Source organism: Molothrus ater, chromosome 1 (genome assembly GCF_012460135.2).
Source record: "Molothrus ater isolate BHLD 08-10-18 breed brown headed cowbird chromosome 1, BPBGC_Mater_1.1, whole genome shotgun sequence".
Taxonomy (NCBI): domain Eukaryota; kingdom Metazoa; phylum Chordata; class Aves; order Passeriformes; family Icteridae; genus Molothrus; species Molothrus ater.
The window spans coordinates 133,790,262-133,934,440 of NC_050478.2; the positions used below are offsets into that span (position 1 = coordinate 133,790,262).

At 38.6% G+C, this 144,179-nt stretch overlaps 4 protein-coding genes across 5 annotated transcripts; 2 read left to right on the forward strand and 2 right to left on the reverse strand.

Annotated features, from left to right (window-relative positions):
• Nucleotides 1-47,092: 47,092 nt before the first annotated feature.
• On the forward strand, nucleotides 47,093-65,232 carry CALB1 (calbindin 1). The gene is made up of 11 exons (XM_036406775.2): nucleotides 47,093-47,285; nucleotides 47,570-47,646; nucleotides 52,102-52,176; nucleotides 56,774-56,857; nucleotides 56,946-57,002; nucleotides 59,937-60,014; nucleotides 62,275-62,330; nucleotides 62,429-62,468; nucleotides 62,556-62,609; nucleotides 62,742-62,813; nucleotides 63,230-65,232. Exons 1-11 carry the CDS (start codon nucleotides 47,204-47,206, stop codon nucleotides 63,341-63,343), a joined length of 789 nt encoding a protein of 262 aa, XP_036262668.1. The 5' UTR covers nucleotides 47,093-47,203; the 3' UTR covers nucleotides 63,344-65,232.
• Nucleotides 65,233-69,836: 4,604 nt separating this feature from the next.
• On the reverse strand, nucleotides 69,837-85,896 carry DECR1 (2,4-dienoyl-CoA reductase 1). Its single transcript, XM_036406381.2, has 10 exons — nucleotides 85,796-85,896; nucleotides 82,597-82,799; nucleotides 81,615-81,672; nucleotides 81,381-81,467; nucleotides 78,927-79,074; nucleotides 75,631-75,730; nucleotides 74,293-74,365; nucleotides 72,195-72,341; nucleotides 71,810-71,872; nucleotides 69,837-71,716 (listed from the first exon to the last, which is right to left on the reverse strand). The coding sequence occupies exons 1-10, from the start codon at nucleotides 85,868-85,870 to the stop codon at nucleotides 71,657-71,659; spliced, it is 1,014 nt and encodes a 337-aa protein (XP_036262274.1). The 5' UTR covers nucleotides 85,871-85,896; the 3' UTR covers nucleotides 69,837-71,656.
• A 1,366-nt stretch (nucleotides 85,897-87,262) lies between these two features.
• Nucleotides 87,263-106,938, forward strand: NBN (nibrin). 2 transcript variants are annotated; one of them, XM_036406014.2, is made up of 16 exons: nucleotides 87,263-87,392; nucleotides 89,070-89,203; nucleotides 90,823-90,968; nucleotides 92,212-92,371; nucleotides 92,771-92,874; nucleotides 94,397-94,514; nucleotides 94,782-94,972; nucleotides 96,059-96,159; nucleotides 97,645-97,777; nucleotides 98,223-98,480; nucleotides 98,737-99,205; nucleotides 101,246-101,317; nucleotides 102,521-102,676; nucleotides 103,671-103,784; nucleotides 104,789-104,838; nucleotides 106,493-106,938. In XM_036406014.2, the coding sequence occupies exons 1-16, from the start codon at nucleotides 87,362-87,364 to the stop codon at nucleotides 106,521-106,523; spliced, it is 2,268 nt and encodes a 755-aa protein (XP_036261907.1). In that variant the 5' UTR covers nucleotides 87,263-87,361; the 3' UTR covers nucleotides 106,524-106,938. The 2 variants fall into 2 exon arrangements, with proteins under 2 accessions (XP_036261907.1, XP_054371598.1); XM_054515623.1 differs by lacking the exons at nucleotides 102,521-102,676; nucleotides 103,671-103,784; nucleotides 104,789-104,838; nucleotides 106,493-106,938 and having other exon boundaries at nucleotides 101,214-101,291.
• Nucleotides 106,939-109,391: 2,453 nt separating this feature from the next.
• Nucleotides 109,392-129,819, reverse strand: OSGIN2 (oxidative stress induced growth inhibitor family member 2). Its single transcript, XM_036406019.2, has 6 exons — nucleotides 129,655-129,819; nucleotides 126,567-126,721; nucleotides 121,769-121,905; nucleotides 119,961-120,152; nucleotides 119,197-119,288; nucleotides 109,392-117,237 (listed from the first exon to the last, which is right to left on the reverse strand). Exons 1-6 carry the CDS (start codon nucleotides 129,696-129,698, stop codon nucleotides 116,190-116,192), a joined length of 1,668 nt encoding a protein of 555 aa, XP_036261912.1. The 5' UTR covers nucleotides 129,699-129,819; the 3' UTR covers nucleotides 109,392-116,189.
• Between the last annotated feature and the right edge of the window lie 14,360 nt (nucleotides 129,820-144,179).

Here is a 144,179-nt window from a genome sequence, read left to right on the forward strand (position 1 = left end):
ATTCAGAATGAATTATTATTTTGTTTAAAAATTACTTCTGTCTGCAAAATCTTTTTCAGTGAAGGACATAATCACTGTCAGGTGAGAAGAGCCATAACCTCCCTGTGAGCAAGGACTGCAGGGAAGTCTCTGGGAAGCAGGATCAGTGCCTTCCTCTACTGCAGCTACTGAAGAGTACCCTTTGACAAATTACTTATCTCAAGCTTCCTCCACTAAAAAAATAAATATAACAATATTTCCATACTTTACAGAAATGTTTTGAAGTTTAGAACAGTAAAAAGCTGAGATATTCTGGTTCCTTTACAATAGGCCATGTGAATGCATATGATAGATGCTACAAACAATATTTTTGGCCCTGTAAGTTACCATCATTGTGCTAACAATAAAACAACTGACCTCCTCAACAGCAGGAGAGACAACACTATCAGGAAATCTCTCATTTCCCTGCTGTAACAACAACATAAATCTCTCAAATCAGAGTATGCTCATATGGGTTTGAAACTGAAACACTACATAGCAGCATCTAAGGTGAAGCACAGGAGGTTCCCCCTTGAGCATCAAGAAGCACTTGTTTACAATCAGGGTGACTGAGCAGTGGCACAAGTTGCAGAGAGCCTGTGGAGTCTCCATTCTTGGAGATATTCAAAAGTTGTCTGGACATGCTCCTGCACAAACAGCTTTGGGTGGCCCTGCTTGAGCGGGAGCATTGGGCCAAAGAACTCCTGATGTCCCTGCCAATCTCATCTGTTTTGGAATTCTGTGAGATTCTGTAGCAGATGTCAGATTCAGAAAAGATAGCAGCAAATTTCCAGCATTCTTTAGGTAATGTACTTAACTGATGGAAAAAAACTGTATGTAATTTTCCTTCAGTCAAAAATCATTTGGGGAGATGTGGTGTGGTATTGGCAGGAGAATCCTAGGAGTTCTGATAGCAGAAGTGGGATTTTAAAAGGTTGTTCTACATTTACTAGGAGACATATGAACTTAACTGGGATATACATATTTAGGAGATTTTATGACTCTTCTGCAATCACTGTACTCTAAAACCAGGTGAACATTTCATACCCTTAGGAACTGTACTACTGGTCTCATTATCATTGCAAAGCTAATCACCATTCCCATCTAGCTGAAGAGAAATCTTTTCTTGGAAAAAAAAATCATATTTTCTGTAATCTAAATTATTTAGAATACTGAAAAAAGGCTTTGCTCAGATTTACTTTCCTTGAAAACTTTCTGTTATCATTGTAACTTTCAGAATGCATTGTCCTTTAAGTGAAAATAATTGAAGAGTGATATGCCCATATGAAAAGAAAGAGAGAGCTCTTTCTGCTCTTACATGTTACACTTCAATGTAAATGTGGCCTCTTTGAAAGTAAAGAATAAAATTATGCAAAACCTAAATTTAATTTTTGCTTAGAGATTGTCAGTAATATGATATTGACACTAAGGAATAAGTGAGGCTTTGGTATAGGACAATTAAAAACTTGGTACTCTTGAGCAAATCCCACAGGAAAAAAAATAAAAATGTCAACAATAAAACATCCACCTGACTAATTATTCTAGATATAAATTAATGAAAAAAAAGAAAGAAGAGCCAAAAAAGAAGCCCATGATTTACCAGCAGAAAGTTTATTCCCTCATTCTTTGAGAAGTGAAAAAGCATACAGTCCTTTCTGGGAAGGCATTCATCAGCTTGTCCTAGATTTTGGGGTAATTTTACAATATTTGACTGAGGAAATAAAATTTTAAAAAGATAGTGGCCGTGCAAAGGGGAGGGGAAATTTATTTCTTTTTTTGTTTTAGTACCTTCCAATGTATGGTATGCTCATAAGGACACTTTTTTTTGGCAAAAAACTATTTGGTGGTGCAGCATGCATATTATGTTACTACAAGGTGACAATCAAGAGCTGAGGCTGCCAGAGCCCCTGATTATTCACACTCAGTGTACATTAGTTCCCTCTCTGGCTTTCTTTCAGAAAGTTAAGTATGGGGGCAGCTCAGGCATAGGTGCACACTGTAGATGTGCTTTTCTCCACAATACCTGCCATCCCACTCCAGAGCACACAAGACATACAATGGAAGCCATGGCATGGTGCAAATCCCAGCTACTTATTTTAAAGCCCCATGAAATATCTGCATTGAACAGATTGCTTGGAGCCCTGATGTTATGAAAAAATACACAGGTGACTGTGGGCAGTTTGGGAAGCCATGGCAGGACAGCCAGAGCACCATGACCCTGCCACATCTGCTGCTGGATGATGAGCAAATGTGTCCTGTGCACTACATCCCAGGAAAGAGGAATGGGAGTCTGCCCAGATGCAGGTAGTGTTTTGAAATCTACCTCATGAAGATGTGCTGAGAAGCTTAAAAGAGACGATTTTTTTTTATTCCCAGGTGTGTAGGAAGGGATTTCTCCAGGTTGTGGGGAATGTGTTTTGTGTTCTGCAGTATAAGAAAAGCTGTGGCACTGTGTCCTGGCATGGATAACTTCACCATGAGAACCCTTTGAGGAGAGGTCTGGTGTGAGAGATCAGGTTCACCAAAATTGTCCCTTGGTTCAGTGGCTTAGGATGGTGAGTGCTACTGAAAGTCAGTGCACTTGAGCTCTTAAATTGATTATGTACTACTGCCCTGCTCTGCAGAGAACAGATTGCTCAGTACAATCTTCTGATGTTAGTTCTGCTTACAAACATACATTGCAACCTCACATAAAATTTAAAGAGTCTATTTTTATTGTTAAAAGACACTTGAAAATAATCAGTGCCAGATCAGATGCAAGGACGTTCTGGACTGTAAATGAACAGCAATATCCTACTTTGACTGTTACTTTCATCTTAGCATTTGTAGAGAACAGGTTGCTCTTACATTTGGTGACTGTCCAGGGGCCAGGCTTTCTATAAATATAACACACCTAATTCATAACCATGCAGCTAATATGTACTTGTTATCTAGGGGATTGGATTTATGCACCTAACTCTTTGTAACACTAATTGCTCTGTTGTAGGTTGCAAGGTAAGTCCTCTGTGCATAGGGGAGAAAAAAGCTTTCTCACTACCTGCAAATCAGTAGAACACAAGATTAAATTCATGCAGAGAAAAATTCTTTCTTGATCATATAGGGCTAAAGTATAACTTCAAGGCTCAGTTTGAAGAGAGGATAATGCAGAACAATGGGTCCCAGAGGAAACACTCTGAGACATTCTGCTTCTTGGAAATGCTTGGAAACATTTCAATGCCTGAGAGTCTCATTATATGAGAAGAGTATCCCTGCATATCAAGGGTAGACAATCCATGTCTTAGTGCCCAGCACCTTTGTTTGGTGACCTGGAAAACATGATTAAAGAGAGCCTGTCTCCCCTCAGGCAGTACTGACATCTTGGGGAATATCACCCTTGGGGCGTTATGGGACAGAACAGAAGTGGTGAGAATCTTTCTTTAACCTCAATTTCTTTGGTCAAAGGTTGACTTTTGCAAGACCCCTCAGAAACAGATAGAAAGTAGCCTCTCCCCTTGCATCCTCCCCCCTTCCATCTTCTCTTCTCCCCCTCTGCATCACCCTACAAGGATCAGGAAGACTTCAGCTTACCGGGATTCTCAAGTATTCACTGACTTCTTAAAGAGGAGTGAGAAAACAAGTGGCCCATCACACTGCAAAATCAGAATAATGGAGGCGACAGAAATTAGAACATAACCCACATTTCACTTGGACCCTTTTGGGATTCTTAGACCTTTGTTTCTTTCATAACACATCCACACACAGAGCTTTCCAGAGAGAGCAAAATGGACAGAAAATAAAAAAAGGCAAATTCTTTCTTCCTCTCTTTCTTTTAATTTCATACTACGCTACAGTGACTCAGAGCTAAAGCCAAAATCCTAATTTTTAGTTTTGATTTTAGCATACAAAAATTATAGATATTCTTGACCAATATAGTTTTTTTTGCAGGAAGTTAGAGAAGAAGATTTTGAGATGTTTCAACATCCTCTGCTCCATGTAAGGAGTTACTGCAAGTCAATTAAAAGCATCAGTTAAAAATAGCTTTCCCTTGATAAAGGAGATATTTCTCTCATTAGGACACATTGCTACGTTCTATAACCTTACAGGGAAACAGCATTATCAGCTAAACTGCCCCGGTTTACTTTCTTTTGTCTAATTCTGTAACACCCACGTGTCTTACAGGGGAACCAGTTATGGTAGGTGTGGTGAAGTGTTTTACCAGTATTTGTTCTGGGACTTGATGTAGATTAAAATAAAGAAAATATATCAAACTCAGGGGAAATTAGAAAATGATCTTTTTTAAAAAAAACACTTATGCAGTTTTAGGATAAAAATCAAAACAGTTTAATTTTGCAGGAGGAGGAAGAGAGACCATGCAAAGCAGCAGATTTGGAGAGAGTTACTTGTATAAACCAATATAATTACAGGGAAACTTGGACAGCTATGGCCCTTGAGAGTGCTCCTTGAGCTGTATCCCTTGAGAAGTGGCCTGAAGGCTTCTCAGAACAGGAGCCCTGCATTGAGAACATCTCCAGGATGCAGAGATGAAACAGGGATATAGGCACACAGGCTCACGAGAGCCCTTGCATCATCAGATCCACTTACCTGCTCCTGCAGACTACCAGGCGGTAATACTCTGTCCATCAGCTTATAAAATCCATCTTACAGGTAATCAAGCTGCTGGATCCTGCTACTGGGTCTGAGATTTCTGTCCAGGAGTGCTGCACAGACCAATGGCCAGGTGTGGTACCTGCTGCCCTGCAGAGGTTTTCCCCTGTGCCCTTGTACAACTGCTGAGGGCTCTCTCCCATTGGGCTGTAGAGGGAGAAGATGCCCCTGACCACAGAGTTATAGTTTGGGCTCAGTTACCAGGTTACCTGAAGCTGTAATGTATTTTTTGTAACAGTAAAATCTGCTAGTGAACTGATTTATTTTCCAGTAAAAATACAGATAGAGTGGGAGGATTTCTCTATGTTCAGATATTTCTTTCTAAAACTGAAATAAAATATTTCTTTCATATTATTTTAGTTTAGCAGGTAACATAGAAGCTCTCTTCATTGTAGCTTTGCTATTGCTTCTGCAGCAAGGAAAGAAGTTTGAAAGGTGCAAACTGCAGGAGACATGCAACTCTTGTAGGCTTTCTGATAGAGCTTTGAGTCCTGTGGGGGCTTTATGTCTTTTCCTTACAATCTCAGAGCAAGCAAGTACATTGAAATGAACACACATGAGAAGCCCAGAGCTCAGGGAAGCTGCTTTTGATGCCATGCTGCAATCACCTGTACCTGCTCCATCTGCCATGCCTCAGTGGGCAAGGCCTTTCTCCACCCAGCTCCATCACAATATTTTTAGTCATAGGGTTTCAGTGATTTCTCAGCCAAGCCCATCCTCCCTCTTAGCTGGTGCATGGCACACAGAGTGATCACTGCTGGTGGCAGAGAGAGTAGCAAATGCAGAACTGAGACTTAAGTTTGCCATTCACAGAGTATCTCAACCATTTGCCAAAAATCCCCAAGACCATTCTGGTAATATTTAACACTGAGTTTATTATTCCTGAGGCTACCCAGGCAGAGCTTGCATGTGCACAGATGCTCCAAGACAGGTATGCAGAAGGAGCTGTCACATTCTCAGCTGCAGCTCCTCCCAAGGTGTCCCCTTCTCCAGACTCTCTACAGACTATGGGATCTACTCCTGCACTACACACACTGGGGATACCTTTAGGAAAGGCTCTGGGGAAGTATGAACATTAACCAATGAGGGGATTGGACTAGGAGCAGACCATGGACCCCTAAGGTCTGGCAGAACATTGCCCTGTTCTCAGGAATTCCTGTCAAAGTATCTGCACACATTCTTGCCTATGGCTGGCAGAGAGCTTTTAGATGTCTCACATAAACAAGATGCCTCTTTGACACAGACAGGTTTTCCATCTTGGTCTGAGTGCATGGAGATTTCGCTGTAGAGCACAAGAAAAAGCAGTTCTATTTCTGCCCATCAAACAACCAAGAGCAAGTAACCACCTTTCCTCTTGTTACAGAATATTGCCATGGTTTCATGGAAGAAAACAAATATATATTTCATCTTCTGAAAAAAATAATGATTTTACATTTCCCCAGTTCCCCCTTATACAGTTTTCTTGTCAGACACAGGAGCACACTTATTTATTTCCTGTCTGTGTTTACAAAGTCTTGCAAATAGTAATATAAGATTTTTGACACCTAGAATTATGATTCCAGGGCCAGGATATTTTTCCCTGCACCAGCAACAGACAGCACCTGTAAAACTTGCTTCATTACCGTGCTCTTGGGGATTTCTCTTATGTGAGTCCTCAGTTTATAAATTGCTCTGGATAGTAAAGCATACTGATCCCAAAAGAGCCAGTTTTTGCAGCCTCACTCAGAAGGTGTGCCATATCACTTAATCATGTTTCTCATGGATTCCAGGGCTGAGTACTGCAGCAGCTTTGTATCAGAATTTAGGTTTTGGAGAATATCTGCAGCTAACTGAATTCTCCTCCCAGCAGCAGAAGATGTCTGTGTGTCAGTTCACACAGTAGTTCACCAAGAAGCTTGTAACAAATTATTTCCAGGGCAATCCTTTTGGGTCAGCATTTTGCATACAAATTTTTAGATACAATTAAAATGTTTTATTTCCCCATAGGCATGAGGATAATAAACAAAAGAATCCCTGTACTCAATATGTGTCTCCTTCAGAAATTCTTCATTTTCCTTGGAATCTGGTCTGAGATACCTTCTTTAAATTTTAGTACAGGCTTTTGCTTTTTAAATGTTTTAAAGAACCATTTAGTTCATATGTTCATTAAGCTGGATGAAATGTCTTCGAAAGGGGGAGATTATGCCTGACAGAAAATCCTTGAGTAAATAAATTCTTGCAAAGAATACAAGTTTAGACGCTGTTTCTGTAAATAAGGAAGCAAGGTCCAATTTTTTGAGGTTATTTGAATTGTGAGTGAGTTCAAGGAAATTAAGACCCCTGGTGCTAGGAGTCATTTAAATAGAGGCCTTTGAATAAATAGCTACAATGTCTGTTGCCTGTTTCCCACAATGTTCTGGTAACAGCAGATTCACTAAAATGCCTTTAAATTTTAAAGAGTAAGGCAATAAAATGAATAAAACACTACAGAACCCCAGGTGTCCAGCTAAGATTCCCTGCAGCAGAAAAACACCCAAACAGAGCTGATTTTTTAATATCTTTGATGTGAGAGAAGGCATAATGAGCTCAACAGTATTAGTTTCTAAGGAGACACATGCAGAAATTAGCTCCATTTTGCTTAATAAACTGTTAAACAAAAATGGTTTTGATGTCAGACTTGGTGAAGATGAGACTTAAATCTTTTTTTCATCTGCTCTCTGGGATGTTCTTATTTGAACAAAATAAAACTCATCTCTCTAAATTAATGAGACTCTTCATTTCAGGATCATAGTTTGTAAAGTGTGCATTAGATCTAGTCAACATCTGTTAAACTAAAACAGCTATTCAAGTATAATTAAAATTTTTCAAGTAATTTTGTATTTTGGTCCATGTTATAGTCTGGTGCTGACAAGCAGATAAAGTGACTCAGATAAATTCATGCTATCTTCATAATAAATTTCATTTTCTGGAGCTTGTTAAAATTTTGGGTTTGAGGAGTTCATTAGGAACATTTTCACAGTGAACCTTACCCTTTTTAAACAAATCTTTTGGGGTTTTGGAGTAATTTTACCATGTGGAAATGAAATCTTTGGAAACCTAGAAAAAGAAAGAAATCAAGCGACATTTAAGCAGCTTAAATAGTTCTTTCTCCGAACCTAACAAGTGAAGGAGATACTTCCACATTCAGACTTGCTTTCAAGTATGGAAAACTGGAGCCACTTCCACAGTGAAGGCAACTTCCTGCACAGCAGATTCCCACTCTTTCCTGCAGGATCTTCAGGGCAGCAAGAGCAGTGGGGGTGGTGGGTTTCCCCGTGGGACATGGGGTTGCCCATCACTCCCATTCCCAATGGCAAGGAATGGGACACTGTCAATAGACCAGCTTTCAGCCCAGTCCTTTAGCTGCAGTGAGGGGGTTTAAGAAGAAGAGCTCAGGTGTTTTAGCACCACACTGAGATGACAGTGTTGGCACATTCTGCATCCTTCCAGAAATTTCTGCAGTATTTTGAAGTACCTTGAGCTCAAGCAATTAAGGCAGCAATTGTAAAGGCTATCTTTACCTTGGTTATAGTGACTGACATATATAAAGTGACTTTAGAGAGTTGAAAAGATTAGTTTCCCTAGTCTGTTCCATTGCTATTGCCTGCTTAGTCATCAGGATATGTTATTTGTTAACATATTAAATATTCATATCTGTGGGAAAATGGGCTTAATTTAGGATATATCCACACGCCTGCGTACCTGTCCATAGATGCATGCTAACTACATGCTTACTACTGAGCTAAGCCCTGAGGAGGGGCAGAGGAACTTGTGTTCTGGTTCCAGCAGTAACTTCTGCATGGAGCTGCCCAGAGAAGCTTGCCCTGAATCCCTGGGGATGTCAATCACACCAGACAGACAGTACTAGAGCTGTGGCACTGCAAAGAGATTTCACAGACACCAAACCACATGTGGCATCACAGCTGGTAACTTGCTGTTGGGGCCTGATGCTTTCTTTACTCAGCATCCACCCCTTTCTAAAACTGGAGGGAATATTAAAAGCAGAGATCTTTAACACATCGGCCAAAGTTTCAAATATCAGATACTACTAATGCTTGTTCAATTCCTTCTGAAATTTGTCATTCCAAGTCTAATGCCACTGTCATTCTCATTAGAAATAAACAGGGCAGGAGACTTTTTCTCCTTTTATTGCCTTTATTAAAAGTGATCAGCTCAAGATCGGGAAGCCCGACGGGTCTGCAGTCTGTCATCTCTCGCAGGGTGACTCAGAGGAGGAGGATTTGTGCAGCGTTGTCCACAAGGGGCAGAGTTGGGGGTCCAGTCCTCCTCGCGGGAACAGTAGGGAGTGACCCCACTCTCGACTTTCTACTGCCATCCAGCTCCAGCTCTTGGTTTAGGATGATTTCGTGCTCAGGGAGAGGGGTAACGAAGGTTTTCAGCATCTCTGCAGGCTCAGCATTCTGTTCCTCACATCCAGGCATTACTCTAATTTCTTAATTCTGTATTGGCTCGCTGTTTTTGGGGTCTTTTCGGTAAGTTTGACACTTCTCGTGGCACGCTGGTCCTCAAGTTATTTTGCATCTTTTGATGCTCCCCCTCCATCCTTTCCCCTCACTGTCTGGGGAGAAGAGCCATTAGCTTAGCCCTAGCCTGGGCCTTTACTGATACAAAAAGAACCCTTAACTTCAACGACTTGTGATTATCATAACAAACAGGTAGCACTGTAGCAGCAACACTGGTCTGACTGGTTTTGTAACGTTTTTCTCACAAAAAAATTGGCAGATTTTTTGTTTATAACATCGTTTTTTCATAAATAAATAAATAAATAAGCAAACAAACAACCTTTAGACTCATGGAATAACAAGTGATACCATTTCTTTTAATGACTACATGTTTCCAAGTCAGTGGAAGAAAATTTGCTGTGTTCTAGTCTCTCTGGTTCATTAACTCCAGAAATCTGATAACGATTTTAATGTAAAAGAATCATGTTAGGTTTTAAATGTGGACAAAATAAAACATGCACAGGAATAAATTAACCTGTTACATCCCCCAAACGATTACTTTCCCTGACCTGGAATTTGCATAGACAAGTGCCTTACAAACAAGTACACAAACGTGTGGTTCAGCTCAAAATATTGAAAATAGTTGGGAAATTCTGTCCCTATAGATAGACTCTATGTTAGGTGTCTTCTGATCCTGCTCTTTCCCATGCTATTTCCAAATCCAGAGCAGTGCACAGTAGCTGCAGCAGGTACAACAGGGCAGAGTAGGAATTGGCAAAGAACAGAAGCACATCTGTTCCTTGGAGCATCAAATGCAAAAACAAGCAGCATTTAGGCTTTTATTAAATCAGAACAGTCACAGCTGTTAATTCCATTCCAACTTCTAGTGAACTATTACTCAAGAAATCTCATCTTCTATGGTGTGTTTTGAGCTCCAGTTTCGGTGTAAATATGTGTTAGAAGAATGATCTCTTGGTTGAAAGGTGGTAGTCCTTAAATGTGATGTAAGTTGCGAACCACCAAACTTTTTGTCTTCAGAATTAGTTGGAGAAGAGTGAATTAAGGAGAGCTATGGAAGATTACAGGAAGTTTCTCAGAAAAGGAGAACAAAACCACTCTGGGCATCATATAAGGAGCTTGACAGTTTGAATTGCAGAAGTCAAGAGGCAATGAGCACGAACTGAAACACAAGAGGTTCCTTCTGAGCATCAGAAAACACTTTTTCACTGTGAGGGTGACTGAACGCTGGTACAGGTTTCCCAGAGAGACTGTGGAGACTTCACCCTTGAAAATATTCCCAGGTTGTATGTACATAGTCCTGGGCAAGTGGCTCTAGGTGGCCTTGCTTGAGCAGGGGGATTGAACCAGATGACCTCCAGGGGTCCCTTCCAACCTGAACCATTCTGTGCTTCTGAGAGATCAGAGCAACCAGGAATGAGCTAATGTAATGATTACTAGGTAACACTACCTAATAGGTATGCATTTGCAATGCACATGAGGAACTGTTCCCACTGACCTTCACGTGTAAGCTCAGCCAGAGTATAAGCAGCAAAACCTCAAAATTGAAAAGTTACAAGTTATGTGGAGAAAGGGAAGTTTAAGAGAAATATAAAAAAGCAACTGGAAACAAATCTGTTGGATCCTCAGGAAAAAGGACTGGGAAGTCATTAGACAATTAAGGTTTTTATCCAAAATACAGTTCTTACTAAGGACTGCAGAAGCAAATTTATTTCCATTGTTCAAGCTTGGTAAAACCATCAGCTCTGAATGGAGAGCATGGCTGTCCAACACCTTCAAAACAGTTCTGTTATAACCTGTCAGAATGAGCAAGAAAAATAAACTATGAATGAAAATTTGTATTTGAGAGAAGAGTAATTCTCTGAAAGTCTGAGCAAGGCTCAATCAAATCAGGTAATCTCTCCATCCTTGGCACGGTCTAAGCATACTTCACAGGGCAATGTGTTCCTGCAGGATATATGGACAGCAGTAGAACATTTTCCACTCCTAGGGAAAGGAAAAAGGCTACTGCATTTATGTGTTTTCTTCAGGATAGTGCTGAGAACTTCAGAAAACATTTTGAGATAAGTATTCCAGAAGAAATAAATAAGGAAGTTGGAGGGGTGTTTTTTGTTTGGCGCTTTTTCCCAGGTGGAAGTATATGAAATACTTAATCAGATTGAAGGCACTGTTCGGCATTGGAAGGAGGAATTATTCTGTAAATCTGGTTTGAAAATTAGTTCATGTGTTGGAGAGGTCTGTCTGGTGAAGGCTAGGTGTGAAGCTGCACCTCCAGAGGCACCAGGGAACCAGCCAAAATCACATGCTGGGTTAGCCTAAGGAACAGGGAGGAAGACAGCAGCTGTTGAGTTTGCCAGCTGGAGTCTTAGAGAGGTAGGTAGGGTACACATCTGTATTTCTGAATGCTTATTTGTCATCATCACATGCTTTGTCTTGCAAGATTTCCAGTTGCTCCAAAATGCACCAGGGAATGAGCGATCTCTGAGATATCCAAGTCCACAGGTCTGCAGTGAGCATCTTTGTGCCTCTCCTTCCTTAAAGGCAGCAAGCAGATCTAGCTTTAGAGGCTGGATGCACCTCTTCCTCCTGGTGCAATTGGATCTTTAGCTTATATCTGAGGCACCCATCACTGCAATGTAATCCCTTGTGATATGTAAATCCTTACATGGTGAAACAGAACTCATTTTAGGAGTATCCTAGTCCACCAGGCTCATTCTCTGCATTCATAGGGGAGGGAATTCCAGGTTCTTCCTCAGATAAAACACCCTGCTCTAAAGCAGGACACTGATGTGATGACAAAGCATATGGTAACTGTGGAAAGGCAACATGATGCCATGACATGTGATGCCTCTATCTGCAAGAACAGGAACACCAGCGCTTGCAGACGTATCAGATTTTTCATCAGTTAGAAATGCAAGGTCTGAAACATGCTGCTAGCTCCTTGTCCATACAGACCAACTTTTGGAATTGAGACATGAATAGTATGGGCTAAATCAGGTTTGCTGCTGGTCTAGCAGCTAAGCAGTGCCTCTCTCTCTGTTCCTTTCAGAAATGTATCACCCACTTTTGGGGAATCTGAATTTAAAAGAAACAAGCCTGTCTCCTGTCCATCATGCAACTGCCCAACACAGCTGGGTTTGAAAGAGCAGCACTTCTGGAGATGGCACCTGTGGATGATTCAGAGGTCAGTATGTGTTAGTGACCATTCCCAATTAATAGTACACCCCTTTCATCTTGTTTAGGTGTGCAGATGCTCCTTAAGCAACAGACAATCAAATTCCTCCAGCTCCCCATACCACAGTGAATACCACAGCACCTCAGGGAAACCCCACTGGTAACAAAAGTTATATAAAACTTGTAAAACACTGACTAAGAAACCTGTCATCCTTTCTTTTACTGGTCAAGTGGTGATACCTTCCACTCATGAAAAGTGATCCATGGATAACTAACTACTCCCTCTACCTTTTCTGGGTATCGAGGTAATAATCTTTAAACTCCTTAGTGTGGCCATGGGCAGAGAGAGCTACACAGACAGGAGATGGCAATCTGTATCCTAAACATAGATTCTGCCCTTCCTTTACCTTGCCATTGGTTTAGAAATCAATGTTTGGTTTTGACTTAACATAGCAGGAAACCACAAACCACAAGGACAAGATACAGCTTCTCTGGCATCCACTCAAACTTTGTAGACAAGGAAAAGCTAGACCTAAAATCATGCCCAGGATGGTCTCTCTCCAGCCATCCTAGGAGAGGTGGAGTCTTCAGGGGATAGATAGAGCAGAGGCACTACCTCCAAATCTGGCTCTTTCTAGTTACCTAAAATGGAAGGCTGAACCCACCTGCATAGGAAACCACCTGTGCAGGGCCACATACCCATCCTAGCTGGGAAGTTTGGCTGAGGCTCTGCCTGGAGTGCTTTCTGTGTTACTGTGACTCTGGCCAAGGATAGCAATGTATTGTAGCAGTACTTCTCACCTGTCTTCAGAAATATTCAACACCCACTTATGGGATGTGCTGTCAAATATAACCCCAAGATTATTAGAAGTGACTGTTAGCACTCTGCATGTGTTTTTGAGCAATTATCCTAGCGTGACTGAAGGAACTTTATTTCTTTAGAAAAAGAGGAGCGACAACAAAAGTTTGGGGTTTTATTTTATTTAGTACATGGAACCTATAATTACAAAAATAAGGTTTAAAATTGCTGAAGAGTCTTCATAAAGACAAACAAAAGAACAAAGAACAAACAAACTTCTGTTTGAGAATGTAAATTTTCTTAAGCATTTGGGTAAATAGAAAAAGGGAAGAGGTCCTTTCAGCCAGGTTGCTGAAAGGAACTAACTCATACAAATAGAAATTTTCCCCTCCTAATGGATTATTTTTCTGCTAAAAGAAGCATACAGGGAAGGATAGGATGACAAAAACCTGCTTTATCACTTTACAAAAAAAAAAAAACAACAAACCGCTCACCATGCTCTGAAAAGTGGGATGGGTGAGTGGTGAGCAAAGGACAAATGGAACTTCTGAAAGCCTCATTTTCCCAGTCAGCATGTAGCAGACCTTCCCAGAGGCTTCTCTTCTCAGTTTACCATGGCAAAGGAAAGAATTGTTCAGCAGCTTCTGAGTGCCCTGGCAAAGACGGCGAGTGTAGTGACCAAAGGTGGAGCGAATCGTGAGATATTTATGAGACAGTTCTCTATGAATGTCTATTTTACTAGCACATGATATCCCAAATTAGATATATCCTAGAGGTAGCCAGGCACTAAATTAGAAAGAGGATCAATTTTACACAATACACCTTGTTCGAGTTGTATGCCAGTAGACAATCAGCAGCTCCCTGGAAAGGTGACTTCTTTTTTACAGAGAATTGGTATAAGATATACTTTTCTTAAAATTGCTTCAGGTTTTCAGAAAATTGTGGTGTTATCAAGCAGCATTCTGAAGAATCAAAAATGTTGTCTTGCACATAGGATATTGTTCAAAGGTGGAACTCTGACACAGGGTGTTGGGCGACCAAAATATCAGTGCATTCAGCAACACAACAGATTTCTGGAGAATTTATAGATAGATGCAGCTTTCTACTCCAGAGATCTTCAAATGGCACTTTTTTTCCCCCCACAATGGAGAAATTATGTTAGGGAAAGAGAGTAAATTAAGAGGTAATATCCAGGAAGACATACAAAAAGAAGCATCAGCTAATCATGTCTTTTACACATAGTCTTCAAGATTTTCATTACTGGGTGGTGCTGGAGACACAGCTCTCTGCACAGTGTTTTCATTCATTCTTCACTTTGTATATTTTTATTGCAACAAATATTATGATCAGATACTTGTGTGAATATAAGATACCACTTTTCTTGATTGTTTCATAAGTGCTCAGCCACCAATGCTCAGCTCATTTCCAACCAGAGGTAAGAGCAAGGAGGAGCATGTCATAGACATCAGTACTTTGGCAATGTTGATAGCCAGAATACCACATTTCCACTATTAAAGGCCTCTATCTACAAAGTAGGCAATTTTGCCCTTCATTTGAGCAGGTCTCTTGAGACTGACATGGCTGCATAAAGTTTAGAATAGGAGGAAGGGCATTTTAAGCACTTGCTATCAGAGTCACGAGATTTCCTAACAAAATTCCAGGATTAACCTTATCAAAGTTTCACAGCTACCTAGGTAGCCTTTGGTATGACTTGACTCCAGAAATGAGAAGATTCACTGAACCATTCAAGGCCTTCATTCTCACAAAAAAAAAAAAAAAAAAAAAAAAAAGCCCAAAGAAGGTGAAATTGCATACAGGCCAGTCAGCAGGTTTGGAGTTTGTGTTTGTACTTTCTTAATTAAAGCTAACGGCTCTGCCTGCAAGAAGTCAGCTGACAGAGATCCAGTTCTGCACAATTTACAGTTTGTGGACGTACAGATTAGAGCTGACTGCAGAGTATGCACAAGCATTATTTTTTGTGCAGCCATTTGCCTGACAGCTGCCTTCTCAAGAGGAACAAGATACGAGCTTGTTCCGGTTTACAATTGATGGAGGAAACAAGAAATCCTTTCTGGTGTTTGGGTGGAAGCCAGGCGTGAATGAATGAAAATGTAGATCTACATTTTTCTTACACTGACAAAGGATGTATGCCTCTCTACTCTAGTACAGGGAACAGCCTGCCATCAGCTCTTTGAAAATCAAAACAGTTTTTTGAAGGAAGCTTACCATTTATTGATTCAAGAAGTGCATGAAAATCCTATCAGTTGTACAAAACTTGAGGAATCTTCCCTCAAAAAATCTTCTGAAAATGTGAGAAAAAACTTGGGAAACACATGAACCATTTCCCTAATGAATGATTGTTCAAATTACAGTGAAATAAAAGTTAGTGACCAAATAAATAAAGCCATTCCCACCATTCCAGAACTCCCATTTTACTAATTATGAATGTTTCAACTTCTGTACTAAATTTAGGAGCTCTACATGAAATCTTGGCTCTATTGAAATTAATGGGAGTTTCTGTCATTTCGAGGAGGCTCTAAATTTAGCTAAATGAATTTTCTCCTCAGTAGTTTCAGTGCCTTCTCATGGTTTTGCTGACACTAGCCAAATCTACATGTCCTTGGACTAAACACTAACAGCCAGTGTTTTGGGGCTTTTTTCACATTAAATGCTTGTTTCAGCCAGTATTTAATTATTGTTCCCCACACTCTGTTTCCATATATCTGAGAGAGTCCCCTACAATTTGACAACTCTGAACATGTTCCTAAAAAAGTGATGGAATACATTCAGTGTGGAATATATAAAGGTGTCAGGAATAAATGAATTTAGAGCCCCAGAAGGCAGAGTGATCTCTAAATCATAAAATTGTGCATTTTTGACTGTCCCATAGCGAGATAATCTGTCTGCTGATGGTCTGAATAATCTTTCAAAGTCTCCTAATCAATTTTTGTGTATGTTAGACCCCTCTATTCTTGTGAAATGGGAAATCTTCAGAGATGGAAGAAGTTTGGTAATTGGCTTATTTTGCATTTCCTTCTGAATCAGGCTTGATGAAAATTGTAAGTTATGTCACAGGCTGATATGTGTAAAAAAATCCTTCCCTGATACTAAGAATTTCCACTTGTGAAGTTGGGGCTAAATTGGGTAACAAACAGAAAGCAAAGACCTGGGGATGTCCCCAAGTAACCTGCACAAAAATAGACAAGTAAGAGACAGCAGTAATGACCAAACTGTAATATTTTATTATGCAGAGGTAAAGAACCAGACATGGTGGGGACAACCTCAAGTGATTTGTGTTCATCTTTATAATATATTCTTTTTCTAACAGGAAAAAGCAATACAAAGTGTCAACACCAGGACAGCTAGCATTGATGAAGCACATGTCCAGAACAACTTGTGAGAAAAGAAAAATGGAAGAGGGATTTCCTAGCTTTTTTTTTAAACTGCAGAGAATCATGAAGTTTCTCTGCATCCTAATTGTGCAGAATATCTCAAATCATGTCTAAATGAGATAGTAAAAGAGTCTACATCCTTTAGAAGGTAAATCAATTAGAGACACAAATGCATCTGTAATGCTGCTGGGATTCAATCCAGTACCTTTTTAATTTGGCTTCAGATCTAGGATTTCCATTCTTTCCCCACCTGTCACTGAAACAGCTGCATGACTTTCCAACAGTATTTGTTCTCTCCAAAGCACTGTAGGTAGAAAAGGTAATATAAAGGAACTTCTTTCCTTTGCAGAGGGAAGATTTAGGATGAGGCTCTCACGAACGCAGTATTTAGTGATATTTTTGAATTTGTGTGTTAATGGCTGCCCCAGGACAACATGGAAAACCAGTTGAAATTTTGAAAATCTGTCTTCCTGGGCAGCCAGAAGAAACCAATGGACTCCAGTGTCCCAACAGGTCCCATATTCCTCTGCACTCAGGCAGGCTTCAAAGCAGCTCCAGGTGTGGGTGCGTGGCAGGCAGACCCCTGCTCTGGGTACCATGGACAGAGCCATTGGCTTCAGCAGGACTTGTACAGGCAGGAGCTTCTGAATGCACTGCCTGTGGGAATGACCTGCAGGCTGCTCCTGATATCACAGGAAAAGACAGACACAGTCTCCAGATTTGGATTCTATTTCCCTACAAGAAAGGCTTATGGATAATAAAAGAGGAACCCACTGTAAGTATTTAAACAGCTTGGTTCAGGAAATACTTGAGTTTCAAATTTCAGAAAGCTGAGATCTTGGAGGACATGATGCTCATGTCCCTTCTGTATACTTTTCCCAGTGTTCTCTGTCATCAAAGAAGGATGATGGGCCACACAGATCCGCAGTGTGTCTCAAATTCTGGTATTGTCTGCAGATTTCTTGTCCAAATACAAGGTGGAGTAACACACAGCCTGGTGGTGATCAGACCTGGGTTTTGGCAGCATTATCCTCACTGGCATTTGGAGGGGAGTCAGTAATAATATAATCTGTACATCTTTTACAGATGGGCAGCAAAGGTGAGGGTGGTGCCTAGAGTAGCTGCATATGGTAAATACAAAATGCAGAGGTGGAGTTAAGGAATCAGAATTAATCTAAGATAGATGCTTATTGATCCAAGCTCACTGCTGTCCAGGGCTGTCATCTCTGGACCTCCTGCACATTTCATTAAGAGATCCAGTTGTTAAAACACACTGGTCTAACCTGAGTGTCTCACCGTCCTCTCTTGAAAGACTTCATAAGAGTCAGAGTCTGCCAGCTTGGAGAATGAAATTAATTGTTCCTCCTCCATAACTTGAAGTTTTCTAAATGAGTAAGCTGAATAAAGCTCTATCAGTTTTCTAGCTAGCAAATTTACCCAAAAATATTTTATCTGTCTTTGTAGTTAAATTTCAGCCTTCTCCTTCCCTACTCATCCATCACACAAGGAGCAAATCTTGAGATCCTACATTATCCTAAATATCTTTATCACATATACATCATAGCAGAGCAAATGTAAGGGCTGTAGTGAAGGCTAAAGGCATTTAAGTGCATTAAGAGTAGAAGTCTCTTGACAAGAGCTGTTAAGAGCCCAAGGAGACATTGATTTTTTTATACATTGAGTCTCTTGCAAATTCAGTTTATTGACATGTCAACTGATGCAGTACACAATAGGGATTTTCCTGGTACAAGTTTTATTTAGAACTGGCAGATTCCAGAAAAGCCAATTTTGGCTTATTTCTGTTCATACAGATGTAACATTGAAAATCTGTTGAGATACTTAGTTGAGCTCTGTGTTCAGAGAGTTCAGTTCTGTGTTCAGCTTCATTTCACAGTGGAGTTTAGTGGTAGTAACACCAAACCTCATCCAGATAAGAACCTTTAAAGATATGATGTGTGGGTTTGCATTCAAACATCAGGACTTGGCCTATCATTCATTAAAAAATACTGGATATGGTTCAAAAACTCACTGTGGTGAATGTGTTGGACCAGATAATACAGAGCTGGCTGAACTTTTTAGGTGAACAATTTATTCACTCAAATACACAGGGATTTTTTGGCTTAAATTCCTAAAGAATTTTTTAACAAATCATATATACTTTAAAAAAACGAAATTTAGAAAGGACATTTAAAGCCTCTTTGCCAATGAACCCTCCCAACACACAGACTCAGTATATCATTCTGAAGCCAACTAAAGCTCGGCGACTAATTCTGAATTAAGAGATTTTTAACTTTATTCCAATATGTCAGAAAATATAAAATTGACACTGAATATCTCATTTAAATTATTCTACTGTTTTGTCATGAAAACAAATGGGCTTATTGTGTATCACTAAGGAAATTTGATTCTTTGTTGTAAACATAAAAAATCCATCTGAAATGATTGCTTTTTATAAAATTGAAATCAACTTTCTAAGCCTAGTCTAGGGAAGCTATAAAAACTCCTGGTGAGAAGCAGCTTTACCTGAGCAGATATAACCTTAGCAGCCTGAGATCCTGCACACACAGGAGCAGCCAGGAGGGCAGGCACTCACTGCCCCACAGCAGTGTCACACAGCCACAAACACCCCGAAAGAGACTTTGAAACTTCTGTATATTTTATCCTTTATTTTATATTATATTACGTTTAGTCCTGTTGTGGACTTAGGCAGGGACCGTCGTAAACATCACTGAAAAGACTGAGTTGTAAGAGCCTCTGCCCCAAAATGTGCTTAGAAATATTTATAATCTTGCAAGGCTGGGGTGTAACCAGACCCACATTCTTTCTCACTGAAGCTTTAAGTGGACCTGGGAAACAGGATTTCAGCATAGAGCTGAGGTGTGGTTATTTGTAGCATGTCAGTGTTAAATACAGAACCCCAAACCAAACTTACTGCATAAAAACAAGCATCCATGACATGAAGTACAGTTGCTAAAGACTTGTCTCAAGTGGGGATTGAAAAGCTTCAGCTGGAGCTTATGCAAAGAAAAGAGATTTTTCTGCATATCCTGTTGAATTTCTTTAACAGGATCAAAGTTCAAGACACACAGGATTTCCATAAATTGCACTTTTGGCCAAAGTGTTGTGAATGCTCAATATACTCCTTGATCAGCCCCATGCTGTGCAGGTTGAAATAAAGCAAAAGACAGACAGCAAAAACAGTGAACAGAAAAATCAGTATTGCTATTGTGCCTGTTTATTGTTTGGAGCAAGAATTTGAAATGTTAATTTTATTCCTTTTAGCTATGAATGACTCACTTTTTGCCAAAGAACAGCAGTTTTGAGCCATTTTAAACAGCTGATGTCATCTTTATCTTGATAAATCAGGAAGCATGAAAAGAGATAAAAATCAAGCTCTCCAGAGAGTGATATTAGGAAAAGAATGACACTCACACCCCCTAATCCATCATACTCCACAATCATACACAAATGTGGGCAATAACAATGTTTGTGTATAGCGTGAAAAAAAAGGATTTTAGGATGCTTTAAGGGAAATGCGTTCATTCCTGACTTCTATTAATGTCATGTATATTGAGATTGCAAAGACAAAGCAACAGATTTGGACCCTGGGAAAATGGGATTAACAGTGCATTGGATTAATAACTTCCTAGGAAAAGAGACTTTTTCTCTATGCAATTTCAGGTGGCCCAACATTCAGTGTTATATCACTTAGATGTAGTTTCCTGGCCTGGCAGAGTTATTCAGAACCCACAGCTGACCACTGTTGTGGAGACGGCCAAAAGGCTGAAGTTATTAACTTAACTTACACTGAAGGACGAGGTGACTTTCAGCAAACACCCTCTTCACAGAGGTGGATGAGGACTACTCATGGACTACTTGTCCTCTGGCAAGAGGCACACAAGAAGCCAAGCACAGCAGCAGCAGCAAGTTCAAGACCTGAGCTGCAGTGTCTCAATTGCTGGCAAGAGTCAGACTCCATTTCAGGGTGATGTATGTGACATCCAGCTTGGTGACAGTCTGGGCTGTCAGACACACCACAGTTTCTTTATTTTCACCATCCTGATCGCTGTCCTGGCTGCCAAGGAAGTCCCATGACTGCATAGGGAGCCCTGTTGCTGCATGGCCATGGTGAACTCTCCAATTCATGCTAAACATTTATATTACATAGCTGTAGAGGGCAGCCTGAATTCAGTTCCCATTTCTCTCCACTGCTTAGAGAAAGCAGGTCTGGCAGTGTGGACTATCAGGTGTGCTGCCCTTGAATACAAAACATAGCAGGAACAACTAAACCTTCAATAGATCTGAGTGAAGAACCTAATTTCCCTCGTCTGGAAAGCCCTGGGCTAGCCACAGATCAGATAAATAAGCAGATCGCTGTTGCTAAGATAGTCTGGTCTCCAGTTCTTTCTGACCTAGGTCTTTCTATTAAAGCTGTCAACAGAAGAACTAATTATAATGTCAGACATTTCTGTGCCAAGACATTCTCTATCAGGAAGGAAATAAGGAGCATTAAACACTGCTCTGTGGACAACTTCTAGAAGATAGAAAGGCGTGATTACAGCCAATCTTCATCAGACTTGATTTACTTACTTTAAAAGAAAAGCATTCAGTGTCCTAATTACAAAACTCAGACTGCAGGGCAACCAGGTCCATTTTACTCAAGCATGTTTGTAGCCTTGCAAAAGTGCAAAGGAGGGTGAAAGGTTTGAAGGACAAGGTAAAAGAAGAGATCACAAAGAAATGCAAGAGGGACATTGGATAAAATAAACAAAATAAAAAAATGTTTTTAGATTAATTTTATTTTTTCTTTAATTTAATAACCCTTATTTATTGATTAAAACTGAAAAGGACATTTAAGAAAAAATTAAAGGAAAAGAAAGAACTTTTCTTCCAAAATGAGAAAGAGAGGCAATCCTGATTATCTCCTGTTCTCCTGACTTCCAGGAAAATGTTGGATTTGCTGTAATCTATGATATCTGCTCTTGTATATAAGAAGGTTTCATGCTGTGTATATCAACATAATATCAGGGTGAACAAGGGCAGGACCCAATTTGATTTGCAAACTCTCTTCCTGCTAAACTAGGACTTAAAGCAAATGGGCTTTGTCCTCCAGGTTCAAGAGCAGAGCCTTGGTCTCCCATAAGCATCAGGTCACCTTAAATCTTATCAGTTCAACTGTGCAGCAGTTTTGTGAAATCCCATATGGACCTGAAAACATGTAATCTACGACACGTGTAATCTCAGGATTCAGGTTGGAAGGCTTGAAGTAATCTAAATGTGAATGACAGAGGAAATCCTTTGCTTTAATCATCACTCAAATTTGTTACCGTACTCTAAACAAATTTCTTCATCCTTTTTGGCATGTAAGAAGGTTAGAAAGTAAGACCCGCAGATTTAGTATCCAAAAAAGGAAGTTTGAGGAAGTTTGCATTATTTTAGTAAAGAACAGGAGCTCAAGATAATTGCCTCCTTTGCATTCCTGCTTTGGGGATAAAAATACTAGAAATCACACACAGTGCTTGGAGAGCAGAATCAAAGATTTTCATAATTAAAAAAAGTAAAAAGAAAAAGAAGAAGAACTGGACTAATTTACTGGGAAAAGTAACAATATAGTTTTGACCACTGACCAAAATGCCACCTTCTGTTGAACTATCTTGCATATGTAATGATTCTCCCCATCTCTTTTCACTTCCCATGACTCTGATGGTGGTGCTAACCTAAACTTTGGATATCATGCTAAGCCTGCAGTCTCTGCAACTACTCTTTTAATACTGCAGCTGTTTTTTACCCCTGAAAAGAGACATCAGGGCGGGGAGAGAAAAATGCAAACACATCAGGTTCCTGTACATAAACCCTGAAAACTTTTTTAGCAGTGTAGCATGAAACTTTGTGTTAGAAGGTGAGATGGAAATCAGCCTTAGCTGTGAGGATTAAAAGCAATCAGGGAGTTATCTCTTCCAACAGCTGTTGGACTCCCAAAATCTTACATCAAGAAGGGGCATAAACAACTTGGTACTCAGCTTCCCTATCTCATTGTGCTGATTTACTTTCAGGATGTAACAATTATTTTACGCTGGGTGAATGTGTGCAGATTGTGGAAGTATTTCACTCACAAGCCCCTTAATAAGACATTGCATTCCCAGCATATTGCCTTATCCTGCATCCCATCCTGATTGCACATGCTTCAGCTTGAGAACAAAGCTGGAGTCAAAAAGGGAGCTTAACTTGTATTTTTCTCATTGATACTGCGCTTAAAACAGTCATCCCTTTCACTGTGAAACTTCTGCTGAAAGAGGCTAATGAGTGGGCAAGGAACAGAGATCCAGTTACTGGCTGGATGCATAAATTCATGTTCTCTGCTCCAGACGCATTTCATTTCCTGTAGATTCATTTCCTATTTGATTATTCCAAACTGGTCTCAGTCACCTTGTGATTTATTTCTTAATAAGAATTTAGGGAGTCATATCATGTACACTTTATGTAAGAGTCTACATAAGAGTCTAAACGAGGTTCTAAACGTTCTAAGTAAGGGTCTAGCTGCGTTCCTTGATGCCTTGCACATGTTGTGCTGCCCAGGATCAAGGTCTGCCTGTGCTAACATCAGTGTGGAAAACTCCTGAGGAGGAGGGCAGCCTCCCATGCACTCCTGGGTTCTTGTGACTTGCACAGATGACACAGCTGATGAGCTAATCACAAGTCATAGTTTGCTTGCTGTTTCAGCAAAGCCAGATGTCCCTGCACTTTCAACTCCTTTCTGGCCTCCTACTCACCCCCTCTGGTATCGGCCTTTGTCTTTTTCCTGAAGGAATTCTTCCAACTTTTTCTTATGTCTCAGATCATAGTGCACATTTCTCATCTGCATGTCCCTTCTGGACAGCTGAGTTTTAACACCCATAAAGTGCTCCACAAAACTGTTCCCAGTGACAAACTCAGCACTTCAACCACTCTTCCCAAAACCAAACCACTACTACTTTTTCAGAAGCAAGAAAACAATTTACACCAGGAGATGAGCACATTTTATTTAAAGTTTAACCACTCATCTTCTAACAGAGACTGAAAGATGTATTGCCCTCCAGCCAGCTCTGTTTACACTATAGTTATGCCATTTCTTTATCATCAAACAGACTGTGACCATGGTGTTAAACAGCCTCCAAGACAAACTGTGTGTGGGTAGTAGTCCCCAGCTTGCACTGGGCCTCAGATTTCATGGAAACTCTATGGAAGAGTGGCAGCTAGCCTGAGCTGCAATGGGGACAGTTTAAACAGTCTAGTGCAGTATATAATAAGATTTTACTGTCCAGTGACATTTCCTGACCCTATTGGACAGAACAGACACTGCAGGGAGCTCTGTTAGCTGCTGGCCAGTGGAGGAACCATTCTTTAAAGGTCCACGGAGAGTATGTGTGGCTTCAGCGTGTCTCTGTCCCAGCTGTAAAACTGGGAATTCTTGCTTTCATGGTGAAATCCTTCCTGTTTTCCTATCTCTTTCCTTCAAGAGACTTTGTATGGAGAGACAAACTGGATTTAAACCACTACACTTTAAAATCATTCAACTGTATACGTTCATTAGAACAAGAGGAATAATTGTCTTGTCCCTTCATCCCTGCTGCTGAGGAATGCTTCTCCATGGTCTAACAAGGAATTAATGAATGTACGAATGAAGAAGAAAGATGGCACTTGCAAGGAAGCCAGATTTACTCAGTGAAGGTTTGTGTTTCCCTGTTAATGTTCCCATAGAATTGGGTTGGGTCAGATTTACACAATGAATATGAAGAAGTTGTGCATTTAAGATCATGTGTTCTCTGCCTTGCAAGAAGTTTGATAAAAAGCCTCATGCACTGCTCCCTCCCACCACATGCTTGTGGAGGTCTCATGCATGTAAAAATCTGTTTCTAATTAACCTGTCACATAGGACAGTTCCTCACACCATTCCACAGCCAGGCAGCAGAAAATTCTGCAGAGATGAAGATGCAAGACACTTAATCCTCTAATACACTTCTCATAATATCAAGGAAATTTAAGACTCATAGAGAAATGGTAGAGATGACCAGCATCTTTCACTTAACCCACCAGTCCCCATCAACCCTGATGCAGAAAGACCCATCTCTGAGCTAAGAGGTTTGGCTACACCTCTGAGCTCCAGCTGAGACTGTCAGATTTGGGGCCAGCTACAGTCATGGAATTTGTGATGTCACTCTCCATCTACATGGAAAGGAACATCTTACAGAAGTTAAAGCATTATCTTGTGGCAGTTTTAAGTACTGCTAACAAGAACTGGGTGTGAACTGTCCCAGTTAAGAGACAAAGGGTTAGTTATATACACATCTATATGTTTAAAGGGGAAGAAAAGCTTTGGTTGATTCTGCTTGTCTGATCTCCACCTGCTTTCCTTTTATTTTTCACGTGGTGGTGTTGAAGCAGGAATTTGCTGTCAGTCCTCATTAGAAGGCTGCACCAGCTAGTACATGGAAGGTTATGGTTTTCTGTAGGAGTACACTCTCTCCTGCTCCCTCTCTGCAACCAGACTGCTAATGAACTTACTGCTTATTCAGTTACAGGGCTCCCCATGAAAAGCTGGGAGGTGTTTATGGCTCCAAAGGCTCATAAATGAGAATGGTAAAATTATTCCTGCTGACTGCGCAGCAGGGCTCTGAGAATACAGCTAGCTCTAATAATGCTGTCCAGACACCTCATGCTTCCAAGTTAAAGAGCAAACTACCTAACTGAAGCAATACACATGTCCAAGATAAAGCAAAATATTCCTTAAAAAGGAGTTTCCAGTAACTTGTGTCCTCAGCAAGAAGTAATTTACATGCACTCATAATTCTACTGTATTGCTTTTTTGTTAAGCAGATCACTGCTGTTTTAACAGTTCTTGTTCTGTTTGATGATGACATCTCTACTATCCTAATTCTACTTTTTGGGAGGGATGTGGAGACATCCTGTGCTCTTTAAATGACTAACTTTTCTGAAATGGGATTCCTAATGAATCAACATTCAGACATGAACTTCTGAATGTCACTTCCCTGAGGGTTTTGCAGATCCACAGAGTTAACTGAAGTTTTGCTTTAAAATTTAAGAACTCAGTCTTCATGTTGAGCAGTGCTATGGACTTAGACTGTTTATGTTTTCTTAAAGGAAGGCAAATACTGTAGTAGAGCACAAATGAAAACTACTCCCACTGTACACTCATAGAGGCTGAAGACCATTAATTAAAAATCGTGTAGAACTGATTAATGTTTCACACCACTGCAGCTGCTGCAATGTGAAAAATACTACCATATTTTTCAAACCTTTCTGGAAGTTTGAACAAGATCAATTATATTATGAGGCAGAAAAATGTACTTAAATCTCTGAAGTACTTTACACTTACTTGTAACACCTCAAGGTCAGTATTAAGCAGGATTCAATAGGCTGCCCAGAAGTCTTTGAATCATAGATTCATAGAATACTTTGGGCTGGACAGGGCTGGCCAACCTGGCCTTGAATGTTTCTAGTGATTGGGCATCTACCACCTGTCTGGGCAATCTCTTTCAGTGGCTTACCACCCTCATTGTAAAAAAATTCTTCTTTTTCAAGTTTAAATAGACCCTCCTTTAGATTAAATCCATTACCCCTTGTCCTATGTGAACAGGTTCTACTAAAAAGTTTGCCCCTCAGCATGTGTCAAAGTGGGATGGAAAGCACCACTCAGTGGATTCTACTATCAAGTCCTGCTTTCTCAGCCTCTTCATGCAGCTGAATCACTATGGAGCAGCAGCTCACAGCTGAATTGAAAAAGCTCCCTGAGGACCTGAGACAGGCAAAGAGACCTTCACAGAGCTGCTCTTTGCAGAGCTAAGCTGAGGAGAGGGTGGGGTTGATATCCAAAGTGGAGTGATAAGAGATACTCATTGGTGAAGAGGAAGGATGTTCAATGGCTTATTTACAACATCATTTCCTCTTGACTTGCAGATGCTGTCAATATTTGTGCATGTGTGACATGCCTCTCTATTTCCCTACAATTATGTCCATTTTCTGCACCCTAACAAACAGATTTGCTACAATTAGAGAGAGCTAGCAGTTGGATGTTCTGCCAGCACAGGGCACTGCTCTGTGATTTGAGACTGAACCTTGCTCAGTCACTTGTGAAGAGAAGTCTCAGACACATTGAACCTGGCCTTTTTTGCTGCTATTAGTTACCTGGTAGAGAGTTTACAATTGTCCTGGTATGTTTGTCCTGACAAAGTTTGGTTCTGGACACCCCTGTGAACTCTGGTAATGGAGTATTCAAAAGAGCTCTACTTTTTTCTAAAGTAAATTATTTCTACTAAATTATTTCTACTCTGAAACTGCCCCAATCTTTTCCCTCTGCTCTTAGACCAGCAGTAGTAAAACTAAGATTTGTTACAGAGATAATAGGAATTTTAGCAAGCCATCTCACTGAATCCTTTCAGGAAAGACAAAGTGGCAGAGCACGACTGAATGGCCCAATTAACCTCAGCACAGTATCTTCAATTGGCAATATAAAAAGCAAATGCTAAAAGTTCCTCATCTAATATCATTCAATCCTCTGCCATGATTACTTATATTTTAGAAATGACCAGAGCTGAGATGCAGTTTAGATACTAATTTATGGAGCTTTTTTTTTCCCTGTCAAAATAACAGTGGCAGAAAAAAATGCAATTTGAAACTAGCTCTAAGTCTGGGAGAAATTCAACTTTTGGATATAAATAGCAGCAAAACCTGCCTAACCTAAATGCTCATTTTACTTTAAACTAGTTTAATTTAAGCAATAGAAGTTACACTTACTTTTAATGGGCAGCAGCTGTTCATTAAATTTATAATGACATTTGGGTACCCTGGTGATTGACATTCAGAAATATCATATACATAGAGACAGAAATTCATTAGTAGCACTACTGAGATGGCTTGGAAGTGAAATTAACTTGAAAAGAGATACTTGTTTCACCTCCATCTGCAGTTTGAAAACCTACACTATTATCTAAGGCATATAAATGCATCACAGAATGGTATTAGCCAAAGCCCATCCTATCAAAAATCTGCAGAATTTTCTCTGTGAAGACATACACATGCTTAGAATTTTTCTAAAATTTATTTTTAATTGTACCACTACCACTGAAATATACATTGGTTTCACTTTCATTTATATACAGAGACATACAAATCTAATACAGAGATTGATATATTACCACCAGGGCAGTGGTGAGTGCATTAGAGTTTATGCATGTGATGGTATTTGCCTGTGCTCATTCCTGATGGACCCTGGCTCTGTCCTTCTGCTGCCAGGTGGATTATTTGTAACAGCTTCAGCAGACAAACGGGTTGAGTAGACAAACCCACACATTATCAACTAACACAGAAAGTAACTACAGAACTCTAGTAACCAAACAGCTTTAGTCTTTTATGAATGCTGTCTCTTGGTCCATTAATTATACATTAAAATCCCTCTCCAATCTCTTAGTTTGGGTCTCTTCTTCGTGTCAACTCCATTTCTCCTCTCTGAAAGCAGTACTGCTAGGATCTACCTGTACCATCTTACCTGTACATATAAGGTACATGCACTACAGCCCAGAGAACTCAGCAGGGGATCAGTACTAAAAATGTTATTCCTACTTGCATTAATAAGACAGCCAAGGTCAAATAAAGCTGTGTGTATGGACTCCATGGCATTTCAAATACTCTGCAGTGAGACCTTTGCAACCTTTATTACTTCAGTGTGATTGCCAAATGCTATCCTTCGCATTTCATTAAGCAAGACTGTTGATTGTACATAGGAATGGACTAGAATATGACTGGACTAGAAGAAAACTTGTAAAATGACACAGAAAATCAAACAGCAGCTTTTTTAGTTTGGTTCAGCAAGAATTGATGATACAACCTCCATCTGCTTATTTAATTTTGTGGATCAGTAGGAGTTGATTTATACAAGGAAAGAGTCTGAGAACCCAACATCCACAAAGTACCTCTCACAGGGTTTTGTTTTGCCTTTTTCTCCAGAGCAGCTCTAGTCCAGTCCCACAGACTGACGACCTGTTTGTGGTTGCAATGCATTAGCTACGCTACGAGAGAGCATTTTCCCTTTTACTTTTATGCAAAAGGAATCCAGTTCAAGTTTCAAATATATTACAGGAACCAAAACATGAGCAGAGACATTTGTTTCAAAACACTCTTCTGATCCAAAATAGTGCATTAAAGTAAATAAAAAGCATATAAAGCAGGGGTTTTTTAATGTATAGAAGTGACAGCTCACACTGGAGCTGCTCTGAGGACTGCATCTGAATAACTCTGATAATTTAGAAGCATTATACCCTCACATAGCTCTCTCTGTGCATCGTTCAATTTTTTTTCTGATAAGTAAGTCCTCCTGTGGCAGGAAACTCATTAGCAAATTCTTTGCTGAAAGTAATGCATATGTAAGAAAAGCACATTATCAGAAGAATGTTTTGATTAATTTGCTGTTCATTAACGATACACCTCTGTGGCTTAGAGGAAGTTCTCTTTTAAAGACAACTATAACAATTATACACAGATGCATTTTTTTTAACAAACTAGTGTTCTGAGAACATTTAATCACTTCTAACAAATGTTTGGTATTTGTTTACTTCAGGTCCCTATTTAAACTCTAGCACACTGTTGCAATATGTCTGGTAATCTGAGGTCCCAGAGGGCTTCTTCCAAGAAAGCTACAATTGCAAAGCCATAAAAAGTCTTCCTGGTGTTAAAAGGTGACAAGGTTTGTGTGTCTTGTCAACCATGAATCAGAGGTAAAGAACATATATCAGCTTTAAACAGAAAACTTACAGTAATTACTTTTTCCCGCAGGTCAACTTGGGTGCTTACTATGATGTACCTTAATCTGGATCATACTTGCTTTACTTCCAATGTCATTGCAAATCCAAAACTTTGACCCTATTCCCTTAAATGATATGCACCTTTTCATGACCTTTGTTATAATGCCTAGCTTGTGTGACTACTAAACTGGAGATACCTTTCTTTTTATCATATTAAAAATTAGTGTTCATTGTGAGGAAAATTGGTGTTTATTGTGAGAAAAAATTTAAAAAACCCATAATTTAGTAGCTTTGCATTTTTTTCCCTGGGGAAAAAATAGTTTAAATGAGGGCTTTATTTCTGTACTGCATCTCTGCACTTCTCCATTTTAAGGGGTATTGTGGTGATGAAGACATCATCAATGTTTTGACAACATCTACCAGCTACAGGTGTTATATCAGTCCCAGTAAAAATAGCTGTCCTAGTAACAACACAGTGCCAAGCTGGTACTAGGTAGTTATATTTGGCCAACATAACCTGCTACTAGATAGGGTGTTCTTCACTGCAGTGCTACCATGTGTGGTAATAGAAATTCTCTTTCTGTCACTTATTTTTCTAGGGGCAAAGCAAAACAGTCCTCACACACTATGTGTATTTCTAGGTTTCTAAAGAGCTTTATGATGCTTAGGATAAGAACATGTCTATAAATATAAGTAGGCATACACTCATTTTCTCCACAGTTTGTCATCTGCCTAATTTTTTCAGTAGGTTTGCCCAGAATATTATTTTTCTAGCACTTGTTTTCAGCTAAGCCTGGTCTGCTCAAAAACCTGCTCACAAGGTTCACTCAGCTGAGCAAAGATTAGCTGGAGTGACTTACCAGTTAATAATTGATTAAAAGAAAATGGCTCTTCCTCCCAGACATCTTCTCACTTTTCCAGCCTGTAACATCAGATGAGCGGGAGTTGCAATGGTCTGCTATCACTGCTTCCATTCCTGCTTCTGCTGGAGCAAAGAGGGAGAGTACTGACCAACAAAAAGACATCAGAAACACAGCATGGTATTAACAGCTCTTGATCATTAAGGAAAAGAAAGGGCCATATTTCAGGCTAACAGCACAACATCTGCCAAAAATCTGCACAGAGCAGTTATAAACACAAATGGGTACTTTGTGAGTACACTTCAACCAAATAACTTGAGTGAGCAGGTAGTTTTCCAAATGCCTTCCTAGCTTTAATCCCAAGGCAGAATGCTGTGCACAAATCAAGCAGCTCAATGGCATTACGCTATGGAAATGTGTCCCCAGGGTCCAGTGTTCCTTCTTCTTTCTCTAGCACCCCGAAAATGACTCCTCTTAAAACCAGAACTTGTTGCAGAGATAAAAAGAGCTTGAGGAGTTTTGTCCTTACATTTTCACCAAATAAGAGGGAAGAAATTCAAAAGCATGATGAACAGAGAAAGTCAATAGGAACATCATGATGCTCTGTGGAACATTCCTTCCTGCCCTGCTGTTAAATCAAATTAAATATTTGTTTCATTTCTTTCTCTATAGACATAAAAGATCTGAATGCCTTCAGTTTTGAACTATTGTTATGAATATCAACAAAGAGCTAGAAACACGAGGGATCTTAGAGAGCTGTCCTCTAGCCCTCCAAGTATGGCCCTGAGAGGGAGCCTGCCTGGCTTACACAGGCTGGAATAGAGCAGCATTTCTAAAGAGATAGGCAAAACTGGTAACCCAGGGAAAGCCACCTAAGTCAGCAAAGCAGAAAAGCCCCAAAGTGGTGTCTTAAAACCATCCCTTTTGGCAAACATTAGCTCAGAATCTCCTCCCATACAGGCAAGCACTGAGGTCCTCAGGGAGATGGAGGTGGCCTCTCAGGAATTGGTGTCATAGCAGACAATCCTCTCCTGACTGCAGGACTTACACTGGGTGCTGCTTAAGGCTGAACTGGTGCCACAGTGCTTGTGAATCTTGCTGAAGTTTGTTTCTTTTCTAAACTGATCATGACACAGTCCTTTCATTCAAACCTTTGATGGGGATCTGCTTCCCCTGTTGGTGTCTGCAGCTGTCTGAGATGCAGAGATCTGCATTTCGCTCCTGCTTTTGTCCTAACAGGGTTGAACTCTGAGCATGAGGGCCCCGTCTACGCTTCTTTGTGGCCTGCAAAAAAGGCATCTCCTCCCTGACATAAAAGCCATTTTTGCATGGAAGAGGAGAACAAATATTTTCTCTGTCTAGTGGCTGAGGAAGTTTATATGAGAAATAAGACACCTAAGAGTTACTATGGCCCTTATATAAAGTAATTTTCAATAAAGATCACCACAGAAAATCTGAGGAGTTAATTTTTATAACTTTTCAGGAACTAAAATGGGTTGGTTGCATAAAATGTTTCACCTTTAGTATTTACTGCAAATGAACCCATTTTGCCTCAACGGGGGCCATGCTAGTGCAGCACTTCACACTGACTGCCACAGCTAACCCAGCTCCCCTGGTCCCAGCTGGAGCCACTGGAATGGGTCAGGTTTCTTTGCATGGCACTGAACTGCGTGGCATTGAACTTCCATTTCTTCTGCATAGAGGGAACTTGCTCAGAAAAGTTTTGTTTCCCATCTAAGCCATCTCACTGACTCTAATAGTCCTGCCAGCTGACATCCCCTGGCCTTGCAATGAAAAGCAGGTATGCTTCAGCAGAAGTGGGACCTAAATTTAGAGTATTTTTCTTCTGAGCAAATATTACAGGAATAGACTCTGCAGCCTGCAGTCAGTCAAGTAAGTCCATTACCTTAAATACATATAATAATTTCCAGAAGAATGTAGTGCAATTTTCCAGAGGTCTCAAGAATGATTAGGGACCATACAGTTTTGGAAACAAAACTTGTGCTTTCAAATAAGGTTTATAGCCTTCCATATTACAGAGCTGGTTTAGCATGTCATGGGAAAAAAAAGAGGGACTTTAACAAAAAAGCATTGTCAGCCCTTCCAGTTTTCCCACTACATTTCTTTAATCCATTCAGAAGAGACTGACCTTTTTTCTTTTGTATTGGTCTTCTATTCTTACCATATTGCACAACTGAAAATCTGACATCCTTAGCTTCTCAGGTATTCATTTTCACCATACTGCTCCAAGAAAGAAAATTCATGAATGGGGAATTGAAGCACCAGAGATCCAAAGAGCTCCCAGAGCCATTCAGGGAGTCAGTTCAGGGAGCACTGAGTCCAGACCTCCTAAGTCTAACAGCAGGACCTCAGCTATTCAATCATCCTGCCTTTCAATTGCACCATTTACCTGTCCAGAGATCACTTTCACATGATAAGTGTTTTTAATTAAAAAAATACTTATATTTTCAGTGTATGTTCATAACAAGAGAACCAGAATATTTTTACTGAATTATGTTCATACTCTATCAGTTATTTATGGACACAATACCTGTCTCTCCCTATTCAATAAAACAGGTATGTATTAATTTAAATTAATGCAAATAAGGACCATTGATTCCTCTGACCCCTTTAATTCATTAGCCAGGCTGATTTGTTTTTTAGATAAAGTTGAAGGGAAAAAATATACCCAAGGTGAATTTTGAAACAACTGTGTCAAACTGAAACTGAGCCTGGAGTGATCCTTATCTGCAAACTACAGGATATTTGTTCCACTGAACGTCAGAAGGATAAAATCTGTCTAAAGTCTCATGTTAGCAATGGACAGCCACTTAAGAGCCCTGCATCTGAGAACAGGCTTTACTTTATTGACCATAAAAGTAAACAGTGTGTTTTTCATGCTCCTACTTAGGCAGCAAAATACTCTGAGATGGCGAATTTCTAAGTTTTACATACTGTAAGAATACAATTCTTAATGGGCCAGTACTTTGTTGAAAGGCAGTCCTCAGACCTTGTAAAACCCATCTATTCCACCAGTAAATGTTGTGGCCATGTGTTCTGACCTTTGTCTCCAGACTTGGGAGCTGGGAGCTGGACCAAGGCAGGGTCGAAGATTCTTACGAACCAAGTGGAAATTTCCAACGTGCTCAGTCTGGTTGGGGCCGCCCAGGCCTCAAGGGTATTACTCACAGTCCCTAAATGCTGGCTGTATGATGTGACAATGGGGTATTTTAAAGCATTTCTCCTTAGAACAGTTATGTCTCCTCTTACAGTGTAAAGAACACTTAAGAATGGGGCAGCCACAGAACAGTACTCCTTCTCTTTGGACAAGGGAACATGCAGCTACACAATTCAGTGTCAAACAGCTGCAAGGGCAGGATGGGAGAGAACCCCAGCCTGAAGTACCCCACCATGTGCTGACTCACGGGCAGAAAGAAGAGGGTAAAACTGCTCTTTACAGTTTTGGAGATGCAGGAAGAGAAAGGGGAGAGGTACAAATCCTGGACTAAGATAGACTCCTCTCCAGGGTCCACAAGAATTGGAATCCACTGAAATCTGGAGCAGCCATAGTTCTAGAAGGATTCTCCTCTCCTGAGCTCAACATACCCCTCCGCAAAGAAAGAGGGATTTGAGGGAAACAGAAATAAAGAAAGGTGACATCTAGAGGTGCACTAGCAGGTGTCACAAGCCTGGGAAGAGCAGCAGTAGAGTTTAATATCTGACATTCAGGAGAAGACCTGACAACCTCTGAAGAGAGAATTGAGGCAGAGGACCCATGTGTCCCAGCTTGATGGTTGCCTTAGGGTCATCCACTCTACACATCAGTAAAAACACAACTTGCATTCCTTGGTTATTTAGCTCTGAATCACCCATGAAAATGGGAAAATATTCCTTGAAAAATTTACCTGTGCTCTTTATATACTTATTTTTAAATGTGAGTCATAGAGTCAAATGCCTTCTGGATTTTTAGGTTATGCAGAAGAAATGAAAGACAAGAGATTCCTGTGGATGAAGAGAATTTGTCACATCTATGCCATACCCAGCTGTCACCACACAAGCCTTGGTAACAGGGTTTGAGCAAGCAGAACCAGCATGGAAAGAGTTCTGTGTCCTTCATCAGATGCAGGTCACCATCAAGAAGTTAACTTATACAATAAAAATTTATTTCAAACCTCTATTAAACAAACAGGAATTTTATGTCTAACAGGTAAATAATGAACTCTGTGTCACATATCTTAGAAGACTGATTAATCCTTTCTTGCATTTCATATTACCCAAGTGAACTAGATATGAAATAGTGTCTTGGATGGTTTTAAGAGATACCTTTAGAAACAAATCTGCACACCTGGGACAAATCTGCACACCATTTTCAATACAAATGCATTTCAGACTTCACTCAAATTCCTCTGGAGAAAACAGGATTCTTTTCTTCTGGGTCAGACTCTTGCTCTGCAGGCAACATTTGTACTAATACCTTGTAAAACAAAGTATTTCTAAGCTTTGTCTACATACAAATGAAGATGTGTCAATTTTGGAGCCATATTTACCACAGGTGCAAAAATCTTGAATACAGACCCTACAGGTCTTGAAGCTGCAAATGTCAAGAAAATACAAATAACAGCAACTAACTTAGAAGTGATTCCCACTTACTGCTTTTTTCTGAATTTCCTTCCTTTATTAGATTTTTATCTCTATTCTGCAGGAGTTGGCTTTCCCTCCCAGAACCACTCTTTTTTTTAAGCACAGGTGGGAACAAGAAATTGCCCAACTCATTTACAAGCAGGTCAGTCACTAATCCAACAGCAAATGTGGAGTATCATGCAGTGAAAAAAAATTAGGGTTCAATGCATTAACACAAATATATAGCCACAGAGACTTGTGGTGCTGCTCATCACTTTAATGAAGAAGCACTTAGGTGGCTTTTATGCCCTCTGACCTGGGTGTTCACCCTCTTCTTAGTCTTCCCTATATGTCCTATCCTGGTCATTAGAGATGCTGAAGGATTTCTCTAATTACTGAGAATAATTTTCTCACCTACCCAGCTGCCTCAGACCACAGAGGTGCCATGGCAAACTGATTTTTCTCAGTACCAAGGGTCACCCCAAGCTGGGGATCATCTGGAGGCCAGTTAATCTGATGTTATGGCTGCTTTGTGTGGATGATACAAAGCTGAGCTAGGGGAGTGTTTGGACAAGAGTATCTGGGACTCCTTCCAGTGGTGTGAGATTTCTTGGGCATGGTGACCTGGTACTAGTAACGAGGTGCCTTACTGAGCCAAGATTGCAGGAGCTGGTAAAACAAGGGTATTTCCTGCTAAAGCTTAAAGGACCTCTCTCCTTATCGTCTTCTAACATCTTGAGGGGAAAAAAAAGAAAATGAGCAACTAATTTTCTTGTTTTTCTAACACCACAGAAATTGACACATTTGAAAGTTTTTGTTGTCTTTTTTTCCCCCCACAAACTAACAAAATAAAAAAGACTCCAGAATATTCTGAATTATACACAAATGCACAAATGTTTTCTTAGAAAAGAATTCAGGTCCAAAGTGAGATAGAAAAATAAAGCAACAGACAAACCAGAAAAGCTGATGGTGGAGACTGAAGCCAAGGGACATCTCCCAGACTAGCACTCTCTGACAGCTAACAGCATTTGCATGAGCAGTGATTTAAGTCATATTTTTATAAACACCACATACTTAAAGGCATTAGAAAGACTTCAGCATCATTAATGATAGCTACTAAAACAATTGCACCAAATTCCTTTTGATGGTTCCAGATATTTTTATTTGCCAATGTCAAACACTTATCAGTGATCACTCTATACAGGCTTTGCCTCTGCTCTAAAGAAAGTGACTGTATAAAAACTATATATGCTACTAAGAGAAGGAATGAGAAATTTTACCTGGTAAGGACAGCACCTTCTAACAAAAATAGAAACCTATATTTAGGTTCTGTTACTTCATGCCTGGTTAATCTGGAGAGCATGTCCGGGAGAGCAACTGGTGTTAACCAGTCTGAGAGTGCGATGCCTGCAGCAACACAAACTTGTTAATCTTAAGTTTAAAATAGATCTTCACAAGCAATTAAAGTTAACTATATCTGATCCAACTAGTTTTATCTTAGACTAGTTGCTACATTTCATCTTTTCTCTTTCGGTGCTGGGAAAATTTGATACAATGTCTTGATCATTATGTAGCTTGCACTGAATTGTAGATACAGGAAATTTGTGGACTTTCCTAACTTATAGCTTGAGCTCAGTGGAGTTAAATGAAACATCAGACACCTAAATATGAAGAACTTTCAGGCACAAATATGTGTGTTTCAATGGTCCTTGCAGTTGTAATCATAAAGTAGCGATGGTCATGATTAAAAAAAATGTTATTCCACTTCTTCTTGAGCTACAGTACACACCACAAAAAATTCTAAAACTGAGAAGGATGATAATCTTTACCACTTCAGGAAAAAGCCTTCTGGAAATGATGGTGAGCATCTGCTGTTTCTAATGCTTAATAGGATCTGTGTGTATTTGAGTTTTGGAAAGTCATCCAGTGTTCACAGGTGCCTAGATATAGACTTTGGAGACTGATACATATCTCTAAACTGTACTACCTTTATCAGGCAATTTGTCTAAACAATACACGTTATTCTCTTGCCAAACTTTCCTCCTTTTAGGAGAAAGAAAGATCCACTTGAAAAACTGAGCTGTGGAGTGTTATGTTTTTACTTGTTTTGTACCACTTCTTAACAACTTTGGTTCCAAGAACAGAAAATCACATTGGGTGTTCACTTAGCTCAGTGCAAAGATCCTGCTTGAGCTCGGGCTGCTCCATGGGGGTCACCTCTGGTGGGATTTCCTGGGCCATGTCTTCAACATGCAAATTACAGATACTTTCTGGTTGCCAACAGTTTAGCAGCACCCTATTGCTGTTTGCTTGTGCTTTACAGTCTTTCAATGATAAGGAGAGAGAGGAGATAATGAATTGCAATTACTGGTGCTCTCCCCATGAAGAAGTGACCATGAAGAAAGCTTCCGCCGACTCTGTTGCCTAAAGAATCCAGCCTGCCCACTGTGCCTCCTGTGAAACCAAAGCTTCCTCCCACTTTCTTGAATTGTATCTGCTTTGTACATTAGTTTTAAGAACAAATGACCTTGAAGCTGTATGTGCAGCAAAAGGGAAGAATATGAGTCCTGTGTAAGAAACTGGAGAAGTATTATGGCTTTTATATCAAATGCAAAGCATCAACAAACCAGACACACACATGTGCATTGTGAACTAAAAAAAGTCCTGTCCTGGCATCCAGGGAAAATGCAGCTTGCAGTATTTAAAAATACATCTTCAGGCTACTAGAAACATTAACTATAAAGATGAAAGATTGATCCTACTCTAGGAACTTGGCTTGTCAATGGAAAATGTATGGTGAAAGAGATTGTTCTAAGTCTTTAGAAACAGCACTGGAAAGGCTCACTGAAATTGGCAAACTTTTCTCAAAGATAAAGGCTCTATGTGTTTCAGAATCTGAAGAGCAGCCATGTGAAACACTCCTAATTCCTCCACTTATCTGTACACTAGAGAATATCACAGAGAAGAGCAAAAGTGCCACCCCAAAAGGCATATAGGATATTCATGAAATGAAGGGAACAATAAAGTTTGGCAAATCAGAATAAGCCTGCTCTAAAGTATGTGAGGTACCCACAGTGCAAGATTTTGGTCAGTCAAGCATATGCTCCATTATCTAAATGCTGGACTTGAATGGAACTTGCTGCCAGAACAAATATTTACTTTCTGGTGTGTCTGTCCCTTAGTCTGTCCTTTAGTCTGTCCTTTAGAATGACTTCAAGAGAAGTTACTGGAGCTGTCTGCATCAGAACAGTTCATCTTCTTTGGTATGCCTGGATAGAGACACACTCTCATACAGGTGGAGGGAGAATAATAATCCTTTCTTGGGTCCTCCTTCAGATCTAACTCAGGCTCTGTCAGGTTGCAGCAATGCTGATGTTAAAGCTCACAAGTTCCACTATTTCTCAGCTAGTTTATTCATTTTTTGTGGCTTTCTAGGATATTTTCCTCTGTCTATTCTGGCCACAGATTCATACATTGTTTCAGGCTGTTTCACACTCATTTTGAGAGTACAGCTTTTATCTGTCACTTTTGCCTTTTCCATGCTTTTCCATGGCACAGAGGAAAGTACTTCCTTACCTTTCTCCAGGCAGTGGGAGGAGTAGGGATATGCTGAGAAGCAGAAGGAAAGATATTTCAAAATAGTAATTTTGAAACTGAGTGATTGATACAGCCAGTGAGATGTTGCTGAAAAGTTGTGGGAAACCTCTGGCCATTATTCTCATTCCCAGCAAGTCTGGGATAGGTTAACTCAGACAAACTGGCATCTGAGAGTCAGCCCAAGCACGTGAATGTGTAGGATTCATGTGAAGAGCCTTACTTGCTCATGTGAAGAGCTAATGGTGGAATATAAAGAAAACCTGTGTAAAAATCCTGCTGGTGGGACTGTGGAAGACAAGAGGCTGTCTGGAAGTGTCTCTATGATTCTCATACAAACTGACGTGGGACTAGAAACCTGGAGCTGAGGTCAGTCTTGTGTTGCAATTGGTGAGACCAAGACAAAACCACCTGGGCAAGTAGGTTTGTGCCCTGAGAGTACAGAGACCAATTGAAGTATGAATTACATTTTTTTCCTGTATGACTGAGTGCAAAATTTCACTGTTTTTGCTTAGTTCAGAGCTATTTAAATACAGGATGAACTTCTCTTGATTTACTTTGCTTCCACTTGGTCAAACTGGCAGCCCTGCTGTTGGCCACAGCTAGTCCTTAACTGAGAAGGGAAAGCAAGCTCCTCAAGACCTTTCCATGAAGGTACTAAATACTGCCATTCAGTGATGAGGAATAATGCAGCAGGTTGGTCTGCACAGCCCTTACACTTCTGCTGTCTCCCACAGCAGCAGAGCTGCACGAGGGACAGTGGGAATGGCCGAGCAATCCAGGTCGATCTCAATCAAAAAGTAACAAAGAACTCAGTGAGTTTGGAAAGAGGACTGTGAGGCTAAAGCTGTAAACTGATAACAGGTTGGACACACTGCACTGTTGTGTTGTGAAAGCCTAACGTTTAACTTCTGTTTGCTTTAACTTGCTAACATTTTCCATTCTCTGGCTGTTGTAAATGTCATTTCTTTCCACAATCATGAGGTGAGGCCCTGATCTTTGCTCAGAAAAGGGTCCAGCTTTTATATCAAACCTTCTAGTCATAATTTTACTGCAAACCTTGGACAATTTTGATAAGTAGTTATGTTATGAATTGTTGCAAGGAAAGCTTCTAATATTGAATTTGAGTGCAGGCATGTAGAATGGATCAAATTTTGAAATAAAATAAATGCTGTTTAATGTATCATTTACAAGGTTCCAAGAAGCCGCTGTGCTTATCAGATGCTGCAATCATTTCCAGGAGCTACTTAGAAGAAGCTGTCAATTCCCTTCAAAAGTAATATGCCTAAGAGAATTAAAAAAGGGATTCCTTACTAAATTTCTTTTTTCTAATTTTGAACTCATCTATAAAGTAAATTATTTAAATTTCTAAAGAACTTTTTTTTATAATCTATTTTTTTAATAGATCAGGGGGATGGAAAACAGTGCTCTAAAGTCTGCTTGCACAGTGAAATATTCTATATTCTTAAAAAAATCACACACATATTTTAGTATGTGGATAAGAAAGAAGATAAGATGGTGGAAATATAAAATGTAGAATAAAAGTTAAAAATAGAAGAATGCACAAATCTATGTAAAAACAGCTCATATAATTTGGGAGACAAACAGCATATAGAAGAGTTATTCTCCCTTTGACATACAGGATTACCAGGCTCTGATCTTCAGTGAGAGCTGTGCATAGAAATGGACTTTACAGCTGAATTATAGTTATGGTATTTGCGTGGTAAAAGTAAACAGAGTAAACAGAGTTACATGCCTGCTTCTATAGACTTCTAGTTACAGTAATAATTGATCACACATAGTTTTGTCCATACCAAGAACTCACAATGCTGTGTAGCAGCATGCAGCAACTGAAATTTTTATTACAATGGCACTTACATTATTTTTGCTGAGCTAGTTTTGAGTTCAGCACAGTTGGAAGATGAACCTGTTCACCTTATAATATTGTTTGCTCTATTTATTGTTTTTTCCATATTACCCTTTGAGACTCTCACCATGTAATTTTATGGCTTTGAAGTTGTTTGGGTTGACCTATAACTGTAATAAAAGAATTTGGAATGAGATAACACAAGTTTTTCCATTACTTACAAAAGGTTGAAGCTACTTATTAAACAACTTCATATTCTGTAACTTTGCTAAAATTAGTACTTTTTCAAGCAACTGTTACGTTGGGGCAGACCCTTGCAGCACACAGATTGTATGGGATAGGCCTATGCTGTGAATTCAAACAAGAAAAGACTATGGTTTATGTTTTTAATTCAACCTTTATGAAGAACACTGCATTTCCTAGTTACAAATTAACAGTATGCAACCATCCTACATAACTACTCTGGGACACAGGTTGTGTTTCTCATGATTCATGCTCTTCTTTAAGAGCATTGAGTTCAGCTCAGATGATGTAAAGGAAATAGAGAGGAAGATCTGTCTCTCATTCTGTAGCCAGGGCATTGACCCACCAAACCACTCAACATGGATCCTATCACATCTAATGTACCCCTAAGTTCCATGCCTTTGGTCACACAATCAGCTTTTCCTCCAAGCAGAACAGTGTCCTGTGGATGTGCCTGGACTGCAGGGCAGGTGTGCCCCGGAGTGCTCCCCACAGCCCTGCTCCCCCGCTCACCAGGACAGCAGGACCTGTGGGTGTACTATTTTTCCTTTCAGCTGTCAGCTCAAGTTTCTTTGCAAAAAAAAAAAAAGAAGTCAATGCTCAGGAAGTGAGGACTCTGGGAACAGGGACCACTGACACACACCCAGCTCTCCTCCCACTGCAGAGCTAATGCTTGGCCAAAGCATGGATACTGCCCTGTAAACTAGACAGTCTGAGTTCTCCAGAATGCAAATGTCCTAAATACTCTATAGGAACTCTAAAATCATCCAAAGAGGTAGGCAAACCTTTTAAATTAGGATCCTAAATTTCCAGCTGTCTTCTAGCAAAATGTCTCGCAAGGCAGATCTCTGAAAGCTTTAGTAACTACCACCACTATTAGTAGCACTAACATCCCAGATAAGTACTTGCTAGACAATTAAACTCTGCTGAATTTGCTTGGGATTGCATGCAAATATACATTATTCAAACAGTGGAACAGGAGAAAAATCCCAACAAAAAGAAAATAAAGATCAAGTCTGTCCTATAGCAACAGAAGCCACTAAAAATCCCACTGAAACTCAATTAAGGATAAACACTGATGTTAGTAAACGCTGGATCAGGCTCTCACAGATAGCTATGTGTCCAGTGACCTGCAGCCCATGCCCAGGCAGTCTGAGCTGTGGAGAACACTCAAGGCAACAGCTGAAGGTCTCCTTGTGGCAGGAGTAGCTTTGGCTGTAGCAGCACCTGCCCAAGACCTCACAGGCCACCAGGGTAAAGGTATTATGGGATTGTGGCAGGTGGGCAAGAGGAGCTGCTTTTCCTGGCATGAGTTAGGTCATCCCAAACTGCTTTCTACTGGTATGACTTAGGCCATCCCTAAGGCTCTTTTGAATCGCATAATTAGCCAGGGACTCAGCAGTAAAGTACAAGACAATACAAAGTAAGGCATTATCTTGGGAAAGTGGAGGCTAAATGCAAGAATGCTGCATGATTGCACTTGCTTTCTGCTTGGCTGTTGTTGGTCTATAGCACTGAACAGATCATCACACAGATCCCATCCACATCAGGGACTATTTCTGGTGGTACTGATACTCTGACAACCCAGTACAACCTTTCATACATGAACATGGTGTTGTATTCCTTCAAACAAAAAAGCTGTTTCCCCATGTCTAGAGCCACAGGCTATCATGCTCCCATCTCTTGGGAATGGCTGGGTTGCAGTCAAGTCAGTGCCATCTGTGAAGTCTGTGCTGGCATCCATTTATTTCTTGAGGGAAGGGAGCTAAAAAGTGAAAAATGAAATGTTCTGATGTCTCTGAGGTTCTTACAAGAGATTCCTTACAAGGATTTCTGAGGATCTCTGAGGGAAGACATGACAAAGCATGGTTGCATAGACTATTTGCCTTCTAATGCTAACAAACCTGTTATTAAGCATTGCCTTGTCATTATGCTTCTTCTTGGTAAGCTACAGATGAGACGGTAAAGATATAAAGTGGATTAGAAAGGGATGAATTAGGCCCTAGCTTCACCTGTCAGAAGGTCAAGGCTTGGATTATGCTGCAATCTGAATTCACAAATGACTCATCAATTTGCACTTTCTATTAAAATACATTTTAAATCCTCAAAATTATTTTGGACAATTCTGTCTTGTGCATGAAAAGTATATTTCTGTCTCTATCTAATACTGTCTGCAGAAACCAGCAAAGGCTTTTATACTATTTACATAATATATTTCCTGTGCCAATAGTGGTTTACCATAATGACTGTATAATCCAAGGGCAGCTTAACACAGAGAGTGCATTTCAACGCTGCATTTTCTTTTTCACTTTTAAGGAACACAAATACCGATTGAAATGTAGATAAAGAAAAAGTAAGCAATAAACTATTCTGTGGTTTATTCTGAGAATATTCTGAAAAGACACATTCCCCCAACCACAGGCAGCCATACTTGATGGTAGTTGCACACATCTCAAACTGCATTCTAGAGCCCAACCAATTCTGCCACAGCCCAAACCAGGTACCAACACTGTTCCAGCTTCTCTGCCTGGCTTATGTGTCAGGCATAAGCTTGGGGATCTTATTTGAGTATGTAAATAAAAGATTTAAAAGAAAAATATCTTCCAAGGTTTGGGTTCCAAGGATCACTTTATAAAGCTTATCTATCATCTGGTCTGTACATCTGCCACCATTAAGACTGACAACAGCAGTATTTATTATGCTATGCTATGCTATACTCTGTATAGGTAAAAGGGTTTTCCCTTTTTGAGAATTAACATAATCTTCATATTTTTTCTCTTATGAAAGACTTCCAGTTACAATATTTTTCAGATATGTATTTTAATGTTAGAGTGCAATTTTAGTGTTAGAATGCAAGAGAGACCTTCTCTGTATCATGAAAAGGTCATAATTAAAATCTCTGAAATCACTTGCTTCAAAAAGCTTCTGACTGTTATGATTCCATATGGAAAAACTGGCAACTTCAGACAAAGATCAGGATTTCCTTCCACAGCTTTCAGGAATGACTGGGCTGCTAATAATCACTAAGGCTCTAACAGGAAAGAAGAAATTCATAAGGCAAATCCAGCCACAATTCAGGATCACACAAGAATGTGGCCTTTTAAAAGATAGGTGAAAAAACAGTCCCTACCTTTGCTATAATTTCTGATGAAGGATGAGAATAGACAAGTAAACAACTTCTGTGGCCCTCATGGAGCTCTTGTGTCATTCATGTTGGACATGTTCATTTGAAATTTCTTACATTTTGCATTTCTTTTGATCTCTGCTCAACAAAATCAAGCTTATGATGCTTCACATGATGCTTAAATTTTTGTGTTTTCTGACTGAGAATTACTTGCCCTGTTATTTATTTGGGGGATAGTCTATGTTATAATTGGCATCTTTGATTTCCACACATCTTGAGAAATCCTTGGGCTATTATCATTAGGTGCTTTCCTGAGAGTGAGGAGAGAAGACTGGTAGTTGGAGCTAAGAAGTCTCAGAAAAGCCACATACAAAAAAAAATTAATGAAAAGCATTCGAACAACAAATGTTTTCAAAGAAAATCATCATCACTTGGATACTGGGTCAAATCCCCAGCTGGCTTCAGTGTAGGTCTTCTGATTTCTGCCAGATATGGATCTGGCTTATGTAGCTTTTGCAAAAATGACCGACAAGGCTTGGGCTTCTCAGTAAAGTAATTCATTAATCAATATATGCTTATCATACATATAATTTCTGAAAATGAGAAGAATTTTGTCCTTGCATAAAGCCCTCTAGAATCACTGGGAAAATTTGCATGGACTTCATTGAGTTATGGATCACATCCTGTATATATCTACATTTTTAAATCTTTTCCAGTGCTTCCTCTTTCAATGGAAATTAATAGCTTCTTGAATTGAAATGACCAGTTTCCGATTTAGTTTTGCATAAGCAGAGTCCAGTGGCTGGTTTGCTTATTCATTAATCATAAAAATATGGTGTACAGTTAGTTATGTAAGTGATTATTTTGGCACGGAAATGTCTGCTACTTTTATGCCTGTGCAGAAGGATAATATCAAGTGCAGCAGAGAACTTAGAAACCCATTCACCTTGATATATTCCTTTATAAAGAACACACAAAGATTCATAAATTGCTCTGGAGCCAATCCTGATTTTGTAGATGTTAGCATAATGAGAGGTCAACGTGTCCAAGTATCTGCATTCAATTGTGCAGTTACGGGGAGAAGCAGCAAAAGTTCATGTGAGACTTCTTTTGAATCCTCCTGGCCACATATGACCTATGTAAAATATTTTATTCTGAGAACATTTAAAAATGTAAACATTGCAGTTCCTATTCGTTTAAAAGTCTGAACAGTCAGATGAACAAGGTTGAAGTGGCCCCAAACAATGCTAAGTTCTTCGTTCCCATTCAGCTACAATCTTTTGGGTCAAGGAAAAGGGACAAGAACAAGATGTGATGTGCCATTGGAAAATGGTAAGCAGCAAGAAGCAAATCAACATCAGATGCAAGTCAGAGGTTTGTTGAAACAGGTTCAGTACTTGGTTTCTTTTCCTGCAGGCTTGCTGGAAGCTGAAATTCTGCACTGGACAGGGTAATTCAATACGCTTGGCGTATAAGAAGTTGCCTCACTGGCACAGACATCTTCTATCTAAAAATGAAGGAAATGCTAGTTCCACCTTTGTCTCCTTCCAGTGTCCTTGCGTCACTGGCACCCCATTGTCTTTTCCAAATACAAAGAATAATCCCAGGCTTGATTCACTCTGCTTCCATTTGTTGAGGCCAGAGCACTGCCATGTCCTTGCTCCTTGTAATAATAAACCTCATGAATTCTCTCTTTTCTGGTCATTATTGCTACTTTATGGAAGGAAATGTGTTAGGTTCAGGTTTTTATTTTCAAGAAAAGATGTAGGCAGATTACAAAAGTTTCATTATATTGGTCCCACTGAAGTCTCCTTCTCTGAGAAAGCCATGCCTGAAAAGTAGTTCCTAGATGGGAAATTGGTCCAGTCTCAATTATTTATTTCTTTTTTACACGGTAAAACCCAGAGCCTGATTGTAAGAAAATGTTAAAATTTCTTCAGCGCTTTTGGAAGTATAATGGGTATCTGTGATGGCAAAACTAGTCTAAACATTTTTCACGAATACAAATATTTTGAACTGAAGAGATTAATAATCAGTTTCTTGTGTCTTTTCTCTTAGCTGCTGCTTTGTTCAGTAGCTAAAAAAACACAGGCCAACCTGGTGCATCTTTTGTACAACTCACAGCCAAACAGCAGTACCAGCAGGAGAGAGGGCTGCACATAACAGGTGGAGAAACAGGAGAATGGAAAGATGGAAGGAATCAAGTATAAGGTCTCATGATTTCTTAATCACTATGTCCACATCTTGTTCCATAATGCATACAAGATTTCAGCCACCCAATCTACCGAAATCCCTCTCACAACATGTCAGTCTTTAACTAAACATCCCCCTCTCATCTTGATGGGTTATCCATCCCCATTGGCATTTTGCTGTCTTCTGCATTATCCTGCTATTTTTTTATGCTCATGCTATTTGTGAGTCTTAACATACTTTTGCCCTACCAATCACTTAACACATGGAGATTTCTGGGTTTCCCAGCTGTTTGCATCTCTCATCTTTACTGTACTACCTACTGCATTTGCCAGTGTCCTATCAGCCAGTCATCTTGACCATCAAACCATCGTAACTCAGCATAGTATCTGAAGGATGCTGCTGGAAGGAGAAAGGCAGTTTCAGTGCCTCAGAGTATCCAAGTAGCCCTAATGACTAAAATTAATCATCCCAAAAGGGACTCGGTCAGTATTACCAGCACAGCACCATGTTTCCCCACTGCAAAAGGAAGATTTTTATAGGCTGCTCTGTTCCCTTCCTCTAACTCACGGCTTATAAGAGAGCAAGGCTCCAAAGCTAATATATGAAAAAGAAGCTCTTGCTCAGTCAGAGCAGACTGTGGTAGTGTCCCTCTTGCCTCGGCACTGTTTCTAGGCTGTCTCAATATGGGTATCTCAAGATCCCATTATATCTCAGAAGGAGTATCAGGTAAAGGGTTGCGTCTCTTCAGAGATCACCTCTGAAAAACTGTCTGCAGCTCTGGACTGGGGATGGACCAATGAATAACGGGTTCCTTGCAGCCTACATGGTGCCCCAAACGATTGTTTTTGTTTTTTTTTTTTTTTTGTACCGGGACATCCTGAGATGCTGCAAGCCACGCTCTAAATTCAGGACCCTCTTCCACAAGGAAACCCACGGCTAAACTGGGAGGCTGTGCTCACCCTCCGTCCCCACGTCTCATGGGCATGCTCTCCGCACAAGGGGTGCGCAGTAACTCCTAAGTGGGTCGTTCAGCGCTGCTCCCTCTGCTCGGGGCTGCTCGCTCGGCACCCGCACACCCCTCCCACGTCGCGGGGTGTCGGTTCCCGAGGGCTCCGCCGCCGGGCCGGCCCCGGCCGAGGTGCCGCCGTCGGGAGACCCCGGCCCCCCCGCGCAGGGCGGGGAGGGCGCGCTGGGGCCCTCGGAGAGGGAGGGCAGCGCCGGGGGGAGTGGCCCGGCCGGGACGGCCTCATAAATAGCCCTCGGCGGGGCGGCGGCGGGAGGAGCCGTCGGAGCCGCCGCTGTGGTTGCGCGCCGGCCGCGGTCGGAGGCGAGTCAGGACCGCGGACAGCGCCCCCCACCCCCCGCGCCGCCCCGCGCCCACCATGACGGCGGAGACCCACCTGCAGGGCGTGGAGATCTCGGCCGCCCAGTTCTTCGAGATCTGGCACCACTACGACTCCGACGGTGACTCCTTTCCCTCCGGGGCGGCGGGGGCGCGGGGGGCGCGGGGGGCGAGCCCGCGGGAGGCTGGGGGGACAGCAGCGCTGCCCGCCCGGAGCGGCCCGGTCCCCGCCCGCCGCCGCAGCCCCGGAGCCATCGGGAGCGGGGCCGGTGCCGGGAGAGGCGCGGGGGAGCCGCTCGCCGGGAGGGAGCAGCCGGGTCGGAGACTCCCCTGCCGGCGCTGGAGAACGGAGAGAGTTTGGAGGGAGCGGTGACGGCAGCCGTAACTCTTTCTGTTGTTCATTCAGGCAATGGGTTCATGGACGGGAAGGAGCTACAAAACTTCATCCAGGAGCTGCAGCAGGCACGGAAGAAGGCAGGCTTGGTAGGTTAATGTTTCGCCCCACTTTTCCGTCTTCTTCGGGAAAGAAGAGTTTTCTTGAGCAAACTCCAGTGCCCCGGTTCCTTGTGTTCTCTCTTGCCATCCCGCGGTTCACGCACCTGCCGCACCGGGCAAAGGGAAATAGCTTGGTTAGGAATGAGCAGGTTGCAAATCCGATAAATCGTCTGGTTTGGAAAGGTGAAACCAGGGTACCAGGGTCCGCCTCACTGATGAGCGGCTCCCGCTCGTACCTTGCGAGGCTACAAGCTGATACTTCTGACAGTGCTGAAAAAGAAAAGTCAAGAAATGTATGGATGCTGTCTTTCTGTCCTGGATGGGACCTTATCCCACGGCAATTAATCTGATCTGGTCCAAATATGTACTCATTAAAACTAGCGGGGTCAGGGGGAGAGACACTCTCGCACCAAAAAAAAAAAAAAACGAGAAGGATGAAAAATACCCATCACTTCAGGGTAGTTGGACTCTTAATTTCTCACCTAATGGGCAGCACGGGCTGAAATGCGTTTCTGCCCCTTGGTGGTCACTAAATAGATCTGCAGATGACTCCTAAACACTTATTGCTCTTCACCAGGAGTATGAGTGCCAAATCCTGGCTGTTTAAATGGCTCAGAGAGACAGCGAAGTTCTTGAAAGTGTTGTCAAAACACATCTGTGTATGAGTTATTGAAAAAATTATTATTAATTTCTTCCAAACGATACCCATGGAGGGAGGGAAAGGAAAAGGGAGAAAGAAAGAAATTAAAGATTCTGTGTAAAAATACAGCCACTTTTAGCATCAAAGCCCAATATATAACTTAATAGAATCAGTCTAAGTGAATCTATGCTAAAAGAATTCTGAAAAAACAGAAAAAGAAATAATTTAAGTGATGATGTGTGCATGGAGAAAATAGATTACACTTTCTAATAAGAATGCCTCCAAATTGAGAAATAGCTTTTCAATAATTGACTTTGCTTTGAAAGTTCCTATATATTTTAGACCTAAATTCAGAAAAAAATAATTTATATGAACCTTAATTGGTTTTGTGGAAAGTTGTATCATATAAGTTGTATGAGCACAAACTTTACACATATGAAAATCTGTCCCTCAGCAATGCCTCTAATGTGACTGCAGTCTAGGTAGCAGTTAATTCTGACAAGAGATGTTGGTGTAGGCTCTCATTTTCCTGAGTGTAAGTTCAAACTAAAATTAAAAATGAAATAAAGCAAAATTGAAGTTTAAAAATTCAAAACAAAACACAAAATTGGAAAATCAGTGTGGGTGTTTTAGAAGGAAAAGGTCTATTTTTTTTTTTTCACAGAAAAGATTAAACAACTTTGATACATTTCAAGTACTGCAACAGAACAAATCTCTCTTCTATGCTAAAGTGCCGGAAACTGAAGTTTGCTCACTAGAAAGAAGATATTGAAGCCTTTTTATATTTAGTATAAATGCCATTGTTAGTAGAAATGCTAATATATTATTGAGTAGTTAAAAATTGATTAGAGGCTCAAGGTAAAAAATATTCATAATTTTAAGGTCAGGATCTATTCTCTCTCAAAGCAAGTGTGGATCTCTTAAAAACATAGCCTACTCAAAGCAACATGGAAACCCTTGCAGGATTATTCTTATCTGCTACAAATGTTATAACGTATATGGGTTTTTTTAAAATAACTCCTGACAGTATCTGACACTGTATTTTAAAAATGCTCAGATGTTTAGGTTTTTCTGTCCCATTTCTCTGATTCAAACCTAGCTTTGGAGTGTTCTGCTGGAAAGAGCAATCTACAGTAGCAAAACCAAATTCAGCACCTGCTCTGTGGGCTCTGGAGTACAGCTATATGTCATCTTAGGTTTCAAATCTAACCTGGTTCTTGCACTTGAAGGCTCATTTGCTAAACAAGCATCTCATTAGTTCATTTCTTGTCTCATGGGACACTAATTCAGTATCTTTGAATATCTATTCTTTTGCCAGGAGGGACACATTGAGAAACTAGTGTAGGCTATATGTCATTTCCTTGTCTGTCCTTCTTTTAACACCCCAAAGCTTCTTTGTCATCATTAACTTCTGCATTTCAGGTCGCTCTTCTGCTCACTATTTTTGAAATATTCAATTATGCATTCTTCATAGCTGGATTTTACATCAGTCATGCCATATGCATTAAAGAATCACATTGATGCTGTCATTGAATAGGATGGTTTAATATTTTCCAATATTCTTCCCAACTGCAGAACTGTTCTAATTATGTTCTGATGCTAATCCTTGCATTAATCCACTCAGTAAGCCTGTACTTTCACAGCTGCTTTTTTCTCAGACAGAGAAGTGGCATGCAGCTTGATTCAGGCTAGCCCCCCTGGAAGGGGGGAATGTCTACTCAGAAGGTTTAGTGCTTGGGCTTTGGAAACATTAGGCCTTTTTTTTCATGCGTTATGGTAGATACTGAATTTATCTGGTATAACTTCAGCCGTGCTAAATGAACTATTTTTTAAAGATAAAAGCCACAAAAGTGTATCAACATAGTTTCTGTTTATTGTGACCCACATTTATGCAATACATTCTCTATTTGGGAGTGCCAAGTGCCAAAAGAAACCCTGGGGAATAAGTGACCAGTGCAGAGGTTGATAAAGTGCCAATAGGTGGGTCTTGTCTGAGCTATTCCACATCTGTTTTTAACTTTCCCTGCCTGTATAGATAATGACAATATTTCTGCACAGAAGTATGTTATTTATGAGTACAATTATGTCAGTGTTGTAGTGCCAATTATCCTTACATTGTCAAATGGTCTCAGAAAAAGCTAATTTTTTTCCACTTCTTGGAAAAGTATCTTTTCTGAGGTGTCTGATTAAGGCATGAAGGGCTGGTTTCTTTATTTCAAAAATTGAGCACTGCATTTGTATCAGGTTTAGGACTAGACTTGGTTAAGTTTAGGCAATTTTTTTGACCAAAAATATTTATTTGAATAACATAACTCAAATAACTCTTCAAGCAGCTCATGAGCAGGTTGAGTGAACACCAAAAAACCTCACCATAATTTCTGAATAATGAACTAGAGGATAAGTTTCCTGGTTTGTTTAACCTGTAATCAACTGTGCCTCTTTCAATGGCTGGACATTGTCCAGCACTGCAGAGCTGCTATTAGAAAGATTAGTAAAATATTTAACCAGGACTAATTAAAATCCAAGTGTCTAATTCTCCATTCTATCTGCTAAGCAAACTTGTCCCCACTATGGGATCATAGATGAAAGGTGACTTTGAAGTCCATTGTATTAATAACCACATCTCTAATTAAAGGCACGGCAAATTACTAACTTGCTATGGATGACTTTGACAGAAATAGGATACTAGGCCGTGGCTGTATCAGCCACAAGGAACTGACATTTTAGTTAGCTGTGGCAGGTGAAATTTGGGACAAGCTACAATGGACTTTGTACAGCTGAGAGTCCCCGTGTCTCCAGTGAGAAAATCACTTAGGTCCTATATAATCAGATCTATTAAAACAACTAAACCTTTAATTTCCAAAGTCTGACATAACTTCATCTATAACTGTAGAATTGTCCATTGTTTCAATATAACTGCAACCCTATTCTTGCTGAATGGTTTCACTAGCTTCCACCTCTAAGAAATACAATGAAAATTAAAAGTTTAATCAGTATTGAAGGTTGATGACATCTCATGTCAAAGAAATGCAGGTCAAGTTGAAGTGTGAAATCAAATACTTAGATATTTACCCTAAGGCTGGCACTTTTTGCCGTAGCCTAGAATGAGAATAGTCTTTAGAAGACAGATGTATAGAGGGACCATAATTTATATGGACAACAATGATGGTTTATTCTGTCAGATTAAAGGTACTGCTTAAGGTTTTCTCCTGACTAAATCTCCCTTTCTACTTTGAAGCAGTGACATTTTGACTCTGTTTCCATGATAACCAAATACTAAACAGTGAAAAATATGATATTGTGATGAGATTTTAAGACTAAAATAGCATCCATTGTTCAGGAAAAATCCACTCAAAGACGTGGAAAGACTATTTTGGTGTTCAGATGTATTATATGAAATTTTTTCCTTATTTTGAAAGATTCTGCACTGCCTTCAAGTTACTAATTTAAAAATGAAAACTGAGAAAATGCAGTAATAATTGCTTATGAACTTCACTGTCACCATCTCAAACAAAGGAACTGTTAGACACGTCTTCCAACACATCTGTCTTTATATTTTTTTCATTCTGTAAATGAAAATAACATTCTAAGCATTTAGATGTCAATCATTCACACTGGCTATAATAGAATTCCCTAGGAAGTAAAATGAAAAAAAAATTCATTTAAACTTGATGAGTCTAGCTGCAATGTGTGAATACTTCATTAAAGGTGGTATATTATTTGGCAAATAATAGATTATTCAAGTATGTTTATATATGTTTATTGTATTTTAAAGTAATGATTCTATCATTGTAACTTTGTAGGATTTAACTCCTGAAATGAAAGCTTTTGTGGACCAATACGGGAAATCTACTGATGGAAAAATAGGCATAGTTGAGGTAAGACAGTTACTTTGTAACTTGACTTGAAGAAAATATATTTAGCACAGAGCAATGTGAGCATAACATGCCAATACTTTCGATTTTTAGATACACAGAATATTTCTTCCTTGCCCTTAAGATCTTTTTATTTTTCACTAATGAAACTTTTTCATTTACAAGTAATGTATTCCTTGCCACATTCCAGACACTTCACCATAAGTCATTTAACTTTTCTCTCTTCATTCAATACAAATAAGCATCAATAGCAATTTAAGTTTTCTACAAAGCAGAATAAAGTTCTATTTCAGAAATTTAAATTAAAAAGGTAATTTGATAAGAAGTAATGTGATGTAGTGCTACCTGTGATTTTGAACTCATGCTCTGTCACCATTCCTAATAGTGATAACATCTGAGTGAAGTTAATAGGGCAGTCACTGTATGTAGTCTATTCTAAAAAAAACCCCAAATATTTAACCCAAGTAAGTCAGCATGTTAATTATGGCTAAGAATGAATTTCTTAGGATTTCCTTTCTTGAACTTTAACAGAACTGCAAGCAGAAAATTCTCACATGCCTTACTCCCATTTTCTGAAGAGGCAGAAGATAACCAGGTTCTCCTCATACAGCTGCTCAACAATTGTATAACTTAGACAACTTGATAGGAAGCAGGGAACCATTGTGTTTTCTCTGAATTTCACTCTTCAGCACTGCAATTCAAAAAAGAGAGTTTGTTGGGTTATAGGGTTACAGTTTGAGAATTCACTTCTCTGAGCTTAAATCAACGACTCATTTATGTCACTCTGAGTGCAGTGAGACTGCGGTTTTATTATTAAATGATTCTGTATTTTTTCCTGATAATAAGAAATCTGACCTAGAGAGCTAATTAAAAAACAGCTGGAAACAAGCCAGGCCTGCAAAATTTCTACAGTGACCACCTTTGGGTCAGCATCTAATTTTAAAACTGAGGACTGAATAGAATGTGTAGAAGTCAATAGAAAGTATCACTGCTGATACAATAGATAATTTCAAGATATCTTTTCTATCATATATCTGAATTTTATATACTTGTTTAAAGGCATATGTAATTATGACTAAGCTGCCACAGAAATGTGAGCAATTTGCTTCACTTGCAGCCATAATTGATTTTTAAAAGTGCATTATTTAACAATACTTAGAATTGATCAAATAACTTTGCATCTAGAAAGAGGTATAACAACTCTTTTTGTTTTAGACTAACAAATACTAATTTATTTGTTATTGAAGAATTTTATTTAAATTAGTCTTTTTGAATATCTGTGGAGCCAGCACTGATGCAAGAAGAAGGTGTGAACAGTGCCTGAAAAAGACTGTACTTCTTCACTTAGAAAAGATAACTGGAAGTTTTACCTTTCAAATTCTATTTCTGATTCTGACTTAATGAGGGAAGATGAGCAAATCCAATAGGGTCTGATATGGCTCACCACCCCCAGTGAAGAGCCAAGCATGCTCAGCATTCACGGAAGCAACTGAATAGTGATAGTATGGAGTTCAGCGGCTGAAGGGACTTTCTCCCTTAATATAGCAGTTTCCAAACCCAATAGCTGTATTTTGTTTCTCTTACATCAGCATGAAGCTTGATTTGGAAACTGCTGATGGGACTCATGAAATGTGTGGTACGTGCCGAGCAGTATGATATTAAAGTTGGTACTTGGATTTGACTCTCTTCCTTATATTAAAAAAATTATCCAGTAATTCCAGATTGTTCCCATTTACGTGTACATCAAATAGCTTTTTCTGAAAGCTGTGTGGACGCTGTTCAAGAAAACTTACGTAAAGCCATTCAGACTCCTGGCCCTCAAAATGGACACCCAGCATTTGACAAAGAATGTGCTAGCCAATAATGAGCTTTCAGGAAAGGTCTGTTGACTGAGATAAAGAGGAGGCCTGGGTGGCTTCATAGAGGAAAAAGTGGATTTTCAGCTCAGATCAAGTGTTGATTCTGTCTTTGCAAGCACACTGCAGTTAGTTTGCTGGCTATTATCCAGTGTCCTCCAGCTAAAGGCAGAGCCTGACCTGCCCACTTTCTTTCCATTGTGTAAGAGACCTCTAATTCACCTTTTGTACTCATTGAGACCAATGCTTTTACTAAAATGTGGCTGTGAAACCCAAGGTTTCAAAACTCAGAGCTGCAGCAATTTCACATTCAAATTATTTGAAGATTACTGCTGCCAAAAAATCGACTACTTATTAGCCTAAAATATTCTTTGTACTCCCATGCTCTATTATGAGATTTTAAAAAGCAAATTCATGCTATCAGGCAAAAGGCATTTTAAATAGCATTAAATATCAGTGGAATTTACTTAGAGAACAATGTCAAGAAAATAGTTCTGATATTGGTTTAGGTACTGAGAGGTTTTTTTCTGCTAGGTAGCCTATAAAGACACACCTCAGCCTGCAGCTGACCAGAGAAGAGTCAAACCAGTCTCAGGTTTTGTAGTTGTCCTCTATTATTTGTGATCCAGAGATAACCCACCTTCTCCATAAAAGCAGCAAAGCTCAAGGCTCACTAAACTACTATTGCTGCCATACACACACTTGCAGTTGTCTGCGCTCTTACTCAACGATGCTCACAAAGTCCCCCTATGCTTATCCCCACAAAAAAGTCATCACTTAAAATAGCACCAGGTTTTCATCTTTCTTCTTGGTAGTGGTATAAAACTGGGACTGGGAAGTTGAACCAGTTTCCACACAATCTACTCATCCCTTTAATACTGCAGAGTTTTCCACAAAAAGAAATTTAATGCTTTCCCCTGAGACTTTCAGAGGGTGAGAGGTATAGCTTAAAATAAGGTAATTTTCTTTCAGAGGTAATATATTCTGTGCCTCAATTACAGTTTCATACTGCTAATAAGCTGTTAATGATCCTTTGGACAGTTACTATTTTATGGTGCCCTTGCAAAATTCACAGGAGTTAGCTATGTCATTGAACGACATCTTATTTATATTTTCCACACAAGCAAACCCTTTCCCATTGTTATAATCAGTCACTTTACCCAAACTATCTTTTTTATTCTGAATAGTTCTTCCATTCAACATTTGCTGTTAAATAGGAGCATACTCTAAAAATCAAAGCCTTTCTGTCATGAGAGAAATAAGACATTTTTTCATAAATCAGAACTTAGACACATTTAGCTATTGCGTACACGTAAATATATACTCACCTATACGTGTATATTCTATTTATGATGGAGAAGGTTTTGAAAGCTGCTGACAAAAATGCATTTCTTGGGTTGATTTTGATTTCATGTTCAGCCACTTAGCAAAAGCACTCAGAAGGTTCTGATGGGCCTGACAGCCTGTCATCAGCTGCGCCATTTCGGTAAGGAGAGTGCTCTGATGTGTCTTTTCAGCTGTACCAACAATGAAAGAATTTAACTGATTCCTGCACATATGATTTTAGAGAAACAAGAGATATGTCTCCATAACTTTGTTGTGTCTGTGAGGTGAGAGCTGAAGTCAGTTATAGCTCTGCTGGTTCCCAATAAGAAAGCCTCAGCAATTAGGCAATAGCACTGAAATAGGCAGAACAAAAGATTTGAGGGTGTGAAACGAAGACAGAAAAACAAAAATTTGAATCAAAATTTTAAGATGGGACTCCAGAAAGTCTGCAGATGTCATTTTACATAAAAGAATGCAGCTAAGAAATCTGTCTTCCTCCATTTTCTCCATAGTAAGCACAGCTGGTCTATTCTTCAAGTAAAAAGTTTTTTTTAATCAAAACATATTTCATACATTTTGAGAACAGAAAAAAAAATTGGGCTTTTGTTAAAAACAAATAATGAATTTACATTAAATTATACAGCATACTTTCCATCTTCTACATTTGTCACTTGCCAAAATTGAGTTATAGTAAATGAACATTTTCAATAATCAGTACAATAATGTCTGATTTTTAAAAAGCTTTTTGTAGAGAAGAGGCATTGGAAGAACCATCCCCGGTTTTGCAAGGCTAAAAGCCCTCTTGATTTCTTTCTTTTATTTATAGCTCTTTTTTAACATGTCTCTGTAACTGACAAATGAGAACTGCCATCCCTTACCCTCCCTGTTTTCCAGGGTTTTTTCTCCTGGCTTTTCCTTATATTTAACCATTTACATTACACACATGTTCTTCATGTCAGCGTTCCTTTCTTTCTTGCTCTTCCTTGGTATCTGAGTAGTCTATATTTCTGTTTTCTAATTCATGGTCCTTCACACTTACCCTCTGTGAATCCTTGTGTTATGCTTTCCCTTCGTGATGATTCAATGGATTTTAATACAGATTCCAATTCTGCAGGGGTGAATTTTTTTCCCCTTTCCCCAGCTATCCTTTTGGTAAAGTGCTACCTCACTCCCTCCTCTCAGACCTCAAGCTCTGTTTGACCTTGATGGCTATGACAAAGCTGCAGGCCAGAAGCCTTTCAGAGGCACCTTCCAAACACTGCAGCTAGCAGCATGAAGCTTCCAAGTGGGCCACAATACAGCAGCAGCAGTATGAGCACAAAGAATTCCCCACAATTTAAAAAATATTCATACTCTATTACAGGCTCAGCTGGCCTGATGAAGAGCCAAAATTCATTCTTTCTTAAATTCTCTTACAGCTTGCTCAGGTATTGCCAACGGAAGAGAATTTCCTGTTGTTCTTCAGATGCCAGCAGCTAAAGTCAAGTGAAGATTTCATGCAGGTACAGCGTGAAAAGTTGTCTGTTACAAAACCATCAAAGACCTGCTTGCCATAAACATATCATTAAAGCATTCCCATTCTGATTGCAGACCTGGAGGAAATATGACAGCGACCACAGTGGCTTCATTGATTCTGAGGAACTTAAGGTAAACCAGTATCCTCTATGAGCATGCACAACATGAGAACAGGTGTTGGATTACAGCCTGTGCTGCTATCTCTTTCTTCAGATAGCCAACTGTGCATGTTTTTGCATTTCAAACATGACAAAAAATGCAATACAACTAGCTGATGTTTTTATCACCAGTAAATTATTTAAAGTGAAACTCTAATCTGATCAATGTTTTTTAAGCCATGTTTTAATTCAGATCAGTGCTGGTATCAAATGACTTAGGGTACTAGGTAGCTTAGAAGTAAGAAAGATTAAGAAAGCAAGAGGAGTCTCTGTCAGCTATATTGGTTATCTTTTTTGGCCTCTTAGGGAAAAGAACTGCTTTGTTGTGTTTTTTCTTAAGAGCATCACTACTATTAATCACTGTGCTGCTGAACAGTTGATGCTGTCTCAAGTACTACATAACCCTGCAATTTCCTAACTAATACTGCTAGACTAACACACGTGGTATTGTGCTGCCTCTGCTTGGTTTAATATGCACAAATAAGAGCAGAATCAAGGTTACTCCCTTAGCCATCTCGGCCTTGCACAGTTAAGAAATCTTGAAAAAAGAGTGATTTCATTTCCCTAGTCATACAACCAACACCAATTTGTCAATGCTGAGTTAGTGTCACAGAGTCACAGGGTAGTTGTTGGGAACCTCAGGAGGTCATCTGGTCCAACCCCTCTGCTCAAGCAATACCACCCAGAGCCAGTTGCCCAGGACCTTTTTCAGATGGCCTTTGCATGTCATCAAGAATGAAGACTCTGCAGCCTCCATGGGCAACCTGTGCCAGTGCTGTGTCATCATTGCAGTGAAAATATATTTCCTGATGCTCAGAAGGAACATTTTGTGTTTCACTTTGTGACCATTGCCTCTGGTCCTGTCAGTAGCCTAGCTCCATCCTCTTTGCACCCTCTCTTGAAGTTTTTATATACTTTGATGATGTTCTCCTGAAGCTCCTCTTCTCCAAGCTTAAGCGTCCCAATTCCCTCTGCCTTTCTTCATAGCAGAGATGCTCATATACAGCAGCTTTCTGAGTAGAAAGGTGCCATCTTCCACAGTTCAACTGCATTTGATTCATTATTGTAGCTTTACATTCAAAGGAGTCAAAGCAATTCATATCAAGAGAACTATCTGTGTTTATCCATCTAATTTGGACTATTTTGTCCATATGTGGCATAAAGAAGAGTGATGTAAGTTTTAAATAAAGCACCAGGAGATCAAACTGTTCAAAATCTTTACTGTTCTTCTGCTCAGAAAAGAAATCCATCACAGAAAATTCACATCTTTTTTTCCTTTTCCCTTTCTCTTTTGAGTTTGATATCTGTGTGACATTTGCTGAGGATCTAAGCTTAGGGTAACGCTCAGGCAGACAAGCCCATTCTTCTGCTGACTGGTTGCACCAGACCAGTTTTTAAAGTTGCAGGATCAGGAAAAGGTAGCACTTGAGAACTCTCCAGCTGTTAGATGATGCCTGCTGACTGCTATATTTTAAAATAGATTTTAAAAGGCAGGGTTGATTGAGGGCCATCTGAAGAATGAAGACATTTAAACTGCATCTCTAATGGTTCATCTCTCTTGTGCTGGGAGGTTTCATTTGCCTCAGAGAAAGAGGTCATTTTAACACTGAAAATAAGACATAAATGTCCAGTTTTATTTTTAGATCAGTATTTCTTGGCAAGCCTAAACATTTTAAAGTATTTGCTATGGGAGGTGTACACCCACTTACAACTTTGTAAGTGAAATTTAAGCTAAAAAATCAAGAAAACTTTCTAACAATAGTAATGACAGTAGAATATGTTGTGTAAGGGGGAGGCAGACTCTTCATCACTGCCTATATTTAGGAAAGGTTTGGCAATAGCTCAGATCAGAGACTAATTCAGGAAGTTTAGATAGATAGAATCCTTTATTGAGACATGGACTGAATAGCCTTTTAATTTCCCTTCCAGTTCTATTTTCCATTGAAGCACACAAGATTAAATATTAGACATGTTTCTGTAGTATCCATTCACAACATTTCAGTCGTGTTCTTCATTATACAAGCTACCAGGAAGGGCCTTCAGCCTGGAGGGGGCCAGGCTGTATGAACTATAGGGAGTGTTAGTCATACCAGTATTGACATGGTTGCATTCAGGTCCAGGAATACAAGTATATTTTCCTATAAGCTCTCCCATTTTCTGTCTTGAAATGTGGCCAAAAATTCTGCAAGGATAATGACACTCCAACAGATGACAGAAATTAGGTCCTTCATCAGGTCTTGTAATGCCCTTGCTTTACAATTTAGTATCTTCCTTGTTTTGAATGTCACAGATCGAGTACAGAAATTTTAAACACTGAATGGGTGGAAACCATCTTATTTTTTAAAGTGAAAATGGCTTGTGTTTCAAGTCATGTGACATCAAATTCTCATTCAAAAATGCAATTAAATTGGCTGCACACATTTAAAATACAAAGTAGGAAGAAGCAATGTTCGCTTCTAGCATCAGGTAATGCCATAGGCAAGGACAAAACTCAATTAATCATTGATCTTTTCTTTAAAATTGTTCAGATTCTGCAAGAAGTGATTAGGCATACAAGTTTCAAGGAGACCCAAGGTTAATTAGTTTAGTTTACTGATAGTGCATATTTAGAAGCAGTACACTTAAAAGCCAAACTTCTTTCCAAATTCACAATACAACAAATGGCATACAATGCAGGAAGATTTATTAGTTACTTTTTCCAAATAAAATGCAATATACTTGAACTTACTAAAAGAAACATATACTCTTAGCTGTTAATAAATATTTTTTCCTACTTATTTGGCACTGCAGTAGTAAATACTAAAGTGGAAGTAAAATAGTATTTCCCAATACTTTAATCTGAAGTTAGCAAGTCAGACATTTTACACTGTAGATAAAAATTCAAAATAAATTCTATTTATTTTAACAGAGCTTCTTGAAAGATTTATTACAGAAAGCAAATAAGCAAATTGAAGACTCAAAGCTAACGGAATACACAGAAATAATGGTAAGTTTATTTAAAAGCATAATGGGTTAATGGGAAGTTACTCAATAACTGCCCATAATGGGTTAATGGGCAGTACTGCTCAAAAAGAGAAGTCCAGAAATTTTTAACCTTCTTGGTATTTATATAGTATCATGCCAAGCCATTGTGTTTTCCCTGGTTTGCTCCCGTGTGCTGTTAGCTGTAAAACCAACAGTCTTCACATTTCATAGGAGCAAAATTGTTCTTGTCATAATTATATTGCTTTGATCAAATTAATTTGGTGTTACTTTCTATATTTTGCATTCTTTCAGAGCTGTGTCTGTCTCTTGTCTTAAAAGATATCACTGCATGATGGCTTCCTTAAATTTACAAATACCTCACTCTTTCTCCCCTTGCTTTAAGGAAGATAGTTGATATTTTAGATAAACACTATAGCAAAACTGTTGCTTCCTTAGTCATCCCATCCTTTGAACAATCCATCCATCCATTGCTATGGCACTCCATGGTAAGGACTAGTACTGGCTTCTTCATGGGCTTTTCAAGAAAAAAAGACAGAATTCTGGTCTTCAGGAAATGTATAAATCCACATTTTTTGTTTTACCAGCTTGTTTTCATCCTAAAATACTTGTAACAATCAAAAATATGCTAGGTAGATGCACTAGGCCTCAAACTGGCTTAAGACTGGCTGAAAAAAACTTGTGTTTCTTCTAGAAAAAGTCTGCTGGTTCATTGTACCAGTATAAACCATTTACATAGAATTGTCACTGTTCCTTTACTGCTGAAGATAACATTTTCATTCAGGGAGCTTTTTGACCTCCATCCTAAAGTGTGCTATAAGTTCTGGCCTCTGAAGAGACACACATTGACAAAGAGTTTAGTTAAAAGAGAAAAAAATAAGCCCAGCTCTGCAATTGTCTCTGCAGAAAACAGAAGGATAATAAAAAAACACACAGTCCTGCGCAGCTGCTGGCAGGCAGAGCCAGCCACTAACTCATCAAAATACAAAATAAGTTTACTTCACAGCTGCCTCTGCTTACCTCCCTCAAATGCAAATCTGTTTTCCTGGGAAATGCACACAAGGCAGATGCTTTTATGTAAAGGAAGGAAGTGTTAAAAGGAACCACGGTGTTGTATAGAAATAAATGTTCTTAGAATTGGTCACTTTTTTCTGGTATCCTTTATCATTTATTGTGTATTAACAAAATGAAATTAGGCCTTTTTTTCATTGCCTCACATTAGCTCCCTCTTTAAAAGGATGTATGTTTATGTATATACCTTGGTACAGGATGTTGCTTTTCCTCTTACCTATAAATGACATCTCAAATTACTGGAATTGAAGGTGATGGGATGCAGTGTGGGTGGTGGTGCTTTCAATACAATGCCTTGTAGTCTGCTGCTTTTGTGACTTTTATTGCACAGCAAGTGCAATATAATGTTCAACAGTAGAAAAATGGAACTATACAGACTTAAATACTGGAAAAGCAGGAACAATATCTTCATCTACTTCTAACAGCTATTATAAGCTGTTTGTGCCTGTCAAATGGCAGGAATTCATTCTTTCAAGGCCTCAAAGGAAAACACTTTAATAGTAGAGCTATTAAAATTATTAGAAATAATAATAACAACTTATTTTGTGAACTCATATTAACATAGTTATTACTATAATTTAATTATGCTTATTTGGAGAGATTTATTTTCCTATTTTCATACCATCAAGAAAATAGGATCATCTGCAACATCTGTTCACTTTTTTTTTTAATATTTCACAGTAAAAAAATACTGTCTTTACTTAAATAGTTAGACCTATTCAATTGAATGAAATGTCAATTCTTTTCTTTCTTGGGAATTGATTGCCTTGGATTCTATTGCACTTAACCCAACAGTTTTACATCTTTATGAATAGAGAATAATGATTCTATTACCCAATCACGCCATGAAGTCAAAAGTAAAATGTTATCACATCAACACTCCTCTCATTTATAAATAATAACATGCACCATTTCTCATACAGGAAATTCATTCAGCAGTGTAGGCAGGCTAAGACCTACCTTATTGCAGGTTAATCAGAATTGCTCAGCTGCTTTCTTATCAAGATTTTGCAGTAGAATTATTTACTATAAATTACTTAGTCAGTACTTAAAATAAACGCATTACACAGCAAATGTGACCTGGGGACATCATTTCAGGACAAAGTTAATTGGATTTAAGTTTTCCAAATTAGTGTTTTCTTCATTAGGTTGATTAATTTTGATTGATATATTAAATATATATATTCTTTCAGCTCAGGATGTTTGATGCAAACAATGATGGAAAATTGGAGCTTACTGAACTGGCCAGGTATGTCTTCTGTTTCTTTTCACAACAAATATCATATACCAAGTGCTGTAATGGGAACAGTTAAATATTTTGACCTTTGTTTTTTTTTCTCTCCAAAGACTGCTCCCTGTACAGGAAAATTTTCTTATTAAATTTCAGGTATGAATATTCACATTCTTCAGGTAACCTGTTACAATCACACATAACTGGTGTCATTAATGGGTTTGTTTTCCTTTTGGCATTTAGGGTGTCAAAATGTGTGCAAAAGAATTCAATAATGCCTTTGAGATGTATGATCAAGTAAGTCTTTAAAAGATGTTTTTATTAATGGTGTAGTTTATTGGCACTTATTTTCTGAATTGGTGAAGAACTAGCCATAACCTCTGGAATTAAAAATAAACGTTTAAACTTATCTTTAATGGTATTTTTCAGGATGGCAATGGCTATATAGATGAAAATGAACTTGATGCCCTACTGAAGGATCTCTGTGAAAAGAACAAAAAGGTAATCCTAGAGGGCTTCTTTCCCCTTAGAGATTAGATTTAATTTGGATTTTAAGGACGTTTTAATCCACCCTAATAAGATAAATATAGAGCTTCTAAGTCATAATTCCTGAAGTCAAAGTACAACTAAAAATTGTGGTGGAAATAATAGCAGTGTAAATCCTGAACTAAGGAAGTTGTGATTACACAGTTACATTGTCAAGAGCTTGCTTGCTTCTGAGACACCAGCTAGCAGCAAGCTAACACATGGCTATCATATAATGGATAACATACAAATAAATAAAAAACATTTTAGTGTGTTACTGTTGGACAGGCTGAGAATACCTGAGATTTTTTCTCATTTCCTGCCATTGGAAGTAAACTTGTTCATGCTGATAACTAAACAGGATTATAAAGCATTATCTGTTCTTTAAATAGGAACTAGACATTACCAACCTTGCAACATACAAGAAAAGCATCATGGCCTTGTCTGATGGAGGAAAGCTTTACCGAGCAGAATTGGCTCTTATTCTCTGTGCTGAGGAAAACTAGAGCTCTTCTATCATGTCCACTTAACTAGTGATGTACTCTACACAATAACTGTGCACTATAAGGGAGTAGGCTGTATTTTTAAACTGCATATAGAAAATTAGCCAGGATGTGTGGCACATTCCTTTCAGTTTGTTTCTATACTGTTTGTAATGTACAGTTTTTGTAACAATAAGATTGATAAAGAGAATGTCAGTGTTTGGGCCAGTCTATATATTCAAAAAGAAACTAAATATGTCAGGGTTGGTTTTGGTTGGGTTTTTGCTTTCATAAACACAGCTGGAGAAAAATTAAACCTGCTGACATTGTTGTGGTCATCATATCCTTTGACACTTGCGACATTTCTTGTTAAACTACTTGACAAAAAGATCGACACATAAACACATATCTTTCCCAAAACAAATAAATGTGGGATTTTTAAATATGAAACATTAATTCAGATTAAATATGATCTAGGTCTGAAATAGGAAAGAGACATTGGCATGTCTGATTTCAAAAATTTAATAAGGCACTAAGAAATATTTTGAGTTGTTAAACCTTCCACTTACAGGTCTGTATTCTCTGCAGTCTTACAATTACTCTTCTCATTGCGAATTCATAGCATATAGACAAAGCATTTATCTGGAATAGATCTCCATGCAGTAGTTGATAAAAATATAGTGTTCTCAATCTAGCTGTTTTACTGAATTTAAACATAGGCACTTCAGAAATAAATGCCTTTAATCTGTCTTGAAATCCTGGCTAAATGACAGGTAGTATAGTTAATACACAGATTAACATATGATATTATAAGTGTACCTTTCATGACTATTGCTGTGTCAGAGAATATGACAATCCATTTTCTAAACTATTTTCACATTTTGCAGGTTATAATTATTCTAGTAAATTGCTGTTTTTACATCATATTCTGTGTAATCTATAATTAAATTTAATATCCTAAGATTATTGGTGTCTAGTTTGTGTATCTCCTGGATTCTTGTATCTGTACCATGTAAAGGACAAACTGACTATTTTAAAAAATGTGCCTCCTTGGATCTTACACTGAATTATTAGTCTATCTCACTAGCATTAAAATTTGACATTAAATGAAGAAAAAAATAATACAGATTTTATAACAATTTAGTAATTTAGTTTACATTGTGGGCTCTGCTTTTTATTATATTAGAGATGTATTTTTTAAATGGGAACTATACTATGAAGCAGCCCTATCTTCTTGCATCCTTGGGGTTTTTTTGGGCCTGGCTCCCTTTTTACTTTACACCAATTTTATGCCAGACAACTTCATGAATGTCCAGGCCACCGCTCCCAGTAAGTACTGGATAAGGAAGGAAACTGGGGTGTCTATTAATGCCAATAAACCTATGCTGCCTCCATGTACAACTGCTTTGGAAGCAATTCCAGGTTAGCAGATTAGCTATACACAACTTCTCAGATGCACTTCTGTGTCTTATTTAACATATGGAAGCAAATGCATTTTATTTGAAATGTGTCTCAAACAATGAGGCTCAGTCCTTCAAGATTACAGTCAATGAACTCCCAATGAAATGAATCCTTGAATTCCTCAGTGAACTCAAGCAACTAAGTACCATTTCAGGAAAGGCCTGATGGCCTTGGGCTCCCTCCAGCCTGAGCCTCAGAAAGTTAAGGGGTAGGTGGTACTGAACGGGGTCTTGCTGGGAATAAAAACCACACAAAAAACTAAAATAAGGTTAAGCCAGTTCATTCTCACTGTTTTACTCCCACTCCATGCACAGTGATTTAATGTCTTACCTGCTTGTCTCCTCTTTTCTCTATGCAATGTGAAATACAATTGTGTACATGAAGTAAAGGAAAAGTGAATCTGCCTATCAGTACAATAAATGATTGATATTGTTCATATTGTCCACTTGAAATCCTGGATTTTGCCTTATTTTAACATTTTAAAAGTATAAAGAAAAAAGCCCCAAACCTTGTGTGTAAAAATATGTTTGCTACATCATTACAGTGAGAGATGAAGCTTTTAAAGTGTTTTGACAGTCACCACAGAAATTGAAATCTGTCTTCCTGAACATAAGTAAAGGTAACTGTCACAAACCCGTTCTGAAGTCACCCTTGTGCTACTGCTGCTGCCCACCAGCTGGCTCTGCTGCAGGACGCAATGCAGAAAGCAGGTCTCAGTCACTCACAGGCAGGGTGTTTCCTGCAGTTATTTCTCTTAAATAAAACTTGGATTAAAAGGCAGCAGTTCAGAACCCCAGTTCTAGCAAAGGTGCCTACTGTCAGTGCAAAGCAAATTGTGACAAGTACGGCTAAGACAAAACTGCTGTAATACCCCCTGGTTTTAAACTCTAAATCACTCCTGGGCAGACTGATTTTTAAATGTCAGGGTTGGGGCAGAACAAGGCATAATTACAAGAGAGGTAATGATAGGGAAGACTTCTTCCTTCTGGTAGACATCTGGTGACCAAAGAAAAATCGTAGCATGTACGAAGATTATTTACATGATGTAGTTCAGATATGCCATATTCCAGCTAAACACAGAAACTGAGACAGAGCTACTTGGGATCCCCTTTACTGAAGCTATTAACCATTTTGCTGTCTATAAATACTTAATCTACTACAATAAACACACAAAGAAACACTCAAGCTAACAAATACCAAAACTCACTGTCCTACAAATTACAAGTATGCTGTAAAATATTTTAGCCCATTCTAGTTTAAATATGTACAGATTAAAACTTAATGTAGCACTAGGTAGTCAAATCAAAGAAGGTGACCTTCTAGACATTTTAGAGCACAAACCAGCAAACTGAAAGAAAAATAACAGTAGTAATGATGAGGCCCTTCAAAGCCTTGGCATTATAAATGCAGTGTTTGCTGACAGAAGTAAACCTTAACAGTACCAGGTCAGCCAGAGTGAGTGCCTGCTTCCACCTAGGCCCACAGCACTGTCCACCAGTGGAGCAGCGGCCGGGTGATATAGAATGCCCAGGCTAGAGCAGCAATGTCCAGCCAGCCTCCAGCCAGTCGAGCACTGCCTAGGCGCGAAACCCAGGCCCTGTGCCCAAGCGGTGTTGCGCTTGAAGGCAGGTGGCCGCAGGTAGAGAACTCCAAAGCTGCAGGACGCTGAAGAAAGGGCGACTCACGGCTTCTTGGGAAAGGAGATTTATTGGAAGGGAAGGTGACGGGTCTGGGAGCTGAAGTCCGGAGCCCCGAGGCAGGGAAAAGCCTCAGGTTATATAGGGAGCGGGCGGGGTTTAGAACAACAAATCAAGAGAGGGGTACAGAAGTTACATTGAAGACTGACAGTGGTGAGGAGCCAACGGGAGACAGTTGCGGGTGGGGCCCTGGCCCCTGAACCAATCACCCAACACCCTAGCCAGAAGCTTCTGGAAAAAGAGGCAGGGGTGCTGGGTGACAGGCAGGCAGCCAGGGGAGGGGAACACACGAGATACATTGGGGAAACCATGACAACGTGGGAGGGGTACAGAGATTGACATGTACTGGAACTTCCGGGCAGAACCATTAACACAACAACTGAGGGGAAAACGGAACGAACATAGAACAAACCACAACACACCAGGGCACCTCAGGGACCATTAACGCTGCCCAGCTAACCATTCTGGAGAACACCATGTGAATTTCCACCAACAACTTAATCAGGATTGAACACAGCCCTTGAAGCAAATACATTGGCTTTCTTTTGTTCACTGCTTCACTGTTCTGTCATCAACAGTTCATGTGCAGTATTATAGCACTGATCTAATCTTCCCTGTTTAGAACTTAGTTATCCACCTTCAACAATATTACCCACACAAGCTGATGAAATTTCTAAACACTATATTCCATGGGCAAATGTCTAATACAGACCGGGGTGCTGACAGTCATCAGCACTTTTATGCAAAATGAACCTCATCAATGAATAAAATACATACACACTGCTGCTAAACTCCCCTTAAATCTCAGTTAAGGCTGTGTTTCTTTACATAAAGTATGCTTTTTCTGATTTTTACTAAGCCCTCATCAGAATCATGGTTATAGCCCCTGGTTATGGAGGGCAACTGAAATCCACTCCTACTTACCGTGGTTTTGAAAAGATACAGAATACATACTTGGGCACCTGAATATACACGGCCTGATTTTCTGAAGTGTTGAGCACCTCCAATTCCCTATGAAATCAATTGAAGTTGTTCTTCAGCAACTAAAAGGAGGTCAGTGCACTCAAATCCCAAAGACTATTTTATTTTATTGCATATTAAAAGACTGTGGGGTTACCTTTGTTCAAGTGGCACTACTTATTTAGCAGTTGCAACACAAGATGTTATATTGGAGGAAGACAATGGTACAAAGTTTCTTGCAGTTCAGTGTCTTTAATTATATGTTATCAGTATGGGGAAAAAAAGAAAATAAAAATGAGCAGTTCACATGAATTTGGAAGCCAGTACGGACAGCTAGGCACTCACAGTTCCCTCAAACAGTATCATCTTCTGTTTGTAAAGCAATCCTCAACTTGGGAAATGGAAGAAATATTTTCAACAGTATTTAAAACATTAAAGAGGAGAGAGTTCCCAGAACTAGGAGAACTAAAGACTGACAGCAGTTCTGGTATCATAATGAAGAGGAAATACAATAGATTTCTCTCATTTGCAATCTTAAATGATTTTCATAACTTGTTGATAAGCCTCTACTATAGCACAATAACACTTTTGCAGCACTGAATTAATCTAATAAATTTTAACAGGTTCCAAAGACAGTAAATCACCAGCAGAAATAAAAAGGGTAATTTAAAGATTTAATTAAGCAGACAAGACATACTTTTCAGTTGAAAACAAACAATGAATCCTCTTTGTGGGTGTTTCCAAGTTGAGTTCATGGAAGCTACACCACCTTCCACTGATGGACCATGCAAAAGTCATTTTTAAAAAGGTATTTGGATTTTAGGGAAACATCCTTGTGACTCATGAAAATTAAATTGCCTCTGCACCCCTACTGACTCCTGTTGCAATCTCCAATATACACCATCACCTTTTCTGACTCATTTCTCCACGATCCTGTCCATCCAACTTCATAAAATGATTTTGCCACAAAGCAATACTTTTTTTATCCTTCCCTTTACATTGGGTCTCACTGGCAATCTCAGGGTGAGAAATGCAATAACCTCAGGGCAAATATGCCAGCCTAAGACAGCAAAGACCCTACCTCTCCTGCCAGTTTAGCTATGTTGGGAATAAAGTAGCTGTGATGACTGTGCTTTGTTTCAGTCTGTGAGTAATACAAAGCTGTGGGGCATGCTTATGGATTGGACACCTCTTGGGTTTTAGCAGTATTTTATGCCTTTTTCAGGACAGTCTAATCCTCATCAGCATTTAGGAACAGCTTCTTTGGGAGTTTCCAAATCAGACACTGCCTGGGTTAAGTAGTAGCTATAAAGCTTTCTCTTATTCTTTTCCTGAGTTCAGATATCATGGGTTGCTACTTCAGTAACAATTACACTGTATTTAAGCAAAACATAAACTTGAGATGTTTAGGATTCATGTCTTCATAGTAATGTTTCTTTCCTGTCCCTACCAAGTCTAAGAACTTTGTACTGAAGGAAATGTGTCCCAGCCAGACTATTCCATTCTCCTGTAGCAGTGGATACAAGATCAGTTATGTTTTCTCACTTAACTAAGTCTATATATTAGCAAGTATTTTGTAAGTTAAGTAACATGTAACTCTTAAAACATTAAATGCCATTTCTAAAATCTACATATTGTATACACCTTGTCAAGACAAAATGTTCAGCATCTAAAAGCAACTAACTTGTGTAGTTTGAAATAGATGTCACTGGCATAAGCAAGATAAGATACCCTATTCTTATTATAGATGCTCATTAAAACTTAAAACGTGCTTTCTAGTTCCATCACTTTAAAAATACGTTTTTTTGTCACTTTACAATTAATAATTCATTTAGCTATGAACAGTTAACAGGTAGAAGACTTCAGAAGCAGTATCCATTTCTACAAATGACAAACATTCTCTGAGTAAATAAATCCCCAGTATCTCTTTGCAAGACAGGCTTTAAGAGGCCTCCCTTCAATATTCTGACAATGTCAGATGAAGCAAAATCTGCTATTGTGTTACCATTATTTTATACACAGGCAAGAGATCTATATGACAGGCAGAAGTGCTTCCTAGCACCCAAAACCAAGTACAAACTGGATCCCAACTTCATGTTGAGACTTGGAATATGCCTCTTTCTTGATCTTTCCCACCTATGCCCCACACAGGACCTGTTTTGTGAGCTAGAAAGAACTTGCCAGTCTTCTTGCTTCACATGACCAGCTCTGAGGGAATATTGCACAGTACACCTGTCCTGCTGTTCACAGGCTACAGAAATCACTTCAGGTCACATGAAGTCCATGGCAATTTCAGAGATTGAACCATTGAGATAGTAATCTACAGTCTCAGTCCAGTACTTCAATCACACAACACACCTAGCTATAGTAAGTCACAGAAACCCACAGATGCAAGAGACTGATAGGAACTTCTTTTTATTGACAGCCTGTCACCAGAGGATAACCTGCTAGGCATTCCAGAGAAATAATTGATGTTACCACACCTCACAAACATACATTTTTCTCTGAAGCACTTTTTTTTTAAATGTCAAAAGTCTCATATGCAACTGTGTCCCATACAAGGAGACAATATAATTATATGCAAAGGATGACAAGCAAAAAACAGTATATATGGGCCTAACTTCTCAATTAAATCACTTTTTGAGGAAAAGACATGGCTGTCATGTCAGAATTTGATCTTGACAACACACCTACCAAGCCCAAGTTACCATAAAAAAGCTTTACATTGTGCTCAAGAACACCTTGAAGGCTGCTCCAATAAACACATTTGTTTTTTTGATTTGTTTTATTATCAGTGGGTGTTCAATCCCACAGAGAACCATCACTCACAGGAGAAAGGCACATGGAAGCCTGCACTAATACAGTCCACATTTTGAGCAGAAGACATCTTAGCTTGCTTCAGATTTGTAATATGGCAATCAAGTGACTTCAAAGTCAGATGTTGGCACATGTTAAGTATGCCCTGGATTGTGTGGAAAAATACATGACTGCCACCATCACCTGAAGGAAGACATCCTTATATTGATTTATTGTCCTGACTCTTAAATCACTGTATCAGTCTCAAAGCACATAAAACTCTGTACATGCTTGTATGTGGTGACTGGCTGGAGCTCTAGTTAAACACAAAAAAAACCCCAAAAAAACAAAACAAAACAAAACAAAAAAATAAAGCAAGCATCGATTTCAGGTTGTAAAGGCCAGAGGCTGATAATTTCTTTGAAGAATTCCAGCCATTGTCTGAGGCATGAGGGACAAAATCTACCAACTCTGTAAATTTGGATAAAAGAGGAAGAACAATTTTTTTATCACCTGTTTATCTGGAATGGATAAATTGACTAGATTCAGAAGTAATGCCATCTAAAAGTTTCTTTAGTACCAGCTTGTGAATGCAAATGAAACCTAGGGATTTTTTGTACATTCCAACAAATGAGGTTTCAACACTTTCAGTCCCAATATACCGGCATCCCTTTAACAGTCTTAAAAAAACTGCTTTTTATGGAGAGCTGCCATAGTCACACATATGTAATAACAAATGATTTTCAGCTTCTCATTTTCAAGAACATTAACTTCATCATGACAAAGAGCAAGCTCCTTAGAAAGGCACAGCAGGTCCGTAAATGCCATTTTTAAAGTTCAGAAAAAGATAATTAACAGACTGAAAATGTCACAAAAGATGAGACCAAGACAGTTAGGCATTTCAAGATTTCCTAAGTAACCACAGGAGTTACATCTTTTCTCAGTGTATGTAGTCCTGCTAATAATGTGAAACTGTATCTGCAAGTTTAGAATTTCTTATTTAAGTGTGAAGATTAGGACTTAGTAGTTTGTTTCTCTCTTCAGATTAATGATTACATTCAGTTATGATAGTACTGAAATGCTATTGGTATTACAATATTAATAGACACTTGCATATATATGAGAAAAAAAATCCTCAGAAGATAAAAAAAAAAAGGCTGATTGTAGACCATAGCATGGCTATGTAAAACAATCTAAAGACCAACGAAATATTAGTGACCAACTGTTGCTCACTATTGGCAACAGAACAGATTTTACATTGGAAAAATATACAAACTATATTCAAAATACAACAATTTCAAAATATTTTATTGAAATTAGCATAAAAAAGATTTTGAAGGCTATTTATTGATTGATTATTTCTAAATATTAATGAAAAAGTAGTGGTTCATTTCCAAGAATCTCCACCATTAAGTTATGTACTTTAGGAGCCTTTTGTTTTTCTAATCATTGCTTCCATCATATCCCACTGCTCTTTGGTAACCTAACAAAAGAAAAAGAGATTTTATTGGCATTTCCTATAATACTTGCACATCAAAGTATCTAAATGTAAAATAGTGAACAAGGAAATTAATACCTTCTTCAAAGCATTGAATTCTCCTGCCATAGAAACATATTCTCCACCATCCATTCTGATAACCTAGAAAGAGCACAAACAGTGTATTTAGGAATTGTGTGATTTCTGCAATATTCCCTTGTTATGAACTGTGAAAATAAATTTTACTGATTTGGGTGAAAAATGCCCATACTCAAAATAATGCAATGCAGTCACTTTTAAAAGTTCTTTTTAAAGGTGCTAACAACCATGCCCCAACCATACACTTAAAAGATGACTAATACTTGTGAGGAATTTAAAATCAAGATGTTCTGCTTCATTTCTGAAACCAGGGGTTTGAAAAAATATCAGCAATACTCACACCATCATCAGGTTAATTGTACAAACAAGATCAACCAAAACTCACTGCTCCATTAACCCAGCTTGCATAATCACTGCAGAAATAAGCAGCAAGATTTGCAATTTCTTCTATAGTACCCAGACGACCACAGGGAATCCTCTCAATCATCATCTTCTCAAATGTGCCTGTTGGGTCAAGGCGGCTAAAAGCACCCTGAGAATTAAAAGGAACATTAAAAAAAAAGTTATAACAACATCACAGAATGAAATCCAATAAAGATTTGACTCCACACACACAATATGGAAGTTAATATTTGTGAGTAAGCTGTCTACACCCTAATTGTCAGTAGAATGAAAAAGAAAGAAGTAGAAAAGAAAAGCAATTTATCCCTGTTGAACTGATATGCATCTACTGATGATAAGTTGGAATTTAATCCATTTGGGATAGTCACCCACCATCTATCTGTGAAAAACAAAAGGATTTAATCATCTTATTTTCCTCAAACACCCTAGATAAACATTTGAGAAAATAACCAAAACTCAAAATTGCTGCATGGACAGAGGAGAGGAACAAGAGGAGAAGAGGAACAGCAAAGTGACCAAAAATAAATTATAGGTGACTGAGTAAATAAAATGGAAAAGAAAAAAACATCAAGTTCAGTTAAATTGCAGCAACTGCTAAAGCTAAAGGAAGTCATTGGAACCTTTAGTACTTGAATAGCTTAAAATGGCACAGGAAATAAAAGGAGTTTTTTCTGCTCCTCCACAAGGAAATAACCACCTCATTCAAAATCAGAAATGTATCAGTAACATTTATGTTAAATTACTGGAGTTATGATTTAAAGCACATTGTAATTCATGTAATCATGGCTGAAAGCATGCCATTTAAGTCTTCTATTGCCATGTTTTTAATTGCCACTTTATAAGCCTAAGAGTGTTGTGCTTGTATACCTTATTCTTTTCCCATCATGACTTAAAACAGTTATGTTTTAAAGCCATTGATACTCCCCCTAAGGCAGAAACCCTTGATTTTGCAATATGCTCTCTGCCTTTTTATGCTTTCAGGGAAATTTCAGGTTGGAACCATACACCAAATGTAGCCTTTTATTAACACACATTATCTCAAACAGATTATACACTATTAGTTCAAAAAAGGAACATTAACTGGAGGTAGCATTACAGACACTTAAACCCCGTAACTTGCCAAATGTTTTTCTTCTACTCTTACTTAAAAATACACAAGATTGTAGAACTTTTGGTCTGATCCTCTAATGGTATTTCAACATTCTTATAATCCTGCTAATTCTGCCACTTATTTTTCTTTTTAGTGAAAAGAGTTAAAACTAAGTGTTCCAGTGTAGCATCTAAAACAGACAAGAGGGGGAAAAGGAAAGAATAGTAAATAAAACAAACACACAAAAAAGTAAAATAGAACCAACTCTGTACCCCTATTCCCAAAACAACAGCAAAACCAACTGTGAAATATTTTATGGAAGAAGTAATACCATTATTAGTTGTTAGTGCTCATAATCATAATAATTTGATTCAATGGGAAATGGATCCTCCTTTCTCTTCTTGCAGGACTGCTTTCTTTATTCTTCCTGTTCCAGCTCTCTGGGTTACTTCCTTCAAACCCTTCAGTCCTCCTTCTCACTCACTTCAAAGCTTCTCATTTCCTTGCCAACTTAGTTTTTCTCTTTCTAGTTTTGAGATTTTCAACAAAACTAGTGAGATTCTGTTCTCATATACCTAAAAGAGATTCTAAGATTTTGGAATGTTTCAGATGTTATATTTAAAAATTAGGAGTTAGGCAGAAACAGGAACTTTACTCCAACAACTGTAAAGATTCACTCCACTTGACAAACTAAGTATACAGAAATAAGAATCATCCTTAAGTACTTTGATATATCAATTCTTTGAAACACTAAAAAAAGAGGTTCTGTTTATATCAAGTGTAGTAGAAGGGACAGTGGCAGGTCTCAGAAGTTCAAAAAATCCTATTTTATAAAAAGACTAAGAGGGAAGTGTGTTCAATATTCCAGCATTGTCTTGACTATCAAGGAAATCCTATTAGAATTTACAGCTACAGAAAAGTTAGACTGTTGTGAAGTTAGGTCTGTACTACAAAGCACATTCAAGGCTGTGTTTCACTTCATGCCATGTACCTTTGTTTTTATTGGACCTGGTTGAATCACATTGAATCTCATGCCATATCTACCCCATTCAGCCGCAAGAGACCTAAAAATTCATTAACAGAATGCATCAATATTTTAAACACAATATTGTAATCCTATTCAAAAGAAATTAAAATTTAATCAAATGTGTAAATATTAGAACATTCCTGAAGCAGACAATTTATGCTTAAAGGGATTTTTTGTGCTTAACAAAATTATTTCAGAGAAGTAAAAAAAATCTCATTCACCAATAGAGGAATATTGACTTAACAGAGGAATCATAGGTAAAGTAGGGTGAAGGAGCAATTCTTTCTCCCTTGCAAATCACAGATGGTGTTGGCATCCAAATTCCTTACCAAACAACTGTTAGGCCATCATCTTTCTGTGGCAATTTCGACTATCCCACAAGTACACATTTCTAACATTTGCAACATAGCTCTCACATTATGTTTTGAAATAAAACAGAGGATACATTTTAAAATAGAACCACTAGAATAGTTTTGCTTTATGACATTTTCTCTGCATTTCTTTGGATATACCATAGTGAATGAATTAGCTGAGTCATAAAGTCTCTCTACACATTTCCGTTACAGCTCTGTAGAATAGAAATCAAGACCATTACTCAGTCCCTCATTTTCTTCCAGATACAGAATTCTAGTTACTAAAAGGCTTCAAATCTATTCAATTCTTTCTGCTGAAGTGCAGAGGAAAGATCTATGTGCTATGAAGGACTAGCCTGAAATTAAAAATGAGAGAAATCCTTTTGTTTGCTGAGCACAATGGATATGTCAACATGATACTCAGTGGATATATCAACATGATACTGTTCTGAACTAAGTAGAACTGCAGACTTTAATTTTAAATAGTGACAGGAAACAAATTTGTTGAGTAATCTAAACAGTGCTGAAGCCACACTATACTGCACCCAAAAAACAGGCATGTATTTTCCTCAGACAAAAGAATATAGAAGATGCTACAGAACTCAAACAGTCTCCCTCATAGCTGTCTTTAGGTGCTGGTTCACCAATGAGAATGCAAGAGAATCTGATTATCAAAACTCTGTGAAACAAACTTTGGAACTTGCAATTGCCAAAATAAGTAGTTCTACTTGTCCTTATCTCAGTCTTGTAAAAAAAACAGTAGCAGTTAATACTTCCCTTTGCAAGAAGCTGCCAGCATACTATTTTCTTGCTAGGATACTGGAGCCTGGATTGAACTCTTGTGGAACAGTGAAATAGGGGTCTACACTAATAAGCTCCATTTTTATAGACCAATTACCCCATCTTAAGGATGTGAAAATCAAAGCACACATTTTGCTGTATTACTCACTTGCTCATTGCTTCTACACCAGCTTTGGCAGAGGCACTTGGCAACACAAATCCTGAACCACTCTCTGCATAAATTGTTGTAATAGCCAGGAATGCTGCTCCTAGAAGGGGAAAAAACATTTAATAAACAACCCACACCACACAAACCAAACAACCCTGAAGATCAAACTCTCAAGTTCAGATAAAAGCAAGCTAAATGGTACAGATGTTTTCAGCTCAAGTGGTAGGGATACCTTTTCACTCTGGGCAGTGAAAAGGCCTTTTTAAAATATAGTGTTTGAAACTTTCTTTCCAAGCCTGTTTATTTCAGTTTCCTCTTCTTTTGCATGAGTGTTAAGAGAGTTGTTCTAGGTAAGTGCAAATAGCTATTGATTAGGCTCTGAAGGTCTAAGCCCTCAGACTTCCACTGATAATGAACTTAATGCATAAATTAGTCTAACTGGAGTGAAGGCCTAAGATCTTACAGTGTTTTTTCAGAAGCTGCCCTAGTCTAGTTGCCACTAACCAGACATTTTGCCCTAAATTCATCAATTACTCAGTGGGGGAAAAAAAACCCCAAAAAACCAACAAAACAAAAAACAAACAAAAACAAACAAGGAAAACAATCAGCATTAACACTTAGGTTTGGCATAATCCCCAATTAACAGGTGAAGGCTTGAATTAACATTTATGCAGAAAAATAAAATATTTTAAAGAAATTTCCAGAAGTTTTTTCTGCAGCAGAGCCAATTACAGAGTGAACCTGCATAACTTTTCATATTATTATCAAAACAAACTCCTTTATAAAAGAACTACTTTCTTTTATATGCTGCATTTTGTAACAGATTTAGCAAAAAAACATTCTAGAATAGAATGGAAACTGCAACTGCTTATTTAATCTTTCTTTTATAGAATCCTGCAAATTATGTCTGATCAATGACTGGCATGAGCTTACTGTAGCTGGGAAATGAAGGACAAGGGAAGACAGTTCACTGCTTACGTCATAGTAACTAAAATAACTGTTCTACTTACTATATTTCAAAAATAATTTCATTAAAATAGCTGCCCAGGGAATATTTCTAAAACAATATACACTACTGATAGATTGGATGTAAGTAGACTCAGGTAAAAAATTACAGTAATATAACACAAGAGAAACTAAAGAGAACCAAAAACAAGCACTAATTGAAATGCCAGCAGATATCCAGAAATCATGGGACCTGTTTATAAAAAAGGAGTCTTCACTGAGAGACTTTGAAAGGCAAACAACCCTAGAACAACTTTGCAGTTATCTAGAGATGATTGTTAATTACACATTTTGTAGAATTAAACCACTGATTTTCTTTTTAAATATAGGTTAAATAGATGTAAGCTAGGTGAACTTAACATAGAAGCAAGAATAACTGAGAAATTTACAGCTCTGATATTTAAAGAACACTTCAGCTCATATACAACTTTTATTTATAAAGCCTATATTCACAAAATGGACAATAACTGATCAATTAGTTCCTCTAACTTTGTAAAAATAACTAACATGCTAGCAGATTACAAATTCATTTTAAATACCAGCACAAATTTGCAGTCTAAAAGCAGAGAACTTTTATTTACTAAATTAGACTTAATGTAGGTCACACTGCAGACCTAAAGGACATCCCAGTGTTCTAGAAACTGTCAGATTCCTAGTGTCCTCACAGACTGCTCTAAAATATCTGCACTAGGTAGCATCACTTTAGAAACTAAGGCATCTGCTCAAACTAAAAAACCACAAGCAAATACAAAGAAAATGAAGGTGAGAAGACAAACACGTACATATGACTTACAAAAACATGCCTTAAAGAAAGCCTTAAACAAAAATTCTTATTTACAGATGGACTTCCCTAGAAAGAAGACATGCAAGTAATAGCAAAAGAAATTCAAATGTTTTGGAAGCTTAGAAGTCAAAGAAAGAGAGACAACATGAAGGTGAATGACATCTGGATTTTACCAAATTTGAGGATGGAAGTAAGGAAAGTAATGTTGTTTTCATTCAACAACAGCAAAAACAAAAGCATATTTTATTTCATATATATTTCACATTACTATATGGGCACACCACATGCATCTAGAAGACCACAAGGCAACCTATTTCAGTGGTCTGCCATAATGATATAGTAAGTCATAGCTGGGGATGGGTTTCTCATGTGGGAATATCAGCACTAGAATGGTGGAAATGAATTTTTCATGTGCTGCTAAAATAGAGAGGGGACACACTTGTATACTAACAAAAACTGTTACAGAGCCACTGAAACAATATTAACTTCATATTGTTATAATTAAATAGTATAAGCTCATGGAATACTTTTTGGAGTGGATTTTGAAGAAATTAATTCAGAAGGTGAAGAAATGAAGAAACTAATTCAGAGGTTAAAGAAATTCCAGTGTAAATACAAAAGTAGTATTCCAACACAGTGGCTGTACCTAGAAAACAGGGCTCAGTAGTGAGGGCACATTGAAAACCAAAATTATATCTCCCTGCTTTTAAATGAATTTAACATTATATTATGCTGATCTCATAAAATAAACTCCTTCTTTTTCAATTTATAACTGGAACGTAAAATGAAAGCAGTTCTTTGTAAATAATCTATGATATAGCATAGAAGGGCATACATCACCTTTCCTTTTAAAACAATAATCTGTTTAAATAAATCTTTGGCTAAATAGTATATAAAGGACTGTCATATTTTTAAGGTGAAACTGTGATATTGAATTAAACTTCTAGGTAGTCCAGAATTAAGAATGAAACCTGGGAAAATAAAATCCAATACTGATTTCAATTTCAAAGTTCTTTTTCAAATGACCTTAAACGTAATATTCTCTAGTACTATTAGTCATACAGCATAGCTGTAAATTTTATTTTACTGTGGGAGGAAAATTCAAAGGGATATCCTGACTTCTTGTTCATTTAAAGAAATATCCCATGTTCAGTTCAATGAAATTAACATACACAGAGAAAATTCAGAAGAAATAACAGCTTTTTTTGTTTTTTAACACAAAGCTTTATTTTTTAATTTTAAAAATGTTTTGCAACTAGAACTCTGCAATTAGATTTTTATATTCAGCCTCAGTTGGCCTCTGGGTCCAACTGTAAGGCCTGGTACTACAATGAAGTAATTGTTAGCCAGATCTACTGTGTGATACTTAAGTACAGCTTTCACTGAAAAACTTCCTTTCTAGAAGAATATTAAAAATTGTATTTCTCTTCTCACATGAACTCTCAAAACTGGCTATAATGACAAGGCAAGCATAGCAAGTAATAGCATGTCACAATGCTTAAGATACCTTTTTTTACTTTAATGAGCTCCTTTCCAATTTCCAGAGTTACAAAGGCAGTACCATTAAGTACAATATCAGTTATTGTTTTCCAGGCATTAGCAGAAAGTCGTTCAGAAGGGGAAATAAAATTTCCAGCTGCATTGTTTATCACAACCTGAAACACATGGAGGAAAAGAGTTAACTAACAATAACTCTTCCAAAGAGAGACATAAGTAAAGAATTTAAAAGGAGCTTTTTAGGGGTTCCAGGGGACAAAAGTAAACATACGCTCATTGAATGAGGTATGGGGGGCATGGGAAGAGGGAGAAAAATCCAGAAGAAATTTTACCATCTGCAGCACAGATAAAAGTATCAGTAACAGAAAATGGGCTGTATTTCCAAATTACTGTACTGAGTGTCCCAAGTGCATCCTAACAGAAAAGTTTGCTTCCATCAAATTCCAGCATCACATCTATTTAATCTAATGGATGCATGGGAAAGAAGCAAAAGGCAGCAACCTGATAACTGAAGTCTGGATGAAGTGACTGCTGTATAACAGGAATTCAAATCACTCGTGATGAGAATGTTATGATACAACATACTGCAAACAACCACTACAAAACTTCTGTTGAATAGATGTACCTCTGTCACTTCCTATGAACAATCATCAGGCAGAGGATTCTTTCACTTCAGGGGACTAAGCATCACATTAGCAGTATTTAAACCAAAACTTATGTAGCCAGATCTGGCATATTTAATAATATGTGTTGAAGAATATAATGATGTACTATTAATGGAATGGCACCTTGATTCATGTAGGTTTGCACATAAAACAATTTGTCCAGAAGAACTTCTGGGCTAAAGTCTAATGAACATATTTGAATTTTCAATAACAAAACAGAGTACAGTACATATTACATGAATGTAAAACTAATAATATACAACAGCCATAAATTATACATATAGAGAGCAAATTCAATTTAAAGGCCTCCCTAAAATTTGAAGGAATAAAAATCCCAACACCTTGAGATACTAAGGAGGTTACTTGAATCACTAAATAAATACAGGAAAGACACAACAATAAAACTAGTGAACTAAGAACTGTACCATGTGATCTTTGAGGTACATAGGACTGCCAAAATAAGCCATGAAAAAAGAATGATTGCTTTCTAATTGGGAGTAACATTCTTGGGAATGGAATGAACAAAACAAAGCTGGAAGGACTTTCAAGTTACTGCCATTAACTTCTGTCTTTGAGATCTCATCTCACATGCAGTATGGCAGTGAGTGATACTCAGGATTCATAAACTAACATCTCATGTCTGCAACAAAGAGAAAAACTGGACAAAAAGAACTCAATATTCAATTTACTCTGCCATCTATCTTAAACACACAAAATATATGAAATTAAAGAGAAGGTAAATGCTTGCAAAGAACAAATCATGGAAAGCATTTATTCAGAAAATTACTGGTGCTCTAAAAATGTACTATACAGGAAGAAATCTCCTCCCTCTCTGCACACATGTAAAATCTTCATGATTTTCACTTAGGCCAAAAATTGCCTTAACTAACAGTCAAAATAATATCCAGAGAATCTTGTCTACAAATCAGGACAGTGAATTGCCTTATTTCTAGCACTGTTATAGCACACAGCTATATAGACCACAATTTCTCTACTTCTTACAATATTTAAAATTCAGTAGGTTCTCTACCACATCTGTAGGAAGCTCCTCCTGAATGCAAATTGTCGACAACAGACATACAATAATTTTAAATTTACAGTAAACAGTTTTAAATCTGTCCTTTACAATGATGCTACATCATCACACTTTCTATCAGCTAGCAGAATCCAAGTTGTTGTCTCACAATCACATCAGAATTTGGTGACATCATCTTTCAGACTCCACCAGATCACCCTCCTCACAATCTGATGTAAAGAGCTCTGTTGGCTTTTTGCCAAACTATAAAAAAAGCAGATGCTTGGCTTGACTGAAGACTTTTTTCTTCATTTTATGAGAACTTAATCTTCAAATTGGAACCTTCCTTGTGTATATTAATAAGCTAAGCAAGGATCAAAGAAGACATTTATGCTTATTTCCATTCCTAATTTGTGAAGCATTGTGTTAAGATGTAATTCAGTAAACACAGGTAAATCACATTTTCAGGAGGATTTAAGGCCGATACTCTACTCCCTTAATTCAAAGAATGCCTCCAGAATTGTCCCATTATTTGAAATGAGATGTTAGACCTCAGAGTAAGGGTAGAAATGTTTTGTCTACTTGGGCACCAAATATTTTAAGAACCACAAGAACGGAGTAACTGGTCTAAATATGAATGTTAGCTTTATCTTGAAGTACTGCCACTGCTCTCTCTAGTGTCTTTTTAAATTCCATTAACTTTCTACCTTATTGAGTTTCTTCACACCTACTATGCAAAGTATTTTCAGTAATGAAGAATGAGTTCTTTCCCTAGGATACTTACATCAGGATGTCCTGCCAGTTGGATTGTTTCAGCAACAGCATTCTTAACTGAAACAGGATCTCTCACATCACACTGGATGGCATGAACCTAAAGAATAATGGAAAGGCAGTTTTAAGACTTAAAAACTGTATCATTCATAAATTAAACAAGTCCATAGAAGTATACAAATGCAAAAAAATCCAATAAAATGTAGAGTATAATATGTAACATATTCATAATTCTGTAAAAATTTACCTTATTCCCTGTTTTAGAAGAAATTTCATCTGCTGTTCCTTTCAAAACATCCAGCTTCCTAGAAATAATCATTAACATCCCTTATGTCAGTTAAATGCAATTACCATTTAGATTACTAAAATCTTTTTTTCTGAGCAAATATGAACTGCAACTTAAAATATCTGTGTGTGCACATGCATGTTGCTGATTTTCATCAATTAAAAGTATGATTAAGACTATGCTTAACCAGTAACTTTCTGAAAGAAAACTTTAGGTAATTTATGGTTAGTGCTACTTTAAACCAACTCAGAAGTGACAATGGTTAAGAGACTCTAAAGGTAAACAACATATGATAAGCCAGAAAAAAAGCACACAATCATAACAAACTTAGTTTCAGCTACTACTCTACTAGTATTAATAACAGATATACATATTCACATTTGAAACTAAACAAATTACTATTAGGATGAATGTCACACCACTTCTGTTTATTTTGATTTAAAATGAGATTGTTTTTCTAGACTTTACTGAAGTGCTTCTAGACTCAACTGCAGTACTTGAGAGCTGTAGAAAATCATCATTAAAGGAAAATCAGGGCTCTTGTTGAAAGTCAGAAGAGGAATGGATTTAATTCTTTATTGTAATTTAATCTGTATCAAGAACACCTGTATTAATAACATTTATTACTGTTCAATACTGCCCACTGCACATTTTTGTTGTCTTTAAGGCTTTAGTTGAATTTATGCCTAATATTTGAGGTTGTTCATTTTGCTGCCACATTTCACAAAAATGTGCTTAGTTTATTTCTTCCTACTGATTTTTATACCATTAAACATTTGCAGATAAATCTGCAAGTTTCTAGAATCCACAATATGACACTGTAATTTAAACGTGTACTGCAACAGAATAAATAGAATAATTTTTTCTGGTTTGTAAAGAAGAAAACATCTATTCAGCAGTCAGTACTAAGTGAAAGTTCTAAAACATCTTCATTAATATTTACCGGCTTGCTATAACACACTTGGCACCTAAACTGGACAAAGCTGTTGTCATCCCTTTGCCAAGCCCAGTACCTCCACCAGTTATAAAGGCCACTTTCCCTTGGAAGGTATTTGGTGGCAACATCACTTTTTGAAGAGGTGAGAAGAATGCAGCTTGTGGTGCACTGCTCTCTTGATGCAGCACATTTGGCCCACGGCTGAAAAACTGAAAGAAAAAAACCCAGAAAAGTTAGTTTCTTACCTTTCTGTATGCAGGACTGCTACACAAGATCAGATTTTCCTATGGCAATGGAGGTAACAATCATAACTCCCTTAGTATAAGTAAATATATATGAACATAAGAATGACTAGACTGCATTATACCAACACACGTGGGTTTTTACATAAACTATCACTAGACTAGGAAAGCACTTGAGCTATTTTTATATATTATACTGCAACTAGAGAACTACTGAAAAATACTTCAGTCATGCTTCTTGCTACTTCATGCATTTTTTGTATCTATCACTTTTACTAAAGCATGTGGAAAACCATTACCAACTAATTACAGAAGAACTTGGCATCAGACTGATATATGCACTGTAATTTATGCACAAACAAATCCATGTGATTTTAGGTTACATATGTATGTATTTACAAATTTAAAATCTTCAGTAATAGACTCATGATTTTGATCCTTTACTACTCCATCCAACCAAACCTTCTTCTTTACTGGAGAACAGGACAGAATCAAACTTCACAAGACCTGCCCTAATGGCCACTGGAGGTGCTAAGGAAACCAATGCCATCTCCCAGAAAAAACTGGGCAGGGTTAGGTTATCAGCATCACACTCTATCCCAGCAGAAATACCAGCTACAGTACATTAGCCTTGGAAGGATTAATCCCTGCAAAAAGACACATGGTTGGAACATGTTTAAAAACAGACATGAAAAAAACCCCTCAGTATTACATATAGAAAACTATGCTAGTAAGAAAATACCCCACAAATGTAATGAGAAATTAGTGATGTCACCAAGAAAGTTGCAGCAAAAATAACAAACAGGATATTTCTAGCATCCTAATATGCTAAACTAACTCAAGGCCTAATCTAAGTATTGAATTAAATGCCTTGGGACAGCAGCACTACAGTAATAATTGAGAAATTCCCCTATTATTTAAAACACAGAAGTTATCACAACCTGAAGCTGCAAATGCTTCTAAGTTCAACAAAACTAGATTTACTTTATTTTTGATGTGCAAAGCAATTATAAGACTAAGTTATACTAATTCACATTTTGAACACTAAAATTAAGAGACAATACTTTTAATGGTAGATGATTACTCTGTACTTCCCACAGTTACAATGCATTGGGGGGTTCACATAGCTTGAAGTTGGCCTGCAGAAGTGTGCACATGAATCTTTCTGTGTGGTAATACATGTGCATTAGTAACTCAGGTGAACACAGAGAGAACAACCATGGAATTACACAGACAATTTAATACAACTTAAAGCATGGTGCTAAAAACATGAGGGTCACAGGCTCAATCCCCATATGGGACATTCACTTAGGAGCTGGACTCAATCCCTGTGGGTACCTTCCAACTTCTGTGAAAATCTAAAATTGAATTGAATTGAAGAGTTGGAGCCACTACACAGGACAAAATTCAGAAAGCAAAGCTTGAACCAGAGCTAGAACTATCACATTTGTAAAACACTGCTGTTATTGAATTCTCCCAGTGAAAATAAAATTTGCATGCTTTCACGGAGTACCAGGATACTATTAAGCCTCCAGGAAAGGGAAATGTGAAGGTTCTCTTTTGGGACTTTCTTAGTAGCCCCCTGCTCATCTCTCTTCAGGAAAAAAGCTCCCTCTGGAGAATTTCAGCTCACAGCAGAGCTGAAAATCAAGATGGCATTTGGACTCCCCCTTCCTTCAGGACATGGAGATAACCCCCATGAGTGCTGAGACTCCCTGATCAGGTGCTCTGGCAGTGACAGACACAGCCCAGTCTTCTTGCCCTCCATGAAAATAACACTGCAAGCAGCTTTCCTTCTGCTCCAGGCAGGAAGATTAGGACATGCCATAACAGAGGAAAGCAGAACACTGCACCAAGGCTAATAAAGTATGGCAATGATAACAGCCAGTAAAGCTGGTATAATTGAGCAATCTTTTAGTCAGACTGCTATCAGCTCCTTACTGGCTTGCACAAGAGGCTTCTATGACAGCATCCATGCAATTTAATCATTCCACTGCTTAAGGCTGAGATTTTAAATTAAATCTCAGGTGTAAACAGAGATATAAAGAAGCCAGTAAACAACTTAAAAAAACCAAACATCAAACAACAAACACAAATCACTGACAAACCAAAAAACAACCCTCACCCAGGGGGTGAAAGTGAATTGTGAAATAAATGCAGAAAGCCATCTCAGAAACAAAAGCAGTCGCTAGAAAGAAGCGCCGTGCTTGTGGAGAAATCACTAGAAACGGCCTCCAGCAACATCCACACAGTCACAGAATCATAGAATGGCTTGGATTGGAAAGGACCTTAAAGATCATCTTGTTCCAACCCACCTGCCATAGGCAGGAACACCTTCCACTGTAACAGGTCGCCCAGAGATCCAACCTGGTCTTGAACACCTCCACAGATGGGGCATCCACAGCTTTTCTGGGCAACATGTCCGTACCTAACCTAAACACCCTCTTTCAATCTGAATCCATTCCCCCTTGTCTTGTCACTCCATGCCCTCGCAAAAAGTTCTCTTCCAGATTTCTTGTAGGCCCCCTTCAGGTACTGGAAGCCTGCCATAAAGCCAACTCGGTCACAAGTCAAGCCGCGCCGCTGCTCGGACAGCAACATTCCAGCCATTTACCTAAATGGATGGCCCTGCACAGCTGTGCTATCGGGGCCAAAGGGCGCCACGCTCAACGGGGTGACACGGCACGCCCGGCGGTGGGGCCGCAGGCCGTGTGCCGGCAGCTCAGCCCGCGCCTCTGCGGGGCTCCGCGGCGGGCAGGGCCGGCAGCTGAGGAGAACCGAGGGGTGCCCCTTCCTGGTGCTTCCCTAACCCCGGCACCGGGAACCGCAGAGCCCCGCCGTGCCCTCCCTCTGACGGGACACCGGCGCCCGGGCAGAGCCGGGGCGGCGGGGCAGCAGGTGGCGGAGCACCTCCGCGGCGCCGCCCGTCCGCCCTCAGCCCGGCAGCCCAGGGAGCGCCTTACCCGCCCGGTGCCGAACGCGCAGGGGCCGCGCACCCCGCGCCGCCACAGCCCCGCCGCCGCTGCTGCCGCCGCCATGTTCCGCGCCGCGCTCTGCGCCTGCTCCGTGGGGAGGAGCGGCGGGCGCCGGGCGAGCACCGAGAGCCGCGGGCGTCGGGGAACCGGCGAGACCGCCCCCGCCCCAGGTGCTGCAAAGCGTAGAACATGTAAAAATTTTCTTTAAAAAGGACGGTCTTTGATCCTTGATCTTTGTATACTTTCAAGCCTAATCAACAAGAAAGGAGCAAACATGTTCTAAGCGATGTCCAGGTGAAATACAAATTATTTATCGGTGGAATTGCCTTGCTAAGGCTTAGGGCTTGACATGTTTCAGTGATCTCAGACCTAGAGAGAGATTAACAAAACTTGGGAAGAGAGATGTACTACTGACACTGGACACAAAGAATACAGAATTTATGGGCTACAAGGGCATTTGGCAGAATCCCCATGATAAACAAAATCTAATAAAGGCAACTCTGCAACTTCGCTCAGATCAGCTCTGACTGGGTATTTCTGACAGGGGAGATTACCCACTGACCCAAAAGAAGAGAAAGACTGAGTATAAAGACTAAACGGCAGGAGAGGTGACAGAATCATTAACCAAAGAACATAGAACGCTAATTAATGAGAGAACTGGGTAACTGGTAGGCAATGAACATGAATGCCCTTTTTTGCTAAAATGTTTAAATAGTAAAAAGTTTTGGTTTCCTTGTGCTGGCCGTGTGGATTTGTCACCCAACACGCCTTTCTGCACAGAACTATAAATAAATCAAATGTGGATTGGCCTCTTGCACACCAGGTGAAAAAACCTATTTTGGAACAACACAGGGGCACCTCGACCACAGCCACAGCGAGAGCCACGGCAGAGCGCCCGCCCCGGCTTCCCCCGGGCCCGGGCCTCTTCCCGGCCCCGCCCCAGCCCCCGGGCCCCGCCCCAGCCCCCGGGCCCCGCCCCAGCCCCCGGGCCCCGCCCCAGCCCCCGGGCCCCGCCCCAGCCCCCGGGCCCCGCCCCAGCCCCCGGGCCCCGCCCCAGCCCCCGGGCCCCGCCCCAGCCCCCGGGCCCCGCCCCAGCCCCCGGGCCCCGCCCCAGCCCCCGGGCCCCGCCCCAGCCCCCGGGCCCCGCCCCAGCCCCCGGGCCCCGCCCCAGCCCCCGGGCCCCGCCCCAGCCCCCGGGCCCCGCCCCAGCCCCCGGGCCCCTTCCCGGCCTCTTCCCGGCCCCGCCCCAGCTCCGGCTCCGCCCTGGCCCCGTCTCGGCCTCGCCCCAGCCTTGGCCCCGCCCCCGGCCCCGCCTCTGCCCCGCCCGCCTCCCTCTCGGCCCAGCTCGCCCAGCTCCCGGCCCCGCCCCGCGCACGCGCGCCGGCCCACGGCTGCGGAGGTAGCGCGAGGCCAGTAGGCGGCGCCCTCGGTCGCGTCCCTCCCCTTATCCCGGCCCGGCGCGCGGGATCGCGGCGGCAGCGGCAGATCCCGGGATTTTCTCTCCCCGGCCCGGCCTTGTCCGGGTCGCCGGGGGCTGCCGGGCGGAGCTCCAGGATGTGGAAGCTGGTGCCCGCTTCGGGAAAAGGTGAGGGAACGCCAGACGCCTCCGCCGCTCCGGCGGGCTGGGCCCCGGCACTGCGGGCCCCTCGCCGCCCCTTCCGCCGCTGCGCGGTCCCCGGGCGTGCCGGGCTGATGGCTGCCCCGGGGCTGATGGCTGCCCCGGGGCTGATGGCTGCCCCGGGGCTGATGGCTGCCCCGGGGCTGATGGCTGCCCCGGGGCTGATGGCTGCCCCGGGGCTGATGGCTGCCCCGGGGCTGATGGCTGCCCCGGGGCTGATGGCTGCCCCGGGGCTGGCTCCAGCCGGGCGGGCGTGTCCGTCCTGCCTCGGGCCGATGCTGATCTAAATCCTGGTCGCTCGGTGCGTTCGTCCTTGCCGAAGCCTCCGTATTTCCCTGGAGCACTGCCGACCACAGCGCCTGCTAAACCCAGTAGGGCTGCTTTTCGAACCCGTGTGGGATGTCTTAGGGTGCTGCAGGCTACAGAGTCCTGCTTTGAAATACCTGGAGAGTTGAACTCTGAGGCAGCAGCCGCAGAAACGATGTGTAACTATTGTGTTGATGTTTCAAGGACCAAGTGTTGAACTTCATGGCGTTTCTTGCATGGAGAGTTTTGAAACTAAATCTCCTCTATACTCTTCTTTGTTTTCTTGTCGATAGGAACTTTAATAATAAGTCTCGTGTAATACGTATATTTCTTCCTAAGTGCTTGTAAGGAACAGACTTAACACAACTGCATCTGCTCTATTTCCTGGTTCACTGGGAGGAAATTTTGCGTGTTTATTTCCTGGTGGATACAGCAGCTAATCATGTTGAAATGAACTGATTTACCTCTTACTGCTTAGAGAGCTCTTGAGTGAATCAAAACACTCTTCATTCTATCCAGAATGATAATTTCTGCACAGTTCATATTTTGAAAGTTATTTGCCAGGGTCGATAACTGGAATCTAACTTTACGTACTTGTATTCATCAAGGAACGTTTTTGTTTCTGTTGACCAGTGGTAGCACACCTTCGGGAGGTCAAGCCATTCACTGGGAAGCCACCACTGGGTCCAGGTGACAGGTACAAAGCTTAAGCATTGGTCAGAGGCTGGACTTACTAAGTGTCAATTTGATTTCCATGAAGATCTCCTTACATTCATTAGGAAGATATTTTCCTCTGAACCTCTTAATCAGTTATGTGAATAAATAATAAAATCTCAAAAAATCAGGTACCCTTATAAAGGTGTTTTAGAAAACCTATCTTACATTGAGGGTTTTTTTTATTCTAGATGTTGCACTTAATCTTCAATAAAGTATTGGTGAAAATATATTGTCCTTAAAAAAATTGTGCTGCCACTTTTGAAACTGATTTATCATAAAATGTAACCTTTTATAATGGACAGAGCAAGGGAGCAAGAAAGAAAGAAAGAGGTTTTGTCTATAAGCTAAATGGATAATTCTAATCAGAATCACAGAATTCAGAGTCACAGAATAGTCTAAGTTGGAAGGATCATTGAGTCCAGTTCTTAAGTGAATGGCACATATGGGGATAAAACCCACAACCTTGGCATTGTTGGCACCATGCTCTGACCATAAATGATGCATGGCAAAGCTGAGGTTTAGATGTACTACAGACTTCTCAATGTCTCTCCCATGTGCTTCAGGTATTTTGGTGGGGTTTTTTTCTAAATCGTTATTTTTCTGTCTCTTGTTGATTTCCAGGAGAGCCCTATCGGCTTTTAAGCGGTGTAGAATATGTTGTTGGACGCAGGAACTGCACAATTTTAATTCAGGATGATCAGTCCATCAGCCGAAGTCACGCAGTTCTGACCGTAAGTCGGCCTGAAACAAGCCCTGTAAGTAGCCACCATTTTACTGCATTATCAGTGCTCTGTGGGGGTGATCCGGGCTGCCATGACCATGCATGCTCTCATTTTGCTCTCACCAGTTTTATGCTTGGAGTAGAACCATTGATCACCTGTAGTTTATTTTTTTTAATCTTGAAATTTGTTTTTTTTTTTTTCCTTAGGTTTGTTTGCTTTCATTGAGGAATTTTGTGGCATAATTTTAGTAGTCCAAGCTTCCTTTTATGCAAAGATTCACTAGGAATTTGTATTAAATAATCATAGCAGGAAAATGATGCAATTAAGTTTCATTACGCAGATAAATTTTAGGTTCTGGGAAGTGCTTTAGTTGTTTTACTGCAGACTTAGCTTCTGTTTCATTTCACATCATTAATTCTGTATTTGCTTAGGGCATGGAAAAGAAAAATATACCAAGGAGAATTAGCAATCAGCAATTTACTGTCACTAAGTGTTGTGACAGTTACAGATGTTTTGAAGCCAGTCAACAGAAATTTCATTTATGTAACCTTATGTAGTGTTTAAAATAAAACATGTAAAATATATTTGTGCCTTTAATACTGCAAATACGGAGTGAGTCCAGTGGAGGGCTGTGAAGATAATGAGGGGACAGGAGCACCTCAGTTGTGAGGAAAGGCTGAGGCATCTGGGCCTGTTCAGCCTTGAGAAGAGACAGCTGAGATGGGGCCTCATCCATGTCTGTCAGTAGCTGGGAGGGTGTCAAGAGGAGGGAGCCAGGCTCTTGGTGGTGCCAAACAGTAGGAATGACAGAAACTGGGACACAGAATGTTCCACCTGAAAACACAAGAACTTTACTGTGAGAGTGACTCAGCACTGGAGCAGGGTGCCCAGAGGGGTTATGGAGTCTCTACTCTGGATACTCCAAAGGAACCTGGAGACAATCCCAAGTAGCATTCTATAAGGAAACCTGCTCCAACAGGCAGCTTGGATTAGATCACCTCCAGTGGTCCCTTCACACCTGATCCATTCTGTCTAGTAGCATATAACTGCACGGCAGAATTTCATAAAAACAAGCTGTCAGTGTTCTCATTGGCTTGTGAGCCACTTAGGAAATCTGACAGTATCTAACCTCTTCTCAAGAGACGCTGGTGTCTCCATGTCCTGCAGTTCAGGGAAGACTAGCATTCCTCATGGAAGGAAGCACAAGAAAGTGCCCTCAGGTGACCTCAGGCTTTTACTTGCTGTTCAGCCTGATGCCCAGGATAGAACTGTGTGGTAGGTGAAAACATAATAAATCTCAGAGCCTTGCTAAATTGCACTAGCTCAGGCTTTGGGACAGTGAATGACTGCCATGCACAGTCTGGCAGTGCTATCTCTAAGATAAAGTGCTATCTCCAAAAAGACTAAGTGTAAGAAGCACAAAAGTTCTAAAGCTAAAAACATGGATATTTTCTCTCATTCCTCTATAGCAAAAAACAGAGATAAATAATTATATACAGCAAGCCTTATTGTCCAAAGTCTTTATATAAGATGATATTTTGTGGGCTGCTTCTTATTTATCCATTGCTTTGATTCACAGTGATAGTAACTTGTTTCTGATAAAACTGTCTCATTCTGATAAACTATATTGGCTTGTTTATGTTTATCTTCAGAGTCAGTCTCTCACAGTACCTGTATTAACAGTAAGAGATACATCCAAGTATGGCACTTTTGTTAATGGATCAAAACTCAATGGTGCTTCAGTGTCTTTGCAGTCTGGTGACAGAATCAACTTTGGAGTCTTTGAGAGCAAGTTTAGGTAAGTGTTTTGATTATAAAATATCAAGTAAAAATTAATTTTTTAGAAGAGTATATCATGAAACTTTGCAAGTGTTACAGCAATGATTAATTTTTACAAAGCAAAGGAGGTACATAGTATTTTGCCCGTGTTCCACATCTGCTTCTGAAATAGTTTTCTATTATATTTTTGCATAATTTATTTTGACACTAGGAGATTAAAATTGTAGATAAGAAAACATTGGCATTTTAGAAGATAATGTGTCATGTACAGAGAGTGTTTAAAGGCTCTTTTAGGGAAAGAACAAAATCCTACACCAAATGAGAAGAAGGGAGAAAGGTTTAGAGTTTGTTGGAGCCCTTGTTAGAACGTAATGAGAAAAGAACTGGCATTGCAGGAGGATGTGAAACCAACTTGATTTTTTTTTCCAAATTTAACATGGTAGCCAGTACTATCTGTTTATTTACTGGAAGAATTCTAAAAATGAAGTAGCAGATAAATAGAAAAAGTCTAATTACCATTAAAATCAATGTTAAAGTAACCAGAAGGTGGCTTTGTGCCTTGAAATTTTATTCAGTTTTACCAATGCTGTTGGTATTATTTATTGTTAGAAAAAACTTGGCATTCTCCTCCTATTACTACAGTATTTTTTTTTAATATTTTAGGTAAACATACCTGAAACATGATACAGGAATCATACCATGAGACCAGATACATCATGGCTATTGTACTAGAAAGTCTGCAAAGTAGAAGGAAATTTAAATAATCTAAAAATGAAATAATATAATTTGATATGGAAGATCTAAAATAGATATAAAGGCTTATGGTCAAGGATAATGGACATGTTAGGAAACTTACTTGAAATTGCATTTTATGACATTTGTATTTTGAAGTGTTGATCGGTTGGTCACCTGTCCTCTTGAGCATACTTTTGCTTTTGGAGGCACACATTCAAATTTCTTTTGGATATTCCCAGACCTTGCTCTATTCTTGAGGCACTAATTCTATGTGATGTCTGTAAGAGGGCCACAAGTCCATAGAAATATTTCAGGTCAAATTGACAGTAATTTTTCTGAATAAAAATTAGTATTTTGTTTCTTCAGGAAATTTTAAAGCAGGAAGATTTTACTTTGATCTAGATTAGAGTATGGGTCTTCTATTTTTTTTCCTTCAGAGTTCCATGAGATACAAAGTATGATAGTTAAGTCAGCTCTGTTTATCATGATGATTGGCTGAGTTAACTTAAGCGATTCTCTCTTTGCAGAGTGGAATATGAACCTTTGGTTGTCTGCTCCTCATGTTTAGATGTAGCTCAGAAAAATGCTTTAAATCAAGCCATCCAGCAGCTTGGAGGCCTTGTAGTCAATGAATGGACAAAAGAATGTACCCACCTTGTAATGGTATCAGTAAAAGTTACTGTTAAGGTATGTTGAGCTTTTGCCTGTTGATAGCATTGTTTTGCAGTTTTCCCACAACTGCTAATTAAATTCTAGAGCTGTTCAAGACTTTTCTCTGCAAAACTGTAGTCAACTCTTCTTTCTCCAAGTTTAGAAGATGTGTATGTCAACATGAGGTTGAAGGGAAAGAAAACAAAAAGCCAATTTTGAAGACTTAGGGGTTTTTATTAGTTACCTTCTACGTTTTCATAACTTTAATCAAGACACCAATTAAAAGCTAGGCTCTTAAAAGCAAAACAATTCTAGAAGCACAAATCAGTATTGTTTTATTTTCCACATCTTAGATCTTAAAAAGCTAATGTCAGTTGAACCATATTTTCTTTGAACTTTTACTATGAAGTAAATTTGTATTTTCTGTTTTTTCAGACTATATGTGCTTTGATTTGTGCTCGACCAATTATAAAACCAGAGTTTTTTTCTGAATTAATCAGAGCTGTTCAGTCCAGGCAACAGTTGCCAAATCATGTAAGGTAAGTTGCCAAATCATTATGTTTACTGTGTTGCAGAATGAAATTTATGGGAGTGAGATTATCAGATAACTACACATTTATCTGATGACTTTTACATAGTACACAATTCATAGTAATTTTATTTGTGGAGGAATGCTTAATATGAGTAACATTTTAATATTCCAGCAATTTTATTGTTCTCATCTCTAGAGTTATAAAATGAGCTCTGTAATTGACTCTATGCTTAGAGATGTTACTGTCTCTGAAAGGGAACTTGTTTGTTGGTATTTAAATGTTGCTTCAAACACTTTTGGGAATTGATACATAAAAATAAAGAAATTACACTTTTATAAAAGAAATTGTTTCAAGTTTGTTTCATTATCTAGATGTGTTTTTCCAGTGTGCTGTTAGTTACTGAGTTTACTGTAAACTTCGGTCAGAACAGAGTTAGCCTGACCATTGAATTCTCTGAAATAGAAGAGGTTTTTAATTATCTGTTGAGAGATGAAGTGAGACTAATGTGCATTGGCTTTCACTAAATGAGAATAGAATATTCATTGTTTTCATGGTTAAATTAACTTCAAAAGGAAATTCTTAATTTGGAATCAATAAATACTGCAGAATAGCTCTCTCGGTTATTTTCTTGATGTGAGAAAGTGTAAAATAGTCATAATATCGTATGTGACAATTTCATCTGAGCCCATATTGCTACTCGTTTTACCTTGAAAAGGGAGACATTTGTGTTTTGTTTGAGGGTTGTGGTTGTTGGTTTTTTTATTGTATGAACAAATGGTTTATACAGGTTAGAAATTCCCACTATGTATATACATTCATATAAGCATAAATATGCATATATGTTAGGAAATGGCAATTTATTTTCTTTAGTAGGTGTGGTAGTAGCCATTGGTAGAACAGTTTGAAGACTGAGGCTGGGTACATAGTAAACTATGTAGAGTTTTATTTTTGCCTAATATATTTCCCAGCTAAAGTCCTGCTCGGGTTCCCTGTATTGGATGAACTAATAGAGAATCTGCAGAGTGAATCCCTTCTGTTCTCCATCCCACCAGCAAAAAAAGTGTATTTGTCTGCTGTCAGGTTGTAGGCTGTTCTCGAGTGTGGTGGTACACAATTTAAAACAGTAAAAGAGAATGAGAGGTGACTGTCCACGCATGAAGAGTAGAGGAAGCAGGATGACTAATTTTTTGTGGAGTTTTACTATTATTTAGAGTAAGTGCAGAATGAAGCTGGAGTCTCATTTGTCAGTATTGTTAGTAAGAATGTGGATATGTGTACAGAAGATTGGGTGAATGCATTTCTTAGAGCGTTTTCTTAGTTACTGAAGTAGAAAGTCTTGGTCTTGTCTTTGATGTTGAGAAATTGGGGGCTCTGTTTCTTCTTAACAATCTCTTGAAAATTATCTATCTAAGTAGTTTTAACAGAGAAATGTAGGATTTTAACTTCAGAACTTTAAAACAGAAAGGACTGTGAGTCAGTACTGATAAGCAAATCTGAATTTTTTAACTATTATTTTCTGTTCTTGCAGCTTTTATCCTCCAGTTGATGAGCCTTCCATTGGCAGTGATAACTTGGATTTATCTGAGCATCATGAAAGGAAAAAAATATTCAGTGGAAAAACGTTTGTATTTCTAACTGCCAAGCAGGTAATCAGGCTTTAGATTGCAAAAATATTGCAGGGATTCAGGTTTATTCACTCTGAAATCACACTCATTCTGGGTTCATCAGGAAAGAAGGATTTCCTATGGCACACATATTTCCTATGGCCTAAGCAAGATAAAATGTAGAGAAGGTCCAGAACATATTACATCTGCAGTAGTGCATCAGTGAGAAGCACTACACTGATAGTTCTGTATTCTGATACCTCTGAACTGACTGCATTCTAAGATTTTTTTTTTGCATTCTCTTTATAGCACAAGAAACTGGGTCCAGCAGTTGTTCTTGGAGGAGGGGAAGTAAAGTTGATGACAGAAGGAAGAAAAGAAATGCCTTTACTACTTTCTCCTGAAGTTTGTGTAGTTGATGTGGGTTTGGCAAACTCTCAGATCTCAGGATCTGCCTCTATGACAAACTGGACTGATTCCATTCTGACTGACTTGGAAAGGTGCAGCATTGTTCTCTTGTACAGCGGTAGGGTAATTTCAGAACTTCTACAGAGACTTGGTCATGGTGTTAGCATACATATTTAAGCAGGAGGCTGCTTATAAAGGGGTCATTTTTACATTGTTCTAAGTATTTAGCAGAGTAACTAAAGAAAGAACTTGGCAGTTCTGTGAGGATTTGATGGAATTCCTGCTTTCTTCTTTTTATTATTTTTTTGTAGAACTCAGTTCTACAGAAATTCATTGTAATGAAGCTGCTTTAAAATTACAGACAGCAAATAGTTCCTCTTCTACTGTTTAAAAGAAGTTAAAATTAATATATTCTAAGAATTCAAAATAGATATTTTATGATATTTCATTGTTATTGTATGATATTTCATTGTTGATATTTCATTTATATGTATTTCATCAAAAGGAGATGAGATGGCACCTTGAGGTCATGTGGTTCACTGTTGTATAATTATTTGTACAGTGTTTTTAAAGAACAGCTTCTATTTAATGAAAATTACTTTTTGTTTTGGTGGTAGGTTTTGTTTGAGAGGGCAGACCGCATATATTATAAATGTTAGGATTATCATTATGCCATTTTATTAAAACAATGAAACAAAATCCTAATCCTAACACATAAACCTCGTTCCCCTAAATTTTCCTGCTAGGTAGAGAAGACAGTACTCAATCTCTCCTCATGACTGTAGTACAGAAGATTTGTGGGGGAAGGATGCCTGACTTGTAAGAAGTGGTCAGATTTTTCAAGTCTCTTTTCACACATTTTTGAATCAGAAGTAGAGCATAAATGGTTATATGCCCAAAAATCAGGAAAGGAGAAATGTATGGGCCAGATTACTGGAGCTAGACAGTAGCTACAGCAGCAGGAAACAGGGAAGTTCACACATATAGGACATGGCTCTAATGAAGGATAATTGTGCTCACTTACTGTATTGAGAAAAAAGGTAGTGTTTTTTGGAGGCTGATTTTTTTTGGAGGAAGAATGGAACATTTTGTACTTTGCCATACCTGTGGTCATTTGCCTGTTCGTCTTTCAATCTGTACTGAAAAAGCTTTTTTTTTTTTTATTTGTATATTAACAGTAAGAATCTTAGGGCTATTCCAGAGGCAGAAATTGGATTGGCAGTTATCTTCATGTCTACAGAAAAGTACTGCAACCCTCAAAAGCAGCCTGCTTCCAAAGGTAACTGGAAGAAGGGTAGTAATAAGTTAACAGCCTCAAAGAAGCAGTATTTGTTTTTGTGTTGGAACATCAATCATAACGTTCAAGTTGTTCTGTTTTGCAAGACCACTAAAAAGGAGAGACATTCTATGAAAAATGTATACAACTCCAAAGAGGTAATTGGTTTTTAATGGTCTTGCAGTAAATTGCAATGAAAATTATATTACTCTTACGTAAATAAAAAGTGGATCTAAAACTAGCCTAAAAGGCAGACACATAGAACAGTGACCTTGAAAGAAGTTACTTTAAAAACATCTGAAGTTCATATTTTTAGTGATGACTGAATTCATATGTATGTAGTAGTTTGAATTCCATGCTATTCTGTCTTTTCCTAAAAGACTGGAGTAATCAGGGACTTAAAGATGAATTTCAGAAATCAAGAGAATAAGAATGGAAGCAATTTGTTAAAGCTTGTTTTTTTTTCTTTTTTGCCCTTTACTCTAAACAGAATTTGCTTTAGGAAAATACAGACATCTCCTGTGCAGAGAGATTCAAAACTAAAACTAATCTTTCCATAAGTTAAGACAATGAGACATGATCACCACATTTGCTGCAGTAGTAGTTTGGGAGTGGACATTCCAAGTTTTGACTAGAAGCTTGTATTTGCTAATGCGGTAATAACAAAAGTCTTGGAGAGACAGAAAGAGGTTTTGTTTCTCTCTTTTCATGCCTCTTCATATTATTCTATGTTTTGTTGCTATGAAATTTTCAGAATAATGTTTTATAGATTCTGGTTTGTTCTACAAAATGTTGTATCAGGTAGAAAATAAAAGAAAAAAATCAAAGAACAACCCCCGTAAGTTTGTCTTTACATGCAGGAATGTTACTTGCTTGAAAATGTATTTTGAATAGAGAAGGACATCTATGCAATACTGGCAGAGATGCTGATTCCTGTTTCCAGTCTGAACAATTTAAGTGGATAAAAGTTAAATTGTCTGAAATTGTGTAAACAGACTATATATCAGAGTTTAAAGGGAGCAGGGTTTAAAATTGAAAAAACCTGTGTCCCAGATACAATAATCACATTAGAGATCATCATAAAGGATTAATATAAGGAATTTTATGCTCTGACAGTTTTGCATGATCTATATATTGTATGATATATATTTTATTTTTTTGCATAAAATATATACCCCATGATTTTTAAAGTACATTATGTACATATTGGTATATGATTTCTCATTATGTTTCATTTTTATTTAAGCAGAATTTCATTATTTAATCAGTAGAATATTTAACTAAATCTGAATTCCAGAATATGGTCCTTTAGAACTATTGCTGTCAGTTTTTTTAAAATTAATAAATCTGCTTCTTTTTTAATGAAAACTGCTTTAAGACCATTTTACAGAGATCTCACACGATCAGGTAGTAATGTGAAATAGCACATGCAAAGAATCACAGATGTGATATTAACCTGCTGATTCTTCTCTTGTGTTGGTCTTGCAGCTGTACCTGAAAGTTCTGCATCAGCTGTCGTAGGCCAAGCCATTTCCCAGAGTCTGGCTGTGGATGAAACCATAATGCCAACTGCTGCAGATGGCAGCTCCTTACACATAGCTGATACAGAAGAGCAGACATGGTAAAGTATTCATGGCAATTTCTAAGCTAATACTTGAAAATAGAGCAGTCTTTTATGGCAGAGGAACTGTATCATTGCCGTGGGGAAAGATATACAGGGTTCGAAATGCCATTCACTACATTGCTGTCACTTGTCTGTGGTGAGATAATTTCTGCTTTTGAGTACTAGATTACAGAAAGCATCCCATAGGATTTAGATGACTTTCAAATACACATGTAGATACTGCATATCTGTCTTGACTGTCTGAACTATTAAAAATTTTCAAGCCATTTCACAATTATAAAAATGTATTGATCATAGCAGGTTTCACAGTTTGTTTTTAGCACATTGTTTATAAGTTTATTCAAAGTACAGGTATAGCTTTCTTAAAAAGTGTATCTCTGATTTGATGTATCTCTGGTAACCTCCCATGTGTCATTTAGTATTTCTTTCTTCTCTAATCTAGTATGGAGATAAAGAATACTTCCCAGGTGCATAGACAAAAGAAAATGGCTTTCCAGGATACAACTGGGAAGAAAAGCAGTGGTACAAGTGGCAGTGTAAATGCAGGAACATCGATACCTAGAGGGAACAGAACATCTGGATTCAGTCAAAGAAGTCAGCCTGTCTCACCATCTAAAATTCCAGAAGCTGTCAAACCTTGTGAGAGTGCTTCATGTCATCCAAACCCAATTACAAATTACTTCCAGGTTTCCAGAAAAAGGTACTTGAAATGTTCTTGCCATTACTTCTCTTATTGGTATGTTCATGATGTTTCTGGAAAATTTTAACTCAAGCAATGTACTTTAAATTTGACATATACTTAAAAAGGTATTTAGATCAAATTCCTAGAATAGAAAGCTTTTCCTCAAGGGTACTTTAAATTTCACAATGCAGTCCCTAAAACTCCAGAAGCTGTTATGTTATGGGTACAGCTAATCATACTCAAAAATGCTTTTGTGATTTTTTTTCTGGCTAAGGGAAAGAGCTGAAGAAGAAGAAACATCTGTACCCAAAATAGCAAAATTGGAGGAAAGGTCATCACCTCTTCCCAAGTGCACTGAATCCACAACTTCATTGATCTGCAATAGTGAAGCAAAACAGCATCAAAAGAAAAATAACATCCTTGACCCAAACCCAAGTTTTGCAGAAGACATGGGTATGAAGCCTATGAGGGAAAGTGTCAAACTAACAAGTGATAGAACAGACACTAAAACCACTTCTAGAGAAAATCATGCACCAAAAAAGAGAAAGGAATTAGATGATTTATCTGAAGATACAGAATCACTAGAAATTGTGTTTGGAAGTGGAGACATAGACTGGGAAGATCAAATGGCAGATCATGACCAGGAAGCTCAAAGAACTAAACGAAAAAAACGATGTTTGGAAGCCAAAGGAAGCAGGATTCCAGAAGTAACTGTAAATCAGCAAGAGGAGAATAAAGTATTGGTAAGTTTTATATTCTTCTCAGGTGCCTAATCTTGAAATTTGCAACTTTGTTAGAAGGATGCAATTAATTCCTTTAAGGAGGAGGTTGCCTGCATAAAGAAAGTGGCTCTGTAATATTTGTTTGCTTAAATCTCATACATCGATTTTTAGTTCAGAATGATTCATCTTTTACATGTGAACATTGCAGTTTTACACCTGCTAAATGTTTTTTCATTCTTCTGGGCATTTTTTTCTTTGCTTATTGAAAGCTGCTTGTATTCTGAACATTTCCTTTTTTTTTAACTTTATATACTGTAAGTAGAATAGGAGAATATATTTGTAGTCCAAGAAAACTTTTTCATACTGCTTGTTGCTGTGTTAATTACAGTATTGTTATTTATACTAAGATAGTACTCAATTATATTTTTGTAATTAATTTTCTAAAGAAACTTCTAGTTGATCTCTTCTGTTGAATACCACAGTAGTGTCCAACATCTTTTGAGTCTTTTGATATTGTGTGAAAGATTATTAAAATTCCTGTATGAGAAATTTAAAACCGAACCCAACAAAAACAACAGCAAAACCAAAACACAGCTTGTGTTTTTGTGATTATTTTCTTGTTTTTTGTTTTTGACACTAAGGAAATTTTCTAAGAGGTATGAAGAAAACCATACACGTTGAGTTAACAATGATCACTTTGTTTTCCTTTATAAACCTGCTTTTCTTTTTTTCCACCAATGTTGAAAGGTCTAGAGTATTAACAATACAATAGGAATAAGAGCAAAAGTTTATTTTTTATTTAGAATATATATTTTAGCACTTACTGTCCAGTCCATTTACAGTGTAGGCAGTGTTTAAGTGTTTAAAAGTTTGAATGCATGATTAACTGGAATTTGCAAGATTCCTTGGACCACATAAGAATTAGTAATTGTCCATGCATGCTTAGGTCAGAGCAGCTTGACACCTTGTTGATGCTTTACTGGAGCTTGCTTCTGGCAAAGTGTGAACTTTAACTTCATTATTATGCTCTTTTTTTGTGTCTGTTACTAACAGGCAAACTTAAAAAGGCAAGTCCTCTAATATAGAGAATTTTGTTTCTTTCTTTTTACACTATCAGACAGTAGGTACTTTTTATTAGGTCTGAGCATACCGGCAGACTAAAATTGGTGTTTGCAATAGTCTGTTGAATTTTGTTGTTTGGTGCTGGGAAAGTTTTTCTAGTCAAGCTTCTTGTCAGGAAGGAGAAAAACAATCTTATGTGCCACTAAACTGGTACTTTAGCAGATATGCACTTAAAGATTCTGCTGAAAGGAAGTCTTTTCATAGTTTAGTTATGACCTACTTTATTCATGTAAAATACATTTCCAGTGGACTAGGAAGGAGATTTCATTATAAAGGTCCCCAGGCAAATTTGATAATTGTTTTCTCTAAGTACAGATGCACCTTGTGTATCTGACAAGACAAAGAATGTGAGCAATTGACTCAAAAACTATAAAGTGCATAAAACTGATTTGGTATTTTATCAAATATTGAAAATAATTTATGTAATGCAAATCTAGTTTTAAACTGTAGGACATAATCAACCTGCTGAACACTTTCTTGTCGTGGTAATAAAATGTCCTTTCTACACATATGTACACTTCAAATATCAAATGGAAAATGTTACTTTTTATATTCAAAAGCTTATACAGTTTTCCATACACTTCAAATATCAAATTGAAAATGTTACTTTTTATATTCAAAAGCTTATACAGTTTTCCAGAACCTGACAGAACTTTGAAGATTGTACAGATGGACAAAACTTCCTAGTGTATAAGGAAGAAAGAAAAAAAAAACAAGTTAACAAACAGTAGTGATTTTTTAATAGAGAAAATCTCCAATGATTGTTACAGTGTGCATAAAATCATAAAAAATTAATGTACAGGACAATTTCTTTCCTGTCTAAAGATTTATATTGATTTGAATATGTTTATTCTACCATAAAGAGCAGAAAACAATTCTATGTAATTAAATTTCTATTTCATTTCAGTTTTATATTTTAAACAATTTTTAATCAAATAGAAAGAAGACGAACTTGGATCAGTTCTAACTTCAGAAATGAAAACTGATATCAAGCCGGAGTCTCCAGTCTTGGTAAGGAGCCAGCCAATTGTAAGTTTGAGCAGTGAACTTTAAGAAGCATTACAAAAAGACATCAAAATTTTGCTCTTCATAACATAGTATTTTTGGATCCTGTTTCAGGGTAAAGGAGGTTTGGAGGATTGTACTCCTTAACATAATCCTATGTTATTTTGATTAGTGCAGTCCAGCTTGTAGACTGTGAAAAAAAGTAGTTCATCTGTGTGCTTCTGTAATGGCATTTGGTGGATACTTGAAGGTGACTGAAACTATATGTCACTGTATTAACTCTTTGCTGTCGTTAATAGTTGTACTGATGATTTTCTTAGATTACTACTTAAAGACCTGCCAGGGATGTAATCTTGTCTGCTGTAAGATCACAACTAAAATGGAAGAGATGGAGCATGGGGAAAATAGATGTCATATACAGTGATTAACAGTAGATAGCATGCTGATTTTTTGTAGGTGAGATGAAGGAAGGAGAGGAGAATTGCTTGGAGTGGCAGTGAGGCAGAGGAAAGGAGACTAGGCTGAATTGAACTGAGATAAAAAAAGTTCTGAAGAGATAGAGTGTAGCCAGTCAACAAGGGACAGAATAATACCATTTCACCCACATACAAAAAAAAAGCTCCAAGAAGAGGGAATGCTGAGCAGGTATACCTAAGTGCAGGGTCAGCTCAGATTAAAGGACTTACAGTTATATTTTACTATAAAGCAGCTGTACTGCATCTGGGCTCAGCTGTCCTTGAACATAGTTCAGTGTTACTTGTGAGCTTGTCCTGTGCACAGACTCCTTTGGAATCCACATAGATGTAGCCCCAGGCAGCAAAGTGTGCATGCAAACTTGCTGATGTATGAGCATTCTCATGGACAAGAAAAATTTGATATATTAATCAAATTCAGCCTGCAGCCCGAATGTTGGGCAGATACCTATAGGCTAGAATTGAGCTGAAGATGTTCAACTTTGTCTGCCATGGAGCTTTTAAATACATATTTAAACACAAGCAAAACAAATTTACTCTATTCATAGTATATAAGGACGCTGAGAAGTTTGTACATAATCTTAGCTTCTAGCACTGCTCCTGCTTTCCCTCACTTTTTTGTAATCCTAACTTTTGTTTAGCTCTGCTTATGATAATATCTCTACAGTTTGTACTGTGAGATATGCTGCATGTCTGTTAACACACTTGAATGCTTCTCTTTTTCTTCCTACATAAGAACCACAGCAAACTGCAAGATGAGTCCAGCAATCTTCCTAGCAGGCTTCTGTTGACAGAGTTTAGGTCACTGGTTGTCAGCCATCCAAGACAGAACAGTCATCTCCCTGGAAATAACAGCTATGGGGGAAAGAAAAATTTCAAAATGTTCAAAAAGGTTGGTGTGTTCTTTGAATGGTCACAAGATGGCACTATTTAAAAATACTAAAAAGTAGTATTAGAAATGTAGAAATGTGTTACTAAAGATTTTTTTATAAATTGATAATAACTAAAGAAAGAAATAATTTAAATACCATATTATACTGTAAAAAGTATTTTGTAAATTGACTGAAGAAGTACCAGGTTGACAAAGGCTTACCTTGTGCTAGATTTAGATACTTGTATTCCCTGTTCTAAGCTGTTACTTGGAATAAGTTGGTAAGTGATAACTACCATAACTTCAGTTATACCTCCAAAAGCTAGCAATTCCACTTCTCCAAAGACCTATATATACAGCATAGGCTGATTCAGAATCTTCCATTTTAACTAATAAATCTTGTATTTAGAAATAGAACTAAAGTTGTATCATAAAGAAGGTAAGATGATTGCTTGCTTGGGTCCTGAAGACAATTGCAAAATGATTCATGGTGTTCAGTGTAAAAGTACCACTTCAGCTTATATTAAAAATAAAATAAAAGTAAAATCATATGGTATGAGACGACTAGAAAGGCACTTCAGTAAAATACTCTGTATAGAATGTGATCAGATAATACTACTTGCTGGGAGTATGCTCTCATTTTTAGATAATGTTTTAATTTTGGATAATAGTTTCTTTTCCACTGTTTTGTTACAGATGCTTATGCAGTCTGACAGTAAAATATAAACTGATATTTATTGATATTTCAAACACCACTTAATGCACTATGAAATTAATTTATTATATTTAACTTACCAGATGTATTTTTGTTTGTTTCTTTTGGTAAAAGGAGGGAGTTAATAGCTTTCTGTAAATGCTTTTTTAACTTTTTTAAATATGATCTTTGAATGTTAATCAGAGAAAGACTGCCTGACTTTCTTCTGTGATATCTGAATAGACTTTCTCAATTAGTTAAAATAGATCTTTTATTTGCGCTATGTTTGCCTTGTAGTTGTAAGAATTTATTGTCCAACAGGTAGCTTACCCTGGGGCAGGACAGCTTCCACACATTATTGGAGGATCAGATTTGATTGCTCACCATGCTAAAAAGAATTCAGAACTAGAAGACTGGTTAAGGCAAGAAATGGAGGTAAGAAATTAGTTTTTAAACATGATCAAATAAAAACTTGACTAATGTAAGTGGTCATACCAACCTGTGATCATTACTGCAATACTTCAGGATTTTATTTTTTAGATAAAACCTCAGCTGGTTAGTCATCCACACATGCTCATGGGAGCATGTACAGTAGTAAAGTTACTAAATGTCAGAGGTCAGTGGTAACACTCATCTTTTTCTGGTTATTTAAATTCATTTGGCATGCAACACTCACGTAATCAGAAATATTTATAGAAAGCCAAATCAGTAACCTAAATGAGAACAATCTTTTGATGAGTGAAATAAGCGCTATGTAAACTAGTGACTTGTAAAAATGTGACAGGGAGCTAGGAAGAATTTCTGTGTGGCTACTGTGTTCAAATAGTTCTACAGTACATTTGATATTCTAGTCTTGAATGGAACAGAAAATGCATGAGTAAAACTCTATTGGAGTATACTGAAGAGATGTAGTAAGAACAAATTTAATATTTTTTTCTTTTGTGCATCTCTTTAGATATAGAAGTCCTGAAAAAACACTTATCATGGCAGTTCTTTAGCACTTTCATTTTCGGATAGTTTCCTTAAAAATACTTGCTGATGAGTCATACTGTTTCCACAGCCTGATTGAGATGCAGTTGCATCAACACTTCTTATCTCATTTTTTTAATCTCTGAATATAGATAATGCTAATTACAATTCCCCTTATACACAAATAATCAGATTTAAAAAATTGTATTTCTATAATGGTGCTTAAAACCTAAAAAAACACATTTCTGACCAAAATTGACACCTTTCACAAACAATTCCATTTCATTAGTTGCTAGCAGCAGCCAAATTTGAGTGGTGAAATAACTTGTCTAATGTGAATATGCACTAAATGAAGTACTTAGAGAAAACTTACTTCTTCGGGGAAAACTCTGTTAGTGCAGGAATATTGTTTTTCTAGATAGCTCATTAGAATTATCCTTAACAATCAAATATTAAATCAACTTTGTCAGGAACAGAAACGACATGCAAGAGAAGAATCACTTGCTGATGATCTCTTTAGGTAAGACTTTTATGTTTGTACTTTAAAAATGTGTATTTTTTGCATCACATTTTTTGGACAAATTTTGATTTTAGAAGAGATTACTTTGACTAGTCTTTATAAAATTTCATGTATTCTCATATATAAAATGTAGTCAGAAGTGGTTCAACAATTTCTCTGGGGAAAAAAAACAACCTATTCAGGCTTCATTTAACATGGAAAATGGGAGGAGGTGAGTTGGAGGAGAAAACATGAAAAGATTTCATGACTGTCAGCATCTCTGTAGCCAGTCACAGACAGGTTTGAAGCTGCTGTTGTTCTGATGAGATATTTCCATCATGTATCATCTCCTACTCCTATCTGCTTTATCTCCCCACTCCTCCCCTGCCCATAGAATCCATATCCAGTCCATAGAATCTTCCATAGAATTTGCTGTCCAGAAGATAGTTAAGCATTAGAACAATCATGTTACAATGCTATAACAATAAAATCAAATAACTGTTTTGAGAGTTAATACAGGGACCTCATTTTGTTTTGCAAAAACTTCATTACTTTCTATGTTTTTTATGTGAAGAAACAACTGACCAGTGTTTGACTTCTCACCTCTCATGAATTTGACTAACACCAAAAGTTGTGCATTTGAGTAGAAAAATGTATGTGGTGAAGAAGGATTTTTTTCCTGATTCATTGTCAAACAAACATGATACTAACATACCCATACATGTTAGAGCCATTCAGAAAATCTTACTGCATTAACAACTTGCTCTGATCATTAACAGTTAATAATGGAGAATTTATTTTAAAGGGTATACATTTAAGTTTTGAAGTCTGAGTTGTATAGCAGCAACAGTAACTTCTAATACCTTTCTAGATACATGGTGATGTAATTTTGTTCACAAGTTGTCACATTTTTCTGTCTAAGCATAAAGTCTTGATGAATGAAAGCAGAATTAGTGGAAGTAAAACTGCCTGATCATTCAGATGTGTCTGTAAGTTATTCATGCATGAATACAAAACACATCACAATTTCAAAGAAATGACAGGAATTTGGGAGATGAAGCACAAGTGGAGAAGGCCAAGGGATAGCAGTGTCAAGTAGAGTCAAACTATAAGCATATTGCAGTAAATCAGTAACTATTTAGTATATCCAGAAAGTAGCTCTGAATTTCTAACAGTCAGTCAGAAGCTATATAAAGGTCAAGGTAGGGTGAGGATCTGCTTTATGTAGGAGTAGGAAGCAGCAGAAAGGTTTTGTTTGAATTAGTTGTGGCCAAATGTACATCAATATAAACATACAGGACCCCTTTTCCCTCCCTCCTCTCTTGTTTTTTGTGGTGTCCTTTTCCAGTAAAGAACATACTGTTGGGACATTAAAGGCTTGGAAAAGCTTGTTCATGCATCAGATTTAAAGGCTGTGAGTAGTTAGGAAATCTGAAAATTTCATTAAAAGTTGTCTTAAGTTCATACAGAGGTTCTTGTACCTCATGCATACTTCATTCAAATAGTAGTAACTATAGTTAATTATAGGAGTGTAGTCAGGGAAAGGACTGAGCACTGGCTGTTCCCTTGTTATGAATATGTAATAAAGCTGTTTGCATCACATTGTCTAGCTATATAAACTTTGAATATCATTGTTTTACTTATTTGTAACATAAATTTTATTTTTTTGTTGCAGATATGATCCTAATGTGAAAAGAAGAAGATAAATTGTGACCTGGATTTACAGTGTTTTCCTGGCAAAACCTTTCTGTTTCTTAGGTTTCCTGGTTACAGTGTGTATGATGTTCCTATATGTGACCATTTGAATATCTCTTATTGTAAGACATGTTTTCTAAGTCTTGCTTTTATTAAAGAAAAAGAAAAGTTCCTTTCACTGCTTGGTACTTACAGATTGCACCATTGTCAAGACCTTCCCGTTAGTTACTTCAGAGTAATGCTCAGTAAAATACTGTAGATACTTAGGATTTCATTTTAGGCTATTTCTAATGTTTGGTTATTGGTACTGTTTTGGGGGAAAAAAAGGAAGTTAGCATCAGGCTATTTTTTAGTTTTTTAGAAAGCTTTGTTAATTAGGCATTTTCAAAGGTATTATCTTAAGAATTAAAAATCTATTGAGGCTGAGATGCAACTGGTATTTGATCATGATATGATATGGTTGATAAGATATGATCATTATATGATTCATAATGAACCATTTTTTTTGTGGTTCATTTTATAGAGCATATGCTATTGTTACTTGTACAGAGTATCTTTGAACTGAAAAAAACAGCTTCTTTTTCTCTTGCTTGAACATATTTTCATTTACACCTTTAAATTGGTTTGGTTGAATGTTCATTTGTTAAAACCTACTTCCAATCCAGACAAAGTCTTAAAGAGCTGTTATACTCCAGTTTGGAGTTTTATGACCCATTTCTTTCTCTCATGCCTTTACTTTTTGCAATCACTGTGCAAAAATATGGCCTTCAAAATAGTTCGATTGACAGGGAAAGCTATGAAGCAATTACCTGTTTGTGGATTAGGAGAGCTCATCTCCTAATGATCTGAGAATTGCAATTAGTGAGATTGCCCTGGAAGTACAGTGAGAAAAACTTTCCAGACTTCCTGCTCAAGTGTATGAAGTCTGTCTCACATACAGTTAAAGATGGACAGATGTCACATGCAGATTAAGATGGACAGTAGCTCTATTGCATCCTGTTTCAAGGGGGAGGATCTCCTTCCTCATGTGAAGAAGTAATCTGGTTGATGTGATTGAATTGACACAAACAGACTCCGTTGAAGCCGCTCCAATGTGTATCAGATCTGAGGAGCAGCACTGTGAGATCTGTGCATGTCAAGGTAGCAGATGTGCTGCAGTCATCATGGTTGCAACATGCAGAACATATTTGGCTTTCCAAAGCCAATGTTTTCTTGGCGTCTTCTTGCTGGTCAGCAGTGTCCAAGAGTGATACACAAAGTGCAGCCCAATACTTCTGAGCTCCACAAAAGCTGTGAGAGTGTTTGCATCAGGGCACATCAAATCTTACCCACCAAACACCTTTAAAAAGACTTTAGCAGTTCTTAAGCAGTAGAAATTCTTTCTGAAGGAGATGTACTGACTGTTCTATTCTCAGGTGAGTTTTTCTGCTATCACTTTGAGAATGTCCAGGTTTTCTGGCTGAAGACCTACTGGTCCAACAGCTCTTGTAGACTGCTGACGTTTTGGATTGTTACTAAATTCAAGCTAATAGTTTGAATAGCAGAGTATCAATGAACAAGATTTTCCAAGATTCTTCAGAAAGGTTGTATTTACAGTTCTAAAAAGCAGCTGGAGAATTTCTGAGGTGAAAGGACAAGACATGCAATATATAGGGGCCTTCTGCAAGAAAGTCAAGACTAGGTCCCTTGCTGCCCAGACTGCAATCTGCTAGGGGCTCAAGCAACCCTGGTGGCATAGCTGAGAGCACTCTTTTGTTCATGTTTTGTGATTTAGGGCTCTTCAAATCCAGTTTCCCAGACAGCTGAATTAACCAGCTCTGATACTTATTTTTTAATTTAGTATTTAAGAGTTGTGGGTCCCTTTCAACTCAGAATATTCTAGGATTCCAACTTGAGGGTGCCTAGCAGTGATATAGTTTGGTTTGTAATCCAGTTTCTGCTGCTGTCCAGTTGATGAAAAGCCTACACATTAGCATAACTGAGCTTCTGCTATTTTAATACAAAGTTAGGCTTGCATTAAAAAGCCTAGACAGACAAACCCCCCATGGCTTTAATTGTAACACCAAATTCATGTGACAAGTCCTATTCATTATTCTGAGGCTTCCTTCCATTTTAATTTATTTTTGTTACGATTTTCACCTCAAGACATTAGAGGAAATATGCTTGCTGGCTTACTGGTTTGGCCTTCTGTTACTGAAGTTTCTGAGGTAGATGATAAAGGACATAATTACATGACAATAAATTTCAATTTCCAAAAAATTACATCAGTATCTGCCTTATCCCTGGAGCTAGTGCATTAATTTCACCTGGTATTTCCTTTATGGTATAGAGCATACTGTTGTAGGCTAGCCCCATTAGGCAGTTAAGCCCCAGGCAGCCACTCACACACTCCCCAGGAGGATGGGAAAATCATAGAATCAGAAAAGAGAAGGATGGAAAGCTCAAGGGTGGAGGCATTTTTATAGGTGAGCCAAAGGCTGTGAGCACAAGCAAGGGCAATCAACTTTGCATCCTGCAGTTCAGAAATTTTGCTGCATGCTCTATTTTCACTGGGCAGCTTGTGCTCTCTGGTTTCAACCATTCAGTTTCTGGGAGAGCTTGTTTGGTGCTGCTTTTCTTTAGGTTAAAAAAAGTTCAGTAAATCCAGGAAGATATCTAAGGTTTCTTTCATCTGCCATACTACAGTCTGCAAGTATACCTACCTTTTGACAAAGTTCTGCTCTTCACCTTAAAAATACGTCTCGACATTTAACTTCAGATCTTGTTTCTTACATTTTTTGTGTGTAACTGAGTTTGAGGGTTTGTTTGGGATGGTTTTTTTTTTTTTGTAACAATATTTTTATTCACTCTGCTTACAGGAAGGAGATGCACACAATATATAAACTAAATAAACTTTTTATTAGCAAGGCTCTTAACATACAGTCTTGCATTCAGCAGCTTAGCTGACGAAAACAGTTTAAAGCGGATTGAATCGCTCTAGGTACTACTAAAACTGTGGATAGGTGCTGTATCCCTGCATAAAAACCTGTTTAATTTTCAGTTTAATTCACACCAATTTCAGCTGACTTCCCATTTTCTACATCAGCTGGGGAAGCCACAGGTTTGGTTTTTTTGGAGACTACCAAGATACTTGTACTGTTGAAGTGTGATTTCTATTTCTGTCCATTCACATCTCTGAGTCTGTCCTGTTTTCTCCTACCCTTAACTCCCCCATCTTCTCCCAGAGTGGTGGCGGTTGTGCGTCAGGGCTGGCCTCTCCTTTGTCATTGCACCCGTTCCTATATGTGGAAACTGTGTTTGCAGTCAGCTCGAGCTCCTCCATCCAGCCACCTCCCCATCACCTTCCTCTGAAATGCCAAGTCCCTTCCTTGCCTTCATTCTGATGTGTCATAGGCTCTATTCCACGTTAAACCCTAACTGAGACAGTAGCTGAAGCTTCTACTGTAGACCTACCTCTAACCCACTCCCCATCTTGCTCAGTCCATGTCATACAAATGATTTCTCAGTCCTGTCTCTCCCCCATAAAACTGGAGGGAGTCTTGCACCTTCTTCTCTTGCTCTTTTCCCTTTCTTGAATCAATGGTCAGTCACATTTGGCCACATCTGGTTTGAGTCACAAATTCCCAAACTGATTTTTGCTTGATTTTCAAATTCCAATTGGGTTGATGTTTTTCTGGTATCTCCTTAGAATTCAAGCCAAATGTGCCAAAAAAATGAACCCTCTTCCTTACCATTATTCCTCCCTCTTTCTCTTGCAGTCTTTGATCACCATCATCACATTCCAGTGAGATAGTTACAAAAATGCTACACAATATCAGATATTTCTGACTAGCAACTCTCTCTACCACTTGCTTTAGCGCTCTGCCCCTACTGCTCTGCTGCAGCTTTTACTACTGGAATCTATCAGTCATTAGTTTCAGTACCAGATCCATGCAAAACACCTTCTCCCTCATTCTGAACACTGCAGCTCTCTGAATGCCTTTTCCTCTGCAGCTTGATCTTTCATTTGACTTGGGTTCCCTACTTTTCAAAATCAAGATAATTGACTTCTAGGTGATACTATTTTAATTTTTTTGCCTTCAGTCTGTAATCAGTTTTCACACATTAAGATAAAACAAGCCTAGCATGCAAATCACAGGAATATTTATCACCTAATCAAAAGAGAGGTTTTGCTCACAAGTTGCTTACAGAAAATGTTCTGTATGTGTTTACATTGCTCATCTTAAAAAGAAGTATGATGCAAGCCTACTCCAGCAAAAGATGAAAACTGGCACTGCCACACATAAATTATATTTACACATATCTCCAAGTCCAGGTGCATTGGGTGTGAGCAAACATAGGTAGATGAATACAGTCCTTTATGTAATTTCAAACTGGAATTCCAACATACAACCAGCATAGCAGGTCTAACAGAAATGGCCAAGGTCAGAGTATTGACTCAGTTAATTGTGCCAGGGAGATGTAAGGTAGCAGGATCAGTTCTCAAACAATAGCTCACTGTTCACACAGCAGCTGGTCCTAGCATCCAAACCAATGAGAAATATTTGTATATCTAGTTAAAGGACAACCTAAAAAATGCCAGGATTCTATGGTATTTTGTGAATACATAGCAAACCTAGTTGTTAATTTTCTTTATGCTAGCATGTAAGTCTACAGAGGGTGTCTAGGGACAGTTTATTGAAGCATCCACTGTAGGCTGGTACTTACTGCCAGTGATCTCAGAATAAAGAGAGGGAGGAGGAAGGTGCAAATTAGAGTTACTTAAGTCTTCAAAACAAGTTGTTTCCTGGTTTTGATGACTACTGATTACACCTAGGTTTTAAGAGTTGATTTATGATGGCCTGAAAGTACAAAATTATGAGTTAGAAAATTACCTAACATGCAGACAGGTATAATATGAACCCAAGTTCAAGGTATGTTTGAGCTGAAATGTTCTAGTGTCTGTAGACAAAACTATCTTTAAAACAGCACTTAGATTCACTATAGCTACTAAATAACACTAGAAATGCTTTTCCCCTTGCCTGTAATCCTTGTTCCTTACACCAAATTCATCCTTGACCACACAATTCTCCATGTAATTCAAGCTTCAAAAATAAATTAAACTGAAACTCCCAGTGTACCATATTCCCAAAAACACAGTTTCAGAAAAAGAGCTGTTTATAATTCCTTACTTCAGGTTTGTACCCCTAATGCCCCTAAATGTCACAAAGCCCTTCTTTTTCTGTCAAAGATGCTTCAGTTTTCATTCTTTTGCTAAGTAAAATCAACTGTTATAGTTATTTCAAACAAAACTTTTCTTTCAGGCTGGGCAAGGAGAAATGGAGAAAATATTTATACAACAAACTCTCACATCTATTGAATGCTCCTGTCTTGCTCCCACTTTAAAATAAGAACCGAAAAATTATGACAGAACATTGTTATTGTATGGTTCTAATGGATTATCTAAATTAAGATGTAACAGTATAAACCTTTTGGCATTTTTGGTTCCCTTATTTACTCAAAATTAAATCATTACTGTATTGACAGTGATAAAATCAGCTGCCCTTAAAGCACATGTGTGCTACCTCTTCCTGCTTAGAAAGGTCTGGGAGCACTGTCAGGATCCTGCTATTACAAGAAGATGCTTGCTTCTCAGAAGTAGAAAATATGGTAGCAGGTAACAAAGCCTTATCTCTTGGCAGCCCACGTCGCTGATCCGGTCCTACAGCTTTTTCAGCAAAGTCAAGTTCTCACACACGTTACAAATCCCAGCCAGCTGTTGGAGGAGCAGCTCCCATGCAGGGCTCATTTCACAGCCCCACATCTCCCCCAGGAGGGTGGGACACCCCCACTATTGGCACTTCAACACCTGTACATCTGCACTTCATACTGCACATGTTCCTCACTGCTTTCCTCCCATCATCCCTCACTTGTCATCACTTGTCAGCTGTGAAGACTCACTACAAGTTTGCAAATTTTACTCCCTTTGTTCTCTTTTAAGAACATTTGGCCTAAAAATGGCCTTTGCTTTCAACTGGGTATGCAGGTCAGGCCTCTCTCAAAGTTGAAGTTTTAGTTTGATTTCCTCCAGCTTTGAGTAAATACTCTCGACTTCTGGCTCTAGCTTTCTTTTCAGTTCTTGAGCTGTGAGAGAAAGAAGCTATAGCCACCTCCTTCTACAAAATGAGTATTTTTCATTATGCAAACATCACTCTATGAAATTATTAAAAAGAAGTTGCCTACATCCACCAGGCCAGAAGTAAAATACAAGACTGCCCCAAGCGCTGAGGACAAGGGACCTGGAGCTGTGGCATACACTTTGGTGTCCCTTTCTCAGTGCATAACCACTGGGGAGCCGTACTCTTTTCATGCAGTCACTGGCAAGCTCAGGCTTCTAGTCCAAGAAAGCACTTTGCTGAGAGAGAGAAGAATCCAGTGGTGTTGTCACCGCTCTCTCTGGATTACTTGCAGAAAGGATTCCTGTGTTTACTCACTTGGGTGAAACTTAGGCTTACTCCTGTGTGGAAAAAGTTTTAAGTACAATTCAGTCAGAAGATGTACTGGAAAGAGTCAGGTTGTTAGCAAAATCTAGTAGGAGAAATCTTACTCCCAGTTCAGCATCTGGACACTACTTGAAATACTCTTAGCAATAATTTAACTAGAAGACACATTCACAGCATTAAGAACCAAATCCAAGTGTAAAAGCTGTTTTGCCACTAGCCTATTAGAAAATACACAGTATGGGTTAACACAGCTTTAAAAATTCTGTAAATCCAAATTAACTTACTTCAGCTAAAAATTATGTTCTTCCTGTCTGCATTTTCATGATAAATCTTCAGTACGAAGTACCCTTTCAAAATACACAATGTTTAAAAGTTTATTGTTCTCAATGAAAGAAGAGCTGAAAGAAAGTCTCCCTTCTGTAAATTATTATATTACACAAGAAATTCAAATGTTTGGGCTTTTTTTTAATCTGAGAAACAAGGTGTTTCCCCAAAAGACAACTATTAAGTGCCAACATCTAATTCACAATAAATGCAGTAGGTAAAACTATCTTAAGGTAAAGCCCAAACTTCTCTATCACCTAGTTCCTCAAAATACTAAATAGGAGAGAAACAGAAATTTCTCTCAAAATCAGAAAAGCAAGAATTAAAAAGTCTAGCTACAACTTGAAATCTAGCAATTCCTAGAAGACACAAGATGATCTTTTAGCAAACTTAGGTTGAAAAAAGTATTTTTACACTGGCTTAATAAACATGACCACTGAGTTTTCTCTGCCCAGCTATGGGGTCTCACAGGCAACTTTTTATCTCAAAAATACTGGCATGATTGATGGAAAAAAAAAACAAAACAATTTAACCTCAAGGTGCTGTAAGACTGCAGTGAAAGATTAGGTCAAAGATCTCTGCTACAAAATTGTCACTACAACACACAGAGCTTGTGAGTAGCTGCAGCAGCTGAAGCTCAAAAAGGGGCTGAAGGTTTTTTCCCCATTTTGCAAAATAACTGCTAAGTAAATCTCTTTTTTTTGCTGGCATTTTAAATGTCTCCTGTGATTTATGAAAAAGCAGTAACATGCCACGTGTTGTATTTGGACATTAATATTGACACAAAACTGCAGGAATTTAGTCACAGTGCAAATGTATTCCCAATAACTAAACTGCAATAAAATTCTATAATCAAGTATTTAGCACTTATAACAGTTAAAATTATTAGGTATCACAGGTTTAGAATTGGTTTCTATATACAGAGTTTCTTCCAGAGAAAGCGAATTGTAGAATTGCAATTAAAATATGAAGAAAACAAGCTTAGACTTTAGTGGAATTAAAATCAGCTCAATATCAGTATAAAAAAGTACCTTAACTAGTACTGACAATGCATGGCTAAAGCCAACCATGTGGGCAATGCAGAAATTGATAGAAATGCTCCTTATTTTGTGTTTATGCTGTTACGTGGCTCTAGACTAAAATTTATTATTAGTAGTAGCATAATTTAATAAATTATTTTGGACTTCCACTGAAAATAGTAACTTTAATCCTTGTATCCTTTACCTTTTCAACTTCTATGTCCAAATCCTGAGTAACTTACTCAGATGCATAAAGATCTGCAGTAGCTACAGAACCCTGTAATTCAGTAGGCACAGAAAACAGGCATTTATTGAATATAGCTATCTAGCATTTATGAAAGTTAAGACAGTTGGGAAACCAGCAACCACTAGCAGTTTCACAAAGCCTAACTTCCTTTTTAAAATCTGCTGAAGTTCAATATGGAGATTTTTAATCACGCAAACAGAATACTTGAAACTAACATGACATTCTTTAACAAAAAAAACTCCCAAACAGAAAAATAACACCTTTTCCATCATATTGGACCCGAATGAAAACATTTGGTAAAGAAACAGTTAAGACCAATCACTTTTGTCTATTGAGAGTTCTGGGAATTCACTTTCCTAACTTAACCTCATGACAGTAAATAACCTCATGACAGTAAATACGAGTGTGTTTAGTTGAACTAACTACTGTAAAACCCAGCAAATGATATCTAGGTCTTACATTATGGAGCGGAAAGATGGAACTTGGATTCAGAGGTAGGTACAAGTTAAGTCTTTGTCTTTCATTAAAAGCTTTAAGATTTAAAGGAACTATTGCATGTTTGTTTTGAAATTGGTTTGTTTTTTAGGTGGCTGTAAGACACAAGCCTTTCTTAAGTTTCAAAAACTGCAGGCTAAAATATTTTACTATCATGTGCTGCTCTAGAAAAAAAAAAACCAGAACCCACTTTTGGTCAAATGGGAGAATATCTATCACCCACCCCACCTTCATCAGCCAAGTAATCCCATTCAGTCTTCCTGATCTTGGAAGCAAAAACCCCTTAATTTTCTCATGTAACTAATTTTTCAGTAGTACACTAGATATTCATGATATTGACACTGTAATAAGAGCACTTACATCAGTACTTTATTGTTTATGTTAATGCGTATTCTCAGAAATGTACATGTCACTGTAGGGGAACATCTCATGTTAGTCTTTGTGCACTCACCCAAGTCTAGGCATAGTGTGAAGAAACATTAATGGATTGTGTCAAATCATTAAAGAGTAAATGGGAATGCTTATTCTTTTATTCCAATTACCAGGATAATTTAAAACTCTTGAGGAATACTTCTTGCTTACAGAAGTCCTTCTTATAGTAGAAACCATTTTACTAAGTGCTCATTCCAAGTATTACTGTGGCAAATAAATAAAATCCTTGTTTCAAGCAGAGGGCTCTAAATTTGCTTTGGGACAAAGAATCACTTTGTACAAACAAGCTTTCTGCTTTTAGAAGTTATTTCAATTGCATGGTAAGAGTATTCTTGTCACATTTGACACTAAAATGTAAAACCACTCTGGTAGGCATTGCCTTTCACAAACGAAGTTTGCTCTTGTAGTTGAGCAAGAGATGACAGACAGGCAGGCCAATATAAGTTAGTCTCATTTTCTGTTTATCTGGAAGCAGTTCCAGTTGAGATCAGTTGAAATAGCAGATCAATTTTTTTGTATTTTTAAAGACTGAAGTATCGTAATATCCTTTACCAAGCAATACAAGCGCAGGTTACTTGTACACAACAGAAATGTGACTGCTATCAACTTTTGCTGCCAGTGAGTTTTCTGTTAAGACTACATCTGTAACCCTGGATGTGAGAGTTTCTAATGTCTTGTTTATGGTACCCCCTCACCTCCTCCATCCCCACTTTCAATCAATTCATGTTTCTTCTTTTGTCTTATTGCCAAGCATCGTGCAATGCCCAGTGCACCTCCTTTTAAAAACCGTACAAAGTTGTCTCCCACCAGAGGCCCTAAAGCAAAGAGGTTGGCTTCTTTAGTGCATTCGTAAGTGTACGGATCAATCTCTATAGGATTCCCCTTGCATGTGATGGGCTGATTAGAGTGATGACCTATGCTATGTCCTTGGTCCTTTAAAAAGAAAAGATTTGGGTGAGAACCTATCAGAACTAAGGCTACAGAAAACTTCAAAATTTTCTTCAGTCCGGAGGCACTCTGAAGAACACATTTCATCTCAGGCTTGAAGGAAAGTACATTGTGTTCAGGGAAACTAGTGTAAGCAGAATGTTGGTTAGAGTCCATGGTATGAGACTGAGTACACATCATGTGATAGACCTTATGGTATTCAGGGTAAAGCTTTTTAGGTAACTGTTTGAAAATTAGGCTTGTATCGGTAACTCTTCTACGAAACACATGGACCACGGGGATGTTGTTGTTATAGGCACATAGTACTGCATCAGCTGCTGTTAGTCCAGCACCCACAATCAACACAGGGTCTGCCTTCCCACGTAACTTTCCTTTGCTGATTGCGGCTCCGAAGTCAGACATGGAATGGAGGACAAAAGGAAAGTCTTCTCCTTCAACTTGCAGTCGGCCAGGAGAATCAAAGGTTCCAGTTGCAAGAGCCACATTCTCAGCAAAGAGGCAGAAGGGCACATGAGAGCCATCTGTTGCTCGCTGATAACCTCTGACTTCCCAGTTTCTCTTATGAAGTGATTTCTGTCCATCTTCCATTTCCAAATGCTGTGTTGAAATATCTTCATTTTGGTGACTCCTACCTTCATCATCCTTTTCTCGGTAAAGCCTGGACACTGATGTTATGTAAACATTGTCTCTAAAATTCTTTTGGAGGCCCATGACTTTAACATAGTGTTTATAATAACAAGCTATTTCCTCTGGCATTACTCGATCACTCTTTATATTTCTGAAAGAAAATTGAATGATTCTGGTTAATAAATTGACCTTATTGGTAATTTGAATATCAGATATGATATACCACATGGCAGGTCAAGTTTATGAGGACTGAATCTGCTCAGTGTAAATGACTCTGAGTTCAGCATCTTTAAAGGCATTTGATTTATTTGTTCTCGTTTCCTGATACACAAGACCAGCTAACTTTTTAAACACAGTTTTAAGTGCTTATGCAATGTAAATTGCTATGGTGATTAAGAAATTAGGTGTAACAAAGCTCTGGAGTACCCCAGCAGCTCCATATGGAAGTATTTCACAAAGTTTAACATCACAACTATAAACAATACAGTACTGGCTAAACTTGTACCCAATGAGAATACACTTACTTACAATCTAATAATTAAATGTCATAGTTAAGTGCTAATTTTGAAACTCTAGGTTCAATATGTTACTGGAACCAAGTATTCATTATACTTTACAAAAGACCTCTCCCTTGGGTACAGTTAATTTCACTAAGTATCAAATGAAGTAGTTCCATGTCACATGAATGAGCAAAGCAAACATGACACAGAGTGTTAATGCAACTATGTAAACAGGATTGTGAGGTTCAAGTGTTCAATAAAAAACATTTATGCACTGCAACCCTGCTATTACATCTGTGCTTTTCTCATGATTATTGCAGTCTCATTTATAAGAAAAATAGCTGACAGTGTAATTATTTGGAACAGTTGCATGAATTTTGCTACTTCTTTAGAAGTAAGCTCTAGGAAAAGGGCAAAATAAACTGTAGTGAACATCAGGATTGCCACTAAATTACACTTAAAATCATATTTACAAGGCTACTCATTTTCTTAGACTAACAATATAATAGCACATGTTCTTTTAAATGCTCAGGTTACTACTCTGGAAATCCTCTGAGATATTTATAGGAAGAGAATAATGTGACAGTGTGACACCTCTTGCAAGGAAACTTAGGAAACTATTCTACATAACTAGAATTTTACATTATCATCAATCCTGTTAAATAAGCTTGTTTAATTGTAGTATAACAGGTCAGCATTCCTGGTTTTAGCATTGTTGAAAACTATAATACATAGCTTCAGATAATAAGCAGCTTATGGGATTTTAGTTAGACAAGGAGGCAAGATTGCTGTGGTTATCTAAGAAAAGGATTAAAGAACAAAGCTACAGTTTCCTCACTTCAAGGGTTGTCCTGAAATGAATAAGTCTGCCCTTAAAGACATATGCTTGAGTAACTGTACTTCTTCTTTTCCCATACATGGTACAAAACCAACTTCCTTTAATTTTGCTAGAACAAAGTAAAAAAAAAATTAAAATTTTAGAAAAAGCTTATGTAGAGTGTTCCTAGGTTCATCTGCTGACACAGACCTTTATGAACTGAAGTAAAACTGGTGAGCTTGCACAAGATTAACTTTTCTTCTCAAGTTTTTTCAAGAAACTTATTTCCACAAATTAACACAGAAATACTGAATCATTTTCTTAAAATTAAAATTCATAGATTTCAGATACTGCAGCTTTGCCTGTAAAAGCAAATGCTGAAATATTTAACTTCCTGAATTGCAAGCAAGCTGGTGTGCGCAGCAACTTCAGCTGCATTAGTGTTGAAAGAGGAACTTGCAGTACCTCCTTCAGTGGATTTGAAATTCCTTCCTCATCTTCCCTCACCTCTGATCGGAACTGCTTTCAGCAAGTGCCTCTTTCTGAAATGCTGCTGGAACACACTGCTGCCTGTACGTTTGCGTTCAGTGCACTCACCAGCAACTATTCTGCCTGACCATTGTCCAGTTTTTTTCCATCAGAATACACACAGCAGAAGAATTTCCAGTGCCATCAAGCAATTTAATAAACTAAACAAGAAGCCCTCCTCTGAACAGTGAAGTCCGAATATTTTCCAGTAATCTGGATTTTTATAGCCATTAGGATTCCCAAGTAGATTCTGCAGTATCTTTACCTGCGTTTGCTGGCTGCCCACTCCTTAAAGCTGAGGCCAGGCAATTCCATCCAGTCTCCAAAACTGATGGTTAGCATGGAGCCCTCCATGGACTATGGAGAAAATATGAAGATGCGCGATCAGACACATTTCAAATTCAAATTTCAATTCAAATGTAAAATGTAAATTTTAAAAAAAATATTCAAATGTAGAAACCAGTGAAGCTCTTCTCATTGTACTCATTTAGAGCAACAAAATACCAGAATACAACATAAAACCAGGACATTAAATGAAGAACTAAGAACTATTTCTGTGTTACACTTAGATAATAAGCAACCACATGAGCTAATAAAGGTGAAGAGACAGCATACGAAAAGAAAACTAAAAGCAAGTTATTTGAGATGCAAAAGAGGAAGGAAACACAAAACATGTGAAAGCAGCATCATATAAAGACACCAAAATTTAAGATTGTGTATAAAAGCACGTGGAAACAATGCAGACAAGAAAAAAAAGTTATAGAAAATACTCTTCATTATAATTCATTAAATGCGAACTAACAAAAAACCTGGTAATATAAGACAGCACTCATGGTCACAAACACCCAAGTAAAAGGCAACTTCTTCCTTCCTTTCTCATATCCCCCACTTACTTGGGCTTTGCTAAGGAGCAGCTGAAACTGCAATTGGCACTACCATCTAAAACAGCCCTAGAGTAAGGCAGTAAGAAAAATCCCAAACCACGGAGTTATCAAGTTACTCTAGGAGTGAGATGAAACTTTAACTCACATGCCAGGCCCCGCCAGGTGGTCCTTTTCCAAGCACTATGTGGGGAATGTAATTATGCTGTTCCAACTTCCAGTGCAGAACAGGTGGGTAGTCATAGCCAAAGTCAGCGTCTGGGTGAAGCAAGGTATCAAAAAGCACTGCAACTGGGTTTGAGGAGCGTCCTTCCAGGCCTTCTGACAGGTACTCCAGATCCTGAAGGATGACAAATTTTAAACTTTTCATGTCCATCATGCTACTCTGATGTGCAGAAGTTGGATTGCAACAGAAAACACAGTTCAAATTGCATTTTAGGTAAAGGTATTTAATGTAGACATTCAATCAAAACACTTTTCAGAAATAACTGCTATGATTCAGTTCTTTGTAACTCTGAATAGTACATCTCACTCATTTTAAAATTACATGTTAATAACAGTAATTCTGGGGCAAGTCAGTATTTGCAGAACAAAGAAGTATGTGGACAAACAGAGATCAGAGCAACTTAGTAACATCTATATTTATATACAGCAGACTTCTTTTAACAAAGGACTGCTAATATTTCTAGGAGCCCCATTTTGATAAAGCAAAATTGGAATCTAAAAACATTAAGCTTTAAACATCGAGTAGAAAAGGCTCTTTTGACAGCTCTTAGCTTGTTCCAACATTAACTGTATTATATCTTAAAATAATGAAGATAAAATTAGCATTACTTTTAAAAAGTAAAACTAGGATTATTTGACACACCAGTTAACATTGAGAAAAATTTCTAGAACTTTGTAAAGTTCACATTTCAGATCTATTAACCAGTCTTGTTCTAATAATTGCAAAAATTATACAATAGCAAATATTTAAAGAGAAAATAGAGATTTGAAGAAAGAACTGGACATAAAACCAATTTTGGCTGACAAAGTCAGTACAGCTTAGCCTCCTAATTAGTCAAAATATTAGGGGGTTGGGAGAAGATGAAGTACATGAAACATCTGTAGCCAAAACTTAGGCAACTTACTCTCCTGCAAAAGAAAAAGCCCTTGAGACCTAGGGTAAACATCACATGCAAATAGCGCAGCAGTGAAACAAAAACACCCTCCATAATCCAAAGCCAAACAAACTCCTATTTACTCTCTACAAATATAAATCCATGTTTGTATTTCAAATAAATTAGTCACAAAGGCAATACAGTGATAACATTATCAGTAATCCATCAGAAGTACAATGAGGTGACTGGAAAACAGTGTTAAGATGGCAAACCAATGGACAAGTGGAAAGAAAAATGCTGGAGAAGATTTAACTAATCAAATCAGACAGAAAAATTGGACGTGTACATGGGTACAACAACAACAGGACAAGAGCAACTGTCAATACAACACAAATACTGAAAGATGCATGCTGTTCCAAAAAGATAAATGGATTGTGTTTATAGAGGATATATGTGCCCAATACAACTAAAAATGAAATCTTAGTAAGAATTGTAGTATTTAAGAATATTTTAACTTGAGCTATGTGTACTTTATGTATGTTAGTAGCACGTGTTCCTCAGTGATAATGCCCAAACATCCCAGGACATGACAACTGGAATTCCTGCATCAGTCACAGACCAAGTCACGCTTTAGACACTCCCAGCAAGTAGTAAGAACACAACAAAAAGCAGTAAAACCAAAAGACACCACAAACTAAAAGCCTTTAAGAGCCACAAACAACACTACACAGCCCAGGTTTGGATCTAATGGCCATGAGTTGACTCTATTTAAATTAACAGAATAACAAAATAACTTATTAATGCACTATTGCTTGCAGTAGGAAAAGAGCTAGACAAGAAGGCAACCAAAGCTTACTTGGTCAACAATGGAAAGATGTCGAGCTTCTTCTAATTTTGTATGCAGAATGGGGTTTGGGTGTATAGCTTCAGGAGACAAATATGGCCTGTACCCAGAGAGCAGGTAAGAAAGGCAAATTCCTGAAGGTCCATTTCCTATTAAAGAAAAAATTTCCTGCTTTAGTAAAAATGTTTATAATCTACAGTTTGTTAATCACTAAATATAAAGCAACAAAATAATACTGAAGTAGTATAATGCTAGACTGCCTTGATTTCAAAGCAGCTTATAAACTTTGCAGTAAAATAGAGTTTTATAGAATTTTATAGGACCATCCTCCAAATACACAGAGCAAAGTTTTTTTCAGTTAAAGAGAAACAAATGTATAACTTTTACACCAGGAAGCAAAATGCATATAAAGAAGTTCCCTAATTTACTATGTCAAACTCACTACTGGGTGAAAATGGCCTGACAGATAATGGTCTGCCTGTCAGTCACAGTGATAGCTGAATATTATTGCCATCTTACAACTTTGCATTCTCACAGGCACTGTACAACACAGAGCAGAAAGACAATCTGGATTATATTCTCTTCAGGTCTGTCCATAAAATAAAGGGAAGACAAGCAGAAAGTTTAAGACTGAAAGTCAGAATAGAAGTTACAGACACTGCAAAACAGCAACATAAAAGCTAAGTGACCACAGACCTCCTCTGGGTAAGTGGTAGAGAACATGAAACTCATGTAAGTCCACATTCACTGTTCAGCAAGAGTATCAAGTCAAACACCTTAACCACTTTGTAGCATTTTTAATTTGTATATGTGTATTGCTGCAATTTTAATAGACAATTATTTTAAAAATATTATTAAAAGTATGAGATAGATAGGACCAAAACATTACCATAAGGTAAACCTTTCTATTTATTTGACAGTATTAAACAAAGTAGGGGACCATATTTATCACATGCAAATACAGAAGTAACATTCATTTTGCAAATTCAGACATCAAAAGTTACAGAAAGTGAAATCAGAAAGTATGTGCTATGATACAAACTTTAAATATGTGGCTACGTGTTGTTATTTCTATAGCTCCTCTTACTCATTAACTGAATGAAAAGCACAGTGTTCTCCTAATGAGCCACTTGTCAGTACTTTGTCTTTGTTTGGACACATGGTATTTAGCACACATTGCGAATTCTGGGTTTAAGTTACTAATTCATTCATATTTTAATATAGCAGGCATTGTTCAATATTTATTCTTACTTCATCTCTTGATGTCAAGAATTCACAGGTCATTTACTTTTCCCCATCACCTTTGCACACACAATTTTAACAATCCCATTTCTCCAATGCCTGTCTCTTCTCCCTTTCCTTATTCCTCTGTCCTAAATCCCCCATTACTTCACTGAGGGCCTGTTCATTCCCAGTTTCTTCATATGCTGGATCTCTTTTTCCTCTTTCACCAGGCTGTACTCACCTGGTCCCCAGTGGCAGAATATCCCATACTTTATTACAATGCTGTGCATAGACTGGTCACAGCCAGAGGCTACAGGAAATCATCTAAAGAATCTAAAGACAGTGAAAAAGTTCTTCCTTACTCTCACACTGTTCTGCCCTCCCACAAACAGATCAACATAAGATAGCTGGATGTGATTCAGTCCAGGAATTTAAAGCTTAAAGAAGATGCAAGCACCTACTGTCACCCATTTGCCATGAGATAGATGTGAGAGAGAACTGTAGCAATACAGAGAAACTATCCATAACAAAATCAAATTAATTGATGAAAACACTTTAATCATAGTGGTTCACAAGCATTTCCACGGCTGAGTAAATTCTTAACTGTTTTTAGAATTATAACTTGAATGCAGTAAAGAATTTTTTAATGTTTTTACAATTGCACAGCTAGCTTTATTTTCCCACTGGCATATAAAAAAAGCTCATCCACAATGGAAAGAGGAAAATGTGTGCCATAGCCAAAGATGCCATGCTAAAGAGCATTCCTACTGGATTAGGCTAAAAGAAGGAAATGGTTAACAAATGTCACCCAAACAAAACTGGCAAGGGCCAAGGAAATTACTGAGGATGGGATGGATGGGTTATGTCCAGGGCTTAAAGGGATCACTTCACAGGGATCCATCCTCACACCACTGCCAACTTCAACCAGCCTCACTTCTTTCTGAATGGAAATTTGTTGAGGTCAAGTCCAGCAGTGTGCCCTGATGGCCAAGGGCATCCTAATCTGTATCAGGAGCATTGTGGCCAGCAGGAGCAGAGAGGTCATTCTTCCCCTGTACTCGGCACTGGTGAGGCTGTTCCTTGAGTGCTGTGTCCAGTTCTGGCCTCTCAGTTTGGGAAGGAGTTTGAGACACTTGAGCACGTCCAGAGAAGAGCAATGAGGCTGCTGAGGGGCTTGGAACACAAGCCCTGTGAGGGAGCTGGGGCTGTTTGGCCTGGAGAAAAGGAGACTCAGGGGTCACCTTATCACTCTCTACAACTCCCTGAAAGGTGGCTGTAGTCAGGTGAGGGTTGGTCTTTTTCACCAGGCAGCAACTGACAGAACCAGAGGACAGAGTCTAAAGCTGCACCAAGGGAAATTTATATTGGATACTACGGAAAAGTGATGTTATGGAAAGAGTGATAAAGTACTGGAATGGCCAGCCCAGGGAAGTGGTGGAGTCACCCTCCCTGGATGTGTTTAAAAAAAGACTGGATGTGGCACTCAGTGCCATGGTTTAGTTGAGGTGTTGGGGCATGGGTTGGACTCAATGATCTTGAAGGTCTCTTCCAAACTAGTCATTCTGTGATGTTAAGGTGAATTACTGTCACTGAGCTCCCTGAACTTTTCTTGGACCATCCAGAGAGCTGATCCAAACCTAGCTCCTATTCTTTAAGCAGACTGAATCCAAGGGAAAGGAAATCCCTTGAGGATATGCTGTTAAGAACACACAGAGTGAATGTTCAGCTGCAAGGTCTGCAATTAGACTTGCTATGGTTTTCTCAGAAAATTCTTGGGAAAAAGAGAAAAAAATCTTTTTGAAATGACAAATTTTGTTTTTTATTTACACATGGTGCCTCTGATAAGACCTCTGACTGCAATTAGGAGATACTACTATTACACAAACTTTAGTTGTACAATGATATAATCAGAAACCTCATGACCCTGTTCATTTAAGAAGCAGTTAGAAGTTTGTTTGAACATCAGCAAAATCTTCTCTTGATCAACAGCAAACTGTAGTACAATCACCTTTACATTATGTGTCTAAATTTAAAGCAAATATTCAACTTCAGGTATCATAACAGCCTTGTTATTTGGCTAGGAAGTGACAACATTCCACATAGTAATGATCAAAACTGGTGCAGAAGATGAAAATGTTTAGCACTGAATATGTTCTAAACTTGAGAGTTTCAGCATGAAATTGTTGAACCCTGATGGAATGTATCTGTTTCTTCCCAACACAGGTACTGCACAGAAGTTATTAAACCAGTAGAGAGTGTGTTCATACATGGGGGGGCAGGGGGGATGACAACTATTTTCATACTCCTCTACTCCATTATCAAATCATTTTAGATCCCTTTGAAGGCTCTTCAGTGATAATACGCTGTCAGTGGAGAAGATCAGCTTGCAAGGTGTCTCAAATATATCTGTGAAGAAGCATTTGGATGATGGAGAAGTCGTCAAGGCAGCTGTATTTGGTGTCAGCACCTAGAAAGGTGCTCTAGACAAACTAAGTATTGAGCACAGGTATTTGCATAACGCACATTTGCAAAACTAAACAGTGGAAACTGAATCATAAACCATATGACAAACCTATGCTAAGGCTGACAAAATGCCAGGGCACCGTTCTCTTTGACTGTCATGCAGAATTCATCAAGTGATTCACGTCTGTCACACACACGTCAGTCTGCTCCATGAGCACTATTTTAAACTATCATAAAGAGAGCTTTGAGAACAGGCACTGTGCAAACAGGAGTCTTTGAAAGTTATGGAGACACCGTGAAACACAATTATATTGCAACATCAATCTCCAAAATCTTCGCTTGTTTACAGGTAGGTACTTGCTCTAGTCCTAACAGCTTTGGACTAGATTATTGAAAACCTTCTTTACTTCAAATCTTTTCTTTATCTCCTCATGAAGTCATGGCAAGAATGAGCTGGTGACCAGCTGTTGTTGAAAAACCTTGGCCCAATACACATTACGCTGGCACTCCCAATTAAGTTGTGTACCCATGGAGCCTCCTCCCTCTGTTACCCTGTCATTTCATAAGTACAAGCCCTTAAGTGTTCAATCAAGACTACAATTTATTATTTTAAACTAGCCGAATTGAGCTGGATTCATTTTGGAAAAGACAGGAGAATATTTAGATATTAGTGATGGATGCAACAGAGAAAAAGGCAAATAATGAGAGGTTAGCACCTAACCAACACAGAGCACACATTATGCTTTTCACTCTTCCACATGAGCCCACAGATTTCTACTGGTGTACCACTGACAACCTCCATGCATACAGAAATAGACATATCACATTAATCAAATCCTATGTTATCAACACTAGAATCAATACAGTTCTTCTGTTAATACTCCCATATCTGCTGCTAAATAACACAGCTGATTTTTTCAAAGCACAATTCAAATTCAAATATACTCCAACAAGTCCCTTAACATAATATAATGCTACTGTTGTTAATTATAACAACTGTATTACTCTAATAAAGATCTTCACTGTAAGGGTTCTAAGCATAAGTTATTTATTGATAAATTATTTCATGCAGCAGGTCAATAAAGGCAATGTCAGTGAATCTTTAAAAAGGGAAAAAACTCACCTATTATTACTACAGGCAGGGTAAGAAGGGAGTCCCCAGGCAGAACAGTTTCTTCAATTAAAGGCATTCTTTTAATCTTCCTCCCAAGGCTGTCACCAAAGTACTGAACAAAGGAATTCAAAAGCTGTCCTTCAGTTTCAGTGCCGCTGTAAGCTCTAATTAAGAAGGACAGATGGGAGAAAACTAAATTGAAACAGTGAACTGTTGTCAGAACAGTCTCTTCAAAAATAGTCACTTTTGATGTTTTACTTTAAAAGCTACGAAACTGGTGAAATTGAGACCAAAACAGATATGTTTTATCCAATCTACACAATTTTACTCTTCAGCACAGCTTTTCTAACAGAAAATTTTTTAAAACTACTTACTCCTAGCAAGTCTACAGAAGGATAACAAAAAAGCACAGATGGCTCTGCAGAAGTGCAGATTTCTAATCTCAGTTTATACAAAGCCAAAGTATAGCCACAAGCATTATTTTGATCCCACACACAGTAGAACTCATTCCTCATTATCCTTATCAAATCAGGAGATACACAGTGCCTAGCCAATTAACAACATTAAGGCCAGACAAAGCCTGAAGGAGCAGCTAAGGTACAACAGCAGCGTTCATATCCCTTCCTGCTGGCTGAGCAGCACACAGGACTTCACCTCAACAAATTTCCATTCAGAGAGAAGTGAGGCTGGTTAAAGTTGGCAGTGGTGTGAGGATGGATCCTTGTGAAGTGATCCCTTTAAGCCCTAGACATAACCTATCCTACCACTATTAAAAGTTTTTACAGAAAGAATTGCCATGTAGTCAGGTCAGCTCCTACACAGCAGACTGCTTTCACCACAGGCCATTTTTCTAGATTTTTCAGTTCCTTCTCTGAAAAATACACCTAAGTTTCTCTTGTAACTCTTCACCATGTAGATGTGCTTCTAGAATACAAAGACTTGTTTTATAATGTTTTCTATTTAATTATTTAGGAGTCCTTTCTGAAACCTTTCCAGGTCATTGAAGCAGCACACAAACTATCAGTCTAGCTAGAAAGACGGAGTCAAATTAAAACTGTCTGTTACTGCAGTTATTTTGTCAGGTCTTTTGTAAAGCAAGGACAACCAATTTTTAATCAAAAATATCTGTAACAACAAGGGGCTATTTTTTTAGAAAAATTTCTAACAAATTTCTCTTTATAAACATGGTAATTATCAATAATAAATAAAAGTACTCTTATCTATTTCCTAAGACTTTGCATATCTTAAAGCTATTCTAGCATTTCAGCAATTATTTTCTACACAGGATCAAAACTGTAAGACGCTGATCCAATTCCCAGGGCCTTCAAGAAGCCAGTGCCATGTACTGCCTCAACTCCCACAGCACCCAAGATTCTGTTTCAAAAGCCCTTCCTCAGTGGGGAAGTCTGAAGTAAACTGGAGACAGAGCCGTGCAGTAACAACAGCAGTAGCACAATCTGTAACACATCTCTCTGATGGCATTGTTAAAAAGGGTGGGGAGGTATTCTGAGGTGGCATTTATTTTGGAAAGTACTTGATATCACTATTCCCTGCAGTACAACAGAAAAAAAAAGCAAAAAAAAAAGCAAATTACTTGCTTACTGTTTGATTACAGCTGCACATTAGCTCTTGCAGACACCTAACATCCAAACAGCATGAGTTAGATGAAGACAAGGAGTCAGAGAGGGGATATCTAATTATCATACTGATTTTTTCACCTCTGCTTTTAGAAAGGAGCAGGTAGACTGTTTTATTTTCCGGCCTTTGCTCAAAGTTGACAAAGGCCATACTACCTATGTTTTGCAAAAGACAGGCTTAAGGGGAGCACACATGCTTTAGTGTGGCTTTACTATACTTGCTGTGCTTGATGTATCATAAAACCAAAAGAAACATTTCAAAACTTCTTTTAAGAGATATATGCACAATGCTATAGGCTACAGAAGAATCTTTTAAGAATAAAAATGTTGCTTCAATGCATCTTAGTGTATGACAGATTACCAAACTGGTGATTTTGCACAGGAACATCTGCATACAATGTGCAGTTTCTTGTTCTTTGCACCGGAATACCTGCACACAAAATGCAGTGCACACAAAGGAGTGTTGTCAGCAGCATGTTCTTCCTTTGCAAGAACATCATACCAGAACCTAGCAAGATCTGAAGTTAGGGCCCACACCTTCCTAACCTCTGAGCAGCACTGAAAGCCACCAAGTACCAGCAGTTTGTATCTTGATAAAACTCAGGGTAGACAGCTTTGCAGTGGTGGGGACTTGGCACAATCATCTACGGCTCTAGTCCTGCAGACGTGCAAGTGGGCACAAGATGAGTCAGGTCCAACACCAGAGCCTAATTTATCTTATACTGATCACTCAACCTGGGGAATTACATTCTGTCACTCAGATTCTAAACATATGTAAAAATGTGCCTTCACGGTTTTGCTTTTTTTTTTTTTTTAACCCATTAAGAGAAAAAACACAACATACACATAACAGTTTTTCTCCCATTTGAAAAAGCTAATAATAATAATTTGATAACAACTCGTAATTTGTTGCAGGTTATTAAAATAAACGGTACCTTTTCCAGGTAGCTGTTTTGAAAGATGCTAGAATACACTGCGTACTTTCAGGAAAAAAAAAAAAAGAAATAAAGAAACGGACTGTGGTGGGCGGTTAACAGAAAACTCGTTATATAAAAGGAATCTGAATTTGGTCTCAACCTGACCCTTCGAGAAGAGAATTCACCACTGCCAGACTGTTGGATTTCGTTCAGGTACGCGGGCGGAGCGGAGCCCCTGGGGGCCGGCATCCCGGGCGTTGCAGCGCTGCGAGCCGCGGAGCGACACCGAGCATCAGCGGCCGCGGGCTGCCCCCGGCCCGGCTGCGCCTCGGCGCTGCCCAAGGTCACGGCGCGCCCGCCCGGGCCCCGCCGTCGCCATCCCTTCCTCGGCGGGGCCGTGCGGGGCCGGCAGAGCCGCGCTCGCCGCCGCAGCCCCGCGGAGGCCGCAGCCCCGCCGGTGTCCCCGTCCTGCCCGCGCCGCCGCCGCCCGCCGCCCCGCGGCCCGGCTCCGCGCCGCCCCACCGCCCCCCGCCGCCGCCTCACCTGAAGTGACCGGCCAGGGAGCAGCGGCAGCACCACACGGGCATGGGGAGCGCCGGCGGGGCCCAGCGATGAGGCTGCGGGGGGACACCGCACGCCGGCTCCCGCTCCGCCTCCTGCCGCCGCCACAGAGGGACCCGCGCCGCGCGGTCCCTCCTCCTCCTCCTCCCCGCTCACATGCGGCACCGGGTCACACGCGGGAGGAGGAGCCGCCGCCAGCACCGGCAAGGAGGAGGGACGAGCGGGGTGAGCAGAAAGGACGAGAGGAGCGGAGGGGAGGGGAGCGGGGAGGAGAGGAGAGTGCCGCTTCCCTCTGCCGCCGCTGCCGCGGCCCCGCGGCCCCGCTCCCGCAGGGGGATGCGAGCTGCGCCGCCTCCCCCGGGGAGGGCGGGCAGCCCCGGTCCGGCTCGGGCAGCCCCGGCCCCGCTCGGGCAGCCCCGGCCCGGCTCCGGCAGCCCCGGCCCGGCTCGGGCAGCCCCGGCCCGGCACGGGCAGCCCCCGCCCGGCACGGGCAGCCCCCGCCCGGCTCCGGCAGCCCCGGCCCGGCTCCGGCAGCCCCGGCCCGGCTCGGGCAGCCCCGGCCCGGCTCGGGCAGCCCCGGCCCGTCACGGGGAGCCCCGGCCCGGCTCCGGCAGCCCCAGCCCGGCTCGGGCAGCCCCGGCCCGGCACGGGCAGCCCCCGCCCGGCACGGGCAGCCCCCGCCCGGCACGGGCAGCCCCCGCCCGGCACGGGCTCAGGGTCGGCGGAAGGCGGCGCAGCGGTGCGAGGCAGCCCCGCGGCCCCGTGAGGGGGCTGCCGTGCCTGAGGGGACTCACACCTCAGGGAGGATCCCGGCCCGCAGCGTCCGCCTCTTCCCCATCGGGTTTCGAGAGAGACGCGCATGAAGAAGTTGACAGAAATCAAACAATTAAAAAAATTACGACGCACCTTATGACTGACAGCCCCCTATTCGGGACAATGCTTCATATATGATCAGTTAATAGCTTCGAATGTGTCTTATCATAAATATTTTGCAGGAGTGCGTATCTGGGGAGAAAGCATTCCTTCCCTAGTCACACCCATCTCAGTGACTGGGGTTGGCAGGAGCTCAGGAGGTCATCCAGGCCAAGCCCCTGCCCAGATAGGGCTAGCCTGAGCCAGCTGCCCAAAACCAAGGCCAGATGAGTTTTGAGTATCTCCAAGGATGGAAAATTCATGACCTCCCGGAGCAACCTGCTGAGGTGTTTGACCACTGTGACAGTGAAAACGTGCTTCCTTATGTTCACGTGGATTTTCTTGTCTTTTAGTTTGTGCCCATTGACTCGCATCCTTTCCCAGGGAACCACTGAGTTCCCTCCCATTTTCTGATTAGATCTCTATTCCCTGCCATTTATGGATTAAGGATCCCTCCAACCTATCTCTTCCACAGGCTAAACAGTCCCAGCTTTCCGAGCCTCTGCTCATGTAGTCAGTCTGCTGTCTGAGACATCAAAATGTCTTACACTGCTTTTCTCTCTCAAGGTCTACCAAACAATGAGAGTGAATGACAATAAATCTCTGACTGTTAATTAAACAACTATAGCCTTCTGCACAGAGTTAAATGTCACAATTAGATATTTCTTCAGTGTGAATCTGTTCTGTAAATCCACAATACCAATATCCTACAAAGCTGTGGACTTGCTGTGTCTGAAGTAGCTGTTGGCAGCTGACAGTCCCAGTTCACCTCGAGGTTGTTCATTCAACACTGTCATGTCTATAGCCAGAGAATATTTACTGTTTAATAGTCATTATTGACTATTAAATGGAATATTTACTATTTAATAGTCATTATGTCTGGTTCCAGTACAAAGGATGACTTTATTAGATATGAGCTCTGTAAAAGCTTAAGGTAAAAGAACACAGGAGCTGAGCTGTACCACAGAGGAAATACAAAATAGTGATATAAAATCTGTATTTTGAAAGGATGAAACCTATTCAGTTAAACACATTGTTCTTCAAGTGCAGCATCAGGTCTAATATGTCTTTAGACCAGAATTAACAACATGAAGCTGCATTTAGCTTGCTTTGTCCTCAAAAAATACTGCCTTTAATCCAGGAAACTATATGAATGATTTGTTTTTGACCATATAACTCATACTATTTGAATAGTCATACTGTTTTATTAAAGTTGTGTTCTGCTTTTCAATGAGTTGCAGAAAACTACCGCAGAACTTGAAAAAATACTATTTTTTTATTCCACATAAAAGTTTGCTCATAGTCAGGACAACCTCCTCCCAGATACAGAACTCCGTGTCTTCAGGACCTCACATTTCAAGGAAACTAGCTGTAACCAAGCAAAAGCTTTTGGGGTTTCACCAGTTACTTGGTGGAAGCATCAGATGACATTGACTTCAAAATCAATGTATTAAGGATGTATTTGGCTTTAAGTACCACCCTTATTTCCTCCCATAAACAAATCTGGCTATCTAGAATATAACACAGAACCTCAGCTATACTGGTCCTATTATTAGTTTGTGCTATCTTTATGTATATACACTTGAGAAGGAAAGCAAACACATCTGTGTCCATGTCTAAGATCAGGATATGTCTTCCCCCAGCATGCTTTCACATTTAAAATTAAAAGATTATATTGGACCTTATGTTTCTGAGATAAAGAGGTAGTTTGGAAAAAGTACTAGTGAGGTCTCCCTGAAAATTATGTTCTACATGGATGTCCTGATTTTCAATGAATTATGTTTCTCACAGAAGTAAAATTTTCTGTTCCCTTTAAATTCTACATGTTAACTTGGATTTTTCAAATGTCTTAGTTTTGTGGTTGGAATTCATTTAAATTCCATGTCTCAGAATAAAATGTATTTTCTTTAGATGTACCTTTGTATTAGTTCTTTTCACTAAGGTTGGAACAAGTGGGAAGAGAGTAAAATATATCAAGCCACAGCAAACATTTCCTCACATTTTAAAGGGATCTGTTTTGCCTTTTGAGTTCATTTTTGTAAAAAGATTTGGGTAGCTATTGGCTGTTAGCTTCATTCCAATCTTTACATTTTAAATCATGCTAGCCAATTAGCTAATTTAAATCTCCTTTCTTTTGCTAACACTCACTATACTAATTTACGTAATAAAATTGTACATTTGTTCAAGAATATTCTTTTTTCAAAATCAATTTCATTTGAAAATATTTTCCCCCAAGTATTCAGGAAGTCATCACAACTATTGATGTTGGAAAATGCATTAAACAGCTCTTTGTTAAGCACGGGGGTATTTTTAACAAAACTTGTAGCGTCTCCTGATCAACTGACTGGGAACTAAATATGTTTAGTACTTGATGCTACAGAATTCTTAAAAATCCTGCCTGTGGTGGGAGCATCCAAAGAGGAGGCTGTTGCCTCAAATCAGGATACACAGTATGGGAAAAAAGGACTTCATCCTCTTCTGTAGATGTGACATGGTCAGTGAGTAGCTGAAGAATGACACCAGCTGTGCTGAATGCAACCTGCACGTTGTAATAGAGCATGGGAAACAAGGAAAGTGACTGCAACATTCTGGTAAGATTCCCAGGCCCCACCCACTGCAATATGAGATTAAAGTACCAAAAAAAAATAGAAAATAAACCTGCAAGGCTTCAAATGTCACTACAGGGTTATTATCAACTCTGTCTGAATGAATAATGCAGTATCTCAGTTCTGGAGTTTACCCAGAACAGATGTCTCATCAAGGGCAAACTTGCTCCCTGTGACACCAAATGACTCCAAAAGATGTGTGAACTGCAAGGCCCAGCAAGTGACAGAGTAGTGAAACATTTTCTGACATGAGCAAATAGAAAGTTTGCCACAAGCCTGTGGCACTCAGCCTGAAGCACGAGGTGCTGAAAAAAGGCCAGGAGAGATTAGGAAGGGTTGAGTTTATTTGCTCTCAATACTGTTAAGCAAGATGGCAACTTGACAGCCTAGATGCAAAACAATTTTCTGCCTGGCCAAGTTAAAAATAAAAAAGCAAAAAATTGTAAAAATGGGGGAATCTCGGTGAAGAATTTCTGTTGCAGTTGTAACATATCCTGCCAGAAAGTCAAGATATTTGTCAAGAGGGACCAAGAAAAGATGATTATAAAACTATCTTAAAGGAGCAGGTCTGTAAGGTTCCTGGGATATTTTCATCACCTGTGAATAAAGTTATTTTCAGTGGTCCTTTTCAGATGTTACTAAGTGCTAATGAAATAATACTTGCTTGAGAATAAGGATTCAACAATTTCTGTGTCAAATAATTATCTTACTAGAAGTTATTATCTTATTCTAATTATCTTATAGACATTTGACAGGACAGTGTTATGGGTCTTTTGCACCTCAGGATGCGATTTTCCTGAACATCCCAAAAGGTGTCTATGTAGTATTCTGTGATTAAAGGAGAGACAAAGAATTCTGCCATTGGTTTAACTGGGTTTGGAAGCTAAAACACCACATAACCACTTGCTCACTGCCCCCAGTGGAATGGGGCAGATAATCAGCAAAAAGGTAAAACTCACAGGCTGAGATAAGTACACTTTCATAGAACAGAAAAGGAAAGGAAAATAACAACAACAACTATAAAAGAATATACAAAAGTTCACCATCTGCTCTCCAATGCCAAGCCAGTTCCTGAGCAGTGCCCTAATGTTTTATTCTGTAAATAATCCCATGTAAAATCATGATATTGATGCTAGAAACTAATAATTCTACTTTATATCACCTGTAACTATCAAGAAGCACATTCATTTCTAGGGAAGCAATTTGCAATTTTTAATTAGGAAAGACTTCCTATTAACTCAGAGTTTTCATATTTATAAAAATTACTTTTTTAGAAGAATAGATTTTCCCCCTCCCAATTTCTGCCAGATATTTCTTTGTGCTTGTTATTTTGCCAAAGTACATCTCCCAGAGATAAATTATTATATAGGCTACATCTAATCCTCTGTCCCCCAAAAACCTGCAAAATGTGTCTCAATCATATTTCTGATTATGCAAAAAACCTCGTCAAAAGTAACTCCTTAACTATAAATTAATTTTAAATCCATATTTTTGTAAGTCTGAGTTATAATTTCATAAAGAAGTGGGCCTATCTGTATTGTGTTGCTTTGCTTTCTTTTCAATATAGTGCTGTGTTACTAACAGCATTTTTTTTTGTAAACGTGAGAATGCTCAGCTTGTTCCTGACAGTGTCCAGTGGATGTGTTGTGCTGCCTTCTCAGCCAGTGGGGCACACTTTGTAGGGGACTGAGATGTCATAGGAGATGTTGGAAAAGGGTAACATACTTCTAAAAAGAGTCAAAACTGCATTTGGATTCATGTTTATTTCATGTTTCTCAGTTGTTCTGTTTTGAAACGCAGATTGCTCGCAGCCATTGCCCAAGCTACCTGTTATGAAAGTCAGGTTGCATCTCTTGGGGATAGTGCCAAATCCTTGGGGAAGCTCTGTGCGCTCGCATGGTTGTTTGAAAAGTGTGAGGAGAAGATTGTGTGCCAAGCAAACTGGTAAAGGCTGGCATATACAAAGGCCCAAGGGATTTGAAGAATATTATAAAGAATGATAACAATAGTTTTCAAAACAAGGACAAAACCTCAGGGCATGAAAGAGCTGAAATTATTCAGTTACTGTAGGTTGAATTTATTGTGCTCCAGCCTACTGAAGGGTTTTTGTTGTGACTTCTGCATTCCTCCCTCCTTTAATCTATTCAAAATCCAGCTGTCATAAATAGCCTATTGCTTTTTCTACTTTACACATTTCTTTAAATCACAAATGGATTGTACTGCCCAAGTGGGGAGTGAAGGAGATTATGGGAGAGAAGATATCAAGTAGTGAGGGATGGAGCATTCAAAAATAGCTCTTTAAGATTTTTAATTAAAAAGGAAAAAAAGACTTTCATTTACTGAACTGGACAATGCAATTACTTACTGGGTCATAGAGTAACAGTTGTTTTTTTCTTTCCTGCTTTTTCTATTATCTGCAAGGTCTATTTGTAATATTTTATTTCTAACTCTGTTCTTGGGAGAGTAATGTGTGTTTGGGTGAGCACTGCTGTCCTGGAGCCTTGTTTCTGATTAGGCCTTTCAACTTGTGCAGTAAACCAAATTCAGTTAGTGGGAATGAAAAGAAACCCACAAAATAGGAGATGATGAAAACATTTTAGTGAAAATGACAGTTAATGCTGAATTGGAATTTCACTAAACTTTATGTAGCAGTCAATGTCACTTTAGTGTAGTTAAGACCGTCAGTACTTTTATGATTCTGCCGCACGATGATCAAAATGCTAGTCTCTGTTTTTTTCTAATACACTAATTTCCTAATGTTGACCTATAATACTTAAAAGTGACAAATGTTTGATTTTTTTCCTCTATTGCCAGTGATTTGCAGCTTTGTCACAGAATGAGAGATGCAGTTGCTGAAAATTAAGGGAAGTCCCTTCTCACAGTATCCAACACCCACCATATGCTTGTTTCAAACTTTCTGCCTTTCCTTCCATTAGGCACCAAAGGAAACAAAAGAACAGCCATAAAAAAATTTTCTGTCTTTGAGTGCTAGATTTCTGTATTCTAGGAGCCCAGTACCCACTGACAGCTTGGTTATAGCTGCACCTCCATAGCAACAACACTTCAACCACACTTTGCAGTTCATATGAATGTGCCTCATTATTTTAAGTCACACTGTTTTAATTGTCACATCTATTAACTGCTTCCTGTCTTTAAAAGGCATAAGACTGCACAGACCTTGGAACTTAAGGAGTGAAATAACGTATGACCAGTCTGTAACGAAGTAAGTAGGTGGAAAGCAGAGACTGCAGGTTACAGGAGAGGGAACCAAAAGGGTGTTACCATGCATGTGCCTCTATATGTGCTTTAACGACATATTGGTGTCCTAAAAGAGTAACAAAATCCAGCCCAAAAAAGCAAACCAGCCCATTGACAATTATTGCAGAAAGCTCTAGAAACAACAACAGGAGTTTTTGCTCTGTACCACTGTGCCAAATATATTTTCAAGCCTCTTGTACGCCTGCCTAGCCATAATTTTTCTCATTCTTTTATAACCCAGCAGTCTTTTGTTTTGCATTGTCTTGTTTTTGCAGACCACAGGAATGGTGTGCAGCTTGCATTTGGTTTACATGATCTTGAGGATAGAATGGTGTTTGTCTTGCCTGGTTACTTGGCAAAATTTTTGGAAGCATTTGCCAGTAATAACTGTACTCGTAGATTGTTTGTTTTTCTAAAGAAAGTAGATATTGCACCAGATGGGCATTTTTAAGGCCCAATTTGAGGCACATAAATAAATAAGAACTTACTATATGTTTTCCTATCTGAGAGTAAATGGATTGTTCCAGAATTTTTTTTTTCTCTCTCTGATTTCCTTGTACATGGGCTAAAGGATAATTTGCCTGAATGTGTGATTATTCCTCTCTCATAGCTGCAAATTTAGCAGCAGTTTGCATAAGATGTGATGGATTCCAATGCAGTTGTTCCTCTTTATGTTAGAGAAAATGCAGACTGAAATGCAATTTCAAGGACACATTTTGAGAATAAAAACACACCTCTTGCTCAGTGCCATAATTTTTTTTCATGTGGTTTTGCTCCTTAGGAAATATCAAAATTTGGATCCAAATATTGTCAGTTTCCCTTCTTAGATTTATAGAGTAAAATTTTCCATAAAATTTCTAAAAGAGGATGTGTGTGTATGTTTGTGTTTAAGTAATGAGTACATCTGATGTGGTGTGATAGATGTTTTTTAAATATTTTAATTTAATTTTATAAAATTTTATCTTTAAATTGTATTTTAAAGTCTTCCTGTTTTAAAACAGCTGTTAAAAATCAAGCCAATTACCTGACCCAATAATGTTTTTTATACCAAAGGGCATTTAGTACCAAAGGTGAGGAGTGGCAAATGCTTTTAAGCTATAGAGCCCATATGATGAAGACAAAAGGATAGAATATACTGAGTTGGAAGGAACCCATCAGGATCATTGAGCCAAACTCCTTGATATAAAGGAATAGTAGGAAATATTTGCTAAGCTCACCTGATTCTGATACAGACAACTGATCATGTCACAGACCACCTGTAATAGCTGGGATGAATTCCAAAAAGAAATCTTTAAAGAAACTGCTCTTTAGATACTTTAAGACCAGTATTATATAAAGACATGAATTCCTCGAAGAGCATTTCTGTCTGACAAAATTAGCAGCTTCACCACTGCAAATCTTTTTTTTTCCAGCAAGCTGTAAAACAAAGTAAAACATTTGGCCACCTCCTACACATTTCACAGCTGAAACATGTGTGCTTTTTATGGAGTTAGGGAGTCTTCAGCTGTGGAAGAAGTGAAAGAGGTATAAGTAACCACCCTGAACAAGCGATCTGATTTTTTCATTAAATCTGCATGAGTAACACAGTAATGATACAATCAGATAAGAAAATCCAAACCATCCAAATGAACTGTGGGGCATTACCTGAACTCAACAGTAAGACTTGCTTCACCTTAGCAATGTCTGAAGGAAAACAATAGCAATTACTTTAGGGAGAAAAGTAGGGAAATAAAATCTAAGGGCTATTTAATAATAACACTTTAAAGTGTTTATAACAAATATTTCTATTTTTCTACTTATAGGATGATCTTCATCACTCTGTTCTTTTTATTTTGTCACTCTGGTACTAAATTCTACAGAATCTGAAGGAAAAGTAATGTTTTTTTGCTTTATTTCTAGAGCATGCAGTGCTCTTATACTGTAATCTGGATTGTAATCATTGGGAATACTACAATATAAAGGTATATTTATAATTATATTTTAAATAAATAAGCAGTGTTCAGTACCAGGTAAAAGTAGATGCTATTATTTCCCCCCTGAAGTATTTATCTCAGTAGTCAAATATACTTTCCTGGTGACCAGATGTACTGATTTGCATCTTCAAGGAATTTTTTTTGATAAGTGCCTGATGGAAATAAAGTCATCTACCTCCTAGCTGGGATTACATGAAAATCTTTGTAAACAAGTTGCTGTGAACAATTGGTTCAGAAGCAGACAAGACCCTTAATTTTGCCTGTTCTTAAGTGTCTTAGTGTTTCTGGTACCTTTGTTTTGGGCTCAGCCTCAGTAATGCGCATAGGTCTCTGCATTTGCTTAAAAAACCCCATGCTATATTCCTGAAACAACAGATGGAAGTCTCACTGATAATAGCTTTATTCAACCTTGCTGAAAATGTTAAGTCTAGCAACAATAAAGGCTTAACTGTTCTACATGCCAGCCAACTGGCCCTTGCATATTACAGAAAACAATTGCAAGCATTTAGTGTTTCAGTAGCATTCAGCCAAACTACTTGGCAATGTGGGATCTGAATACTTAGCCCTGATGCACTGCCGGGTGATCAGTATTGGGGACCTCATCTTTGGAAAACGATGTGTTATATATGCATTTCAATTTTGCTGTCACATATTCAGATGAAAGTGAAAATATTGTTTTAATTTTTGGAAACTCCAGGGACTCTAGGACAGAATTTAGGCTTGTTCATTTTACACTGATCTGGCAGGGTGAGGAAGGTATGAGATTCTAGTAACCCTCCTGGAAGTGGAATTAGGAATGATTTCTAGCTGCTGCCTGCAGAGCCCAGCTAGGTGTGCAGCCTGCATCAGCTGGAACCAGTCAGGTTTGCTTTTCCAGCTGTATCAGATGGCTTTGGGAAAAGCATAATCTTTCCTATTTAGTGTTGACCTATACAGCTCTTCTGGCATGCAAAGGCATTGATAAATTAGCAAAGGATTTTTAGCAAAATGTGATGCAAATAGTGTAGAGTCTCTTTATTTGCACTTGTCCTTTTGGGTCCTTGATCTGCTCATGTTTGTAAATTCTACATTGTAAAGCTGGTGTAAAATAAACTAGAGACAATGGAAGGAGAAAAGCAGTGCTTTATATGTTTAGAATTTAGTTTTTGTGATTTTTTTTCCCTGAGTATGGGTCACTAGTTACAATTAAAATTACTTCTCTTGATAATTTTTAGTATGAAAACCATATTTTTTCTGGTTGCCTTAAGTTTCTTGATTCCATGGTTATTATATGATTATTATGTAATTTTGCTTTTTCTGATATGCACTAATGTTTTTTCACTCTTCAATTATGTTCTCTATTTTAAAAAATCCACTTAGCTTCAGCTTTTTTTATTTGGGTTAAATACTTGAAGATATTTATGACACTGTTTCTATTTTAAATGTCAGATATAATTTCCTTCTTCTCTTGCTTTAAAACCATTTCAGTTTCTCCAAACCCTTTCTCCAATACTTCATGCCTCAGACCACCAGCGTATGAACATCAGTGTTCAGGTTGCTTGTATTAAACTTACTTTTCCTACAGGACTTTTCTTTGTGCTAATACCTTTCCTTTATTTGCTTTTATTTGTTGTGATTTATCTAACATATTGTTTAGAAATGCTTCAGCTGAGAACAACAAAACTCCATTGCTATAAGAAATTATCTTAGCAGAATATATGTAACTGCATATAATTTCAACAACAATCGAAACATACAGGACTCTTTCTGGGCAGTTTGAAATCAATCCTTGGAGATGCACCAGACAAAATTTTAGCTTTTTTGGTCTGATGTTACTTGTGGCAGCAGTGTGCTACTGTGCTCAGTATGAAACAGTAACAGAAAGGCTTCATCTCAGAAGATGACAGATCATGAGAGCGCTTTCTGCATGAAAGATCACCAGAGCTTTTAACATATTAAGAGCAATGTATTTTCCTAATCTTCCTCTCAGAAATTGCTGAGTTGTAGTCTAGGCATCCTGTCATGGCATTCACTCAGAAAATCTCTTGACTCCATAGTCACAGACTAAAGCCCTGTGGCTTTGGCCATCTATTCTTTCCGTAGTGCCTAATACCAGCCCCCCTGGAAGTCAGAGCACTGTGTTCATAGACTCCTGATATGTTCAGACTAGCAATTCTGAAGTAATTAAAACTTTTTTTTCAGTTGTGATACAAGGATAATGTTATGTTAAGCAAGTAGCTTGCTTTAGAATACTTTTTAAACTTGCAGTAACAACCTCTTCTTGGAACATGTGGTTCCTTGTTTTCTCCCAGTAATAAGAGGTCTCTGCTGCATATTTAGGGTACTAGTTTAAGGTCATTGGAGTTTTTATTTTGTTTGATGTCTTTGGTTTTGCTTTGAGAAAGCCAAGAGGGCTTCTGTAACTAGCTTGTGTCGCATTTCTGATTAAAAGCTTTCCATTATGTGAAAGAAAAAAGTATTGCAGATGCTCGAGCTAAATTCATCTAATCTCCTAGGAAAAATCACTCCATAGCTGTATCCCAAAGAGAAAGAATGCTTTGCTGAGGCTGGGATCACATGCTCTGTACTGCCAGTGTCCTAATCCAAGGCAAACTGAAATGTTTCATAGAATCCATAAAAGACATCACAGTGCTTGGGGCAACAGGGCATTCAGCCAATGCCTCTAGAATCACTTTTTATATTGCACTCTCTTTGTTTTAGAATAAAAGTATTTCCACTTTTAGAGGGGTATGGCAATATTTTCAAATATGTCCTTGTTAACTTTACTTTTGAAAAATTATCTGCAAGAAGAAGCAGTAAATCCACTAACAGTGCCGCCCTTAAACATTGCCTCATATTTGTGGCGTTTGGGACACATCCTGAACAGCTCAGCTGCCTTGTCACATCAAATGATTGGAAGGCATTTTTACATCATTTAGCCTCTGACCTTAAATTTCACTCTCATTAAGCAGAAACCAAAACATACCCCACAAAACACTGAGAAAATAGAAACTGTGGCTGTGTCATCCAAAATGAATCCCTATCACTACAGATGAGACATTTCCCCGCTTTCACACAATAGATGCTTTTATTTATTACTATCAAGACTGGAGCCAAATCGAACAATCCCTCTTTGTATACAGATACTTCTTTTAATTTGTTAGTGAGTTGAGCCTTTTAAAATTGCTAATTAGCTGAGCTGTTACTAATGTGGCTGAAATAATGGGAAAATCTCTGATCTTATGATCACAGGGCTGTTCAACTGACGGGTCCACAAGTACCACTCATTCACCTTGTAAGTAAGGTAGTGTTTAGTCCAGAAAGAGAAAACCAGTAATACTTGCTGCTCAAATTGCCAGTTTGCCAAACAAAAAGATTGTTCTTTCTAAATATAGCATTTTAACACTTCACATAGTTGATTAAATGCTCAATTAATTTCTTTAGCAAAATAAGCACAGAACACTTATTACAAAATGAATAGGTAAATTTTATGCAGAGGACACTTTGTTAATTTCCAAAGTTTCTGGCACATATTGAAGCATCTGACTTGCAGTGGAGTTGTTACTGCAGAACATACATCCTCATCTGTATTTTGTGTACTTTTTATTACACTGTTAAATCCTTCAGTTTCCTGTTGTCAATCAGCATACCTGTGTTTTCAGTGTGTAGACACTGTTATTAAATCTAGGTTCACATTATTATTGTCTAATGTAATTTACAAATAAACTCCGGCATACTTTGCTCCAGCCATTATTCCTCTGTATGTTAAATTCAGGGGTTTTTTTTTCTAAGTCTTTTGCTAAAAAAATATATAATTCTTTCTCATTTTACTTCCCTTTCCCTGCTCTGGAGAACCATTCACTAAACCAGTGACCCTATTTTAGTAGCTAACAGCCAGCTGGGGAGCAGGGATTTGTGAGAATTCTTTCTTGCCTGTGAATCAATTTGCTGTTTCATCCAAGTCAACAGAGTTCAGCTTAAATTACCAGATCTGGAATTGGTAGTAACTGGCATTTAGCCAAACCTTTTTTTTCCCCTTGAATCCAGACCTTCTTTTTGGTAGAAACAGTTGGAATCTGGTTGTTTTCTAAAAATGCCATCTGCTAAAAAGACCTATCAAATTGGAGCAGAGATCAATGGGGAACAAGTTACATTCAAGCTCATTTTAGTGGTAAATTATAGCTTCATACTAAAACCTACTACCACTAATATATAACTTAAACTGTTTATTCAGTCAGATGATAAGTATACATGACACAAAGCATGGGCTGGAGGTTGAAAGTCACCCTTGGCTAGGTGAATAATATTGCCAGAACTTCATTTATTTGTGTAAAATAGAGCAGTGTTATAAAAACTAAGTCCATATCAGATTTGCTAGTCTGAGCAACTACATTTTTGCAAGGATTTTCCATCTTACCAGCTTTATTGGTGTCATGAGTCTTACTTTTTATTATGCTTCTACAAGATGTCCTTATTGAAATTACAACATTATTTGACTATGTTCCTATATTCCTACTTTTTTTCTATTATACTTAAAATATTATTCTAGCAATTCGCAGTTTTAATGCTTTGCCAAACATAGGGGGAAAAGCCCCAAACATGAATATTGCTTAAAGCATTTCCTGTCACTGTAGAAAAATAAAATGCTGTCTCCAGATAGGCAGGTACGTGTTTGCTGTGTTTGTAGTCTGTGTGGCAAGATTTTAATTCTGCTCTGGTCTGAAAGCAGAACAGTTGGATAAATGACTGTGTCTAAGCCCTGCTTTCCTATTGTAGAAGCACGGCAATGCCCCAGCCGGGGAATAATGTGCTCTGACTCCATGATTCAGAATACTGAACAATTGCTTTATTAAGGTATATTATATTACACTAATACTATACTAAATTACATACTAAAGATACTAAAGATACTAAAGAAAAGCCTGTGACTGTCTGCAGACAGCCAGGACACTGCTTTGACCCAATTGGCCAAGGAACCAAAACAACCTTCACTGGTGTCCAATTAACAATCACTTTGGGTAAATAATCTCCCTAACACATTCCACATGTGCAAAACAACAGGAGCAGTGAATATTGATAAGAATTGTTTTCTCTTCTTCTCTCTCTGCTTCTCACTGCCTTCCCTAGGAAAAATCCTGAGAGAGAGAATTATGTCTCTCTCTGTTCAGAGAATGTGAATACCACCCTCTCCAGAGGACTTTATTAGCAGAAGTACAATACTGATCTAGTGAAAAAGTCCCAGCCAGTTAGGAACCCCATAATGGTGAACTGTCTGCACCCATCAACAGACCAAATTATAAGTTATAGTTCAAATAAGAAATATAGTCTAATTGGTGAAAGCATTGTTGCAAGGTTTGCTCATGGTTGGAAACAGGAATGGGATGACAACTGGGCATATGCTAATACCTAAATATGCTGGTGGTGCAAATGTTTTCCAATTTTAGTCCACAAACCTTATTTTTATGTAAGACTCCTGTTCATGCCAACAAATTCATCAAAATGAAGGTAGGAAAGCTGTAACTTAGAAGTCTCTTCTGCAAGTATTACTAATAATTCAGTTTAGAACAGAAAGTGATGAATTTTGAGAGCAAGGACATGTTCCACTGCAGGCTACTTATTTTTTTTCCTCTCTTGTATTTGTAGTAGGTTTCCACTACAAATCACAGACTTATTGTAATGGTCATTTCATCAGAGGCCACATTATTACTGTTTGAACGGACACTACTTGCAAAAAACCTACATCTGTTTTTTTTCTTTCTAAAAACAGGGAATTCACTAT

Excerpts from the sequence above, each read along its gene's own strand:
- OSGIN2 (XM_036406019.2), bottom strand. The coding sequence starts at position 129,698 with ATGCCCGTGTGGTGCTGCCGCTGCTCCCTGGCCGGTCACTTCAG. Across the intron at positions 120,153-121,768 it reads ATCTTTCCATTGTTGACCAA|GATCTGGAGTACCTGTCAGA; the intron begins GTAAGCTTTGGT and ends GTCATCCTTCAG. Across the intron at positions 119,289-119,960 it reads CACCTGGCGGGGCCTGGCAT|TCCATGGAGGGCTCCATGCT; the intron begins GTGAGTTAAAGT and ends TTTTCTCCATAG.
- DECR1 (XM_036406381.2), bottom strand. The coding sequence starts at position 85,870 with ATGGCGGCGGCAGCAGCGGCGGCGGGGCTGTGGCGGCGCGGGGTGCGC. Across the intron at positions 81,468-81,614 it reads CTTCTAAAACAGGGAATAAG|GTTCATGCCATCCAGTGTGA; the intron begins GTAAATTTTTAC and ends ATTATTCTTTAG. Across the intron at positions 71,873-72,194 it reads CAAGCTGGGTTAATGGAGCA|GTTATCAGAATGGATGGTGG; the intron begins GTGAGTTTTGGT and ends TGCTCTTTCTAG.
- CALB1 (XM_036406775.2), top strand. The coding sequence starts at position 47,204 with ATGACGGCGGAGACCCACCTGCAGGGCGTGGAGATCTCGGCCGCCCAG. Across the intron at positions 47,286-47,569 it reads GCACCACTACGACTCCGACG|GCAATGGGTTCATGGACGGG; the intron begins GTGACTCCTTTC and ends TTGTTCATTCAG. Across the intron at positions 62,610-62,741 it reads CCTTTGAGATGTATGATCAA|GATGGCAATGGCTATATAGA; the intron begins GTAAGTCTTTAA and ends GGTATTTTTCAG.
- NBN (XM_036406014.2), top strand. The coding sequence starts at position 87,362 with ATGTGGAAGCTGGTGCCCGCTTCGGGAAAAG. Across the intron at positions 94,973-96,058 it reads ATTCTGACTGACTTGGAAAG|TAAGAATCTTAGGGCTATTC; the intron begins GTGCAGCATTGT and ends GTATATTAACAG. Across the intron at positions 97,778-98,222 it reads GATACAGAAGAGCAGACATG|TATGGAGATAAAGAATACTT; the intron begins GTAAAGTATTCA and ends TCTCTAATCTAG.